Source organism: Engystomops pustulosus, chromosome 2 (assembly GCF_040894005.1).
Source record: "Engystomops pustulosus chromosome 2, aEngPut4.maternal, whole genome shotgun sequence".
Lineage (NCBI taxonomy): Eukaryota > Metazoa > Chordata > Amphibia > Anura > Leptodactylidae > Engystomops > Engystomops pustulosus.
In genome coordinates, this window is record NC_092412.1 from 182580679 (window position 1) to 182724857 (window position 144179).

At 40.9% G+C, this 144179-nt stretch overlaps 2 protein-coding genes across 2 annotated transcripts; both read left to right on the forward strand.

Annotated features, from left to right (window-relative positions):
- The first annotated feature begins 66321 nt into the window (after positions 1–66321).
- On the forward strand, positions 66322–119311 carry LOC140117073 (olfactory receptor class A-like protein 1). The gene is made up of 2 exons (XM_072133503.1): positions 66322–66616; positions 118347–119311. Exons 1-2 carry the CDS (start codon positions 66322–66324, stop codon positions 119309–119311), a joined length of 1260 nt encoding a protein of 419 aa, XP_071989604.1.
- A 12012-nt stretch (positions 119312–131323) lies between these two features.
- LOC140117074 (olfactory receptor class A-like protein 1) lies at positions 131324–132286 on the forward strand. The gene has a single exon (XM_072133504.1). It carries the CDS (start codon positions 131324–131326, stop codon positions 132284–132286), a length of 963 nt encoding a protein of 320 aa, XP_071989605.1.
- The last annotated feature ends 11893 nt before the right edge of the window (positions 132287–144179 follow it).

Sequence of the window (144179 nt, forward strand, 5' to 3'; positions counted from 1 at the left end):
ATGTAATTTTTTTGCGATACAATCCTTTGATCATTTTTAATTCAAATATTCATGGATGGAAAAATGGTGAAATAGTGGAGATTCAACATCTGGGCTCTATTTTCTGTTATGGTGTTCATAGCCGGGAATAATTTTTTTAAAATTTTGGTAGCAAACTACTGTATTGCAGTATATAGTAATTTTACAGCTAATCTTTAATAGCCTGCCATGTACAGACTATTAGAGATCTCTATCTATAGCAGGCCTACAAGTCTCTATGAGACTGTAGGCTGCCATGGAAGCCAATCGCTACCCTCTAATGATGACACAGGGAGGCAGTGATCGGCTGTATTATATAGCTGGCACCTTCTGAGTATGGAAAGGAGCTCAGCTTTGAGCTCTCTCCATATACCCCCATCGAAGCACCAGGACGTAAAAAAGTACATCCGGGTGCATGAAGGGGTTAAATTTCAGCTCTTAAACAGAAAAAATGTGAGTGTTATATCAGAAAGCAATCCGGTTTTCTACTATCTTTGTATTATTGTTTTAAATAAAAGCATGTTTGGATAAAAGCATGTTTGGATGCTTGTTTTGTAAAAACGTAGTCATAACCATTAACCATCATAACCATTTTTTATGAAAAGCTGGTTAATTCTGTAAATTGGTACATCTTACTGAATGAAACAGTCTCTTATGATTATTCCTGAAAACAGATTTTCTTCCTGTGAAGTAGCATTTTTTTCTGATTTCCTGGTTTTCTTTTAATGTAGGAAATGAAAAATCAGTCATTAGAACTACTTGCCCAGTAACATTGTTCTTAAAGCATTCTATCATTTCATTTGGTATTATCCAATTAAATCATGCATATAATAACAATAATACTAAAAGAGGGCCTGTCACCTAGTTTTACTGCAATAAACTACTATCCCTCTCAGGTAGAGTATGAAATGTCATTTCATTGTATTGTAATACATGGGGGAGAAGCAGGAGGCAGAGAGTACTGCAGCGTGCAGAGAAGAGAGGCTTTTCAACAGAAGAATCCGACCGTAGTCAGAAGATTTACGGTCGGATCCAGTGGCAACCAAAATTCTATACACCAGGACTGATAGACAGGTTGGAATTATATCTGTGAAATGCTGTATTTTTGTTAATAACAGTGAATTAGAGAATGTTTTATTTTGTTATCCTGAGTACATTTAAGAATCTTGTCTTTGTGGGAATACCCCTTTAACCCCTTATTGATAAAGAAAAGGTTTAAATGACCACACATTTTTAGCAAATTTGCGGATGTAGTGGTTTAAGAATCATAACTTTTCTGCTGACTTTTTTCTTCTTCACACATAGTGAAGTAAAAATTAGAAAATGTTAACAGATTTATTTTCTTTATTTTAAGTTTTTTTTTTACTCAAAATGAGTCATTTTTATATGTATAGCATTGGGTAAAAGGGGTGGCTACCTCCTCTATTAGGTCTCCTGCTGATATGTGCAGGAGCAGGAGAGACAGCAGAAGGCAGTCCACTGTTCGCTATCAACAGATAGTAATTGATAGTAATTGATTTAAAACAATTGCTCTGTATATAGAGTTAAAAAAATATATAACTACTGAAGGAGTTCACAGGAATGAAAAAACATCTTATTATGTGGAGAGAACACTGTTATTAGGAACCTTTCATGTTGAACATTGTCACAGGTACTCCCGCATCCCATATCGTGGGTCGCAGGTTCACCCGTGCCCCTCGTGCCATGCCTGCGCCACTAACCTGTCCCCATTCCTGTTCCAGCTGCCGCTGCTGTGCTGGCGTGTCACTAACTTCGCTGGCTCGCAAAGGTTTAAAGGGCCAGCACACCATTGATTGGTGATGGCCATTTCCAGGAAATTGTTAAAAGCCGGCCTCTCCCAGCATTCCCTGCCAGATCTTTGTGCTATATGCCTTTGAGAAAGCTAGTATTGTTGCCCTGTGCTCGTGTATTGATTTCCCATTGTGAACCTGGACCTGTTCCTGTTTATGCTCCTCTGCCTGACCTTCTGCTTAGCCTCTGACGTTGATCCCCTGACCTCTTGCCTGTCCCTGACCACAAACCTGCCGTATATTTGTTATAATTATTCCAACAAGCCTGAAGGGCTCAAGGAGGTGTTTCCAGAGCCCTTCTGTGCAGTAGCTTCATAGGCTGAGCAGAGCAGATCTCCCCTCCCCACGTACTGCTGGCTGCTGTTAGATTAAACAGGCAGAGGAGGGAGAGGGCAGGGATTTGGGTGATACATGTTCTGCTCCATGTAACAACCAGTGAATCTGCAACACTAAGCGGCTCCGGTAAAGCCCCCAGAGCCCTTCAGGCTCATAAGCATAATATTAAAAGTTGATTTTAGAAGGAAGGAGGTCATGGATAACAAATGTAAGAATATTATCACAGTCATGGTGCTTGGGTCTATGTGTAAGTTCCCCTGGTTTATCATGATGGATTTTGATGGTAAATTTGCTTTTCTTGTCAGCTTTGCTCTTGTACTCTACAAAATAGGATGTCTCTCCATGCCCCAGTTCAAAATAGAGTAGACACCTAGCAGACGTGTTTTAAAGTAGTCTGAGAGCTGAGATAATGAAGTGATATCTGCTGATGAGTATAGAGTTCAAATCCATCTTAGCACTTCTCCCTTACAGCACCATCTGCTTCCCTGCTTCTGTGTTGCTTTTGAAGGACGACAGAGCAGTTAGCAAGCTAAGGAGAGCAAGTCTCTTGTTTTCCAGCAGGGCTGTCCTCAGACAGAATTCACAGGAAAACCGAGTGTATGATGAGCTCTTAAAGAACAGAATAGTATACCATAAAATTGACTGCTTCAGCCCTCAAGCTGCAATGCACAAGCTTCATTAAAATGTTATTATGGAAAAGAGTGGCATCATCCTCATTCACTTTGAATGAATTGTGTACATGATTACATACCATTCATTACACCAGAATCCAAATCCTATTAACATACTTGTCTATAAAGGGAACAAAACCTACTCCTCCTGAAGAACAATACAGTGTGGTGTACAGCATATGACAAATGGTTTACATAAATGCATTCAATTGTTTTTCTTTAACCTGATATACAGAATATTTTCCTTGGTAATTATGTTTTACCACTTTTTAAAGATGGCTTTTCATCATCTTCACCAACTACAACTAACCTTTAATAGGTGTTGCTCCACTAATTCTTGCACAGTTGGGATTTATTTTTTCTAGCTTCCACCATTCCCACACAATCAGTACCTTAGAGCAGTTTTCCCCAACCACCGGACCTCTGTAAAAGCAAAAAAAATAAAATTACTCACCCTCCCTGTTCCCTTGCAGCAGTCTCTTCTTCCTTTACTTAACGCGTCATGATGTCATCACATCGGGTCAGCCGCCAATAGAACCATGCATTAATGCGGAAGAGAAGTAAAGGAAGAGAAGACTGCTGCATGCGATTGTGGAAGGGAGGTTTTTTTTTTCTTTGACAGAGTTCGGCTGGGAAAGGGGTCATTGGAAGCAGAGGGTGGGGACAGCTAAAGGAAATCGAACATGGGAGCAAGGCATGATGCAGGAAGAGAGACATGGGAGGGGGCATGCTGCAGGAAAGGGGACTATAAAAATGGGAGGGTGCTTCTTCAGGAATTGGGACAAATAAAACGAGGCAAGCAGGGAGTTATGGTGGGTAATGCAAAGATACATTTTTGGCTATGAAACTATGACACCAGACCCCATTCCCCCACCCACCGGTCCCTGGAGAAAATGTATGTTTACAGCCGGTCCTTGGGCAAAAAAAGGATCACTGCCTTAGGGGACATATACCACCAGGATCAAGGATTGTAAACCAAGACTTAAATGGGAGTAAAATTAAAAATAGAATAGGATAAAATAACCAACATAAATGTCCAGTTGGTCATTAGTAAACAAAAAGAAAACTCTCAGGTTCTAATCTCCTAGTGATGTTAACACTATAAAGACAATTTTTAACCCCTTCTCTATTTTATCCCTCTGTGCTATAAGATGCTTTGTGCTCAAAATGTGGTTAGATTATCAGGGTACAAGTTTATATACACTTTTATTTAGCTTCTGAACATTTTACTAGTATATGATAAATAGAAAAAGAGACATGAGATAGATTAGAGATGAAAGATGATTTGATTCATGCGATGGGTATAAAGCACAATGACACCCTTAGCTCTGCTAACTCACCTATAACACACAAAAAAGTTAGCTCTGCTATATGCCTCCCTCCCAGATAACGACCTTATCTTGCCTTTAGCTAGTAGGGTAAGTATCTGAAAGCAGGCAGGAAGTGCCTGTGTTTGTACAGGTCTTGGAATGCAAGAAGAAGGGGCAGGAGGCAGAGAGTACTGCAGTGTGCAGAAAATAGAAGCTATTCATCAGAAGATTCTGACCATAGTCAGAAGATTTATGGTCGGATCCAGGGGCTTGCAAAATTGTAAACACCATGACTGTTAGATACAGGTGAATTATATCTGCATAATGCTGTATTTTTAATGCATAAGAAAGGAGGACAAGGAGACACCATAAAGTGCTCATAGAGTAGTATTTTGCAGGTAAAATTTGTTAACGAAGAGGTGATTAGAATGAGGCTCACCAAAAGGAGTTCTGTTAATACCAGACACAACACTAGTAGGAAGCATGAGAGAGGTAACATACAGTGCTTCCCGTTGACAGGATTGTCAGAACACAGTAACCACACTGGTCTGGATCAGATGCAATGGGTAGTAGGGTAGTTGTCACTGTGGCGCACAATGGTAGAGAATGGGATTCGGGGTATTCTTCATAAGAAACTTTTTATTAATACCTTGGTTACACAATGTGCTACAGAATCTCAGAGGATTCCTTTTTCCAAGTGGAAAGAGGCTTAGAGCTGGGGTGTTTCTTGCTTGCCAGAGATGAATTTTTGTTAATAACAGTAAATTATAGAATGTGTTCTTTTGTTATCCTGAGTATACAGGCGGTCCCCTACTTAAGAACACTCAACTTACATACGACCCCTAGTTACAAACGGACCTCTGGATATTGATAATTTATTGGACTTTAGTCCTAGGCTACAATAATCAGCTAAACAGTTATCACAGGTGTCTGTAATGAAGATTTAGTGATAATCCTGATTCTTATGACAACCCAACATTTTTAAAATCCAATTGTCACAGAGACCAAAAAAGTTCTGGCTGGGATTACAATGATAAAATATACAGTTCCGACTTACATACAAATTCAACTTAAGAACAGACCCTATGTTGTATGTAACCCGGGGACTGCCTGTATTTACAAATCCTGTCTTCACAGAAATACCCCTTTAATCTGTGAATATATCTTTCTTTATATCCAATATATGATCAGATTATTCTCATGATGTGTTTATGAGTAGGCGTTCACACAGATCAGTCAGGTGTAGCTTGATTGTCTTTATCTATATACTGGTAAATTAATGTTTATATACTGATGCTGTGTAGAGTCATTCGGGGGAATTTATCATATGCCGGCATATGGCATACCACTGATCAGAACCTCTCTGATAGAGAATTCTTAAAGACTAAAGCTGGTAATGAGCAATGCTCAAAAAGCACAGATTCAAATGCAGACTAAAAAAACTCATAAAATCTTACTATAGGTATGCCCAACTATATTAAGGAAGGCTTATCAGTAGACATAGACACTTTGGGGCATATTTATCATACGCCGGTGCCGCTCTTGGGCCTGGGTCTTGTGCAGCGTTTATTTCTACGCCAGGCAGAAATAAACACAGCTGGCAAATTTTCACATGTGAAAAGGCACCGTCTGCAGGGAGTGCAGAGGCGTGGGGACAGTAATGCCCCATGCCGGCCCTCTCCCAGCCGCAGCCTCCGCTCGGCCAGCCACACCCCACCCATTCATGCCCCTTCACGCAATAAGCTAGCATTTGCAATGATTACAGGGCTGATACTGTTGTTGCGCAGAGGCCATGATAAATATACCCCTTAAGTTGTAGTGCAGCCTGGATCAAGCGTAGGGATACAACATCCACCTTATAAGCGTATCTACTGAAACAAGCATGGAAGAAGAAAAACGTCTGTGTCTCAGGGTGAAGTACTTTGGGCACTGCTAAGATGATAATGTAGGTATTCTTTATCCCAATAATTTTCATTAGCTTACAACTATATCAATATATAAAAAGATTAAAATACTGAATCAAGCTTAACATTGTTATTCTCATAACTGTAGATGTATATCTTATCATATTCATGTTGCACTGGTTTTTTATAAGAAATAAAAATCATAATTCAGGTCATAGTGTATGTTGGACAGGATAGATGATCACAGATCACAAGGACTACGGAAGCCTACGGGGGTCAAACCATAAGACAGCAAAACAGTGCTGTGATGCTTGTTTTTGGAACATTGGGCCAGATGTATCACTGTTCTGCACTTAAGTGTAGTTGTTGAGCCTATATTTTGGCGCACTGTTGAGCCAGAATTAACACAAGCTACAACCATCAGTGATGAGTTCAGTTCCTTCCTCTTATTAAACTCTTTACTTTAGGCTCAATTTAGGTGGACTATAGGCGCAATGTTAGATTCGGGCACTTACATGTGATACTGCTACTAGTTCCTCTCTGATTCTCTCCCACACCCCATCATGAGACTTATACTTATAGCAGAGCCCAGGTGTGTGACAAGCTGCACCCAGTGATCTCCTCAGCAGTGGCTTCTCCTGAAGGGGATCCTCCAGTGCTGATCTACTGCTGCCCCTCTGTCATTCTGGCCAGTATCCTCCTCACACACTTGTGTGGTCATCCTGCTACACACAGACACTTCTCTGTACCATCTGCAAAATCCTACAAACTTCTCTCCTGCTCTGAGCTGCTGCTTTTGCAGATTGTTTGTAAATAGAAGGTCATGAACTGTAAACAGAGGCTGAGCTCTGCTGGAGATAAGCTGCTGTGCACAACAGCTCAGTATTGCTTCTCGGTTTACGCCATCTTCAGGTTGGAGTGTTTTGGCGCCTAAATGAACAAGTTGCTAATGATGAATGATTATTAGGCACAGCAAAACATCGGATTGGTAGGATAAATGAGGAAACCATGGTTATTTTTGCTCCACAGCTAGTTTGGTGCTTAGTCACAAAACTGGCGCAAAAACAGTGCAACAGTATGAAAATGCGCAAAAACAACAGAAAAAAAGTGATACATCTGGCCTATTGTTTCAGGAAAAACGCCAAATGGTTTAGGATAAGAAAAACTTATGTGATTTAGAAGAGAAGAGAGTGATACACATTAGGGGTTATTTATGAATTTTGTTTTTGTTATTGTTGTGCAATAATTAGCACATTTTTCATGCATCCACATTTTGGCTTTGAGGATAATGGGCTCTGGCCTTTTGATGTATGCGTCGGAATCCTGTGACACATTTATCTCTATGCTAGGCACTGACTGGCGCAGAAATAACTGCAGCCGGCAAATTTTTTACATATGAAAATTCACTTGTTTCAGCAAGTGCACAGGGACAGGAACTGACTGACGTGGCACAGAAACTGTGATAAATATCCCCCATTGTTGTGATGCAGGTTTTTGAAACACTGGACCACATTTACAAAGCAGTCTGGCAATAATGAACACACATGTCAATATTGAAGTCTTTAGCCTGTTCAATTTTCGATTTGGGAATAATCGGCATACGATTTTTGGGAGAAAAAATGTATATCAATGTCGCAGTGAGCACAGTGGATTTTTGTGGCAAATAACCTTTTGCATTGATCCTAAGGGCGCCTTCACACATTGCGCTTTGGTTGCGTTTTCAATGCATTTTAAAACACATTACAACAACTGAGATGAGGTGATTTGCCTAATTACATTACTGTTAACAATGTGGTAACATATGTATTTTGTTAACGCAAGGGTAACCAGTAATGTAAACAGTAATGTAATTAGGCAAATCACCTCTCCTCAGCTGTTGTAATGCATTTCAAATGCAATGAAAACGCAGGACAAAAGGCAATGTGTGAACGCGCCCTCAGTGTGTGCAGTGTCCAAAGTGGGATTTAGGATTAAGGGAAGGAGTACTTTTCTGGATCCAGCAACAAATAGATAAGCCCATTTACTTTTTTTTTCTTCTGATATTCATTTGTGTGGGTTTTATTGCAGCCAAGTAGATCTGGGGGTATTTTACTTGCATAATCTGTATATTATGTGGGGGTATAGTGTTGGTTAAGTCTGAGGGCGCGTTCACACGTTCCTCTAGCGCCGCGTTCATAACGCGACGCTAGCGCACAGGAGGCGGAGTTTGGGGCGATTGCATATGCGTTTCCTGAGAAACGCATGCGATCGGGTTATTAATCGCATGCGTCTCGCAGGAAACGCATATGCGATCGGCCCGAGCCCCGACCACTGTGCGCTAGCGTCGCGTTTTGGTTGGGTTTTCATTGCGTTTGAAAAGCATATACAACAGCTGATGTGAGGTAATTTGCCTAATTACATTACCTTTTACTTTTGTAAACGCAATGTTAACGCATGCGCTAACAAAAGCATGTGTTAATGCTTTGTTAACGCATGCGTTAACATCGCGTTTACGATGCGTTTTGTAAACGGAAACGTTAACAGTGATGTAATTAGGCAAATCACCTCTCCTCAGCTGTTGTATATGCGTTTCAAACGCAATGAAAACGCAGGTCAAAACGCAACGTGTGAACGCGCCCTGAGGCATTCACCTTGCTTATCTAGACAGTATAGGCACAGGTGCTGCCTAACTAATAGAGGGGTGTGGCTATTTAATTAGCAGCCTTTATATACTTCTGTGGTCGGTTTGTTTGGTGGTTTGCAGGCAGATTTTGTTCCAGAGAACACAGCAGATTTTTGTGGCAAATAATCTTTTAAAGAGCATTCAGAAAAGCTTGTGTGCATTGATCCTTAGTGTGTGCAGTGTCCGAAGTGGGATTAAGGGACTTAAGTTTGCTTTCCTTGAACAGCCAGCTGCGGGCAATTGACAATATGGAGTGAAGTTTGCTGCTCCTGGAGCCAAAGGGTGAAGACACACATGGCGTTTTTGGGCCGTTTTTACTAAGTGCGTTTTCAGATCGTTAAAAACGCATGCGTTAAAAAACGCATCCGTTTTTAAAAACGCATGCGTTTTTTGAAAACGCATGCGTTTTTGTCCGTTTTTCATTGCGCAATTTCGGAAAAACGGACAAAAACGCATGCATTTTTTAAAAACGGATGCGTTTTTAAAGATCTGAAAACGCACTTAGTAAAAACGGCCCAAAAACGGCCCAAAAACGCCATGTGTGTCTTCACCCTAACTCTCTGGGGAGGATGGGTGTGGGGATGGAAGAATGGAGGTGCAGAGTGAGGGGGCAGCTAGTTGGGTAACATGAAGAAGGTGGGGTAGAGGAAAGAGTTGCAGGGAGTCTAGTACTGATCTGGTGCACCCCAAAAAATTTGCCAAATGAGGGGGGCATCAGTTCGGGGGTAGCATGCTACAGCAAAATGAGGCCTCTAGCAACCAGGGGACTGTCTGCCCCAGTAGGAAGGGTAATGGGAGCACAGGCAAGGTCAGACCATGCATACCAAACAGTGTGTTGTTTGCCGGGTGCTCGGGTTCGGCATGTTGCTGATCGGGTTGACAGATTACTTGGAGGGGCTGATGAGGAACCAGCGGTCATGGTCCACATTGGCACTAATGACAAAGTAAGAGGTAGGTGGAAGGTCCATAAAAATAAATTCAGGGATTTAGGCCATAAGCTCAGGGCAAGGACCTCAAAGGTAGCTTTTTCTGAAATACTACCAGTACCACGTGCCACACCAGAAAGGCTGCGGGAGATCAGGGAGGTAAAGAAGTGGCTCAAAAAGTTGGTGTAGGAAGGAGGGCTTTGGGTTCATGGAGAACTGGGCTGACTTTTCTGTCGGCTACAGGCTCTACAGTAGGGATGGGCTGCACCTCAATGGAAAAGGTGCAGCTATTTTGGGTGGAAAATGGCTAGAAGGTTGGAGGAGTGTTTAAACTAGAGACCTGGGGGGAGGGCAACTACACTTGTGCAGGGCAAATAGACAGTGTACATAGAGAGCTTGGAAGAGTCATAGTCCATGGGGGAGGAAGGGGGCTAGAATGAGATTGGGGAATAAGGACAAAAGGAATACGGACAGGGAAAACCATATAAAGTGTATGTACACAAATGCCAGAAGCTTCACAAACAAAATGGAGGAACAGGAACTCTTAATGTTGGAGCGCAAATATGATATAGTGGGTATCAGCGAGACATGGCTGGACAGTAGCTATGACTGGGCTGTTACTATATATGGTTATAGTCTGTGGAGTCCCTGTCGGTGGAGATAAAGGGAGGGAAAAAAATATTAAAATATTACTCGGGGTTTATTATAAGGCTCCAAATATAATGGAGGCAGCAGAGGGAATGCTGATAAGTGAAATGGATGCGGCTTCAAAGCATGGTGAAGTACTTATCATGGGGGACTTCAATTGCCCAGATATTAACTGGGGGCAGAAACCTGCAAGTCCTTCAAAGGTAGCAGGTTTTTGTCAACAACAAAAGACAATTACCTTTCGCAACTAATCCTGGAGCCAACAAGAGGGGGGGGCACTGCTGGACCTTATCCTAACCAACAGACCTGATAGAGTATCAAAATTACAGGTTGGGGGGAACCTAGGTAATAGTGATCATAATATCATTGATTTTGTATTACGCTTTACCAAGAGCGTTAGTGGAGGGGCAACCGACACTCTAAACTTCAGGAGGGCAAAATTTCCCTAATAGGCATAGACTGGGTCTCAAAGACAAAAGCCCCCCCCCCCCCCCAAAAAAAAGGGACCTTTTCTCATATATTCTAGAAAAGTCCTGTGAGAAACACATAAAATATGGGAAAAAGCATAAGAGGAACAAGAAAAATCCAATGTGGCTAACAAGTCTTGTAAGGAAAGCAATAAGTGAGAAAGATAAGGCATTTAAGGTACTTAAACGTGAAGGTAGCTATGAAGCATTACAGGATTATAGAGAGGAAAATCTCTTAGGCCCTCTTAGGAATAACATGGGGGTCATGGTGGAAGGAGATGAGGAAAGGGCCAATCTATTTAATGTTGCCTTTTCGACTGTCTTCACCCAGGAAATTCCCCTGGTGGAAGACACTATGAGAAATAATGTAAATTCTATTTGAAATGTTAACTGTTTAACCCAGGAAGAGGTACGGTGCCGCCTCACAACCACTAAGATAGATAACTCACCGAGGCCAGATGGCATACACCTCCGGGTTCTGCATGAACTATGTACTGTGATATACAGACCGTTATTTTTAATATTTGAAGATTCCCTGAAGACTGGTTGTGTTCCACAGGACTGATTACAAAATTTGGGATTATTCAGTTTAGAAAAAAAGATGAGGGGAGACCTCATTGCAATGTACAAATACATTGAACGGACAGTACAAGGATCTCTCCAAAGATCTTTTTATACCTAGGCCTGTGACCAGGACAAGGGGGCATTGTCTACCCCTAGAGAAGAGGCGGTTCCACCATGGAGAAAGGTTCTTTACTGTAAGAGCAGTGAGACTATGGAACTCTCTGTCGCAGGGGGTTGTTATGGCGGACTCTATGTACATGTTCAAGAGAGGCCTGGATGCCTTTATGGAGAAAAAAAATATCACGGGTTATGGGGAAAAAACATTTAGTTAATTCTTAAAGGTTGGACTTGATGGACTTGTGTCCTTTTCTAGCCTTATATACTATGATACTATGAATGTGGGGCACGTGATGCAATATAAAGGATGCTGGTGGCTTTGCCAGTGGTATTTAACTAGATAACGCACGCCATCAGTGTTCAGATGCACTCATTACTCATGATTTCATTTAAAAAATTTCTAAAACCCTTTTTCCACATACAACAAAAGGAGGCAGCTGCAAAGTATGAGTAGGCAGTCTTGCACTACAACAGACTTATCATCCAACTGGCCCACATCTATCAATAACAGTGAAAACTGCTTTTTGTCTTTGCCTGACTAGTGTGCAGGGTGCCACAAATCCATGAATTGTGGTGCACGTTCTTCATGACTCTGGCTCCCCCTTCACTGCTCTGACAGAGTGCAACAACTTTTTTTTGGTGTATGTATAACATAGAGTGTGCAACACAACTTCTTCAAACACTGCATGGTAAATGTGGCACACGTTCCAACTGTGCAATGGAATGCCTCTTTCAGTGCAGAATTTTGTGCCATGTAAGTCATAGTGCAGCCGAGACACAAATGGCCTGGACCAGGGGCGTCGCTAGGTCTTTTGCCCGGTGCCCCGGATCTCCCTGGGTCCAGAGGACATTAGCCCCGCTGCCCGGGCATCCTCCTCTCTCTCTTCACGATCAGTGTTCTCTGCTTTCTCTGTAGGACCTGTGATGATGTCACGATCACATGACCTGCAGGGGGAAGCAGTGCACGGAGCTGCAGGAGTGAGGTGAGAGGGAGAACATAGGGAGATCTATATGGGGCACATTACAGGGGGATCTGTGTGGGGCACATTACAGGGGGATCTGTGTGGGGCACATTACAGGGGGATCTGTGTGGAGCACATTACAGTGGGATCTGTGTGGGCACATTACAGGGGGATCTGTATGGGGCACGTTACAGGGAGATATGTGTGGGGAACATTACAGGGGGATCTGTGTGGGGCACATTACAGGGGGATCTGTGTGGAGCACATTACAGTGGGATCTGTGTGGGCACATTACAGGGGGATCTGTATGGGGCACGTTACAGGGAGATATGTGTGGGGCACATTACAGGGGGATCTGTGTGGGGCACATTACAGGGGGATCTGTGTGGGGCACATTACAGGGGGATCTGTGTGGGGCACGTTACAGGGAGATATGTGTGGAGCACATTACAGGGGGATCTGTGTGGGGCACATTACAGGGGGGCTGTGTGGGAGGCATATTACTGGGGATCATTACAGGGGGGCCTGTTTGGGGCACATTACTGAGGGAGATTACAAGGGTGACATTACTGGATAGATGTGTGTGTGACATTATTGGGGGATAAGTGGATGACTTTACTTGGGGGGGGGGACATTACTGGAAGAGATGTGTGGGAGACAATACTGGGGGCTGTGTGAGGACATTACTGGGGGGCTGTGGGGACATTCCTTGGGGTGTGTTTACACGTGGAAGCAGGAAGAGCCTAGGTTTGATCTCACATGAGTTTCCAGTGATGATTATGTGATGGATAACGAGTGCCTGGTGTCTTGTATTTGTTTAAATGCCACGTGTGAGCACAGCCTTAGGGTGATGTCACATGTGGCATTTTGAACACGTTTTTGGCCCGTTTTTAAGCAGTGTGTTTTTGAAAACGCATCAGTTTTTGACAGGTTTGACCAATTATCTAAATTCAAACTGGTCAAAAACGTACTATTTCTGACAGACTGCTTAAAAACGGCCAAAAACGTGTTCAAAATGCCACGTGTGACATCACCCTTACAGTATTTTGGGAGAGTGTTAGGGACAGCAGCAGGACAACACTGTCAGGGTGCAGTCACACGTTGCAGTTACAACTGCATCACAATCAGTTTTGAGGTGGTTTTAGGTGCAGTTATGTTAATTTAACAAATGAAAGACATGAACTGGTGAATTTGAGTTTGAAGGGGAAACCTGTTCCACAAATGTTCTTCACTGCACCTAAACTGCACCTAAAACCACCTCAAAACTGATTGCGATGCAGTTGTAACTGCAACATGTGAACGCAACTTCGGAGAACGAAGATTTGGGGATAATGAAGGACATAAGATGTCTGTGCGGTGAAGTCCACAGAAAGGAGATGTGGTGATGCCGAGTCCAAGGGTGGTTGCACATGTGGCATTTTGAACCCGTTTTCAGAAAATGCATCCATTTTTGTCCATTTTAAATTAAGATAATTGGTAAACCCGGACAAAAACAGATGCGGTTTCAAAACGCCTGACTAAAAATGGACTAACAACCGGTTCAAAACGTCACATGTGCCACCAGCCTAATAATGAAGTGGACATGTCACCTTCAGTCACTGGCTGTAAGTCAGGATTTCTCCGGTGTTTCTGTACCTGTGTAGCCCCCTCAGTAAAGTTGGTATTGGCACAATCACATGTGAGGGGGTTATTTACAGGAGGGGGCATTACTGAAAGTCTGATACAAATGCATTGGGGCCCGTGCCCCGGATATTTTTCCACCCTAGCAACGCCCCTGTCCTGGACACTTTGTAAATATATGTGCAAGTGGTTTGAACTAAAAGGAATGTGCAAAGTCAGACAAAAACTAGCACACAGGGCCATATTTATCAGGGCCTCTGCGCAGGGCACTGCTCTGCGTAAATGCAACTGCGGGGCTATCATAAGCCATCCCCCATAGACTTCAATAAATCTAGGCCAAAGTGATAAATCTGGTGCATGACAAGACTGTGAGGCACATTTATCATATGCTGGCACAAAGTGCTGGCCACACTCTGGCCTCCTAATAAATTCAAATAGCCATCTGTGATGCACTGCGCCTGCCAGGCACTTCTACGCCCGGTCTGACCTGGCATAGAATTGTGCCCTCGCCTTCACCTGAATGGCCCAATGAGCCACTGACCACATCAATCCTTCACACCCCTCCAAGCCCACTTGTTGTGGAGTTTTTTAAGGGGAAATAAACCACATTCTATAGCTGTGCACCAGTAACTGTGCCTATTTTAGGGCTTGTACGCCAGATGACATGCAGTACAAGTCCTGATAAATGTGGCCCTGTCTGTCTAAGAGCACGGTTCTACAACATAGATCTCCCCCATAGGGTTGTACAACAGAGGTAAATCAAAGCTGGAAAATGTTTAACGGACAGACATTTCTTCACTTTGATCTAATTCTTTTTGGATACGACGTAATGTGCAATAACAAATGGTGATGCCCCTCTCATGACGTCTCAAAGATTGTGGAAAGAGGTGTTGAGGTTTTCATGTTAGAATGTTCAATGAGTCTATGGTAAAAAATGGTTCTTAACAGTCATTGCAGTCAAGAAGCTTCAAATACATGGGTCTAGAATGAAGAGAGACATTACTAAATAAGGCCAATTAAACTGATAGACTCAATTGATACTTTTAAGTGTTCTTTAACTACCTTAGTTGCTTATCCTACTATTTAAAGAAGGGCAAGCTGATAAGTAGCCCTCTGAAATGCGTTCAGATGATTATATCACCATCAAGACACACAGCAATATTTTACACTCTCCAACAGACTTTCTATAAGGAACAACTTATGTCTACGTTTGGGAGCGATTATCTATTAGTGGTACCGCAGGCCAGCATTCCACCCTGTTTGAGAGACCTGTCTGAGAAGCTGACCACTCTACACACATGCAGTAACAACAGTGGGATGCTGGAGCAGTACATGACTGCATCGCACACTATCAGTGTGACTGCAGCTTATATCTCTCGAGGCAGATACACATGAAACATTCAAAGATCAGCACTTCAGTCCATGCGCCATAGATCAAAGTGCCAAAGGGCTAAAAAGACAATAGTCTTGGAGCCAAATCACCTTAATGATACTATATCTAAGGCAATAGGGTATAATATGTATGGTATGGCAAGCTTTGGTATAAAAGTTCCGAGTGTGCAATAAATATACAATTAGAATGTAATTTACTTATATAGTTTTATAAATACTGTTTAACAAGTCCAATAGTTATTGTATCATAAATGAGGGGTAGGTTCAAGCACTTTGTACCGCACCACTAATATTAGTTTGAACTACCAAAGTTTTATTTTTATTTTCCTTGATCATGTGATTTTATGTATAACATAATAAAAATTTAATTCTTATTATTAGTGGGATGGTCGTGTTTATCGGAGGTTTAAAACAGTGCCAATATTAAACTTTCTTTATACATTATTTCATCTAAATTTTAGAGAGAGGTTACTACTTAAAGCTAATCTATCTGATATAACCTGATATGTTTAATTACTCTTTACCTACTGTAATTGCTTATCCAACAGTTTACAGAAGGATGAGACCTATATATATATATATGGTTAACCTAGCTGGTGCTAAATTTTCAAAGGCTTGGAAAATTTTTAAAAGGATAAAAAAAAGAAAAAAGGAACAGTACACCTTAATTCAATATCCAAAAGGATACTGATTTGGTGGTTTATAGATGGTTCCCTGACCATTGTCTTTTAACTTAAACAACCTAATAGGAAATTTTGCCTAGTAGCATGCTCTAACATTTATATTTATGTTTATTTCAAGTCTAAACTAAGTAAAGCAAGTTTGTGCTGGAGTCACGCACAGGCCAGGAAGTATATAACTGTATGTTTAACTTCAGAGCCAAGAGTTGAAAACATAATAAATGGATCTTTAGACAGCCAAACTATGGAGGATCAGTATCTAAATACTAATCCTGAAAAATTTACCACTAAAGCACAAATACTGCTTCCAATTCAGTGCCTCTGAGGTGACATGACCATTTATCATAAGCGTTTTCTACAGCTGTAAATTCCAATTTTATTTAATTCAAGGCCACTAAAATTATTGTGTATGCATTTAGGGCAATGAATTCATCCAAGCTTTTATTTCATAATATTAGCCTCCCTGGCAACCAACAAGTTATGTTTCTTCCGAATCCCACCGCTAAGTTAATGAATAAATATTAAGATGTTAAAAGTTTAGATGCTATAAAAAAACTTTGAAATAAATGCTTACACTTTGAAGTAAATCCCACAGACTTTATAACTCTAGTGAAGTCAAGAGTTAGAGAAAACCAGGTCAAAACCAAAATGGTGACAAATGTACAGAATTGTATAGCAATAGAATGGTTGGTAAGAATAGCAGAGGTCAAATAACAAAAAGTAACAAAACAAAGCAATAGCACCAGAGAACACAGAAGACTGAATAACTAGCAAGGTCTGATAGGAGTAGGCAGGTATATAGGGGAGTTCCCGGACATTTCTCCATCAGCGGACTGGAGCAGCTGTCCATCAGACAAGTAACCCTTCTGGACAGTGCTGAACTGCTTAGAGCAGGGTGCGGCTTAATAAATCCAAACACAGGAGAAACCTAAACCACAGTTCACACACAAGAAACACAAACGCCTATTCTGCCAACTCTGTGTAGAGATGTGTTTTGGCATGAACATAATAGTTATTTGCAGTTAAACAGGTCAATTTCTAAAACTGAAAAAATGACAGTCTAACTTTCCAGTTTTCATTGACTTTGCAAAAATGGTGTGTCATTCCAAAGTATCTGAAATCCTCCAGCAGCAGGTTGTCCAGATAAAAACCAAAGTCTGTGATTTCTGGAATATTGCATGTTTACAACATCACAAACTTGTTCAAGTCCACCCAAGAATTCTGGTTGCTCACAAAAATCAAATGCAAGAGAGGACTGTATAATGTGGAGAATCTCCATGGGTAAGCATTTCAACATGGCAGCTGAGATTTCTTGTATTTATAAAGTTTCTGAAACATATTTCTGGTGCTCTTATACCAAATGCAACGCAAAATTCTGCACATAGGGAAGCATTCCTGTGCACAGTCTGAACACGCGCCACATTTATCATACAGAATTGTGTCACGCACCACATATTAAAGGAGTACAAAAAAAATGGGTGCACTCTGTCGGAGCAGTGCAGGGGACACCAGATTCATGAAGAACGTGAGACACATTTTATGAATCTGGCGCACTTTGTACACTTCACAGACAAACGGCACATAGTTTCGTTTGCACTAGTTTTGATGAATGTGGGAGTGAAAGTCCACTCTGCAGTGACCAAAGCTATAATATAATAATTCCTTTATGTATATCATTCACAATCTCATCAACCTAGTAGTATGTTTTTGCAGTGGAGAACATACAAACTCTTTGCAGATGTTGACCTAGATGGGACTTGAACCCAGGACTCCACCTCATTAGCAGAAAGAATAAAAAAACTAGACTCACCTTTACTGAAGACCATAATGTATGGACAGAGGAGAAGCAGTCCACAGTTCATTTTGGTGGGATACATTGGGGCACATGTATCAAACTTTTGACTTGCCTTTTTTAAAACTTCATGGTGCATGCGCACATTTGAGACTTTTCTTGTGACTAAAACACTCTCCCTTCAAAGTTTGCCTTGGGCCCCTTCCACACTTGCGCTTTTTCACGTGCGTGTTCTTTCTCTGGGTTACAATCATTGCTGTTATATAATTATGATAATCATGTTTTTTGCAAAATGAAAGTTTTATGTTGATATACTTTGGTTAATTTGTAAAACAGTACTCTAGTGGCATGGTGTACCATAGTGTACTTATAAAAAATTTCTTCAGATGTTGATCTATGTGAATTACGGTATTTCTAAAAAAAAAAAATCCTGTGTGCTCATTAATGCAGGAGGCTGGATAGAATTGAGCAAATAAAACAAGTGCCCTTGGCCCTGGTTTCTGATGCTGGCTGTAAGTGCCGACATCATGACCCAGATCAGTGCTGCAATTGGAGGTAGCGGAGACCTGAGCAGTAGGGACATGTGTACTCACCGTTTGTCTCTTCCCCTGCTCCAACCACTACACTGCCCTTACGCCGGCACTTGAAGCCAATGTCAGAAGCCATGACCGAGCATCAGGAAGATGAAGAGGTGCCTGGACAGGAGAGTATTTGGTTTTTTTTTGTTCTGTGGGTCTCCAGTATTAGTGCCTGCTCTGTGGGTCCCCTGTATCATATGTTTGCTCCGGGCATCTCCTGTATTATAGGTCTGCTCTGGGGGCCTCCTGCATTATACCTCTGCTTTTGTATGATATGTGTGTTCTTGGGGTCTCCAGTATTATAGGTCTGCGCTGGGGGTCTCCGGTATTATACCTCTGCTTTTGTGGATCTCCAGTATTACATGTGTGCTCTGCAGTCTCTAGTATTATAGGTCTGCTGTGGGGGTCTCCAGTATTAGAGGTCTGTTCCAGGGGTCCCTGATGTACTGATTTATAGGTCTGCTTTAGGAATGGTCTGAATTATTATTATCTGGTTTGTGCAATGTATTCTTCTATGGGGTCTGTATTAGTTACTGTACAAATGTATTATTATGTACATGTATTATCCGTGCAATGATGGTGAGCCTTTTAGAGACTGAGTGCCTAAACAGCAACCAAAATCCAATTAAGTTACTGCTTAAATTGCCATGTTGGCTTACCTCCAAGGTACCTTAAACAGGAAAAAAAGCAGGGCCTGAATCCGAAGATCCAGTGGTAATCCATCTCTTCTTCACCTTCTTGCTCCTCCAGTTTTATTTACTGAATGTCCAGTTTTGGTCAGAGATAACAACCCCCTCCTCCCATTCTCAAGTCCCCACTGGTAAGGCACCAGGGATAGTGAACCCACTGTACCATCTTGGATGATGACTTCAGCTGGGAGTGGAGTCTAAGTGGCACCCGCTGGAAAGCGGGTTGGACTTGCTGTGGCGTGGGAGTACTAGGTCGCTCCAATCGTTGGGCAGAGATGGAGTGGTATACAGACAGGAGGTCAGAACAGGCAGCACAGGAGCGAAGTCAGAAACGGAATTGAGGTTATAGCGGGAAGTCACTATAACGCAGAGGACATAGGGCACAAGCTTTTTCTAAGGCAGAAGGCACAAAGTTCCAGCAATGGTCATAGGAAGAGGCTTTAAATTCTTCAGAGCCAGTGCGCGAGTGCCCTAGGAGGCGGGGACGTGAGCCCTGAGCTACCAAAGATGCCGCTGGAACATGGAGGGGTAAGTGACACTGCAGCAGGCACAGAGGGGCACACGGTGGTGCCTGCAACCCGAGACATGGGTCACAGGGCCCCCCGTGACACCCACCTCACTGCTAAACTTTGCATTTCAAATCTATAACCATGCCTTGGCTACAAGAGAAGATGTTGTGATCCAGAATGGATAAAGTGGTGATTTGGTGATTAGGGCCTGTCATGGAGGACAGGAAATGGCTCCCCAAAAGATGCAACTCATTTCATCTTATCATTACCATAGCTAAGTATCAATAAATGTTTCTTAGTTTTTTTTAATTAATTGTGTTAGTTCTTCATTACACAACGTGATTCTCTTAATTTGATTAGCAAAAATTCTCATTTGCCTACAAACATGTACATCCTCCTAGTTTTAAACCATATTTGTATGACTATTGTGTTTGTTATGTCATGTTTTGTTTCAGTGTTTTTACTTTGGCACACGAAGGGAATGTCAACCAGTTGTCTCCTACCACTTAGGATATGATGGGCCATTAGCTAGAGGCAGCTGGCTTGGTCTAGATTTAAGGCTTACTCCCCGTGTCTGTCCTATTTTTCCATTCTCATCCATCCCCCATCAGCAGCATTACAGCAACATTACTAAACAGATTGAATTGTGAATCTTCCGTGTACAATTATTGCACTTGTTCCGTGACTTCACTGTGTACATTATTCTTACACTGTAACATTACTGTGTTCCTCCTATTGTTACATCACTGTTCATATAGCACACACAAAAGGAAATGAAAAATATGTGTTAAAGTAGATCGATACAGAAAATGTATAAAAAAAGATTTCCTGCTGTTAAAGCAACAGATTAAGCACCCCTCAAAGATGTAACAGAGGATGACACTCACAACCAATATATTAATAATGTAACGGGTAAATATGTATTTATTCAAGTGGTATTATATAATGATTTAATAAGGTAATATAGTATATACTATAAAAGGTTGACAGGTTCCAGCATGTTATATGACATGTGCCAGGGAACTGTATCGTCAGTTGTGTTGTGTGGAGTATATTTGATATATGCATAAATGGAGTTTGTTTTGTAAGAGTACATATTTTTACAAGGACAGTATGTGATGTAGTTGTTATCATGGGGATGCATTTCTATAAGTGACTGTGGTAATTTTGGGGCCCAGTGTGTGGAAGTGCTGCAAGGAGCTGAAGATATATTGGGGTAAATTCTGCTACGACAGGCAATAACATCTATGTGTGGATGAAGATCAGGATTGCACAGAAGCAGCCTTGGTATGCAGTATATTTATTGCCACCTTATATTCATGTGGCATATTTGCACATGGTATATATTAACCTCTTAACGCTCAGCGTCCGATATATCGGACGCTGAGCGCAGTGACTTAGCGCTCAGCGTCCAATATATCGGACGCTGAGCTGATGCCGGTTCAGCTCAAGATCTGAGCCGAACCGGCATCGGGAAAGACGGGGTGCCGGCTGTGACTGATAGCCGGCACCCCAGTGTAACACCCGCGATCGGAGTTGTCTCCGATCGCGGGTGCTTAACCCGTTAAATGCCGCGGTCAGCGCGACCGCGGCATCTAACATGTATCTGGGGGATCTTTCCCCCACGATCGGCCCCCCCGAACCGTTTTCGGGGTGCGCCGATCGTTGCTATAGTAACTCTGGGGTCCGATCTGGACCCCAGAGTTACTAGCAAGAATTGCCAGTAAGATGGCGTCTGTGACGTCATCTTACTGGCACAGTGCCAGCCTATGCAAGTGTATAGGCTGACACTGATAATACTCTGCAATACATGAGTATTGCAGAATATTATCATGAAGAAGCAATCAGATGATTGCTTCTTCATGTCCCATGGTATAAAAGTGAAAAAGTAAAAAAAAAAGTTATTCAATAAAAAAATAAAGTCATAAATCACTAAAAATGCCCCAAACCCCCAAAACATATAAAGAGACATATAACTCAAAAAAAAGTCTAAATCATAACACAAACCCCACATATATAGTATCACCGCGTCCGTAACAACCCGTAGAATAAAAGTAAATCATTATTGAACCCGCACGATAAACGCCGTAAAAAAAACTGTTATAAACCCTCCAAAAATTATGATTTTTACCTTTTCAATCCCACAAAAAATGCTATAAAATGTGATCAAAAAACCATATGTACTGCGACATGATACTGGTGCAATGTACAACATGTCCCGCAAAAAACAAGCCATCAACCAGCTCCGTAGCCAAAAACGTAACAAAGTTATGCCACTTGGAAGATGGCAATACAAAAATTATAGATTTTTCCCCACATTAGGGTTTTGTTTGACAAATTTAGTAAAACGTAAGAAAATATATTCATGTTTGGTATCCCCGTAATCGTATCGACCCATAGAATAAAGATAACATGATTATTAGTCTATACGGTGAACACCAAAAAAAAAAGAAGTAAAAAATCCAGTACAGAATTGATGCTTTTCTACTCCTGTCCTCAAAAAACGTTCCTAAATTTTCAACAATAGGTGATACAAACCCCAAAATGGTAACATTGGAAAAAGCATCTCATCCCGCAAAAAAAATGGCATCACATGGCCCCAATAACGAAAAAGCGAACATTTTATAGCCTTCAAAAGGGGCCAATGAGGAAACTAAAATCCTGGCAGCTGCAGCGCCCTCCTTCCCTTCTGCGCCTCGCTGTGCCCCCATAACACAAGTCACAGCCACATGTGGGGGGTCTTTGTACTCAGGAGAAATTGCAGAACAAATTGTATGGTGGGTTTTCTCTTTTTATCTTTTGGAAATGTGTAAATTTTAGGGATAAATGAACGTATAACCGTCACAATTTGACCATTCTAAATTTCACCTCCATTTTGATTCAATTACTATGAAGATCTCAAGGGGTTAACAATCTTCGTAAATGCTGTTTCTGATAGCTTGAGGGGTGCAGATTTGAAAATGGGTTGGTTATATAGGGGGTTTTGATGCTAAATATGTAAAATTTCATTCCAAACTGTATTTATCCCCAAAATAGTCAATTCTGAAAATCCGGAAAAGCGATATTCTATTTGCAAGCCGCGTGACATCAAAATAAATTATCCAGACATTTCAGAAATTATGAAAATGTAAAGTAGACAAATGGGAAATGTTATTCAGCAACTTATTTAGGTGGTAAATCGATCTGCCTGAAAACGCAATGATTTTGAATTTCGAAAATGGCAAATTTTTCCAAAAATTTATCATATTTTCTTTTTTTTTGTAAATAAATGCAAAACTTATCTGCCAAAATTTACCACTAAAATGAAGTACAACATGTGGGGAAAAAACAATCTCAGAATCGCTTTGATAAGTAACAGTGTTCAAAAGTTATAACCGTATAAAGAGACGCAAGTCAGAATCCAAAAAATCGGGCTGAGCCTTAAGCTACAAAATGGCTGCGTCCTTAAGGGGTTAAAGTGTGCAATTTATTTATCTCTGGTATGTATTTATTTGTGTGGCATATTCACTAATATGTATAAATGTATATTAACATATATAAATATTCACTGCAGGTACATATTTATATTGGCAGTATATTCACTGCAGGTATACATTTATATGTGTGTTATATTTATTATAGGTGTGTAGCTAGATGAAACCCTGGCCATATAAATAACCTAAGGATTTCAAAGCAATCATAGCAATAAGGATCATCTATGCACAGGACGCATAGGACACAAAGGACATATTTAAACTGTCTGAGAGTAAAACTGTTGCTCATGGAACTAATCAGTGCTCAGCTTTAATTTTATAAACTGCTATGGAAAAAGGAAATGTGAGCTCTGATTGGTTCAATAATAATCTCCCTCTAGGAATCTAAATGGAATCTAAATTATAAGGTACCTACCATTAGAGAATGTGGTTTTTATCACCAGTGGTGTGGAAGAAGACACTTAATGTACACTCACCGGCCACTTTATTAGGTACACCTGTCCAACTGCTTGTTAACACTTAATTTCTAATCAGCCAATCACATGGCGGCAACTCAGTGCATTTAGGCATGTAGACATGGTCAAGACAATCTCCTGCAGTTCAAACCGAGCATCAGTATGGGGAAGAAAGGTGATTTGAGTGCCTTTGAACGTGGCATGGTTGTTGGTGCCAGAAGGGCTGGTCTGAGTATTTCAGAAACTGCTGATCCACTGGGATTTTCACGCACAACCATCTCTAGGGTTTACAGAGAATGGTCCGAAAAAGAAAAAACATCCAGTGAGCGGCAGTTCTGTGGGTGGAAATGCCTTGTTGATGCCAGAGGTCAGAGGAGAATGGGCAGACTGGTTCAAGCTGATAGAAAGGCAACAGTGACTCAAATCTCCACCCGTTACAACCAAGGTAGGCAGAAGAGCGTCTCTGAATGCACAGTACGTCGAACTTTGAGGCAGATGGGCTACAGCAGCAGAAGACCCCACCTGGTGCCACTCCTTTCAGCTAAGAACAGGAAACTGAGGCTACAATTTGCACAAGCTCATCGAAATTGGACAGTAGAAGATTGGAAAAACGTTGCCTGGTTTGATGAGTCTCGATTTCTGCTGCGACATTCGGATGGTAGGGTCAGAATTTGGCGTCAACAACATGAAAGCATGGATCCATCCTGCCTTGTATCAACGGTTCAGGCTGGTGGTGGTGGTGTCATGGTGTGGGGAATATTTTCTTGGCACTCTTTGGGCCCCTTGGTACCAATTTAGCATCGTTGCAACGCCACAGCCTACCTGAGTATTGTTCCTGACCATGTCCATCCCTTTATGACCACAATGTACCCAACATCTGATAGCTACTTTCTGCAGGATAATGCGCCATGTCATAAAGCTGGAATCATATCAGACTGGTTTCTTGAATATGACTGTTCACTGTACTCAAAGGCCTCCACAGTCATCATATCTCAATCCAATAGAGCATCTTTGGGATGTGGTGGAATGGGAGATTCGCATCATGGATGTGCAGCCGACAAATCTGCGGCAACTGTGTGATGCCAATATGGACCAAAATCTCTGAGGAATGCGTCCAGCACCTTGTTGAATCTATGCCATGAATAATTGAGGCAGTTCTGAAGGCAAAAGGGGGTCCAACCCGTTACTAGCATGGTGTACCTAATAAAGTGGCCGGTGAGTGTAAATAGTAATACTCAGGGTGCATGCCTAAGGACCCAGTTGCCACCACCTGGAGGATACAATCTGTTATCATTGTAAACCTTTTGAAATGACTATACAGGTTGATCTGGTAATAGAAAAGTTAGTAATAGATTAGTGTCTTTCCAGTACATTGAGGGATGTTTTAACTTGTATGTTTATATTCAGTTCTGAAGACTTTACCTACAAATTTTTTTTAGAAGAATAGTCCTTCATAACGTTTATGTCAATGGTGCCAGGTAAAGTTTATATTTGTACAATTTATGTTCTGCCATTTAGAAATTGGGAGGAAATTTAAAAAAATATGTTAAAAGGGAAACAATAATAGCACTTCAAATGACCTGGTACTTGGCTTAGGTACTTTCCCATTCTTTTCTTTCAGTGGAATAGCAATGAAAGATGTCAAACCAACCCAAGCCGATTAACTGTTCTGTCAAAGCTACTTTGATTTGCCTGTCATTAAAGATGTTTGCAGTAGGGCACTGAACCATTAACTATGTATTTGCATGTCACACCATATGCACTATAACCGGTATAAATGCCAGTATAGGATTAATAAAATTGTACACTTAAACCCTTTGACAACAGAGCCACTTTTCAAACACCTATATTTTTTATTTGACATGTGTCACTATAAGGGGTTATAACTTTAGAACATGTTAACATATCCAGTTCAGAATGTTTTCCCATGAAACATTGTGCGTCTAAGGTTCTCCATGCCGGTGAAAGAAGCCATCTTTGAGCTGCAAAAAAAAAAAAACCCCTATTCCAGAAATTGCTACAATATTAGGAGTGGCAAAATCTATAGATTGGTACATCCTTTCGAGGGGAATATAAAGCACTGGTGAACTCACTGGTTCATACACATTAAATCGCAAGAAAGTTAAAAATATAAATTTTTAATAAAAGTAATCTAAAAACCTAAATGTCAGAAATCCCTTTTTTGCCATGAAATTTTGTACGGGAGTCTAAACTCTAGTCTACAGTTTATAACAAGTGTTGAGTGTCTCCAAAATCATGTTGATCAACAAAAATACATTTTTAAGAACACTCACTTACTAACTGGATCTTCTTTTTATAAATAGTCCTAAAATAATGGCATACCATTCAGAATTCACATGGTATAGATAGCTAGCAAGGCCATACGTTATGTAAAAGAGATTTTTCTGCTACATCAAAGTATGGTAACACAAAGAAGGATCAGATATGCCAACGGAAGGAATAATATGAGTTGTTTGAAGGATATTGCCAATTAAACCAAAATGCAAATGCCCTCAAAGAACTCCCTGGAGCTGTAAGAAGATGTTCCTGAAGCAGGTATGTTAAGAAAGCCGTGAATTATAAGTGACAAACAGCTGCATGGAATATTAATCATTCAAAGTGTCAGATAAATTGCTGCTCCTGCCCTTTTTCTCTGGAGCTTTTCCATGGGCATCAGATGTAAATTCTGGACGGCTTTGTAGATAGCATTCTTAACATGCTACAAGTGCAATAAAGTTTAGCTGGAAGAAAACATTAATTTATAGAACAGATGTAGCCAATGTTAACTTTGCAAAAAGCCATTATCATCTAAATGACTCCCTGCAGGTTAGCGGTTTGTAGACTTACAGTAACACAACAGCTCTTAATATTTATGCTGTGTTATATGGTGACAATATATTTTACAGAGATGTAAACAAAATTTCTTTCACGTTAGTGCCTGTTCCCAGTGGTTCTTACCATCTAATTTCCTTATCTCGAACCTCCTTACATACTAGTACAGGATGAATATTATGTAAAATGAATTAACCTAAACAATTAAAATTAAGCAATTAAAATTAAACTGAATTTTACACGACAATGCATTACTTGAGGGGTCAAGGAGGTGGTCCATAAGATGTCCATTTCAAATATGAGAAGACTAATCTTTTGTAAATTGTAGTAAGGGAGGCTGCGGCAAATTACAGCTTTAAAGGGGTTTTCCCACAAAGGAAAGTTAAGCCCTATCCACGGGATAGGGACTAACTTGCTGATCAGTGGGTGTCTCAGTGCTGAGACCCCCGCAGATCGTGAAAATGAGGGGTCATGCGCAGCCGCCTGCTCCATTACTCTGACAGAGCAATGAGAAACTGAGTACTAAGACCCCCACTCCTCAGCAAGTTAGGCCCTATCCTGTGGATAGGGCCTAACTATTTTTCATGGGAAAACCCCTTTAAGTTACAGCTTTGCACACAGGTAGTACAAAGCTGTAACCTGTCATTTGAGCATTAATCCAAAGGTAAGTCAGCAATTGAATACCTTTGTAAAAAAAAGACATACCAGATTGTCTGTTACAATAGCTTAATTCTTAATCTGACCAGACATAAACCTGACAATTTTGTAATCAAATATGGTATCCCCCCCCAACTTTTCCCTGACACAAAATTTTAAGAGAGATAAGATATTTCTCAAAATCCAACTGCCCAATCCTTTTCATCCCTCTCCCAACTCCGCTACTTTGTCTACAGGTGACACAGCTGTTGAGTGAACAGTATTTAGCCAACACCTTTTTACCGGTATTAGGATTCTGCCCATGAGAAACATGGGGAACTTGTACAGTGTTGCCATGTACCGGTATGTGATGAATTACAATATGTGAGTTTCAGACAACTTGTTTCTGAGGATATAATGTGTATTGAGGATAGGAGTTCAGCCACACTCTGTTTCTCCAGTGATGCCATGAAATAATTTGATATGACATAACATGCACTAGATAGTTGTTTTGATCACAGATTTAAGATTTCATTTCCATTATAATGACTTTTTCCATGATTATGTGGAAATTTATTGTATATTGATTTAATGATCTGATTGTTGTAAGATTTTGGTTAGTTTTATTCCGACTTAGAATACCCATAATCATATAACGTATGATTTAATCTTGTGACAACCACTTTAATGTTAGATTGTAGGGAAATTGATTTGATTGAGTAAACAGTGTTATATATAGTAGCTAATTGATCTTCTATCTATATGTCACCATGTACAGTAGGTAAATTATGTCACTTCTGAGTGAAAAAATTGCCCCTAAGAGGGTTTCCTCATTAGTATTCCTTGGATGCCTAATAGTTAAGTTTGTTCCATCCTGTTTGTAATTATGCCTGCTTTATTTTTTGTTTGTGGATTTATTTCCTGCTTTCTCTCCGTTTGGCCACTTGATGAGATGCAAGAAGCAATCCTGTCCCCACCAGGGAGCAAAAGCAATCTGCGTCGCATCCTTTAATATGCATGTGGCGTGTGACACAATGTGTGAAATGCCGGTGTCACTGCCAGCTGTCACCCGTCTCATAGCTTTTAAGGAACGTTCGTGTCGGAGACAGCAAGATTTGTGGTGCTTTTGAAGCTTTGTGGGAAACGTCCCAAATTTTAAATTTTTTTCTTACTCTTCTTCTCTCTTTAATGCAGTAGAAACGTGAGATATTTTCCTAAAAGAATTAATGGGTGATATTAATTTCCTGAACACTGCCAACATGCAGTGACAGCACTTATGGACCACAAAGCTCTCAATATGCCAGGCCATCAAATGACAGATGTCACCAGTTTGTTGCTAGGATTAAATCAGCTCTGCCCCTCTTTCAAAAACAAACTTAAACTTTTTTATAAATACATAATGTTCAGAAACAGCCCACAATTAATTTGTTTTTCTAACAGAGATAATATATACCAAATCACGGAGGTGCCTTTGGGAGAATTGATGTATTTTGTGCCATGCATGCTAAATGAATGACTATTGCTGTGGCATTATTTTGTTTTTGATTGTGACTCATCTCTTTATCATACCTCAAGCTGTGAAATGTTGTGTACTACTGTTTATTTCTCAGAGATAAATATGTTTCCTGCGCATTCAATCTGCACACAGTGCCATCAGGCTTGTATATTTTTTATCCAGCCTAAGATAATATTCAATTATCATACACCGTTATTCATAGTCATATCAAAAGAAAATACAAAAAAAATTGTGAATTACACTCACATTTTCTTTTAGTCTATCAACATTTAAAGTACATATTCTTTATGTAATTCGCTAAACTGCAGTCCCTACAACATATGCAAAATGAGTCTAATAATTGCCTTTAATTCTAGATATGTAGGGCCTTACAGCCCTGAGTGAATGTGGGGCGAGACATACTGAAACTACATTAGAACAGCTCACCCCTTTATCCTGTTTATACAAAGATAGGCAACAATCTCCCTCTTCTATGTAAAAATAGTATCTCCTGCAACATTCATGGTACCTAAAGCTAAACAGGGAATCCAGTACCTCCAGCTCCTCAAACTGGGAGTCGAGATTTCAGTTGAAACGACATATCGGTACATTTTTGAACGGTCAGCTCCAGCTATAACACTGCATAAGAAGTACTGGATTGCCGGTTTAATTTGTTGTACTACAGATGTTGCAGTAGAGACTTTTTTTTATATTGTCCGTCATTTAATGTGAATGTATTTGGTTGAATTTGAGCTCCTATAACATGGTACCATGGTTTGGAGCTAACTATAATAATGTTCCTCATCACCTTAATAATCTCCAATAGGCTTTTTACAGAAGAGTAAGTTTTTCTGCAACCAGAGCTGATATCTTATTCTTTTCCACTGCCATAAGACATCTGGAAACTGGGATAAAAAAATAGGGACTCTATCGTTGGTTATTAATGTGAAGATCTGCCTATCATATATATCACTACCTGCAAGAAAATCTTAATTGGGCTTCGCTCTATTCTGCATCTAACTTTTGCATTTTCTCAGAGTAAAGTATTATTAAACTTAGGGTTTTAGTACCTAATAGCTGACCCTTTTTTCATGCTTTGGTCAACCCTTTCAGTATATATATTTTTAAGTTTAAAAAAAGTTGAGCTTTTCTTTAGAGTTTTCAAAATTAGGCAGGATTATTGCCAACATGGCCGACACAGGATACTACAATTTCCATAAGCCCTTAGTATTCAGTTACAGCTCCTCTCTTCTCCCAGAGATCTGATATATAGGGGGGACCTGCTGTGTTTACCACTGTCACAGGAGCACGTGCGGATCTCGTGTACACCCATGCCCAGCGTTTTCTAGACGCCTCTGTGTTTACTGTGTGTTTCCAGCGTGTTTCCAGCGTTCCCAAATGCTCCTGGTGGCTCCCATGTTCCCAGCGTTCCCAGACATCTCCAAGCCACCAGCACTCCTCCAAGGACCTCTCCGTTCCTGTCTGCCTGCGTCGTGTGCCTACTTGCCTGCCATGAGTTCCAGCTCATCCTTCCAAGCCGTAGTCCTGCTATCATTCCAGGCTTGGACTGTGTCCTGCTACCCAGGTGCCACTTAGACTCCAGTCCCGGGTTGCGGCTAGCTCCATCACCTCCCACTGTGATCCCCTCTGGAGTGCACAGACTCTTCCCAAAGAGACTCTGAGACAGTTCATCCCCTCCGAACTATGACAACCACAGTTATTGCAACTAATAAACTTAACAAATTTAGCTATAGATTCTTCTCTTGCCTAATATTTCTGTGTCTTTCGCTGCTGTCACTGTTCATAAATCATCCCTACTTGGAGGATGTCTCACAACTTTGCTTTTGTACTTCTGTGGCTTTACTTTGATGCTTAAGGCCTTGGTGTATATGAATGCCCCATATAAGTGATAAATATATGAATGGCCATGTAGATAATAGCTAATCATTGGCGCGCTGGGCCTTTATACCTTAGTGCTGGCGTGCCTACGCTATAGGATGTGGGGACACGGGCACTGGAGCACAGGAACCGCCACTGGAGCAAGGGAAGGTGAGTGAGGCTGCGGTCACAGGAGCAACCGTGACAGCAGATTACTGCATGGGACCCCCTTCCCCTTAAAAAATATATGCATATTTGAACAGGCACGTTTATACAGTCACACACATTTATGCACTCATATATTGACACATTTAAATTAGATACAGACTCTTAAAGTTCCGAACTCATACATTCACTTTTCTATACACTTATATTCACACATTTATGCACATATATATATGTATATATATATATATATATATGTATATATATATATATATATATATATATATATATATATATATATATATATTTATACACTTATACATACGGTATATACAGAAACATATAGTATATACAGACATATAGTATATAAACATCAAATTTGCACACATACTGCGTAGTACATACACAATATATAAATACATACAGTATATATACATCATGATCTAATACATACAGTATACACTCACCATATATACACATACATGGAGTATAAACACAACATATACCCACATATATACAGTATACACAGCATGTACACACACTGGGTATACATAAAGCATATACACATATATACACAGAAAATCCACACATATTTACATAAACACACATGCACATCATATATACTCATACAGCATATGAATATATATACATATATGTATATGCATGTATATATGCATACATATATTTTTGTAAATGAATGTCTATAAAAATTGAAAATATGTCTTGTAGTCTAGGTTCTTCAAAGTAGCCACCTGTTGTTTTGATTACTGCTTTGCACACTCTTGGCATTTTCTTGATGAGCTTCAAGAGGTAGTCACCAGAAAAAGTTTTCACATCACAGGTGTCCTGTCAGGTTTAATAAGTGGAATGTTTTACCTTATAAATGGGGTTTGGACCATCAGTTATGTTGTGCAGAAGTCAGGTGGGTACACAGCTGTTAGAATTTGTATTATGGCTAGAAAAAAGTAAAAAAAAACTGAGTGGCCATTATCATTACTGTCAAGGAAATATTATTCTTGAATGTGTAAGATGTGTTGAACTATTGGGCAATTACTAACTTTGTTGAACTATATGGCAATTGGCATCTATTGAAGTGTCCAGGCCTCGTTTACAACATCCTGGAGATCTTTACAACCAGATAAACTCTGACCTGCAGAATTTTCTGTGGTAACTTTAAAAGCCATTTGGTCATCTCCCCTCTGCACCTACCCCCCCCCCCCCCATTTATACATCTTGCCTTGGAAACAAAGAAACTGTTTAAATATTCCTGGTCTCTCCCCCTCATTAACACTTTGCCCAATCCTGAATGACCCTTTGGACTAATTAATGAATGGGAGGTTCTGAAACCTGAACCAAACTGAGAAGATATAAAACAATATGAAATACAGAAAATCGTGTTCACATTTTGGGGGCTGCTTGACAAGCTGAGTGTGTTCCTTATTTCTCCAACCTCCAGGGAATCAGGATTTACTTTAAGTTGTAAGTTTCAATTATTTTTCTTCCTTTTTATTTTATAACTCTTTTGCCATGTTGTGTGTCATTTTATTTTGTAATTCTTTTGTTTTTAACATCTTTTTTTATGCACTGAACAACTTTTGTAATTAAAGCTTTTCACTTTAATTTTGGTCCCTGTATGCTCTGCGAACTCATAGCCTTGTGAAGTGTGGTTAGCTGTGTGACTGCTAGAGGGCTGAGTGTGCATGTCTAGGGGTGTGACAAGGAGACTGCTTGAGAAGCAAGAGTTGATGTAGAGTGGGATACTTATTAGTCCCAGTGGAAATGCAATAAGTCGTAGCAGCGGGTCTGGGGGTGCTGGAGCTGTTTGAGGAATGATTTATGTTCAATTTGTGTCCTGAGTGAGTGGGGATAATGGGGGGTGAACGTGGGACAATTTCGATATTCTATAACGATTGTGGAAGGATGGGTTTTTGGGTGGGTGGTGGTTCTGTGCCACCATGCAGGATCGAGGGTGGATGTGCCAGGCAGGAGATTGGACTGCTGTGCGGTGGGTGGGAGAGTGAGTGGGCGGCTGTGCGGTGGGAGGGCAGCTCTATGGGCAGCTTTACGTTAAGCACACCAGAGGTGTGTCACACTTAGGACTTATTCACACGCACATAATGGGGACTGATATGCGGCCACACCATTTACATTCGCATATCGATCTGCACAAGTTGTCTCAAATTATAGGACATGTTATGGCGCCGGTCACTTTCTTCAATATGGTGAGGGGAGTACAGAATTCTCAGATTTTCGAGACAATGTTTAAATCAATTATTTTAAGAACCATTTCATATTTATACAGGTTTTGGAAGTTCTTTTAATAGAAACCCCCACATATCACCCAGTTCTATTAACGTCACCAATAAACCTATTCAAAAAAGCATATAGAAAGCTTGTTAACCGCATTTGCACCATTTTCTTGTTGGGTCTGTTTTCATGTCTTTCACTTTGTCCTCCAAATGTCATCTCTAATATATTTTTTGGTTTGCTTTGATCACAGGTATACCAAATTTATATAGGTTTTTTAAATAAACCTATTGTATGAAGGTGTCAATTTTTCCAGGACAAGTTGACATTTTTATTGCTACCATTTTGGGGACTGTGCAACCCTTTACTCAATTTTTATGTGATTGGGACATTTGAGCATACTTTTCCGTTACGCATAAATAATCCTTTTTAGATTTTTATAGTTTGGGGATTATGGGCTGTGGTGATAAAGTAAGACAGCCAGGTAACTGCTTTCTACCTGCATGGGAGACCCATGCAGAACTTGGGCTAGAGCAACAGAAAAACCTGCATGGTGACTGATGTAGAAACCTGTATGGGTGATTACTAAGGGGTAAAACCAACCAACATCCAATGTAAACAAAAACATCTTCCCTGCCACCATTCCCCTACTCCAACATACAGGGGCACATTTACTAAGGGTCCGTCGGACGCATTTTCATCGGGTTTTGCAATTTTTTCCGATTTGCCCTGAATTGCCCTGGGTTTTTGACGCACACAATCGGATTGTGGCGCATTGGCGCCCGCTTGCATGCGACACAAATCGGGGGGGGCGTGGACGTCGGACAACCCGACTGATTCAGACAAACCGCGGAATTTATAAACCAAATTGTGTCACAAGATCAGCACTTACATGCACCAGGAAGAAGATACTGAACTCCGGCGGACCTCAGTGGGGGAAGCGACACATGCAGGAAATTGGACGCACGATTTTAGTGAATTGCGGCAGCTCCGAATCCTTGTTGGACATTCCGGATCGGCGGCGTCAACGGGATGGGTAAGTAAATGTGCCCTACAGTCTCAATGAAAATTCTTGAACATATACTCTTCCACCACACAGTCCCATGTATAATTGCTTCCTTCCTTTAATTTACACTAAACATGCAGCCCCATGTAAAACACACCACTTCTGTTATTTCAGCCCCATATTTATAGTCCCATGTAAGGTAGCCTTTGTCCCATGTAAAGTAAATCATTCAGACATCTTCTGCAAGCTTAAACACACAGTTCCGTGTAAAATAAATTTTTCCTGTCTCTTCAAAACTGAACATACTGTAATGTTTAAAACGTATTACTCTTTACCACTCCAACATACAGTCCCATGTAAATGATAATTCTAGTCATTTTGGCTACCTCTAAAGTCTTTGTTTACTGACTTCTCAAGATTGAACTCGTTAATAATGAACCAGTGTACTGCTTAATACAATTACTGAAAATTGTCTTTATTATTCCAGTGACGAGCATTACTTTAACTGAGTTACATTATTGCCAGTTGCTCATCATACACTTTTCTATTCAATAATTCACTGACATATCAAGGTTATTTGTCCAGCCAAGTAAAAATTTCAGACATTAAAGACAGCAACATAATGATTTCTGAAATATCACATACTGCTGACATTAATAAGAACTTCACTGCCAGATAGAATTGAGCAGTGATTCGGATAAATACACATGTATAAAAACATCCACGTCTAAATAACATAAGGCACATGTGAAATACACAGTTTGGAAAAATGATTTGAACATAAAAGTACATTTTCACTTTTAACCCAGTGCAAACCTTACAAACCTGATTATCACTGGTGTAGCAGCTTGCTTTGAAAATGCTTAAAACCAGAATAATTGTCACAAATTGTGACAATATGACCTCACGGCCTGATGGCTCCTGTGGTTAGCAATAATTTCAACATTAACATCTTTCTCTTTCCTTATAACATGTAGCCATAGTAAATCACTGTAAAGGAAATAACTGTGAAAAATGTATCCAAAAAGTTGTATTTTACTGTTTTTTGTGGCTTACAGTAGAAAAAAAAAATCACATAATGGCGCCTCACAGTATCACATAATTAAAATTTCATGATATTTATCTTCAATGGCTGATAACAAAATTCTAATACTAGCACTGCTGTTTTCTTCATATGTAAAATCAAATCTTCACACAACCCTTGATAAAAAAAATAAGAAAAGTAAAGGGTTTCCGAATATGGTGACATTAATCTAAATCTAAAAAAGATTTTCCATGTCTTAAAAATTGTACACGTCAGGCTGCTAGAGAAATTATGCAAGAGAGATTCTATATAGTCAAATACTGAGCTTGCAGTATTATTAGGTATCCTGACCATTAACAGGCTAGCCATAGATTAAAATGCAAATCAAAAATGCATACAATTGGAAACTATTTCTACAATGTTTTACACTATGGTTTTCTGGGTCATCCCAAATGTCACTGGTGCTCCCGCAACCCATGTCTCAGGTCGTGGGTTCACCCATGATCCTCCATGTGCTCAAGCACCCCGCTGAATCCACCTACTCGTCCTCATTCCTACCACGCCACAGCAAGCCCAACCTGCTTTGCAGCGGGCTTTGGTGAAAACCGTGTGCCACTTATATTCCAGTCCCAGGCGTCGGCTTACTTCATCGTCAGCGGTGGTCCAGTGGGTCCATATTGGACACCAAACCATTCTTAAGGTAACATCTGTGCTAAACATTGGTCTTTAAACCTTTGCATCTTTATCAATAAAGCCCATATTGATTAAGATCATTATTTTTGTGTCAGGGTTCGGGGTCAGTGAACCCCCTGGGCTACCAAGGGAGATGGTACTAGCCGACACCTGGAACCGGAGTCTAAGTGGCACCTGGTCTTCACCAGAGACCAACGCAAAGTGGGATGGACTTGCTGTGGCAGGGTTGCCACCAAGTAGTTCCACAGTTAGCCCCGGTGGCAGCCAAGGTTGCTGTACAGAATCGGCATTCAGGCTCACAGTCGGGTACAGGCAGGTAGTCAGTGCTGGTGGCAGATATGCAGAGGTCAGAGTGCAGTGGATGCATCCACCTCAAGATGAAAGGGTTTCTCTGTGTCAGGCCTAGTGAGAACAGGAGCCGAGTTAAAAGCGGACTTCAGCCTGGAGAAAGCCTCTTCAGCCGCAGGGGGCTTGGTTTAGTGCCACGATGGGAGACACCAGAGTGGAAAAATGCGGAATAAACTGCCAATAATAGTTCACAAAACCCAGGAACCTCTGTATAGCTCGTAGACCTTCTGGGTGTGGCCACTATAGAACTGCAGACAGCTTATCAGGATCCATCTGGAGACCTCTGTCGGAGATTATGTAGCCGAGAAATGGAAGGCTGCCTTTGTGAAACTGATATTTCTCCAGCCTGGCATAGAGACGGTTAGCCCGGCCAAGAAGTTGCCGTACGTGGGACTGATGGGTCTCGAGGTCTGGGGAGAAGACCAGGATGTCATCAAGGTAGACCACGACACACGTGTACAGCAGATCCCTGAAGATGTCATTCACAAATTCCTGGAAGACAGCAGGAGCATTACATAATCCAATGGGAATCACTAGGTACTCGAAGTGCCCGTCACGGGTGTTTAACGCTGTCTTTTATTCATCACCCTTGCAGATCCGGATAAAATTGTAGGCACCCCAAAGATCCAACTTGGAGAACACCTTGGAACCATGCAGCTGATCAAAGAGTTCAGTAATCAACGACAGGGGGTAGCATTTTTTAACAGCAACCTTGTTCAGTCCACAATAGTCTATGCAGGGACGTAGAGAGCCGTCCTTCTTGGTGATAAAAAAGAACCCTGCACCAGTTAAAGAGGAGGACTCGCGTATGAAACCTCTTTAAAGGTTCTCTTTGAGGTACTCAGACATGGCGGCCATCTCAGGAACAGAGAGAGGGTAGACACGGCCTCTAGGCGGCAAGGTTCCAGGCAACAGTTTCACTGGGAAATCATAGGGATGATGCGGTGGCAAAGTCTCTGCCTGTTTTTTGGAAAAAACTTCAGCAAAGTCCCGGTAGCATGCTGGTAGACCCTTCAGAGACTTGGAAGACACAGAAGAAATCAGGACAGGATAGAGGTGTCACCATGCAGCGAGAGTGGCATTCTGATTCCCAACGCAGGACCTCCCCAGACTTCCAGTCGAGGACCGGGGTGTAAAGAGGTTTTTCTATAGGAACCATCGGAATGTGAAGCTGGGAGACCAGAGCGGCATCCACAAAGTTCCCAGCAGAACCAGAGTCAAAGAAGGCTGAGACTTGCAAAGGAGTGCGGGTACTGACACCATGGAGCACAGAAACTATCAGGGGTAGAGAAGCTGTATTGACACCTAGGGATGCTCCTCCCAGGAACCCTAGGTGCTGGCATCTCCCAGATGTTGTGGGATGGACAGGACAAGCCACAGCATCTGAAACGTTCCTTGACGGTGAGTCGGGCTCTGTCGACTAGCATAGGCTCCACTGCAGACTGTGCAGCTGGAGGCTGGAGCGGCCTTTGGGAAACCAGAGCCAAGCAAGGTAAAGGTTTGAAAATGTGATAGGTCTGCCTAAAGAGATGGGTTTTAAGTGCAGGTTTGAACATTTGGAGGTTGGGTATTAGTCAGGGATAGGGTATTCCAGAGAATTGGTGAAGCTTGGTAGAAGTCCTAGAAATGGAAATGAAGGTTCAAATTAAGGAAATGAATAATCTAAGATCACTGGCAGATCAAAGAGTACAGGTTAAGCGATAAACTGAAATGAGATAGGAAAGATACTCTCTATCTTTCCTCTTTCATTTCAGTCTATCGCCCAACCTGTACTCTTTGATCTGCATTGTGCAGAGCTTTGTGGATGTGGGTGTTTATTTTAACTGTATTCGGAAGGAGATGGGCAACCAGTGCAGTAAGTGGCACTGACTGAAGGCATCCATGTGATGTTAGTTTGAAAGACAAGCCTAGCAGCTGCATTAAAGATACATTGTAGAGGAGACAGTTTAGGTGGAAGTTTGGGGATCTAGATTAAGATACAAGCAGTCTTGAGGTCCCTTACTTACCATCATCCCTAAATGCTAAACTATCTATGACCAATATCTGTGCAGGGACAGCTTAAGCTGTAAAAAATTGGCAGCAAAATATCCCAGTTCATTTGTATGCCCAAGAGCTACCCAAGTCAAGTATCAGAGACCGCACCAGTTGAATGGATGAGTTTCTTCCAAAAACAGAAGCATGTTATCCACATGTAAGGAAATCTTTAACTCTAAAGAACCACATCTAAATACAACCACATTTCAGGAGTTCCTAAGTTTGCAGGCCAGGAGCTAAGTAACCACCGTGAAGAGGAGGGGAGATTGGGAAACCCTGTTGTTTACCCATTGCTAGAGCAAAAGCCGAAAAAGAAACCCATTAACTATGGAAATATGCTATGGAAAAGTGATATACCATCTATATACACTTTCTGCACTGGTCCACAACGCATTCTTTATTAAACTGCTCAACTGTAAATTAAAGGGAACCTGTCATCAGGTTTTCCCCCATTAAGAAACTAGTCCCCTCAGGTTGGGTATGAAATTCCTTCTCATATGTGAAATTTCATCCATTTACCTAGAAGAAATTTTCCACTAAGAGGGGAGATTTTAATATAATATAATAATATAAAGCTGATTGGGTGTATGTGTTTGGGTGGATGTCCACTAAAGGAATCTGCACCGTCACGTTTACAATCACCATTAGGGAATGTCATAGACTAGGATTTGAGTTGAAATTTTTACCCTGCGCTTTCCAAAATACACTTATTAACCACCATATACAGGAGCCATTGTCTGCAGCCACTGACAGTTACAGATAGCTACACCTTCCTGGGCCTGGAAATCCACCAATTGGAAAGCTTTAATCAAGCCACCCAGTTACTCAGAGACCAGGCCTGCAGAACCTACCATGCAATCAGGAGATTATTGTACTGACTCAAACCTTCAGTGGCAGGCTGGACAAATATCTTCCACAACATCATACTCCCCGTCCTTCTGTATGGCAGTGAGCTCTGGGGTCCACCCACATACCCAGATTGATCAAGGTGGGACTCCAGTCCTACAGAAATATTCCACTTAGAGTTCTGCAAACATCTTCTCCAAGTCCATTGGAGCACCTCAAACAGCATCTGTAGAGGAGAACTGGGCAGATCCCCCTTACATATTACAGTCCAGAAGAGGGCACTTTCATTCCTGGCTCACTTACAGAACCGCTACCCTACATCTCCAGGTCCACTTCCTGCTATATTGCTCCAAATACTCAGCAGTTAGGGACATTTACTTTAGGAGACTCTCAGATCTGCTCTGGGGCTTCAGCTCCATGGACGAGGAAGAAAAGATTTGAGGGAAAAGGAGACTACAATGGCCATACCATCACAATGGGGCACATTTACTTACCCAGCCGCTGGAGTTCATCAAAAGTGCATTGTCTGACAATCATGCGCCTGAGTTCACCTTCTTCTTCCTGGTTCATGTAAGTGCTTGATCTTGTGACACAATTTGAATTTTAAATCCTGCGCTCTGTCCGAATACGTCGGATTGTCCATGCCCCCCCCATTTCTGTTGCATGAAAGCCAGCGCAGCTGCACCACAATCCGATCGCGTGCAACACAATCCCCTGTTAAACTTCTGTAAAACCTTTGCAAATCCCAAAAACCATGAACAGTCCGACGAAAGCGACCCCTAGTAAATAAGCCCCAATATGTCTCTGCTTGCCATTGGCTTAAAGACATGTAATATACCATGGACTGATATAACCCCCCACAACCCCGCACCCTATGCCCTCCCATCACTCTGTACCCCATACCCCCCATACCTCCCCCCGTCTCCCTCAATTCCCTATTTTCCAAATGCTTTGGCAATGCTAATTTTTATTTGGTCCTGCCAATAAAGCTTATTTGATTTGATAGATAGATATAGAGCAGTTATTTACCATCCCAGTCAACCCTGGGGGCTATGGCTAGTTTACCTATAAAACAATCTCCCCCACAGGTTAGCCTTATTCAACAGATACTCATTGAAATGTTTCTGTGCTTCATCCCAATTATTTCTATCAATATCTGTCTGTGATGCCACATAGCTTGCCTCACTCTCAAAAACTTGTAATTCTTGTATCAATTCCCTTCATGGCATCCCTGATGATATGTAGTGATGTAGAATCTGTCATGGAATATAAAGTATTTCATCAGTTTTTTTGTCATAGACCCCTACCCCCAATTAACTGGATACCAAATATTATAAGAAAAACCATCTAAGATCAAAAATAATTTAGAAAACATTTTTTCTCATTAGATTTCGCATTCCACACTCAGGCTCATGACTGCTCCAATGTGAATGTCAAAGAAAGTGTTATTGTAGGGAAATCCAAACGAACCATATATTTTGTAGGTAGATATTCCATAATTAAAGGCAATCTACATAAAGGTGCATGTTGTCTGAAAAAAGAACTTCAAGACTGGATCATAACTTGCTTAGATTTACTGATGTACCGTATATACTCGTGTATAAGCCGAGTTTTTCAGCACAAAAAATGTGCTGAAAAACGTCATAAAAAATATTTAAAAAATAATAAACTTCTCCCCCAGGAGGCACCTAGTATGACGTCAGCAGCGGCGCGTCATACTAAGCGCCGTACGGGGAGAGCAATGGCGGCGCCCAGCACGAAGTTAGAGAAGAAAGAAGACGGGCGCGGAAGCCAGAAGAGGACCCGCGTGGACATCGAGGGAGCAGCGCTGCAGGTCGGGGCCACCGGAGGGTGAGTATATAAGTTTATTATTTTTTTTTAATGCTGGGCAGGCTGTTTACTACTGGGGGCAGTGCTGTATACTACTGGGGGCAGGCTGTTTACTACTGGGGGCAGTGCTGTATACTACTGGGGGTGGTGCTGTATACTACTGGGTACTGGCTGTATACTACTGGGGGCAGTGCTGTATACTACTGGGGACGGGCTGTATACTACTGGGGGCAGTGCTGTATACTACTGGGGGCAGTGCTGTATACTACTGGGGGCAGTGCTGTATACTACTGGGGGTGGTGCTGTATACTACTGGGTACTGGCTGTATACTACTGGGGGCAGTGCTGTATACTACTGGGGGCAGTGCTGTATACTACTGGGGACGGGCTGTATACTACTGGGGGCAGGCTGTATACTACTGGGGACTGGCTGTATACTACTGGGGGCAAGCTGTATACTACTGGGGGCAAGCTGTATACTACTGGGGGCAGGCTGTATACTACTGGAGGCTTGCTGGCTACATACTGGGGGGGTCTGTGACCCATGCATTTCCCACCCTCGGCTTATACTCGAGTCAATAGGTTTTCCCAGTTTTTGATGGTAAAATTAGGGGTCTCGGCTTATACTCGGGTCGGCTTATACTCGGGTATATACGGTAATACTATAATTTACAAAATATTTCCATTAATTGATTAAGTTACAATTAAACATATATTGTGGGATCTCATGTATCTCCTCTACTTTACTTTATTTCCTTTAATAAGATTTTGCTTTCATTTTCTGAAGGCTTTTTTTCTTTGGAAACAACTTGAAAGAAAAGTGAAATAAAGAGGCAAAATGTTCTAAAGGATTTATTTTAGTTCTTTCTTAAAATATCTCCAAATTTCCATAACAATTCGAGTAATTTTGACAAGATTTAAACTCTAATTAGATCTGAGTCAGAAAAGGTTGTGTGTTTCCTTTCTTATATAAATAATCACAGAGAAATAAATTGCTTGTTCTGAGAAGCCACATATTATGGAGGGACAGTATTGAATTAAGCTTTGTGTTTTAAATGGATATATGGAGAACGGAGGTGCTAAAATTTAGTTTGAATATGAGAACCATATAGTATCTTTGAGACCGTGTTCACAAGTGGTATTTGAATTGTGTTTTGAAATGCAATTCAAGCGCAATGGCTTGGTATGGGAGGCCACTGAAACGCATGTGATCCACCACAACAACCACAAGTTTTGCATGTAAACAATGTAAAATATTTAAACATCAAAAGTAGGTGAAAGTTATGCTTCATCCGGCCTCTATATGAACTAGTAATTCTGTGTCTGTCGGACATGATATCATTAGTTCACGTGCCTAGAGGCTGGATGAAGCATGAGTAGCCGCAAAACATGTGAGACTGTGGCAAACCTGTCCTCTATCTTGCTCCATCCACACCTCTCCTACTGCCCCTTCCTACAAGATCCACCCCCCTCCACTCCTCTCGGGTGTCCAGATGCAGATTTCCAAGGCAACTAATCAAAAGAAAGTAAATAAGAGCAGCCGGGGGACAAGAAAAACCCCTGCTAGCAGAAAATGCTGGAGATATTGGGGGTAATTTACTAAGGGCCCGATTCGCATTTTCCCGACGTGTTACCCCAATATTTCCGATTTGCGCCGATTTCCCCTGAATTGCCCCGGGATTTTGGCGCACGGCATCGTATTGTGGCGAATCGGCGCTGGCATGCACGCAATGGAAATCGGGGGCGTGGCAGAACGAAAACCTGACGGATTCGGAAAAACTGCCGCATTTTTAAAAAAAATGTGTCGCGGAGCTTGCACTTACCTTCACTAGGAATAGGCCGGTGAACTTGAGTGTGTACCGATGCTCTTCAGCGCAGCAGCGCCACCTGGTGGACGTCAGAGGAACTACCTTAATGAATCCCGGCAGAACCCGAATCCACCGCAGAGAACGCACCGCTGGATCGCGAATGGACCGGGTAAGTAAATCTGCCCCATTGTTTACGAGCTTAGTGCAGAGTTAGGCAAAAGTTTTGATACTTCTCAGTTGTTCTTATTTAACTAGCAGCCTAACTTTCCAGCTTACACTGACACTGGTCTGCTGTTCCAAAGTGACATGGTGTTTCTCTTAAAAAAAAATCCATCAAATATTAATGTAGATTACATTATGTCTGAAAAGATTGAGTGATCATATTTTGTTCTTTAATTTTGATCCCCAGTGTATATAAAATGTCTGAAACAATAGGAAACCAGTCTATGATTTTTTGTTAATTTGAAGATGATGTATTATACCTTGAAAAAAAAGGCTTTTTTCACTTTTTGAAAAAAAAAAACAAATAAGGCAAAATATGCCCATAACTCTTATAAAAAGGAGTTTATAAATAGGAGCACCAAAACAACTATTCCATTACATTCACAAATACAGTCAATATAGCTTTTTTCTAGGCCTTGCCAGTGTAATATGTCCTCTAAGAACGCGCTATCGTTCTGTACAAATAAACATATTTTAACACCAGCAAACTGAACTGTAGTTTGTATATAGCGTTTCATTGTTGCATACAATAAAGCTTCATGCAATTTTATTAATACTTATTGGTGGGGAGCAGGAGCAATTGCACTCTGGCCCAAGAGGTTTAGGGGGCCCTTATGGTGTCACTTTCCCATATGAGAAGACTATTACTATAAACCATACATTAGAGTCAGGGGCCTGGCACAGACTTTCCACTGGGGCCCATCAGCTTCTAGTTACGCCAATGGTGGGGAGAAGGGGTCAGGAGCTTGGGGAACCCTAGCTATTCCTCCAATTATATTATATCTGATTGAGGAAGTTACTTCAGCTTCTGAACATAATTGTACTGAACTTGAAAAAGCATAATCATTACGACAAAACAAGAAAACCCTGAGAAAAAGTTTCAAGTTTCAGTATTTATCTTGCAATGTCCAAAAGGCAAAGAACATCTTACTTCTATAACAGGATCTTAAACATATTGCTCCATAGAGATGAGGTCCACTTCTCATAATATAATATTTCATTATCAGCCTAAAATTTTCACGTGTATCTTTTCAGAACATCCTAGATATTCAGACAGTGAGAATAGGAGGGAGAAGAAGAAAACAGCAGGCAATGCCAGGCTAACTATTATGTTACATTCTGATTTTGAAAAGACATTGGTAGAGATGACAGGTTTACTGAAGGCATGAACAATACGTCGTTAAATAAATCGTTACCGTTCTGGCCTTCTTTTTATTCCACCTTGCTTTTGTTCAGTTTATTTTCATGCTCTACTACTGCCCTCCAGTGGCAAAAGAGAGGGAATGTTAGCTATTTTTTTTTAGACGGATTTTATGAGAACAGGAACTTTACTGTACTGAATCACATATGTTTGATTACTTACAAAAGTGTGCACCTGATATCCAGTATTAGAGGGAAATTGTGGGTATATGCATTCTGCTAAAATTAAAAAAAGTTATCAGGCCTAGAATTCGATGGTAAAAACTGTTTTTTGGACAATTGGTATGAAATGATTTAATCAAACAAAATAATGTAAGAAAAATTATTATATCCACTAAATACAAAAACTCGTAGGATTGCTTCTTCCCTGCAGTGCCCTGACAATGAAGCAGACGCCAGCATCTTTTAGCTTGCGTCTTCCCTGAGCCAGTGTGCAGTGTACCTGTATCTTTTAGCCTGTGTCTTCCCTGAGCCACTGTGCAGTGTACCTGCATCTTTTAGCCTGCGTCTTCCCTGAGCCAGTGTGCAGTGAACCTGTATCTTTTAGCTTGCGTCTTCCCTGAGCCAGTGTGCAGTGTACCTGTATCTTTTAGCTTGCGTCTTCCCAGAGCCAGTGTGCAGTGTACCTGTATCTTTTAGCCTGCGTCTTCCCTGAGCCAGTGTGCAGAGTACCTGTATCATTTAGCCTGCGTCTTCCCTGAGCCAGTGTGCAGTGTAGCTGTATCTTTTAGCCTGCGTCTTCCCTGAGCCAGTGTGCAGTGTACCTGTATCTTTTAGCCCGCGTCTTCCCTGAGCCAGTGTGCAGAGTACCTGTATCTTTTAGCTTGCGTTTTCCCTGAGCCAGTGTGCAGTATACCTGTATCTTTTAGCCTGCGTCTTCCCTGAGCCAGTGTGCAGTGTACCTGTATCTTTTAGCCTGCGTCTTCACTGAGCCAGTGTGCAGTGTACCTGTATCTTTTAGCTTGCGTCTTCCCAGAGCCAGTGTGCAGTGTACCTGTATCTTTTATCTCGCGTCTTCCCTGAGCCAGTGTGCATTGTACCTGTATCTTTTAGCCTGCGTCTTCCCTGAGCCAGTGTGCAGAGTACCTGTATCTTTTAGCCTGCGTCTTCCTGAGCCAGTGTGCAGTATACCTGTATCTTTTAGCCTGCGTCTTCCCTGAGCCAGTGTGCAGTGTACCTGTATCTTTTGGCTTGCGTCTTCCCTGAGCCAGTGTGCAGTGTACCTGTATCTTTTAGCCTTCGTCTTCCCTGAGCCAGTGTGCAGTGAACCTGTATCTTTTAGCTTGCGTTTTCCCTGAGCCAGTGTGCAGTGTACCTGTATCTTTTAGCTTGCGTCTTCCCTGTGCCAGTGTGCAGTCTACCTGTATCTTTTAGCTTGTGTCTTCCCTGTGCCAGTGTGCAGTCTACCTGTATCTTTTAACTTGCGTCTTCCCTGTGCCAGTGTGCAGTCTACCTGTATCTTTTAGCTTGTGTCTTCCCTGAGCCAGTGTGAAGTGTACCTGTATCTTTTAGCTTCCGTCTTCCCGGTGTGCACTGTCTGCAATGTGTCTCTTGGTCAGGAGAGGCTGAAGTAGAAGAAGAGAACATAAGAGAACAGGAGGTAAGTACTATATATCTTAGCCTTATATATTCTAACTCATTTGCGTAACATATTACTTATCTCATGTGGGAACTAATGCATATAAATCCTAACTTACTTTGGGGGCCAATGTACATGTACTTTTTCATATGGGGACAGTGATGTAACTTGAAGCTGATAGGCCCCAGTGCAAAGTCTGTGCCAAGCCCCGACTATAATCTATCGCTTATAGCTGTCTAGTTTTGTAGCCAAAAATGTATGTTTGCAAGTCCCAGCATAACTACCTGTGTGCCCAGCTTATGTAGTCCCATTTCCAGAAGAAGCACTCCCCTGTTTCCAATGTCCCTTTAAACTGTAGTATGCCCCCCTTCTAATGTTCACTTTCCTGTAATATTCCCCCCTCCAATGTGCCCTTTTCTGTAGCATGCCCCCCTCCTCCAATGTCCCCTTTCCTATAATAGTCCCCCTTCCAATATCCACTTTTATATAGCAGGTCGTAACTGCTTCCAGTGTCCCCTTTCCTGTAGCTGCTCCCCCCTCCCATATCCCTTTTCTTTTAGCTACCCCCAGCCTCTTTCTCCAATGTCCACACTCCCAGCCAAACTCCAATACTCTAATTCTCTGTTCCACTACAGCCCTCTTCTCTTCCTTCACTTCTCTTCTGCATTACTGCACGGCTCTATTGTAGGCAGATTCGATTTGATGACAACATCACTCGAGCTGGCATTGGAGAAGTGGATTAACATAGAAATTAAGTAGGAAGAGAGGACAGCTGTTGGGGAACAGGGAAGGAGAGTATTGGATTTTTTTTTTTTTTACAGAGATAGGCCTGGGACCAGGTGCTCCAAGGCCTGATCTTTGACAGTGGCCCGTTGGTAAGGGAACACTGGCTTATAGTACTAGTTTTCTCAAATGGGAAAGTGACATTACATCGACCCTAGGCCTTTTGGGCCTAGTTGCAACTCACTGTCCCACCCTTCAAGTTATGCCCCTGTACTGGGCCTACTTACCACATGTGGTCAAAATTGTTGGTTCCCCACTTTTAATGAAAGAAAAACCCACAATGGTCACAGAAATAACTTAAATATGAGAAAACATAATTAATTTACAATCTTGTCAGTTAATCAGTCAGAGGCCAGTATATAGGGCTACACCTACTCACTGTGCTTGGTGTGTACAAGACTTAACATGGACCAAAGGAAGCAAAGGAAAGAGTTGTCTCAGGAGCTTAGAAAAACAAATATAGACAAGCATGTAAAAGGTAAAGGTAATAAAACAATCTCCAAGCAGCTTGATGTTCCTGTGACTACAATTGCACATATTGGGGCACATTTACTTACCCGTCCAGGTGCATTCCCCGATCCGGGGTGCTGGACTGGAATGCACATATGCCGTGATTCAAGAAGATTGTGAGCCCGATTTCCTGCATGTGTCGCTTCCCCGATCAGGTCCGCCGGAGTTCACCTTCTTTTCCTGGTGCATGTAAGTGCTTGATCTTGTGACACAAATTGAAAGTTAAATCCCGTGGTTTGTCCGAATCCGTCAGATCGTCCAATGGCCAACCCCTCCATTTGTATGAAACCCGGTGCCCATGCGCCAAAATCCGATCGTATGCGACACAATCCTCTTCTAAATTTCTGTTCCGGGAGCACGATCCCTGAAAAGACGGAAAACCCGATGAAAAACCCTTAGTAAATGAGCCCCATTATTCAGTAATTTGTAGCCAACCTCCCTAGACATGGCCAAAGGAGGAAAATTGATGACACATCAAATAGATGAATAATATCAATGATAACAAAAGAGCACAGAAAAATTCTAAAGAGATTAAAGGTGAAAATGATTTTGCAAAACTACATGTTGATAAACAACAAAGCTTCTGGGAGAACGTCCCATGGACTGATGAGACTGAAATCTAACTTTGTGGCAAGGCATCAGTCCTATACAATTTTTTATTTCCCAAAATGTTCCATCATGAAGGCAAGTACTCATTTACCTGATTTTCTTACATAAATACATGTGCAAGCAGTTTGCACATGTATTTATGTACAAAGTGCCACAGAAAACTGGCACCGCTAGTACAAGTTCTGAATGAGGTTTCTCTTGTATACATACACACTTACTGTCACTGGGCTATGAGAATGTATGGGTATACACATCCAGTTACTGTGCTAAAAGATAGTATGGTTATACACACACAGTTACTATCACTGCGCTATAAGATGGTTATTCACACAGATATTCTAACTGAACTGTAAGGCCTCATTCTCATGGCTGTGTGCTCACCCTGACAGGAACCCAGGTATAGCTCACAGCTCCTTGGGGGGAAAGCACTAGCTACCTACTGGGGGAAGGCACTGGCTATATATACGGGGGAGTGCAGGCACTGGCTATATTCGGGGGAGTGCAGGCACTGGCTAAATACAGCGGGAGTTAAGGCACTGGCTATACACTGGGAGGCATGCACTGGCTATATACTGAGGGGCAGGCACTGGCTGTATACTGAGGGTCAGGCACTGGGTATATACTGGAGGGGAAGGCAATGGCTATATACTGGGGGCATGCACTGGCTATATACTGGGGGCATGCACTGGCTACATACTGGGGGCATGCACTGGCTATACACTGGGGGGCATGCACTGCCTATATACTGGGGGGCATACACTGCCTATTTACTGGAGGGAAGGCACTGGCTATAAACTGGAGGGCATACACTGGCTATATACTGAGGGGCAGGCACTGGCTATATACTGGGGGGCACTGGCTGGGTATATACAAGGGGACTGCTGGCTACATACTGGGGGCAGGAGGCTGTTGGCTATATATGGGCAGGCACTGGCTGTATACAAGGGGGCTGCTGGCTATTTACAAGGGGCAGGCACTGACTATATACTGAAGAGCTGCTGGCTATATGCAGGGGAGACTGTGACCAATGCATTTCCCACCCTCAACTTATACTCAAGTCAATAGGTTTTCCTATTTTTTTTGGGTTAAAATTAGGTACCTTGGCTTATACTACATACTACATTCAGGAGGAAGAGGGTTTGTTTTGGTTAGAGGAGAAGTGTACATGCAGAGAGGTGGGACAAAGGTGTTATAGGAGTAAGCCAAAATAACTGATTTACCACTTGTTGGAGCCAGAGGAACAGGATAGATTTGGAGCAGGGAGCAAGGCAGACAAAGGTCCCTGCGTCATAATAAAAAAAATAATAAAAATAAACTCAGAACACACCACCAATGCTCCAGCAATCCTACCATCTCCTCTTCATCACGAACTTTCAGTGTAAATGCGCAGGCAGCAACACATCGATACACCTACCTGCACATACTGGATGACGCAGCAGTGCTGTTCGATGACACCATGTGTAGGGACAGAGTGTAGAGCATGCATGTCTAGCATGAGTCCAAATGATTCTATTCCTCCCTGAAATTGTTTTCAGTTGCCCTCTTCAGACCATTACAGGTAACCTGCTCAGGCACTTTATGTGCCCCTTTTAAAAGGAATCTGTCAGCAGAAATTGACCAAATAAACCACTATGTTTCCAAGCAGCTGAACACCTTCTAGATCATGTTTCTTCCATGACCCAGTGTGATGCTATCATCCAGAAAATCTACTTTGAAGTGAGAGGTAACTTGGAGGCAGAGATTTTAAAGATGAAATCAAGCTCTCTCTTCCTCAGAAAGCTCTTTAATTGTAATTGATGATCCAGATATATCACTAACTTGATCTCCTGAAGTCTGATGCATGACGTCAATCACAGAGAAGGAGATGTTCAGAGCTCCCCACCTTGACTTCAGTCTTAAACTCTTCTTCTTCTTGACTTTTTACAACCAATTTACAGCTCACTTCAAAGTTGATTTTCAGGATGATGCCCCCACATAGGACCATGAAAGATCTACTCAGATCTGATTAAAGGGGTATTCTCATTTTGGCAAATTATTGTTATTATCTGTATGAAAAAAAATTATATAATTTTCTAATATATGTTCTGTATCGTTAACTTATGGGTTTTTAGATCTCTGTTTTTTTGCTGTCCTTCTATGGAAAGTTTCTATGTTTACTTCCAGTGGATAGAAATCTGACCATGGTCACACAGGTGCCTGGCTTGTTATAGCGCAGACAGTAATCAGAGCTGTGTGATATAACGAGCAGTGCATCTGTGTAACAATGGACAGATTTCTATCCACTGGAAGTAAACATAGAAGCTTTCTGTAGAAGGACCACAAGCAGAGATCTTAAAAAGTTGAAAAATCGATACAATAAGTATATTAGAAAACTGTATATCTTTTCATTATGCAAACCACATCACTTATTACCTTAAATGGGAAAACCCCTTCAACTTATTTAAAGAACATGTAAAGTTCTTTGGTACTTGGTCGCTGACAGAATTTTACCTGCAGTGACTGGCAAACAACCAACCCCCCCCCCCTCCCAACTGCTTTAGAGCTTGCACTGCGGCGAGGGAATGCTTCACATATGATAGTCTTAACATAGTGCTAGGCACCTATTGATTGTGGTCTATAACCTTATTTATCATGTTACATGGAACAACCTCCATAGGTGCCCTAGGGAAGCACAGTCTATAGGTGAAAGAACAGCCTATAGGTCCATAGAGCACTCTGACTCTGAAAGGTTAGGCAGAGATTGAATGGTTTATCACACAGTGCAGCCTCAACCTCCTGGAACTTCTACTTGGCTTACCTGTATTGGAGATTCTCCCATGAAAATGATTTATGCAGCAACAAATAATAACAATGATCTTTATTTATATAGCTCCATCATATTCCATAGCGCTTTAAAAATCAAAGGCGACATATACAAACAAAATAAGGCAAAAGGAGTGAGGGCCCAGCTCGCAACAAACACAACATTTCCTAAAGCTGCTATTAAAGGGGTTCTCCAGCCCCATCGAGTTTCCCCCTTTGATTTTCACCAAATAAAATGTATATATTGGTAATGGAGACTGGTGACTTTTTTTGTTCTGGCTCCTCTTATGCAAAGGTAGACTCATGACATTATTACGTACAGAATAGTCATTTCTAAAAATCTTGTTTCATTTTATGTCTCATGCCAGATTAACAAAACATCTGTTTGAAAGGCTCATAAAGTTTCTAGGATTAGGCATTGTGATAATTTTGACAACAAAGACAACAAGCTAAATAAGTGAGGCTGCAATACAGACTAAATATTGTAATTTTTTATGTTCATTTGCATTATTACTATTTGTCACAATGTCACAAACAGGTCCAACACTTAATCCTGAAGTAGTCCAATAGTTCTTGTCAAGTTGTTATACTCTCTAGCAAGCACTTGGAGAGGCACCTAAAAAAATACATATTTATATACTCACACATGCAGGTTAGAATCACACATTTATGCACTCATACATGCACATATACAGTGCCATATACAAAGGTAGAGCTTAAAGGGGTTTTCTCGCCTGGGCATTCACATTCAGTTTCATTAATCTGACATATACAAACATTTCTTCAATTGGATGTTATTAAAAAAAATGTTTCTGTGTGAAGATAATTTTTCATAAATGTAGTCATGTTGTCCCTTAGAAACGAGATAGCTTCCTCAGATACGGTTACCTCTGCTGGATTGAGTGCACAAAGAAACAAAAGGTTATTGTATATAAAATGTATGGGAGTTACTACATGTCGCACAGCCACCCTGTGGTAATGATTGCTGAATCCTGGTGGTCCGGCAGGACTCTATAGCGCAAGTCTGGCCACCGCTGCCAGAGTGTGACATGGTCGTATCCGAGGAAGCTATCTGGTTTCTACGGGACAACATGGCTACATTTATGAGAAATTATCTTCACACAGGAACATTTTTTTAATTAACATCCAATTGAAGAAATGTTTACAAAAAGCAAATTAATTTAATTACATGTAAATGCCCAGATGGGAATACCCCTTTAAATACAGCACATATATGTTATATGCATATTATTCTGTACAATGTGCGGCATAATATGTATATAAAGGTGCAATCCTCCACATTTTAGTGAGTCCCATTACAGCAGCTAAGGCTGTTACCCCTGTAGTTACGCCCCTACTAGCAGGGACATGACACAGTTATTACAGTCTATAACAAACTTTAAGAGGAACTCTAGGGGGGTACTTATCTTTTTATTTCTTGTCTTTTTTTGGTGTAAAAAGGTCTCAAAAAAGCCACATAGCATTTTTTTGCTGTTCCTTGATGTCAAAAAGTCAGAGAGGCTATTCTCGGCACTTGAACATAGAAGCACAGACTGACAGATTATCAATGAGCTAGTACAAGGCTAGATTTAAGAATTGCAACTATGCATATACAGTTAAACTTGCAACTATTTTTGCAACTTTTTTTTTTTAAGTAGCCAAAGTCACTTTAAGTCTGACAGACAGCAGAGCTCCAAAGAGCTTGGCTGTCAAATGGAGCCTGCCTAATGATAAATGTCCACAATCTCTATTCATGTATAGCAGTTTCCTTTTTTCTGCCCATAGTGGTCTCACACTGCTTTTCCTGATGTAGCATCCCAAACATTTTTTGGAATACATACATAGTTACATAGTTTAACCAAGTGTAACCAAGTAAGCAAAGGGATTGGATGAGGAAGGGATTTAGGGGAAAAAAATCCATATAACATAACCATCAATGTTATTTAGATGTAAAAAGGCATCTAGACCCTTCTTGAAGCTCTCTGCTTTCCCTATTGTGACCACCGCCTGAGGCAGGCTATTCCACAGATTGACAGTTCTCACAGTAAAGAAGCCCTGCCGCCTCTAGTGATTTAGCCTTTTTTTTTCTCCAGATGGAGACAGTTCCCCCTTGTCTTTTAATTTGATTTAACCTGGAACAACTTTCCACCATATTTTTTGTTTGGCCCATTCATATATTTATATAAATTAATCATGTCTATCTTAGTTGTCTCTTTTCCAGGCTAAATAAATCTAGTTGTTTTAATCTATCCTCATAACTGAGACCCTCCATATCCCTTATCCATACCCAAGGGTGTAAAGTTTTTATTTCTTACACAAGGCCACCACACTGAGAATACTTCTCCTGAACCATTTGTATTTGCAGCTGGTTATTCACAAAAGCCAGTCCAATATTAATCACTTACCGGTAGTTTTATTCTCTCTACTATGCCTACTAAATGTCTAAGCCGTAGGGCAACCAATCCCAATTTGATGCAGACATTGATGGACAATGGCAAATAGCTTAGTTGCACAAGTTTCTCAGACTTGTTAGCCTTCCCAACTATCTCTCTGTTTCTGTGCAACCACTCTGAGGCCTTTCAACTAAGCACCCATCACACTGTGTCTTTCGCACCCTGCTCATAAGTGATTTATTGGATTTATTCTTTCTCAAGCATTCAGTAATTTTGCGCCCACTTGCTTTCACTCACAGCCCAGTGGCATTCATGATGGGCCCATGCTTGCAGTGGTTCACTATCCCCAAGGTATTGACTGTACACACAACCCTAAATGTGTCAAACACTTGCAGTTTATGAACATCTACAGATGCTAAAGTGCAATGCTCCTAACACCATAGCACCAACTATCAAGTCAGCACTTGTCACCAAACAATAGCCCTTTCTGACATTCCCTTTTCTCACAGCTAATCTATACACTGCCTGCTCACCATGCCCATCAACTGCCTATAATAAACCTCAATGAACTGAAGCAAAACCATAGTAAAATATAGTTAACTAAAACATATGAGAGTTTAGAAATGACTACTGTACATTACTGCTATAACGTTGGATATTGAGCCTATTGATTTATGTAGTGAATCGTCAGTCTTGGAATCATTTCCATGAAATAAACAATTACTTGGTTGAATTTGGATGTTTTAATATGTCCTTTTTTAGAGAAAACCACTTCACCAAAGATCGTGAACTTGTAACCACACTACCGGTATAACCTAAGGCTTAATTTATCAAGTTTAAAGCCACTGGAAACCCATTTAAAGAAAATTATGATATTGAATCAATTTCCCTTCCAGGTCAGTGAGATGTGTATGTACAGTATCCCTTAAAGCAAGTTACTTTTGTAGTAGGAGGTATGACTATTTATACTAATAGAATAGTAATATAGAATATCATGCTGAACAATGGACAGACAGCTAGACAGCTAGTCAAAAAGATAGAAAACCAATGCACTTAAAATTCAGCATAAGCAACTAGTAAAATCAGTAAGGTTAAGAACTTGTCAGCAGCAGGCAAAAATGCCCAAAGGTTTTAATAAAACCAAGCTCCAAATGGCTCTCTTAGCAGCAGTATATTGGAAAGAGGTCCATTTTCCTAGCTTGATACATAGCTCCCTCTGTCCTAATTTATTAAAGCTAATAGCATGAGTGAATTCTGAACATTACTCTGAACAGTGGCTGCCGCAGTAGAAGGCTCAGCGTGGGAGAGTATTTTGCACAACACATTTATATGATAGATGGCATCTGAGGAGCTGTTCTGTAGTAAATGAGAACGATACATTCCCTGCCACAGCAAATATACTAAGACATCTGCCTCATATATGTGCATCCACTAGGAACAGTTACTTAAGGAACAGTATTTTTATATAAGTTTTTCTTATGGATTTCGTTTTAAAAAGATTACCCATGCAAAAAGATTAAAAAGTTAAAGGCAGTTGTGCAAGCTTATTCAGAAATTTCTTATCCTGAGTCTTTGTTTTTTGTCCATGTTGTATAAGTGAACTCCATGGAGCTAGCACGTTCAAATGTACTATTAACAGTAACATGTGCTTCAGTGATCTGAATCGATAAAATTGGAGTATGTGCTACCTTTTTTCAATTTTAGAAAAACTAATTTGAACCACATGTAATGTAGAAGGACCAAAAGACCACGGCGCACGTGACTTTGCACGTTCTTTTCAGTGCAAACTGCTTCCACAAGTATTTATAAAGTGTCCGGGACACTATACTAGACGCAACACAAAATTCTGCACATTAAGGGGCGTTCTGGTGCAGAGTCGGACTGTGTGCCACATTTATCATGCAGTTAGAAACTTCTTTTATTGATCAATATCATCTAAAAACATCAATGTAACAGTATGACTACAATATATTGTCCCTCGGGATTCCACTATTGCATCCACGCAACACAAATCAGCAGTTTAAGCAATGTAAACCTGGGCGGTTCACATGACGCGGCATGGGCCACTCCCGCGATGAAGCGGTTGTGGGCGTGGCTTCTTGCTGTGTCTGTTCCCGGCCATGGTGTGGGCGTGTCCCTCTGCTCCCCACGTGACACGCTGTTGTGCTTAAATACCAAGAGACTACACACAGACACACACAGGCCCCCTGAGGAAACGGTACTGGCGTCCCCGCCACACACAGCATGGGTAAGCTGATCCTGCCATTATCCTGTTAGGAAAGGCACATAGCACTTTACCATAATGTTACAACTCCATGTTAGGTTGGACTATTAACTTTTTTTTGCACAGGCACTTTATAGGATTTTTTCATTAACCTATACATGTTAAGATACCTGGGTTTACATTGCTTAAACTGCTGATTTGTGTTGCGTGGATGCAATAGTGGAATCCCGAGGACAATATATTGTATTATTTTAAATGGTGTAATGTAGTATATATGGACCAGATATCACTCATGTGCTCTTTAAGGTTTTGTTTAGTCAGGAATGGAGTGGGTTCATGCAAAAGAACGTATGGACAAATGTCTTTTCATTATTTGGTGCTAATCTTTTGGTTTAATTTATGACAGAATCAGTGCATGACAGAATTGTGTTGCATGTTCTATGTTAAAATAAAATTGGTTCACATTCTCTTTTGGAGAGTTACAGGGGGCGCCAGACTCATGAAGAGCGTGTGCCACATGAATCTTGATAATTGTGGCCATATATATATATATATATATATATATATATATATATATATATATATATATATATATAATTTCAAACACTGACTGAAGGTTCTCTTATCCATCCCTAAAACACAGGAACGCTGCCCGCTAATCTTTTGGTTCTGGTGACAGAAAAATTAGAAGGACCACAATAGTTACAGGGAGTCAGTCCTACACAAACTTACTTTTGACTGATACCTAACACTGTCTTCAGTCCTACTATGTCAAAACTGATGACAGATTCCCTTTAAGTTGTGTTTCCATCTCAGTCTTTATTCATGAAGTGGCTAAGCTCACTCCACAGAACAAGGGCTAACATAACACTGCATAGCAATATGAGCAATACTGCATGACCCCTTCCCACCTTTTTAGTTTTATTATTTATTATTATTTAAAAATGCATAACGATTTTATTTTCCTGCTTTATAAGGGTTTGTTTTCTGTGAAAAAAATTTCACTTATACTAGTACAGGCGGTCCCCTACTTAAGGACACCCGACTTACAGACAACCCATAGTTACAGACGGACCCCTCTGCCCACTGTGACCTCTGGTGAAGCTCTCTGGATGCTTTACTATAGTCCCAGACTGCAATGATCAGCTGTAAGATGTCTGTAATGAAGCTTTATTGATAATTCTTGGTCCAATTACACCAAAAATTTTGAAACTCCAATTGTCACTGGGGCAAAAGAAAAAAAATTGTCTAGAACTTCCATTATAAAATATACAGTTTCGACTTACATACAAATTCAACTTAAGAACAAACCTCCAGACCCTATCTTGTATGTAACCCGGGGACTGCCTGTATACGCATTATACTGGCTGTATTTAATTGTCCATGCCGTGTACTGGGAAGCTGAAAAAAATTCCATAATTTGGTTCAGAAAGTATTCAGACCCCTTAATGTTTCACTCTTTGTTTCATTGCATCCAATTGGTAAGATCAAAAAAGTTCTTTTTTTGCCCATTAATGTACACTATGCACTCCACTTTGACAGAAAAAAACTGAAATGTAGATATTTTTGCTATTTTATAAAAAAACCTGAAATACTGGAATTTGAAGAAAAAAGGCTTTAGCATCATTTTTTTGTAAGCCGTTTTTACAGCTTTCACTGCGAGCTCCAAATTGTACCTCTCCTATATTCTTTGGGACATGATGACATTTACATGGATACCATTGGTGGGACTGTACAACCTTTTGATCTCTTTTTATTTACATTTTTATGAGTTGTAAAATGACAAAAAAAATGGGCCTCTGATCATTTGGGTGCTCTTTTCTGTTACGGGTGTCACTGGCGGGATTAACCATTTTTGTACATTGATAGATTAATACCGGCAATACCTGAAATTTTTATGAAATTTATTGTCTGTTTATTTTTATATGCATTCTAAGGAAAGGGTGGTGATTTTAACTGCAGGTATTTTTTTTAGATCACCTAAATATTTTAGGTCACTTGGGGTACTGTAATCCTACCACATACTGCTATACTGTAATATAACCATAGTTGGTGTTTTTGCACATGATCTGTTACAATGTGCCACCTGGAGTCTTGTAGAGATGTGATGTTATCAGATAAAGGCAATCAAAGCCGTGCATTGCCGGCTATTACATGCAGCAGGCAGCTTTGCCGGAATGCATATAAAGAGTTGAAACTTTACACTGTAAAAAACAGAATATTGCAGCAAAAAGTCTGCCTGTAAAACCCTCCTTGCCTCATGCCAACATACTATTACGTCGAAAGGGTTAAGTAATGGAGTGGAGTACTTTCACTGTTTTTTATAGAGATGTATTGAGCACATACTACCAAATGCCAGTTATATTTTAGAAATTTGTAAATGAGAGATTTATTTTTAATATTTGTAAGCAGCTATACAATGAGGGGGCCACACAAATGTATTTTACTGGAGGATCTTTAGCAACTTACTCTGACACTGCCTCAGATGTTTTGCACTTTACATTGGAGAGGTGGTTCTACCATCGCATAGACAAGGATTCTTAAAGGAAACCTACCATTTGATTTGATGCATTATGAACTAAACATACCTTGAGAATGCTGTAGCTACACTGGTGGAGGATCATATGTTGGTTAATCCCTGAGTTGAGTGGCTTTGCTGAAAAAAAACAATTAGACCATTCAGGAACTTTGGAAAGCTGGGTCAGGCTGGCTGCCTACATAAACACATTAAACACAGAGCGTTTCATTACACATGGAGCTTAGTCAAGACATGACTAATCAACCTGAGCTGGATCACTCAAACACAGCAGCTGGGGGATGCTGCAGCAATTGATTATTCTGCCTTGAGGCACAACCCAGGTATTGCATCATCCTCTGGTGCAGTGCATAACTAATGTGCTAGGAGAAGCACTGAACCAGCCGTAGAAATGAGTCAGCTTCATTATCATAATTTCATATTTTTTTATCAGCAAAACCACTTAGCACAGGGATTAAACAAGATATGCTTTTGGATTACTGTAGCTATAGCATTCTCAAGGTATGTTTGTTTCATAATGCAGCAAATAAATGGTAGCATTTGCCGCAGTTTAATTATCTGCCGCAGAATGTTGGATGATAGTTTGTACATGTTCAAGAGTGGCCTAAGTGCCTTTCTTGAGTGAAAAAATATCATATGTTATCACAATAAAACATTTTGTTCATTTGATGTTGATTGAAGGAGTTGTGCTGTCATATTTAAGGTGGGGAGGAAATGTTCCCTAATTTGGGCCAATTAGAATTAGGCATTGCCTTGTAGGTATTGTTTTGTCAACCTCTGGATCAACACGTTACTATTTATAGATGGGACTTAATAGTCCAACATTTGTTTTTCACTCTGATCTTCTATAAACAATGCATATGATATAAACCGGATGTCCGTAGGTATATGGTAAAGATTTACTGATCAAGATGTGTTTTGGACACTTTTATGACATCTTTGGTCTAAGTTGTAACATTGAGTATAATTAAAATGTACCATTGCACCACATTAGCAGCAAATTTTTCTGGCATGATCCAAAAGAAATGTGTAATGTAATTCAAAGAGACTTAAACAAGTTCAATGAGTGTTAAATTAAGATTTACCATTCTGCAATATACAGTGATAGTTCTGGGGCACTTGGAGACTGTCTAACGCAGTGGTGGCAAAAACTATGGAATGGGTGCCGGAGATGGCACTCAGAGCCTTCTTTGTGGGCACTCAGGCTGCCACTCTAGCACAGAGTTTGGCAGACCTAAGGTCCCCTCTTGCAGGCCGATGAAGTCCAGGAAGTGCAGTGCTTAGTGTTTTTTTAAAGTGACATATCCTGGGCTTCCTGGAACTACTGGAGGAGCAAGAAGGTGTGGACAGAGCTGGATTACCATAGGTTCTGCTGGTGGACATCGCGATATGTACTATATGGATTAATATGGACTATTAAAACTGATGTAATAGGGACACTCAGGTTAAATGACAGAAATGTGTTCTTTATATAAGAAAAAAATTTTAGGCTAAAAGAAATATTATGAAGAAATGTTATGCAAACAATTGGCTAAATGTTTTTAGTACATCTTTATGATGGTATTGACCCAAATGTATATTTGTTTATGTGTGATGGAGATGGGCAGATTTATAAAAATTAGATTCAACCCGTTTAACCGAATTTTCACAGAAAATCGAACTAAATCGAATTGAATAACGGCATGCTACTTAACGGTACGTCGCATGCTGGGTGCAGGTGCATGGAGAGAACTCACGGGCTGAGCCCTTTTCATAGCCGGTAAGTCTTTGCGGCATATTGAAAAGGCTTACCGGTTACACCCGCGGTCAGTGCTAGCACCAAACATGCATGAAGCTATTGCCGCGTCCAAAAATGTCTGATCTATCAAAATATAATAACCTTTTTTTACTGCTTTTAACTCCGTAACGGAAAATGGTACTTTTTTTTCATTTTGAAAAAATATACAAATTTTAATAAACAGTGATCAAAAGGTCGTACAGTCGATGATAGCATCGAAAAAGTCATCAAAAGTCACAAAAAATGACACCACCCACAGCTCCGTAAACCAAAGTATAAAAAAGTTATTAGCACCAGAGGATGGCAAAATAAATTGAGGTGAGGAACACTACCCCCATTCAGTGAGGAACAGTACCGCCATGTTCCTTTCTTCTTCCCAGAGTTCTCTGCCCCATGTAACACGTTGTGCTTCCTGCCATTTTGCTAATAAAGGAAAAAAATAAAGAAATAAAGAAATAAAAATCAAAATTCGAACCCACGAATCACTGTTAACTTCAGATTAACAAATCAAATTTTTCTTGAAATTCTAAACGAATTTAGAATCATTAGAATCGATTAGCACATCTCCACTTGGTGACGATTATGCCATATGCTAAATAGACCGCGCCGCCCCTTAACAGGTTGAAGAAGCATAGTGTGTGAGAAAAGGACCATCTCTGTAGTGTGCTGGTGTCCGATCCTATGTTTGCTTTGCTGTAATAAAGAAGTTATGCTCCTTGGAAACCAGTGGGTCTTTTATCCCAATATTGGTAGAGCTCGATTGCCATTGGACCTTTTACTCTGGGCCTGCAATTCTTACTGTTCAGTCGACCCAATGATAAACTGAGTTTCTACACTTTATTTCCACTTTCCTTAGGATGCTGATGCAATTGAAAGCTGTGATGGAGCAGGGAGCAATAAGTTGTTGCTTAAATTGACTTTGAAACAAGTGAGTTTTGGTTGTAATTTGTGCACTCGGTCAATAAAATGTTCGCCATTACTGGTCAAGTGTATTAATAATTCTTCCCTATAACTAATAATAATAAATCTTTATTTAGTTTACATATGCAAATAAAACATAACATTACAAAGAAATAACATCAGATGAAACAATAGGAATGAGGGCCCTGCTCACAAAAGTTGGAAAGTTACATCAGTTTTCAAACTCAACCAAAGTATAAGAGTTTATGCAATGAGTATATGATGATATAATGTATACTAGGAATATTCCCATAAAATCAGGTGAAATCGTAAGATATGTTGCTGTTATACTGCCCCAGTACAAATACACTGCGGGTGTTGAATCTCTCTAAGGCATAAGTCACTGGCTTCCAAAGGTATCCATTATGATAATGCCGAGAAACTCATTCATGAGAATAAACACAAAAAACACATTAGGAGTCAGGCAGATGATCACAAACCTGGCACCAGATGTTATTATGGATATTAATCTTCATAAAAAGCTGCAGAATGCAAAACAGTTAACTCTTTCTCAGCCTCTTTCAGTTCAATGTCCCACATCGCACTATAAAGGGATTTCTAATATTTAAGTTAGATTCTCTGATGATATATATTAAACTATTTACTCTGTGACGGTTCCAGCAAATAAAAAATAATAAAACAACAGGAAAGACTTATGATTTGTAGCCTCTTGATAGACATAATTTGGAATGATTTACAGTTGTGGTAATGTTAAGGAATTTTATGGGGATATTCTTTAAATCCATATTCCAATAACTCTAGGTGTAATGCACAGTGCATTACTGCTATGATTTATAGAATTATTATGTATGTTGCAATACGCCAATAAATGGCTGTGTAAAATTTATCTCACTTGTGAAAGAAGTTTGCTTAAATGGGATTAGCTGATAAATAGTATTTGTAAAGAAAAATTGGCCTTTTTGAGCAATAAACATAAGAAGAATATTCTTATCAAGAAAAACCACTGGCGCGTATAATGTACATATTTTTAAATTCTCTATAGCTTTGTTAAAATCTGTTAAATATAGGGGTAGATTTGTGTTTTCTCTTTCTAGTATTCCTGTCAGTCTATTCCCTCTTATGTCTTGTTTGTTAGTCTAAAAGGCGAGCACACCTCAGCTTACTGGAGAAAATGAGGGGTGAGAGCTGCTCACCCTTCCTCTCTCCATAGAACATAGCCCCACACAGTTGTTCGTACGCCCAAAGATAGAGCCTGCTCTATCTTTTTTTGTGGTAAGATAAATACAAAATTAGGTATATACATAGATAGATAGGTAGATAGATAGAGGATAAATAGATAGCTATGATATAGATAAGATATTGATAGATAGACAGACAGATAGCAGGAAAATCTTTTAAAGTATGAAAAAGGTGTGTCACTACACGGAAACATACCACTGATGGAATAAAGATTCATCCCCTTCCACGTACCTTGGAGTGCTCCCTTTTTACCGGATCTAGATAGGAGATAGATAGATAGATAGATAGCTCTGGTGTCACTGGTGCTTGTGATGAGGTGACAGGAGGCAGGTCCCGTCCCTCCATCTTGCTGATTGTTGTTCTTTTGAGAGCTGGAAACCATGGATACTATGGGCCAAAAGAGGTACTAAATGAGGACCGAGAGGCAAAATACTTTGAGGAAAGATTCCCAGGGACACCTGGAGCAAAATTATGTTTTTTATTTTTTTTTGCCCAGAATGACAGTTACACTTTAAGGATATGTTAAATACCTACTCATTTAGAGCCTTAACAAAAATAAGATTTAAGCAATATGCCCACAGAGATAAAGGCAATCATATGATGTCAGCGTTGGTGCACAAACAAAAGGAAAAAGCGCATTTCAACCAGACACAAGATGAAAAGTCAGGATCAGTGACCATTACTGAAAGCATTGCTGAGGCCTGTCATAGGTGCTATGAATCTCTGTACAGAAATGTGGCAGCATAATTTAGATGAATTCTTAAAATCCTGTCACCCACCACCCTCCTGTCACCCATCCAGAGGACATACCCATCACACATTATAAAACATTCAAACAGGTTCTTCTACCCAACTTCACTAACCTTTAAAAGTATGTCTTGGGAGCGGGAAAGCAGGCACAAGAGACTCATATAAAATCATGCCAAAAGAATGGAAATATCCCTCCTAAAGAATGACCTTAAATGGTGGGCAAAGGCAATGGCTTTTCAACTAAAGTTGATCCTCCTAGAAATGGAGGGGAACAGACAGGGTTTGTGCAGGCCAGGTAAGGAAAGAATAACAGCTGTAGGATGATTAGACTAATTGAGATAGCAAAATGTAAACAAATACCATTGGTCCTCCTCGTCACAAATGCCGGTGAGCTGCCCAACTTTAAGATAAACTTTAGTAAATTGGAAATATCACTCTCACTCCATCAGTTGCAAATAAACTTGAACCCAATTCCCCTTTTAAGTGGCCCGAAACTAGTATCAAGTATCTTGGTATTCAACTACCCTCTGATCCAAGCTTATTATTATCTTAATTACACAATGTTCTTGAAAAATATCAAAAGTCAATTAGCAGAAATAATTGTCTTGGTGGGGTAGGAAACATTAACTCAAGTCTTTCATTGTCCCTAAACTACTGGATGTCTTCCAAACAGTACCCATAAGGATCCATAACCATAAATTTTTATCCATATTAATAAAATATTCCAGGGGGGGCGTGTCCTGCTGCGCATGGAGACAGACGTGTGAGGCTCTGGCTCTGTTGCACGGTGGTTAACAGCGGCACTCAGCATTCAGCTCGAGGACAGATTTCTCACCCGAACACTCCCTATACCTTGGGGACAGCAGAGGTTATGGCTAAAGGGCGGAAAAAGAAAAGTCCGCTGAAGCTCACCAAGTTCTTCTCAGCGGCCGAGTCGATCCAAGATGGTGCCGACAGCGTGCTCTCGGCAGGTACATCAAAGCTAGACAGTGAGCCGCCTCCTTCACCTCCTCCGGAACTCGAAGCGGATCTTCTGCTATCGGAGCCGCTGCTAACGATGGACTCCTCAGCCACTATGCGCCACCCCGCAGCTGGACTTAGCAGAAAAGCCTCATCACCAGGCAGGTATGTGGGAAACCCCAGCTACACACAGACCTGCTAACCAGCCTGTTCTAGAAGGGGTCTCAGATCAAGCAGCTTTAACTATGCAATCTATGAAACTTTTATTAGTAGCTCTGCAAGCCAACATCACCAAGGAGCTCCATCTTTCTATACAGACTCTCAGGTCAGAAGTTAATTCACTGGGAGACCGCACATCTCATATAGAAACGAAAATGGCGGAATTGACATCAGCCCACAATGAATTTGTGGATGTGACTACTTCAATGGAGGAGGAGTTGGATGCCCTGAAAGCAAAGCTTGCTCATATCGAAGATCGCTCACGCAGGAATAACCTGCGGTTTAGGGGTATTCCTGAGAGTGTTAAGCCGGAGAAACTTACAGAATATCTCATTGAGGACTGCTTAATTCCCAATGCCAACCAATTGGACCTCACTATACACAGAGTACATAGGCTCCCGAAGCCAAAACAGCTTCCATCTACAACTCCAAGAGATGTAATAGCTCGGATCCACTACTTACACATCAAAGAAAAGATTGCAATAGCAGCAAGGTCCCCTCCGAGTCTTCCGTTTCGCTTTGCCGACATATCCGTATACACAGACCTATCGGCGGCAACACTGGCGAGAAGAAGAGCTTTCTCAAGCTGCATGAATACCCTTCCCATACCGCTGGGGATTCCCAGTGAAGTTGATTTTATCCAGGAATGGCTCCAAATCCATAGCGGGTACCCCAGAGGAAGGGATTCACCTTTGCAAGCAGTGTAACTTGACTGTTGCAGAGAACGCCATGTCAGCTAGGAAGCGTCATCCACCTGCCACAATCACGGAAGAATGGTCCACAGTGCACAACAACAAGAAGCGCACTATTTAAGTTAGCAGACATTACTACATTACTTTGCCCATTGGGCTGAGCCACTATTCAACATAGCCCAGTAGGCTGTGCTCGTCCTGCCACTACCACCGGGAGGACACCTACATGGTCGTTTACAGGCCAGTTCCCAGTATGGCAAGTCACTTCTTGTGTTATTTCTGTTTTTATGTTATAGTTGCCTTATCACAGGCATTGATGTTATTCAATGTTTACCCCCGTTACCGATCAGACAAATCCTATAATGTACATTTCATTGGTGGCTTGAGACCGTTGTATTTCATATGGTGTGGTGCTCTAGTCCGGGGGGGACCCCACTTCTTGTCATAGAGTGAGTATGCCTCTTATCTTAACCATCTAAATGGTGTTTAAAATCTTATCTATTAATGTTAAGGGGCTTAATTCACCCTGCAAAAGAACATCTGTTTGGAGAGAAGCCCGTAAGGTCCAGGCTGATATTGTTTGCCTACAAGAAACTAGGCTGAACCAAGTTGATAGCCATAGACTAAAGAATCAAATTCCCTTTTATCTTCCATGCGCATGCGACAGACAAGAGGTGTGGAGTCACCATTGCCTTTAAGGATACTTTATCCTTTGTTCAACATGACATGACATGAGAGCGGACGCAAAGGGTTGTTACCTTATTCTATCATGTTCCATTAACAATGCTCCTTATACAATTGTCTCAGTATATGGACCTAACTCTAAACATAGCTTACTGAACAAAGCGCTAGCAAACATTTTCAAAGTCTCCAATGGTCCTTTAATTTTAACAGGGGACTTCAACCAGGTGTTGTGGCCGTCTATGGACTCAACTTCAGGGACCACCCACCACGAGCCCACCCCGTACGCTAGTACCCTATTCAAGTAGGCCTATTTGATATTTGACGTATACGCCACACAACAGAAAGGGATTTCACTTTCTTCTCTAACTCTCATAAGATCTATACTAGAGAAGATTACTTTCTAATCAATAAACAATTATTAGACTTAGTAGAGGAAGTTTCCATAGGGACAATCTCGTGGTCAGACCACGCTCCCATCACCCTGGTTCTTAGAGAAGAGTACAATTGTGTTCCTAAGTCGGTATGGCGGATTAACAATTATGTATTACACCACGCTGAGTACCACCCCGATACTTCTCAAGCATTAGAAGAGTACTAATGATAACAATAAAGTCTCAGTGCCAATTTTGTGGTGTGCCCACAAAGCTACACTCCGAGGTCACTTTATTAAAAAAGCGTCACATGCCAAAAAAGATCACACAGCTAAAGAAAACTCTCTGTTAGAATCCCTGGCTACCCTGCATAGGCTAAATAAACAGAACTTTTCCTCAGACAGGGCAAAAGAAATTGCAGCTATCACATCCCAGCTTCATTTACTGAACGCACACAAGCATGATTTCGCTCTCCAATAACTGAAACTGTCTCATTATTGGTTAGGGAACAAACCAGGAGCTGTATTAACCAGGTGCCTTCAAAATAGAGAATCTAAATCCCGCATTCCTTATATAATCAACCAGAATAATGTTAAAGTTATGGACCCACAAGGTATTGCAGATACATTCGCAGATTACTATAGCTCCCTTTATAATCTTCATGAGGATGAAACTACTACTCAACTCAAGATGGTGAATATTCAAGCATTTTTAGACACTATTCATTTACCAAAAATCGATTCAACCACTTTGGAATCCATCTCGGTCCCCTTCTCATCCCAAGAAGTGGAGAAGGCTATCGCATCTCTTAAGAGGAATAAAGCCCCCGGACCAGATGGTTATTCTAACAACTACCTTAAACTACACAAAAATATTCTGGTCCCATACCTGACTAGATTGTTCAATGACTTCATGTCCACGGGCTTTATCCCAGCAGAAATGCTTCAGGCCTTAGTTATTACCTTACTTAAACCGGGAAATGCAAGTGGTACCACTGCCAACTTCAGACCCATTTCTCTTTTGAATGACGATTTGAAATTGTATGCAAAAATTTTGCTGCTCGACTAGCTGAGGTCTTACCCAAAATAATTGCTCCGGACCAGGTAGGATTCATCAAAGGTCGCCAGACAGTGGATGGCACTCGTAGATTCAGAAATATTATCTCAGTCTTGGAGTCGCGCCAAACACCTTCTCTGATCCTAACTTTGGATGCGGAGAAGGTTTTTGACCGGGTTCACTGGGGGTATTTACGGCTGGTCCTTCGGAGATTTGGTATTGTAGGCCCAATATTGGAGACGATTCTGGCTCTATATATTCTCCCCTCAGCCCAAGTTTATAATTCAGGGGTTATTTCTTGCTCTTTCAACATTACAAACGGCACCAGGCAGGGGTGTCCTCTCTCTCCGGTGATATTTGCCTTAGTTATGGAACCCCTAGCCCAGGCGGTTCGTAAGGACCCAGTGATAAAAGGAGTGCCTATTGGCAATAAGGAACACCACATTGGCCTATTCGCCGATGATGTTGTCTTATGCCTTACAGAACCAGAGTCATCTTTAGCAAATGTATATTCATTACTACAGAAATTTGGCACCCTAAGCTATTATAAACTTAATGCTTCCAAATCTTCAATTTTAGGGATTCACATTCCAAGGAACACAAAGGAGAGGCTAATGGAGTCATACCCATTCAAATGGGTCAAAGAAGCAATTTCATATCTAGGTATCACTCTTACATCACCCATTAGTAAACTCGCCAACACAAATTTTAATAGCCTCAACCAAAACATTACCAAGGACCTACATGCATATGATAAACTACCTATTTCATGGGTAGGAAGAATATCAGCCCTTAAAATTATGGTAATGCATAAAATCCTTTATTTCTTCCGTAACCTCCCGATAATATGGCCAAAGTCGTATCTAATACAGGCAGTCCCCGGGTTACATACAAGATAGGGTCTGTAGGTTTGTTCTTAAGTTGAATTTGTATGTAAGTCGGAACTGTATATTTTATCATTGTAATCCCAGACAGAACTTTTTTGGTCTCTGTGACAATTGGATTTTAAAAATGTTGGGTTGTCATAAGAATCAATATTAACACTAAAGCTTCATTACAGAAACCTGTGATAACTGTTACAGCTGATCATTGTAGCCTAGGACTAAAGTACAATAAATTACCAATATCCAAAGGTCCGTTTGTAACTAGGGGTCGTTTGTAAGTCGAGTGTTCTGAAGTAGAGGACCGCCTGTACTCCTACAGAAAGCTTTAACTTCATTTGTATGGAAGGGTCAGAAGGCAAGAACCCCATTATCTACCTTAATTCTGCCAGTTAATGAAGGGGGGCTGGGCTGCCCATCAGTGGAAGCATACTATCATGCTGCCATAATGGATCAATTGAAAGATTGGTGGTTAGATGACCGGGATAAATTATGGGTAGATATTGAAAGGCATATTGCAAAAACCTCTTCACTTCAAGAATCCTTATGGGCTTCTCGCTTCTCAGTATTTACTCCCGCGGAGCTATCCCCAACAATGAAGGCAGCATTTAAAACCTTTAAAACAACACTTAACCGCCCTGACATACTGCCCCTCGATGTAAAAAACGTACCTATTGCGAGCAATGGGAACGCAAGGGAATAGTAAGGGTGAAAGACCTATTTAAAGATTCTATCCTTCTCCCCTTTGACGAGATAGCACGTAAATATTCACTGCCCAATTCAGACTTCTTCAAATGTTTGCAACTCCGCCATTTCATTAATAGCGCCAGGCCGGTTAGTAACCAAACTCCATCTAAATATGCACTCTTCTTCTTATCCAAGGATAAAAGAACCACTGGCTTACTCTGCCATCATAAAACCACCTTCAGGCAGCTCCTTTCTACCCAGAGAAAAATAGGAAAAGGAACTGCACTAGAGATGAGCGAACATACTCGTCCGAGCTTGATGCTCGATCGAGCATTAGTGTACTCGTAACTGCTCGTTGCTCGGACGAGTATTTCGCCCGCTCGAGAAAATGGCAGCTCCCGCCGTTTTGCTTTTTGGCGGCCAGAAACAGAGCCAATCACAAGCCAGGAGACTCTGCACTCCACCCAGCATGACGTGGTACCCTTACACGTAGATAGCAGTGGTTGGCTGGCCAGATCAGGTGACCCTGGGATAGACTAGCCGCTGCCCGCGCTGCTCGGATCATTCTCTGTCTGGATGCCGCTAGGGAGAGAGCTGCTGCTGGTCAGGGAAAGCGTTAGGGTGTTCTATTAGCTTACTGTTAGGCAGGAGTGATTCTAAAAGAACCCAACAGCCCTTCTTAGGGCTACAATAACGTTATAATTTTTTTTTTTTTTATTTGCAGCTAGTACCATATTGTGAGGAATTAGCAGGGGGACTTGCTACCGTTGTGTTTAGCTCTTAGTGACACACATATCCACCTCAAACACCAAAGTGGGAAAATTTATTAGGGGTTTGAGTAGAATTAGGCACAGTCTGCCAGTTTCTTTTTATTTTACGTTTATTGTTTTAATAACTCAGTGTCATCTCATCTTGCATAGCAGTGTGCTGTAATACTTGGCTAGAAAATAGCCATAGGAGAATACAAAAGGCTTAATTACGCCTACAGTAGCGTTATATATATTTGATTTCTGGTTGATCTGCTGGTGGCTCTAGTTGTTGCAGTGCATCTACTAGCAAATTGTGAGCAATTTGGAGTCAGACTTGCGACCACTGTGTTTTGCGCTTAGTGACGCACATATCCATCACAAAGACCGAAGTGGGAAAATTTATTAGGGGCCGGGGTTGTATTTCAATTAGGCACAGTCTGCCATTTCCTTTTTTATTTTACGTTTATTTTTTTCATAACTCAGTGTCATCTCATCTGGCATAGTAGTGTGCTGTAATACTTGGCTAGAAAATAGCCATAGGAGAATACAAACGGCTTAATTACGCCTACAGTAGCGTTATATATATTTGATTTCTGGTTGATCTGCTGGTGGCTGTAGTTGTTGCAGTGCATCTACTAGCAAATTGTCAGCAATTTGGAGTCAGACTTGCGACCACTGTGTTTTGCGCTTAGTGACGCACATATCCATCGCAAAGACCGAAGTGGGAAAATTTATTAGGGGCCGGGGTTGTATTTCAATTAGGCACAGTCTGCCATTTCCTTTTTTATTTTTCATTTATTTTTTTCATAACTCAGCGTCATCTCATCTGGCATAGCAGTGTGCTGTAATACTTGGCTAGAAAATAGCCATAGGAGAATACAAACGGCTTAATTACGCCTACAGTACCGTTATATATATTTGATTTCTGGTTGATCTGCTGGTGGCTGTAGTTGTTGCAGTGCATCTACTAGCAAATTGTCAGCAATTTGGAGTCAGACTTGCGACCACTGTGTTTTGCGCTTAGTGACGCACATATCCATCGCAAAGACCGAAGTGGGAAAATTTATTAGGGGCCGGGGTTGTATTTCAATTAGGCACAGTCTGCCATTTCCTTTTTTATTTTACGTTTATTTTTTTCATAACTCAGCGTCATCTCATCTGGCATAGCAGTGTGCTGTAATACTTGGCTAGAAAATAGCCATAGGATAATACAAACGGCTTAATTACGCCTACAGTACCGTTATATATATTTGATTTCTGGTTGATCTGCTGGTGGCTGTAGTTGTTGCAGTGCATCTACTAGCAAATTGTCAGCAATTTGGAGTCAGACTTGCGACCACTGTGTTTTGCGCTTAGTGACGCACATATCCATCGCAAAGACCGAAGTGGGAAAATTTATTAGGGGCCGGGGTTGTATTTCAATTAGGCACAGTCTGCCATTTCCTTTTTTATTTTACGTTTATTTTTTTCATAACTCAGCGTCATCTCATCTGGCATAGCAGTGTGCTGTAATACTTGGCTAGAAAATAGCCATAGGATAATACAAACGGCTTAATTACGCCTACAGTACCGTTATATATATTTGATTTCTGGTTGATCTGCTGGTGGCTCTAGTTGTTGCAGTGCATCTACTAGCAAATTGTCAGCAATTTGGAGTCAGACTTGCGACCACTGTGTTTTGCGCTTAGTGACGCACATATCCATCGCAAAGAACGAAGTGGGAAAATTTATTAGGGGCCGGGGTTGTATTTCAATTAGGCACAGTCTGCCATTTCCTTTTTTATTTTACGTTTATTTTTTTCATAACTCAGCGTCATCTCATCTGGCATAGCAGTGTGCTGTAATACTTGGCTAGAAAATAGCCATAGGATAATACAAACGGCTTAATTACGCCTACAGTACCGTTATATATATTTGATTTCTGGTTGATCTGCTGGTGGCTGTAGTTGTTGCAGTGCATCTACTAGCAAATTGTCAGCAATTTGGAGTCAGACTTGCGACCACTGTGTTTTGCGCTTAGTGACGCACATATCCATCGCAAAGACCGAAGTGGGAAAATTTATTAGGGGCCGGGGTTGTATTTCAATTAGGCACAGTCTGCCATTTCCTTTTTTATTTTTCATTTATTTTTTTCATAACTCAGCGTCATCTCATCTGGCATAGCAGTGTGCTGTAATACTTGGCTAGAAAATAGCCATAGGAGAATACAAACGGCTTAATTACGCCTACAGTACCGTTATATATATTTGATTTCTGGTTGATCTGCTGGTGGCTGTAGTTGTTGCAGTGCATCTACTAGCAAATTGTCAGCAATTTGGAGTCAGACTTGCGACCACTGTGTTTTGCGCTTAGTGACGCACATATCCATCGCAAAGACCGAAGTGGGAAAATTTATTAGGGGCCGGGGTTGTATTTCAATTAGGCACAGTCTGCCATTTCCTTTTTTATTTTACGTTTATTTTTTTCATAACTCAGCGTCATCTCATCTGGCATAGCAGTGTGCTGTAATACTTGGCTAGAAAATAGCCATAGGATAATACAAACGGCTTAATTACGCCTACAGTACCGTTATATATATTTGATATCTGGTTGATCTGCTGGTGGCTGTAGTTGTTGCAGTGCATCTACTAGCAAATTGTCAGCAATTTGGAGTCAGACTTGCGACCACTGTGTTTTGCGCTTAGTGACGCACATATCCATCGCAAAGACCGAAGTGGGAAAATTTATTAGGGGCCGGGGTTGTATTTCAATTAGGCACAGTCTGCCATTTCCTTTTTTATTTTACGTTTATTTTTTTCATAACTCAGCGTCATCTCATCTGGCATAGCAGTGTGCTGTAATACTTGGCTAGAAAATAGCCATAGGATAATACAAACGGCTTAATTACGCCTACAGTACCGTTATATATATTTGATTTCTGGTTGATCTGCTGGTGGCTCTAGTTGTTGCAGTGCATCTACTAGCAAATTGTCAGCAATTTGGAGTCAGACTTGCGACCACTGTGTTTTGCGCTTAGTGACGCACATATCCATCGCAAAGAACGAAGTGGGAAAATTTATTAGGGGCCGGGGTTGTATTTCAATTAGGCACAGTCTGCCATTTCCTTTTTTATTTTACGTTTATTTTTTTCATAACTCAGCGTCATCTCATCTGGCATAGCAGTGTGCTGTAATACTTGGCTAGAAAATAGCCATAGGATAATACAAACGGCTTAATTACGCCTACAGTACCGTTATATATATTTGATTTCTGGTTGATCTGCTGGTGGCTGTAGTTGTTGCAGTGCATCTACTAGCAAATTGTCAGCAATTTGGAGTCAGACTTGCGACCACTGTGTTTTGCGCTTAGTGACGCACATATCCATCGCAAAGACCGAAGTGGGAAAATTTATTAGGGGCCGGGGTTGTATTTCAATTAGGCACAGTCTGCCATTTCCTTTTTTATTTTACGTTTATTTTTTTCATAACTCAGCGTCATCTCATCTAGCATAGCAGTGTGCTGTAATACTTGGCTAGAAAATAGCCATAGGAGAATACAAACGGCTTAATTACGCCTACAGTACCGTTATATATATTTGATTTCTGGTTGATCTGCTGGTGGCTGTAGTTGTTGCAGTGCATCTACTAGCAAATTGTGAGCAATTTGGAGTCAGACTTGCGACCACTGTGTTTTGCGCTTAGTGACGCACATATCCATCGCAAAGACCGAAGTGGGAAAATTTATTAGGGGCCGGGGTTGTATTTCAATTAGGCACAGTCTGCCATTTCCTTTTTTATTTTACGTTTATTTTTTTCATAACTCAGCGTCATCTCATCTGGCATAGCAGTGTGCTTTCATACTTGGCTATAAAATAGCCATAGCAATAGGATAGCATCGTTTGGTTTTATAAACTAAAAAACACAAAAAAAAACAAAAAAAAAAAAAAAGTTAAAAAAAAATTCAAGTTATAACTCTCATTTTCAAAATGTTTAACCCGAGGGCTAGGGGTAGAGGACGAGGGCGGGGACGTGGGCGTCCAACTACTGCAGGGGTCAGAGGCCGTGGTCCTGGGCGGGGTGAGACACCACCTGCTTATGAGGGAGCAGGGGAACGCCGCAGAGCTACACTCCCTAGGTTCATGTCTGAAGTTACTGGGACTCGTGGTAGAGCACTGTTGAGGCCAGAACAGTGCGAACAGGTGATGTCGTGGATTGCCGACAATGCTTCGAGCAATTTGTCCACCAGTCAGTCTTCCACGCAGTCCACCCATGTCACCGAAATCGGCACTCCTCCAGCTCCTGCACCTCAGCCTCCTCCCCCTCAGTCTGCCCCCTCCCAGCAAAATTTGCCATTTGAACCAGCATACTCTGAGGAACTGTTTTCTGGACCATTCCCACAGTCACAAACCACTTGTCCGGTTGCTGATGAGCAATTTTCCGATGCCCAGGTTTTCCACCAGTCGCAGTCTGTGGGTGATGATGACCTTGTTGACGTACTGGAAGAAGTGTGTAAAGAGGTGTCCGACGATGAGGAGACACGGTTGTCAGACAGTGGGGAAGTTGTTGTCAGGGCAGGAAGTCCGAGGGGGGAGCAGACTGAGGGATCGGAGGATGATGAGGTGACAGACCCAAGCTGGGTTGAGAGGCCGGGTGAACACAGTGCTTCTGAGACGGAGGAGAGTCCTCGACCAGAACAGGTTGGAAGAGGCAGTGGTGGGGCTAGACGGAGAGGCAGGGCCAGAGCTGGTGCATCAGCGCCAAATGTGTCAACTAGTGAAGCTCCCGTGGCGAGGGCTCCTGCGGCGAGGGCTAGATTTTCAGAAGTCTGGAGGTTCTTTAAGGAAACACCGGATGACCGACGGACTGTGGTGTGCCACATTTGCCAAACCAGGATCAGCAGGGGTTCCACCACTACTAGCTTAACTACCACCAGTATGCGCAGGCATATGAATGCTAAACACCCCACTCAGTGGCAACAAGCGCGTTCACCTCCGGCCGTGCACACCACTGCTCCTTCCCCTGTGTCAGCTGATAGTCAGCCCCCTGCCCAGGACCCTGCCACAAAAACCCCATCGTCGCCTCCACGATCCTCCACAGCATCCACCAGCGTTCAGCTCTCCATACCCCAGACGCTGGAGCGGAAACGCAAATATAGTGCAACCCACCCGCACGCCCAAGCCCTTAATGTGCACATCTCCAGATTGCTAAGCCTGGAGATGCTGCCCTATAGGCTACTAGAGACCGAGGCCTTTCGCAGCCTCATGGCGGCGGCCGCCCCTCGGTATTCGGTCCCCAGCCGCCACTACTTTTCCCGATGTGCCGTCCCAGCCCTGCACCAGCACGTGTCAGACAACATAATCCGTGCCCTGACCAACGCCGTTTCTGACAAGGTCCACCTGACCACGGACACGTGGACGAGTGCTGCCGGGCAGGGCCACTATATATCGCTGACGGCACCTCGGTCCAGGTGTTTCAGGCCTACTATGCCTCCTCCTCCTCCCACCCCTCCTCCACCTCCTCCTCCGAACGACCATCCGTGGGCATGGCGCCATCAGTCGGTAGCTCTAGGCACAGCAGCAGTGCCGTCGCTAAGCGACAGCAGGCGGTGCTGAAACTGCTGAGCCTAGGCGATAAAAGGCACACCGCCCAAGAACTATTACAGGGCATCACGGCGCAGACTGATCTGTGGCTGGCACCGCTGAACCTGAAGCCAGGCATGGTTGTGTGTGACAACGGCCGTAACCTGGTGGCGGCTCTGCAACTCGGCAGACTGACACATGTGCCATGCCTGGCCCATGTGTTAAATCTGATAGTTCAGCGTTTCCTCAAGACATACCCCAATCTGTCTGATTTGCTCACGAAGGTGCGACGCATCTGTGCGCATTTCAGGAAGTCCAGCACAGATACTGCCACTCTCAGGGCAGCGCAGCGCCGCCTCCAACTGCCCGCTCACCGACTGTTGTGCGACGTGCCCACGAGGTGGAATTCAACACTGACCATGTTATCCAGAGTTTACAAGCAGCGCCGAGCGATTGTAGACTGCCAGATGTCAACTTCCACCAGAACTGGTAGTCAGGTCAGTCAGCTTCCTCAAGTCTACAATGAGGAGTGGACGTGGATGTCTGATATCTGTCAGGTGCTGAGTAACTTTGAGGAGTCAACACAGATGGTCAGTGGCGATGCCGCCATCATCAGCCTCACCATCCCGCTGCTTGGCCTGTTGAAAAACTCTCTGGTCAGCATGAAGTCGGAAGCTTTGCGCTCCTCACAAGAGACGGGGGAAGAAGATTCCCTTGTTGATAGCCAAAGCACCCTTAGGTCTGTTTCTCAGCGCATATCGGAGGAGGTGGAGGTGGAGGAGGATGAGGAGGAAGAGGAGGAGAATGTTGGCGAGACACAAGAGGGGACCATTGTTGAGTCCTTCACTGTTGAGCGTGTATGGGCAGAAGAAGAGGAATTGGAGGAGTTGGAGGAGGAGGAAATGGACAGTCAGGCCAGTGAGGGGAGCGAATTCTTACGCGTTGGTACTCTGGCGCATATGGCAGATTTCATGCTAGGCTGCCTATCCCGTGACCCTCGCGTTCAAAGAATTTATTCCAGCACCGATTACTGGGTGTTCACTCTCCTGGACCCACGGTACAAGCAAAATCTTTCCACTCTCATCCCTGGAGAGGAAAGGAGTGTGAGAATGCATGAATACCAGCAGGCCCTGGTGCACAAGCTGAAACAGTATTTCCCTTCTGACAGCGCTAGCGGCAGAGTGCGTAGTTCTGCGGGACAAGTAGCGAGGGAGAGTAGGCGAGCAGGCAGCTTGTCCAGCACTGGCAAGGGTACACTTTACAAGGCTTTTGCCAGCTTTATGTCACCCCAGCAAGACACTGTCACCTGTCCCCAGTCTCGGCAGAGTAGGGCTGATCTTTACAGAAAGATGGTGAGGGAGTACGTAGCTGACCATACCATCGTCCTAAATGATCACACAGCTCCCTACAACTACTGGGTTTCAAAGCTGGACATGTGGCACGAACTGGCGCTGTACGCCTTGGAGGTTTTTGCCTGCCCTGCCGCTAGCGTCTTGTCCGAGCGGGTTTTCAGTGCAGCTGGTGGCATCATCACCGATAAGCGTACACGCCTGTCGACTGACAGCGCTGACAGGCTGACGCTTATCAAGATGAATAAAGCATGGATTTCTCCTAATTTCCAATCTCCAGCAGGTGAAGGAAGCTCAACCTGAATAATTTATCCACTCCTCCTCCTCCTCCTCATTTTCCTCCTTCTCCTGCTCTTTGTACAGTAAAGCAGAGGAAACTGGCTATTTTTTGACAGGGCCCACTGGGTCTACCTATAGTACTTTATGCATTTAATTTTTCTGGAGGGCCACCGACCCGGTCCTCTGTTTTAAACAATTTTTGGGAGTGCCACATACAGGCACTCAATCTATTCAATTTTTCTGGAGCTCCACCTACCTGCTCCTCTGGTTTGAAAAATTTTTTGGACTGCCACATACAAGCACTCAATCTATTCCATTTTTCTGGAGGGCCACCTACCTGCTCCTCTGGTTTGAAAACTTTTTTGGACTGCCACATACAGGCTCTCAATCTATTCAATTTTCTGGAGGGCCACCTACCTGCTCCTCTGGTTTAAAAACTTTTTTGGACTGCCACATACAGGCACTCAATCTATTCCATTTTTCTGGAGGGCCACCTACCTGCTCCTCTGGTTTAAAAACTTTTTTGGACTGCCACATACAGGCACTCAATCTATTCCATTTTTCTGGAGGGCCACCTACCTGCTCCTCTTGTTTAAAAACTTTTTTGGACTGCCACATACAGGCACTCAATCTATTCCATTTTTCTGGAGGGCCACCTACCTGCTCCTCTGGTTTAAAAACTTTTTTGGACTGCCACATACAGGCACTCAATCTATTCCATTTTTCTGGAGGGCCACCTACCTGCTCCTCTGGTTTAAAACTTTTTTGGACTGCCACATACAGGCACTCAATCTATTCCATTTTTCTGGAGGGCCACCTACCTGCTCCTCTGGTTTGAAAAATTTTTTGGACTGCCACATACAGGCACTATCCAAATTGAATTGTCTCCATAGCAGCCTCCACACGTTGTCTCCATTGCTACCTCCAAAAGTCGTCCATATAGCTGCCTCCATACATCGTCCCTTTATCAAACGAGGTTTGTCAGGCCGAAATTTGGGTTGTTTTCATGGATTCCACATCAAAGTTGTTAACTTTGTCGCCACCCTGCTGTGTTATCCACAAAATACACTGGCAAACTTTTACCATTTACGGATATTATTTCAGCGCTTCTTGCGCATCTGTTTACATTCCCCTCACCCGCCATATCCTAAACTTATAAGAACGCTACTACACTTGATCTTATACAAAAGGTTCTTAGAAGTGCTGTTTGGGGAGTAGCCTAGAGACAGGGGCTTGGATTGGCGAAAGCTCGCCTGGCAGCGGAGCGGCAGCTCCATGCCAAGAACCAACTAATATAGTTTTAACTGCAGCACCTTTAATCTACTACTAGTTCACTGCCTCCATACATGGCCACCTTATCAAACGTGCTGTGTCAGGCAGAATTTTGGGTTGTTTTCATGGCTTCCACAACAAACTTGTTAACTTTGTCGCCACCCTGCTGTGTAATCCACAAAATATACTGGCAAACTTTTACCATTTACGGATATTATTTCAGCGCTTCTTGCGCATCTGTTTACATTCCCCTCACCTGCCATATCCTAAACTTATAAGAACGCTACTACACTTGATCTTATACAAAAGGTTCTTAGAAGTGCTGTTTGGGGAGTAGCCTAGAGACAGGGGCTTGGATTGGCGAAAGCTCGCCTGGCAGCGGAGCGGCAGCTCCATGCCAAGAACCAACTAACATAGTTTTAACTGCAGCACCTTTAATCTACTACTAGTTCACTGCCTCCATACATGGCCGCCTTATCAAACGTGCTGTGTCAGGCAGAATTTTGGGTTGTTTTCATGGCTTCCACAACAAACTTGTTAACTTTGTCGCCACCCTGCTGTGTAATCCACAAAATATACTGGCAAACTTTTACCATTTACGGATATTATTTCAGCGCTTCTTGCGCATCTGTTTACATTCCCCTCACCCGCCATATCCTAAACTTATAAGAACGCTACTACACTTGATCTTATACAAAAGGTTCTTAGAAGTGCTGTTTGGGGAGTAGCCTAGAGACAGGGGCTTGGATTGGCGAAAGCTCGCCTGGCAGCGGAGCGGCAGCTCCATGCCAAGAACCAACTAACATAGTTTTAACTGCAGCACCTTTAATCTACTACTAGTTCACTGCCTCCATACATGGCCACCTTATCAAACGTGCTGTGTCAGGCAGAATTTTGGGTTGTTTTCATGGCTTCCACAACAAACTTGTTAACTTTGTCGCCACCCTGCTGTGTAATCCACAAAATATACTGGCAAACTTTTACCATTTACGGATATTATTTCAGCGCTTCTTGCGCATCTGTTTACATTCCCCTCACCTGCCATATCCTAAACTTATAAGAACGCTACTACACTTGATCTTATACAAAAGGTTCTTAGAAGTGCTGTTTGGGGAGTAGCCTAGAGACAGGGGCTTGGATTGGCGAAAGCTCGCCTGGCAGCGGAGCGGCAGCTCCATGCCAAGAACCAACTAACATAGTTTTAACTGCAGCACCTTTAATCTACTACTAGTTCACTGCCTCCATACATGGCCGCCTTATCAAACGTGCTGTGTCAGGCAGAATTTTGGGTTGTTTTCATTGCTTCCACAACAAACTTGTTAACTTTGTCGCCACCCTGCTGTGTAATCCACAAAATATACTGGCAAACTTTTACCATTTACGGATATTATTTCAGCGCTTCTTGCGCATCTGTTTACATTCCCCTCACCCGCCATATCCTAAACTTATAAGAACGCTACTACACTTGATCTTATACAAAAGGTTCTTAGAAGTGCTGTTTGGGGAGTAGCCTAGAGACAGGGGCTTGGATTGGCGAAAGCTCGCCTGGCAGCGGAGCGGCAGCTCCATGCCAAGAACCAACTAACATAGTTTTAACTGCAGCACCTTTAATCTACTACTAGTTCACTGCCTCCATACATGGCCACCTTATCAAACGTGCTGTGTCAGGCAGAATTTTGGGTTGTTTTCATGGCTTCCACAACAAACTTGTTAACTTTGTCGCCACCCTGCTGTGTAATCCACAAAATATACTGGCAAACTTTTACCATTTACGGATATTATTTCAGCGCTTCTTGCGCATCTGTTTACATTCCCCTCACCTGCCATATCCTAAACTTATAAGAACGCTACTACACTTGATCTTATACAAAAGGTTCTTAGAAGTGCTGTTTGGGGAGTAGCCTAGAGACAGGGGCTTGGATTGGCGAAAGCTCGCCTGGCAGCGGAGCGGCAGCTCCATGCCAAGAACCAACTAACATAGTTTTAACTGCAGCACCTTTAATCTACTACTAGTTCACTGCCTCCATACATGGCCGCCTTATCAAACGTGCTGTGTCAGGCAGAATTTTGGGTTGTTTTCATGGCTTCCACAACAAACTTGTTAACTTTGTCGCCACCCTGCTGTGTAATCCACAAAATATACTGGCAAACTTTTACCATTTACGGATATTATTTCAGCGCTTCTTGCGCATCTGTTTACATTCCCCTCACCCGCCATATCCTAAACTTATAAGAACGCTACTACACTTGATCTTATACAAAAGGTTCTTAGAAGTGCTGTTTGGGGAGTAGCCTAGAGACAGGGGCTTGGATTGGCGAAAGCTCGCCTGGCAGCGGAGCGGCAGCTCCATGCCAAGAACCAACTAACATAGTTTTAACTGCAGCACCTTTAATCTACTACTAGTTCACTGCCTCCATACATGGCCGCCTTATCAAACGTGCTGTGTCAGGCAGAATTTTGGGTTGTTTTCATGGCTTCCACAACAAACTTGTTAACTTTGTCGCCACCCTGCTGTGTAATCCACAAAATATACTGGCAAACTTTTACCATTTACGGATATTATTTCAGCGCTTCTTGCGCATCTGTTTACATTCCCCTCACCCGCCATATCCCATACTTATAAGAACGCTACTACACTTAACTTGGTGCAGGCTGGGACCGAGTCTGACCCTGGGGCTGGTCATATACTGCCGACGCAGAGGATTGCGGGGCCTACCTCGGTCCAGGTCTCAAAGGCCTACTATACCTCCAAATCCTCCCACCCCTCCTCCACCTCCTCCTCCTCCGAATTACCATCCGTGGGCATGGCGCCATCAGTCGGTAGCTCTAGGCACAGCAGCAGTGCCGTCGCTAAGCGACAGCAGGCGGTGCTCAAACTGCTGAGCCTAGGTGATAAAAGGCACATCGCCCAAGAGCTATTGCAGGGCATTCCACATCAAACTTGTTAACTTTGTCGCCACCCTGCTGTGTAAGCCACAAAATATACTGGAAAACTTTCTTCATTTACGGATATTATTTCAGCGCTTCTTGCGCAGATGTTTACATTCCCCTCACCCGCCATATCCCAAACTTATAAGAACGCTACTACACTTGATCTTATCCGAAAGGTTCTTAGAAGTGCTGTTTGGGGAGTAGCCTAGAGACAGGGGCTTGGATTGGCGAAAGCTCGCCTGGCAGCGGAGCGCCAGCTCCATGCCAAGAAACAACTAACATAGTTTTAACTGCAGCACCTTTAATCTACTACCCTGTTTCCCCTAAAATAAGACATCCCCCGAAAATAAGACCTAGTACAATTTTGTTCGGGCTTAGAAATATAAGGCCTCCCCTGAAAATAAGACCTAGCGGCAGTCATTGCAGCAGCTCCCCCCATGCCATACATTAGTATTAGTAGGTCATTTATATGCTGCAGAAGGTTGTGACATGGGGAAAAATTCATGGAAGTAAATCCCCGGCTGTTGTGCTGCAAATGTGATACCAACAGCTTCCAGGATAAGAAGGCGTCATTTATGGGAAGTGCTTTTACTAAACATGAGAGATTGGGGCCAATGATTCTAATAGAAATGGAGTCCAAGAAATACAGCATGAAATTCAGAGTTTGGAGAGTCATAAGGATGGTAGAGAAGTAGATTTTTTGTTAATGTAAATTCTTGTTCATGGAAAAATAAGACCTCCCCTGAAAATAAGACCTAGTGCCTCTTTAGGAGCAAAAATTAATATAAGACACTGTCTTATTTTCGGGGAAACAGGGTACTAGTTTACTGCCTCCATACATCGTCCCCTTATCAAACGAGCTGTGTCAGGCAGAATTTTGGATTGTTTTCATGGCTTCCATGTTAACTTTGTCGCCACCCTGCTGTGTAATCCACAAAATATACTGGCAAACTTTTATCATGTACCGATATTATTTGAGCGCTTCTTGCTCACCTCCTTTGGTTCCTCTCTGCTACCCATTGGTTTGAAGCCTGAGTCCATTTAGGGTATGTCGCCATGCCACTCTCTAGCCTTCCGCTGCTGCCGCTGCCTCTGCATGCCGTCCCCTATAGTGTCAGGGTCAATTATTGGATGTTTTAGATGCTATCTAGCTTCATTCTGTCACTCTGTCATGGCCATGCTGTTGCCCATAATTTTGGCATAATGGTGCATTTAAGCAGCCTCAGAGGCATCCATGCATGCTGCCCCTGCTGTTTCCTGTCCATTTCCGTGGTGTTTCCATCCTTTTCTGAGGTTCCCAGGTGTTTGGCCAAGCTTCCCTGTGCAGAGCCTTGGTCCCCTTGAAAAATGCTTGAGTCTCCCATTGACTTCAATGGGGCTCGTTACTCGAAACGAGCACTCGAGCATCGGGAAAAGTTCGTCTCGAATAACGAGTACCCGAGCATTTTAGTGCTCGCTCATCTCTAAACTGCACCAATACTTCACAGATGATCAGTGGCACGAGGCCCTTGAATTATGCTCTAAAGCATCTAAATGCACAAATCACTTGGAATCCTCCCGTAAATTACTATACAGGTGGTACCTAACCCCATACAGGCTTTCTAAAATGTACCCCAACTCCTCTCCGAGGTGCTGGAGGTGTAACTCAGAAATTGGATCGCTTCTTCACGTTTGGTGGTCTTGTAAGGCACTAGCACCTCTATGGGTATCGGTGTTCTCCTTGATAAAAAAAGCCCTGAGATTCCCTCCTCCGTGGGGGCCTCATGTAGCCTTACTTAACCTTGAATTAGAAACTCTCAAGAAAGAAGATAGGTTCATGGTCTTTCACATACTCACAGCAACTAGACTTAATATAGCTAGAAAGTGGAAATCGGTTGAGATACCAAACATAAATGTTATTATCCAAGAAATCAATATGAGCAAGGAACTAGAAGGGTTGGTTAGCGCCAGACAAGGTACTTCTTCCCGTCACACCAGAATATGGGCCAAATGGCTTTAACTGAAGAATTAAATAATAATCATAACAGATATAAGGGTGTAGGAACCTAGTATTTCTAATATGTCAGAAGATTGAGTAAAGGACTGTCTGATCAATGTTTATGTTGACCTACTCTATCAACCATTTGTTATCTCCAGGTTTATTTCCCTGCACTGTTTGCACAATTTTACATGTATTTGTATCATTGTATCGCAGGGACAGCATCCCATGCTTGGGCTTGCTGATCCCACTCATGTGTACTTTACTTGTTTTTTAAAACTTAATAAAAATTTGTGATTTAAAAAAAAAAAATATTCCCCATGTTTTTGTGGAGACCCCACATTAGAGCTAGACTAATAAATGAAAGAATAGTACTCCCCTCCCAGATGAAATGACATACTATGCAGCATGCAACATAACAAGGAGGATATCACTGATGCAAACACCAGAAGATAATCTATGAAGCAAATATAGAATACAGCGGCACTCACCAATTCGGTGCGAAAAAATCTTTATTGAGGTGCGTACAGAGGCAGAGCGGGGCCTGGCGACGGGCTGTTTCGCGCTAGTCTAGCGCATTATCAAGCTCATTTACGCACCTCAATAAAGATTTCTTCGCACCGAAATGGTGAGTGCCGCTGTATTCTATATTTGCTTCATGGACTGCTTTTGCTCTTGCTGAGCACCACCGTTTATAGATTTGTGCAAGAAAGCCAATCTACCCTGCCTCCCCTACCTAATCTACCCTCTCTGGTGTTCAGATTCCTTTTAAAATAGTTTATAAAGCACCACAGTGGGGCAGTCTTTCATGGAGCAGGACCAAGTAGATGATGCTGATCTGTGATTGTGCAGAACCTGTGTATGTTACACTGCATCCTGTATACAATAGCGTGTGATTCTTAGAGTCCAAGTTCTATTCTAAGTCATTTAATAATACATGAAGGCAGAGATGTAACAAGTAATAAGTAGTTTTTCTGCATCTGTTCTTGTGGCCAAACATTGACATAGATGGGTTAGGTTAAGATTTCCTCCCACTAATGAATCCTCAGAGGCTATGAAACACTTGTTTACTCGGCACACCTGAAATGTAGTTTTTCCTTTTTCTTAATGGGCTCATCTCTAATTAGTCTTAATTAATTCCACTGTGAATCAATTACAAAAACTGGCAGACATGTGAGGAAGCAAAAAAAGCAATGGCATTGAGAATAGCCATCAGACATGAGCATGAAAATTGGTGCAATTAGAAAGACACATCATTATCATTTAGGCAACCAATTAGAGAGTCGAAAATCATAAAAATAAAAATGTACAGAATATAACATTTGATACATAGTTTTAAGCTGTCCGCATGAATTTCATAAAGGGTTACACAAAGCAATGAAATGGTTAAATACAAAGATCCCAGCTGGATTCGTCTGCTCTTTTGAATTTTGGTCTGGAATTATTCAAGAGCTCTCAAAGCAAATGATGTACAATGGATACACAGGTGCACAGAGGACTCCGAAAAATGTTTCCTCTCTACCCTTGTGCTGAGCATCTGTGGAATCAACTTGATCTATAATCACAAGGGTCATTTTGTATCATGCATATGTCTGTATGTCTATTCAGAAGGATACAGGTGGCTGCTTGTCATGATGAGAACAAGAGGCTTCCATAACCACATATTGAGGAAGTTGCCTAATTGTATTTGCTTGGGTGGGGGTGGTTTTCATTAGTGCAGTCTCTGCAATCTGTTCCCAATGTTACCCTAAAGCGTCATTCCAAGGTCCATATCTAAATATAATATGCAATTCATATACAGTATGCATTCAGTATGCATTCATATCACTATTGAATCATTCCTATATTTGCCGGGTGCACAACCTTTCTTTAGGTCTGAGAGACACATTCTCATAGTCAAAGGGTCAAAATTAAACCAAATCCTTGAAAATAGTATGTTCGTAATGAGGTAGTTGACTACATGTCTATTGTGAGAATGTAAATCTATGTTGGATTCCATAGGGGTAATTTTGGGACCGATTTTGAGGCTGTTTTCAGCCTGTGGAAACAGGCTCTTATGTTGGTCCGATCCCACAGCCTGCTATATTGTGCAGGACATGAGTCCTTGCATGAAAGTTTTGGAGAGGTTTAACAGTTCTCACTGTGTTGACAGGGAGTCTTTGCATCATATTTAATATTATTCCGCCCTATGCAATTTGTTTAATCCATGGAATCCTAGTAACATATTTGTTTACAATTACAATACAATTGTAATACAATTTGTTTAATCCATGGAATCCTAGTAACATACAGTTATATGCTGAACACTGTGACACTTAGGGGTCTCAATATACAACTTCAGTATGTCTGTTTCATCTAAATGCACATGAAGGTAAAGAACCTTTTCCTCTGCACCTCTCTATCTTGTCCCTGAATATGGATTTACATACAGAGATGTCCGTCTATGTGGATCGACCTTCTCTGGTGGTGGTGACTCCCGTCTCGTACCTATGCATATTAATGGATTATAAGAGATATATCACTGAACCCTCCTTGTAAATATTGTAAATATTGATTATTACATGGAGCATTTAATAGGATATGCATCATTTTTTCTCTTTCTATCTACCTATGCACTTCATGGCCCTGAAATAAGCGCAAATGCTAGCCAATTGCTAGCACTTGTGACTATTTAGCCCTCACCGCCACCATCACCTTAGTGGGGCATAAAGGGGCGGTGGCGGCCAAGGGCTGGCTGGGTTTATTTCTACGCCTGGCATACAAATAAAGTGCAAATCTTGCCATTTTAGCTTTAAGGAAATCTACCATCATGCTTAGTGCTGAGGGAGAAGGAGGGAGGGTGAGACAGTGTAACAGTCAGATCACAGAGGGGCTAGGGTAGCCCTTCAAGCTAGTTAGCATAAATGTAAGAGTTTATTTTAGAAGGAAGGCCATGAGTAATAAATAAAAGATTACCACAGTCATGGTGCCTGAATCTATAAGAACCTGGTGTATCCATGCTTGATTTAATGGTAGATTTCCTTTAACCCAATGGGTAGGATTTATGAGGACATCTGCTACACACCCTGAAGTAATCGTAAATGTTAGCTTATTGCTAGCACTTCTGATTATTTTTCAATTTCCGTCACCTCCATGCTAGGGGGGCATGAAAGGGGGGCATAGCCGGCAGTGAGTGGAAATTAGTGAAAATTTACCAGCTGTGTTTATAAATGCTGCGCAGCCCTCCAACTGCATACATCAAGAAGCTAGAGCCTCTTGATGTATCTGAAGCAGTGGGGCTATCATACATGCTGGCATATGATAAATGTATTTACCTCTCCTAGTTTTGACAATAAACAACTTATCAAATGTCCATTAATTTTAAGTCCCCTTACTTTACAATTTTATTTCATTGATGTTTTAGCTCCTACAACTCCAAGTGATGGTCAGTGTAAGCAGACACTGGGCAGGGACTCTCTAAGCAGACACTTCATCATCCCTCTGTGCTATGAGATGATGTGTGCTGACAATGTGCTCAGATCATCAGAGTACAGGTTTATCTATACTTTCATTTAGCTTTTGAACATTTACTAGTATCTGACACATAGAAAAATAGAGATGAGACACATAGCTCCCAACCGTCCCGATTTTGCCGGGAAAGTCCAGTTTTTCTTACCTCTGCCCCGCATCACGGGCAGCTATGAGATTGTCACAGATTTTCTCCCCAGGTCCCGCTGTGTCCCGGCGCTGTGTCCGTAAATACTTTGAAAGCCTGAACTCACAGTACAGAATGGCTTCTACAGACATCGGGCAGGGAATCCTTTTCAGAGAAGTTTCGGGCTTAGCGGAGAGCAGGGACCACGTCATCAGGTTCAGATCAGCATCTGTCCATATATGGTCACCAGTGGCGTAACTAGGAGAGGCTGGGCCCCATAGCAGATTTCTGCATGGGGCCCCCCTTTCCCCCCCAAAAAAATAGACATATGTAGGCTGCATTCACATAAACGTGTACACGCCAGGCTAGAGCCTGGCAGGCACACATCAGACGCGCTGGGGAGGTGATCGCGGCTCACCCCTCCCCTCTCCATAGAGTATAGAGCCGCATGGTTATTCTTATGGCCACAGATCTCTGTTGCGGCCACGGCTCGAAACAGTGAGTACTCGTTGTGCTCACTGTACTGAGCCGAGGCGCTATAGTCGCCTATGAGGGATGTATATCCGTCAGCAAATTGCAGCCAGATATACGTCCCCCATACGTTCTTGTGAATTGCCCCTACACAGACATATTTCTACAATTACACAAATTTATACACTGATATATACACACCTTTATATACTTATATACACACACATAAAGTTCTACACGTGTATAGTTGCACCCATATACATACAAGTATACACACGCATCTATGCACTAATACAGAGTGTATACAAACTCACAGTATATACACTGACCATATATACACATGCAGTATAAAAAGACCAAATACACACATACTGCATATACATACAGAATATACACACATACAATAAATACACACATTCAGTATATACAGCATATACATACATACTATATGCACAGCATATACAAAAACACACATACATATACATATATTTATATATATACACACAATAAATACAGCATTTGCATCTATGCATATATACACGCTATATTCATATATACACATATACACAGTATATTAATAAACACAGTATATACATATATATATATATACAATATACACAGTATATACATATATATATATATACAATATACACAGTATATACATATATATATATATATACAATATACACAGTATATACATATATATATATATACAATATACACAGTATATACATATATATATATATATATACAATATACACAGTATATACATATATATATATATATATATATATATATATACAATATACACAGTATATACATATATATATATACAATATACACAGTATATACATATATATATATATATATACAATATACACAGTATATACATATATATATATATATATACAATATACACAGTATATACATATATATATATATATATATATATATACAATATACACAGTATATACATATATATATATATATATATACAATATACACAGTATATACATATATATATATATATATATACAATATACACAGTATATACATATATATATATATATATATATATATACAATATACACAGTATATATATATATATATATACAATATACACAGTATATACATATATATATATATATATATATACAATATACACAGTATATACATATATATATATATATATATATATATACAATATACACAGTATATACATATATATATATACAATATACACAGTATATACATATATACACACAATATACACAGTATATACACACAATATACACAGTATATACAATATACACAGTATATACACACAATATACAATATACACAGTATATACATATACAGACCAATAAATACATATGTATTTACTTACCTTTTAGGATGTGTAGGTGACCACCCGGCCGTGGCGTCAGGCGGTTGTTCCGGCGGGTGTTCGGGCAGGAGGGGGGGGGTTATGGTTGTGCACTCGGGCAGGGGAGGGGGTGCATTCGCCGGGCGGGAAGGAGAGGGGGATGCGTTCGCTGAGGCGGGAGGGAGAGGGCGATGTGGTCGCTGGGGCGGGAGGGAAAGGGCGATGCATTCGCTGGGGCGGGAGGGAGAGGGCGATGCGTTCGCTGGGGCGGGAGGGAGAGGGCGATGCGTTCGCTGGAGCGGGAGGGAGAGGGCGATGCGTTCGCTGGGGCGGGGGGCGTGGTCATCAACTGTGCCTCGCTATGCAGGGGGTAGGCGGGCCGTGGTTACCTGTGCCGGCGGACGGGGAAGGGACTGGGCGATCCAGGAGTGGAGGGTGGGCCAGGAGAGAGGTGGCGGTAGCCGGAACACAGAGGGAGGGGCCCGGGGACACGATGTGCCAGGCACCTGGCAGTGCACTGCCGGACCACTTGGCAAAGCACTGACCACAGGGTCCGTGCATCCCCGGGCCCCTGAACCTCATGGGCCCCGTAGCAGCTGCTACGGCGGTAGTTACGCCACTGATGGTCACTGCATCTCCTAGGGTTCCCCAGAGCAGACATCAGGCAGGGAATCCTTTTCAGAGAAGTTTCGGCTTAGCAGAGAGAGCAGGGACCACGTCATCAGGTCAGATCAGTATCTGCCCATATATGGTCTCCTGGGCTTCCCCAGACACAAGCTCTTTATTTAATTAAATAAAGTTTTGCCCAGGCTGAGATTCGAACCTGGGACCCTCTGCACTGTAGACAGGAGCCTTACTTAACTGAGCTATAAGCCCAGTGATACAGCTGAGGATTTCTGGTAACTAAGAAGTGTTATCTGCCAGTGTTACACTGTGACACAGACTTACTGCCCTGATCTATAGAGAGGGATCTTCTCAGAGATTATTTATGTTAATTATTGAAACTATTATTATTATTATTATTATAAATTTTATTATTTTTATTATTATGGAGATGATGATTATTAATAATAGTAAAAATAATAATAATCATCTCAATAATAATAATAATCTCCATAATAATAATAATAATAGTCTCAATAATTATAATAACCTCTGAGAAGATCCCTCCCTATATACCAAAGCATTAAATCTGTGTCACAGTGTAACAGTAGTCATAGTTCTTAGTTACCAAAATTCTATACCTAGATAATCACAGAGGTTATAGTTCAGTTGGTTGAGGCGCTGTGTCATTATTGTACATGGACACTGCAGGTTCTGGGTTCAAATCCCAATGAGGATAATTTTTTTTTTTTTTTAATTGAGATGATTTTTATTATTATAATATGGCTAAAATTTGGGGCGTGGCCAGGGAGTGATTGGGGGTGTGGCTTAGGGGGATTGCATTTTGTCCCTCTTTCCCTTTCACAAATGTTGGGAGGTATGGAGACAGATTAGAGATGAGAGATATGAGGTATAAAACACAATGACACACTCAAGCTACATCTCAGCTATAACACACACAGTCAGCTCTGCTATATGCCTCCTTTCCCTGCTATAAAGACCTTATCTTAGCATAGCTTGCAGAGAAAGTCTCCTCATACTGCTGCTTGCTGACAGAAAGTGACCGTGAGTGTCTGTTTGTCTGAGCTTGTGTTGTAATGCAAGGGAGAGGGGCTGGAGGCAGAGAGCAAACTGCATCCTGCAGACAGAAGAAGCTATTCATGAGAAGAATCTGCTCTGCCCGACCAAAGTCAGAAGATTTATGGATCTCAGAACAACCAAAATTCTTTAATTATTGTGAAATGCTGTATTTTTGTTAATAACAGTGAATTAGAGAATGTGTTATTTTGTTATCCTGAGTATATTTAAGCATCTTGTCTTCTTGGGGATACCCCTTTAAGACCACCCGTTAAGTCCTATTCCAAATGGGGTATGAATTTGAATAACAAAAAAAAGACAAGTTCTAAAACATATTTTATCATAAAACAACAAAGTATACATTAATTCAGCTTCGTTCCTCCTGCATATTCAGTTTTAGGGATTCTCTTTAAATTTATTCTGAATGCAACTATGTAGAGATTTTTTCAATAAACTTTAATCCCCTCTAAATGTGACTACTGATTATAATCTTTTCTAATGTATAGTTTTTTCATTTAATCTGTGACTTCCAGCTACATCTGTGGGTGTATTTTTACTTGCATGTCTCACTGCTGTACAGCATGTGGTTATAAAGCTGTTTTTAATGGACTGATAAAAATATATACATTATAATAAATGCATTTTCTTCTGCCAAAACACAATGACATTTCATTCACGATTTCACAATGCACCTGGCTAGAAGCTAAGCGGTAATGTCTGTTATCTTCGTACCCTCGAGATATCAGCTACTATTAGGACAAGGGAGGAAGAAACAATAAAAAATGCATCCAAAGCCAATGTATTGATATGAAATATATTAATTTTTTGTATAATTTTATGGTTATAAAATATAAAATGCTAAAGATAATTGTGAATAGTATAACAATTGAATGGCATCTCACAAAGTTATATTTTTCTGTATCATAAATAGTCTGCCCAATAGACAGTTATGGATATGTTGCAATACATGAACAAAGTTGGACTGGCCCACTGGCCCAACTAATGACTCCGCTCCCTGCAGTTGCTGGCTCCATGCATACTGCCTGTGCAGAGACTTCAACTCTATCTGCCTCTGAGTTCCTCAGGCACAGATAGAGTTGAATATCATAATGATGGAAAGAGTAATCAGCTCTCTCCATCCCATCATCATTGTTCCCCAATAGCTGTGATACTGGCAGCTATGGTGTGATGATGTCATGACATCTGCCAGCATCAGAGAAAGATGAAAAGAGGAGAGCTGCTGGGCAACAGGGACAGGAAAGTATGTAGTGTTTATTTATTTTCTAATTTGTTTAAAACAAAGAAATGATAAAAAGTGGTGGCCAATGAGAGGAAGAAAAGAGGGGCCAGAATAAAAGGGGATATGAGGGCCACAATATAAGGGGCATATGAGGGCACACAATATAAGGGAGCATGGGGATCCATAATAAAAGAGGTATGAAAGTCCACAAAATAAGGAGGTATGAAGGCTCACAATAAAAGTGGGTTTAAGGGTCCACAGTATGAGGGGCCACAATATGAGGGAGGCTGAGAGGCCAAAATATGATGATGAGGTGAGAGGGGCCACAATTTGAGGGGTAGATGAGAGGTCACAATATATGGAGAAGATGAGAGAGGTCACAACATGAGGGGCCACAATATGAGGAGAAGATGAGAGGTCACAATATGAGGGGGAGATGAGTGAGGCCACAATATGAGTGGGATATGAGGGGGGGGTCACAATATGAGGAACTGCGAGGGGTCATTATATGAGTAGAAGATATGAGAGGACACAATTTGAGGGGAAGATGAGAGGGTCCACAAGAGGGTTGTTGAAAAGTCACAATGTGGGATGGGGATTAGGGGTCACAATATGAGGAGTAGATTAGAGAGGCTAAAATATGAAGATAAAGATGGAGGTAGAATACAAGGAGGAGATAATAGGGGCCGCAATATGAGGGGGAGATGATTGGGCAACAATATGAGGACACATAATGGGGTACCCATGGGGCTGATGAAAGGTCACAATATGTTTTTTTTACCATCATTAAGGTAATATATATATATATATATATATATATATATATATATATATATTTATTTACAGGCGGTCCCCTACTTAAGAACGCTCGACTTACATACAAACCCTAGTTACAAACGGACCACTGGATATTGGTAATTTATTGTACTTTAGTCCTAGACTACAATAAACAGCTATAACAGTTATCAGAGGTGTCTGTAATGAAGCTTTATTGTTAATCTTGATTCTTATGACAACCCAACATTTTGACAGAGACCAAAAAAGTTCTGTCTGGGATTACAATGATAAAATATACAGTTCCGACTTACATACAAATTCAGCTTAAGAACAAACCTACAGACCCTATCTTGTATGTAACTCGGGGGCTGCCTGTATATATATATATATATATATATATATATATATATATATGCAGAGCTGGATTAAGGTTGGTGGGAGCCTCAAGGAACAGCAATCACTATATACTGCCCCCCAGCAATAACTTTATACTGCCCCCAGTAATAACTATATACAGCCTCCTAGCAATAACTATATACAGCCCCCAGAATACCCAGCCCCAAGTAATAACTCTATACAGCTCCCCAGCAATAAATATATAGAGCCCCCCGGTAATCACTGTATACATTCCCCTATATACAGCCACCCAGCAATACGCTAGGAGGTGCAAACAAAGGTGTGAAAAACAGTAATACAAATGTTAACAAATTTAAAATAAACATTTGATTTAAAAAAAAAAAAAATCATTAACATGTCAGGTATTGTGGCATTCCAAAAGTCCCAGTCTTTCAAGATATAAAAACAGCTATTCACGGTGGTGATGCTCGTAACAGTAAATAACGCCTCAATGTCAGAAATACTACTTTTTTTTAATCATTTTACAACTCATTTTTAAAAATTGAAGTCAAAAAGTGCTGAAAAGTCCAAAAAGTCCCACAAATGATATAAGTGTATACGTCATCATGTCCTGCTAAATATGAACACCAAATTGTGAAAAAATTATTAGCACCAGAATATGGCAAAATTAAGATTTTTTTGTACAAACGGTTTTTATTTTTTAAAAACTATTCAAACCTACATAAATTTGGTATCATCAAAGAATAAAGGGGAGGTGTTGTTGGGAGCGAATAGTGCAAGTCGTGAAAACAAGAGAAAATGTTGCAAAAGCATTTTTTCATCAAATTAACATTTGTTAAATTGTACATTTCCAAATTTGTACATTTGGAATTGTTTCCCAGTACATAGCATGGAACATGAAATACCATCACTAGGAAGTGCAATTTGTTACATTGAAAACAAAACCTCATAAAGCTCAGTACATAGAAAATTTTTAAAAGTTCTATTTTGATATAAGGGGAGCAAAAAATGAAAAAGGACTTCAGTAGAGGGGGTAAGACTAATTTGTATGTAAGAGAGAACAGGCATATTTTGTCATTGTAACTCCAGAAAAAAAAATTGTTGTCCATGTCACAATTTTATTTTCAAAATTTTGAGTTGTGATGGGAATATGGATGAACAATAAAGCTTCATTGGTGTACCACAGTCTTACCCATTGTTGATCACTGAGCTGAGCGGAGAAGCCAACCGTGCATGGCCGGGCTGCCCCGTTGTTTCTATGGAGCTGACGGAGATAGCCAAGCGCCGTTCTTGACAATCTCCGTCAGCTCCATAGAGATGAATGGGGCAGCCCGGACATGCATGTGCTGATGCTTCACTCTTCTCATGGAGCGACGAGGAGTCTGACTGGGGTACACCGGAACCCATCGGACCCCTCGTTCTAGTGATCTGTGGGGGTCCCATCACCAATAGTGATAAATTAATTTTGGAGAGAAAAATTAAAAAAACAACTATTTCTTTTTACATATATTGTCCTAACAAAATGCATTGGTTCTTATAGCATTACTAGGTGGTGAATGCCGATAGAGTGCATAGATGGTAATGATCAATATATAACACCACATTTTATTAACATATATATAAGCAGGACTTGAAGCCATCGACTAGTCTGTGTCATCAGCTTCAATTTAAACATTGTTTTAGCAGCCAAAAATCTATGTTCCTTGAAAGGAAATTCCATGCTGAGATGAAATGCTTTGATATATTCTATGATTTTGAAGATAAAAGCTTTTTTCCTAAGTACTTTGATAAAAATCAAACTTCTTTTGCATTTTGAAGATTTAACCTCCAGTAAATAAGAGGTCAAGTTTTCTTCCTGTAGAACAAGAATCTACTTTTCAGAATCAAAAATGAAATGATGCTTCTATTAGTAATCTTAATTAATTTGATGTAATGAATTCAGAAGTGAGATCTTCAGGGAGATAAAGACTACTGGGACACCAGCGGCAGCCACAGTACTAACGTCACCGGTAACAATTAATTAACCCTCTGAGTAAGAAATACAATTATAATCTTCTAGTTGGTGTAGCCCGCTCCTTGGCTGTTAATTGCTGATTGGTTGTGAAGAGGGTCTCATGCCTACAAGCTTCATTCATCTGAACAAAACTGAAATTCCCTCGACAGACTGATGAGCTAACAAGTGCTACTGTATTTTGTTCAAGGAAGTAATTATTTCTGATTATTTCTAATTGAAAAAGCTGTGATGTTTTTATAATAGGTAATCATACATGTAGTATACACGATTTTTCAAGAATTAATCATTTGCAATTTAGATCATGAAAACTATTCTTACTCTGGTAAGGGCACTATTTAGAAACTCTTTTTTTGTGACTTGACTTGTCCTTGTATACCCAGAATGCAAAATATTAGCATCTCATCTGTAAGCAAAATTAGGAGTGGATTCCAAAAAGAAGGACTTTTTTGCTGCATACCTTAGATATAATATAGATTTAATGTATAAATCATTTAGATATAATGAAGAATAGTTTCAGATTGCAGAAAGTTCCAAATTTTGAATTGGTGACAACTTGTGCAAGGATTTCTGCAATCCTTATTTAGATGAATAGTACAGATGCAGACATTTCTGTAAGAAATATTTGTTGTGTATTTTAAGTTTATGATATAATGGGTAAATGACATATCACAAATTTTGAACACTGCATAATATTGCATAGCAGTAACTATAAGCATGTATTTACAGTTCAAGTTTTTCCAAGGAATTTTTCACACCTTAGAGGGGTTGGATGGCCGCAATTGGAGGATCCTGTGATTTCTAATTGTCCATGAACAATTGCCAGATAAAGATCACACGACCCGCCATCTGCAGCACTTTAATGGTCAGGAATGTCTGGCTGATGAGGTAAAAGATAGTAGGTTTCACTTTACATATCAAGAACGCGGAGCAGAACTTTTAATAGATAGATATATATATATATTGATAAATTGCCTAATATCCTGCCCCCCACACACATTACAAAATACATAAGGTAAAGTGGCCGACCCCTTTAATTATGAAAACAAAAATACAGAAGCATGCCATTTAACCAAGACAATAAATATTTTATTCAATTTAATTACACCACAACACAACAAAAAAAAAAAAAAACATTACAAAATGTGAAAAAGTCACAAAAAAGTGTCCAATTCAGGAAAGACACCCAGCATGTGATAGTGCTGGCTAACCTGAAAAAAACAGCTCCCTTTTCTAGCAATAGCCCAATATGATATACATTTAAACAAGTATCAAAGATGGCAAACTAAGGACATGGTTGAATCAAAGTAGCACAAACAAGCGGACTATTGCTTTTACATTGTTTCGGTTGCTTCTTCAGTGAGACAGTCACAGTCACGCAATAGTTTGGTTGACCCTGTTCTTGTGGTTTCTCTACCTGTTTCCATTTCCTCAGAGTTCATATTTTTGCCATGTTTGATTCCGAATATACGGTAATATTAATAGTATTGATTATGCTTATATTTCTTAAATTATTTCCTACATTAATTATTCTATCTTCCACATTTTTGCACATGCACTCATACTTACTGGTAACCCCAATGGCACTTTAGTTGATGGATCGGTGATGTCTTACATGTAGTTTATACATTCTTTATGGTATATAATTAGAGATGGACGAATTTTTCGACAAAATTTGATTCGGCCTGAATCGAATCATGGCAAATCACATTAAAAAACAGGTATTTCCTGTCTGCAGAGAGCCTGTAGGGTGTTGTAGAATGTTGCGCCATGCTTAAATATGCATAGGGATCATGTTTTGGTCTTCAAACAATGCTGTGTTTTAATATGACACGCACATGACAGCCGCCACTCTTCACTCTTCAATTCCATGGGCACTGAGAGTGGCACAATGACAAATTACGGAGCTGGGAGCAACATGGTAGGCCTCAGTGTGGTACAATGACACAGTGTGGAGGTGGCAGTAGCATCATGAGGTCAGAGAGTGGCATAATGACAAATTCTGGAGGTGGCAGCAACCTGGTGGGACACAGTGTGGCACAATGACAAAGTGTGGAGATTGCGGCAGAAGCAGTAGGTCAGAGAGGGGCACAATGACAAATTCTGAAGGTGGCAGCAACATGGTAGGCCACAATGTTGCACAATGACAAAGTGTGGAGGTGGCGGCAGCAGCAGCAGGAGGTCAGAGAGTGGCACAATCACAGTGTCTATAGGTGGGTGGCAGCAGTAGCAGCATCATGAGGCCAGAGAGTGGCACTATGACAATTTGGGGAATACAGATTTGGGGAATACAGAACCCCAAAGACTGACAACCTGGACTTTGAGAAAAAATCACTCTAACAACTAAGTGTATTTGACACGGATTTATTGATATCTACTTTAGCAACAGAAAAAGAATTGGAATTTGGGGAATACAGAGACAAGTCTGACAAGTCCGACAGAAATGTGTTGAAAACCCTATGTTAAAGGTGCACCAAAGAAAAAGTAGTGCACTCTGTTGGGAGAAGTACAGGGGGCACCAGATTCATTTGAGAAATCCTGAATCTGGCACACTCTGCACTATACACTGCACTCTTCTTAGTAAATGTCCCATTGTGCTCCATTGTGTCTATAATAAAAACACAGAACACTGTGGGGCACATTTACTTACCAGGTGTCTCGAGTTCACTGTGCATTGTTTGTCTATAATGCTGCATGCGGCGATTCACTAAGATCATGCGCCAGAAATCATGAATGTGTTGCTTCCCCGCTCAGGTCCGACAGAGTGCGCCATCTTTTTTTCAGTATCACCAACACTATGAGATCCCCAGCTGCATGACATACAGCCCTCAACCAGGCAGAAATGAAGGGGCGGCACACTCTGGCTTTTCATTTTAGCAGAACCAGTATACTTTAAGGGCAACAGTGACCCTAGTAAAGATTCTTGTTCTGGTGCTTCATTGTCATTTAACATCTTACCTGCAACTTTCCCCCAATTCCTCGACTGCAAAATCAAAGCTGGGACAGATAGAAAAAGCTTCTATACTTTATTATATAAAATTGACTCCCATTTTATTTTTTTATAAATATATTTTAATTTATATATTTGTTTTTAAATAAAAGCCATGAACATATACATTATATATAATGTACTGGTAAAAGCTATAAAATCTTACTAACCTGTGATAAACAGTCTTCCTGCAGTGCTCAAGAGGGGAGGAAACTTCTAGGGCACTATGGGCTCATTGGCCTTGATGTTCAGCTTCAGTTGCATCCGTTGCGTTTTGTCTCCCTTCTGTCTCCATTTTCTTCTGTTTTGTCTTCATGATGCATCCATTTTTTCTCTGTGTTTGAAATAAAAACTGAAGGTTTAAAGGGAACCTAGCAAAACGATTATACCTATAAAGGTAGATAGGGTGGTAGGTGGATGAATGGGACTTGAGGATAGCCCTTTTTTGGGCTAATCCTCACTTCTCGGCTATCTTTAAGAAAACTTAAATAGGCGGATATGTTAATTTTTTAAGTGGCTACTGGGGCGTGGAGTAGCTGGACATGAGGCTACACGTTGCGGCTACTCCATGCCCCAGTAGCCTCTTTTCTCCTCCTACCATTGCATCTTCAACGCACAGCTCCACGTAGCTCACCCCCTCGTCCGAATACCCAGCATCTGCGCATGCGCAGTAGCTCCAGCCTCGGAGCTGTGGCCGTGCACCCGCAGGCCCGAGGACCAGGGCGCGCAATGGTATTCGGATAAGGGGTGCAATGGTAGGAGGAGAAAAGAGGCTACTGGGGCGTGGAGTAGCCGCGACTCATGTAGCCTCATGTCCGGCTACTCCACGCCCCAGTAGCCACTTAAAAAAATTTACATATCTGCTGATTAGAGTTTTCTTAAAGATAGCCGGGATGTGAGGATTAGCCAAAAAAGGGCTATCCTCACATCCCATTCATTTACCTTCCACCCGATCTACCTTTATAGGTAGAATCGTGGTGGTAGGTTCCCTTTAACATTGCTTTGAAAATATCACAGCTGGATTTTCAGCCTCATTAGTGTAAAAATGGATATTTTTTTTTTGTGGACCCATAGACTTCTATTGCCTTCCGTGATCCACATCCATGAAAAAAATAGTGTTTCATGTTTCATATTCTTTTCCATGGACAATGGATCAGTGTGAAAATACAAGCCAATGTGAAAACATCCATAGAGATCAATGGCTTTGTGAGGCAACTACGGAAAGCACTAAACCACGGATGTGAAAACCAACACCAATGGGAAAGAGCCCTAAAGATAAAGTATTGCCCTATCCTTGGACTTTGAAAAACAAATTCAACTCATCATAAATCAGTCAAATAACAATATTACATTGTATGAGATAACAACAATAACATTTAATATTATCATATACTGTATGTGGTAGTTAAATAATCAATCATAGAGTAGTATTGGAATAGGGCAGGTGTATATTTTTCTGGTGTACAAAAAGCGTAAGAATAGAAGATTAGTTAGAGTAGACAGTTTAGTAATGCAACATATTTACTTTACAGCATCTGGAGCCTTTTCTGTCTGTCTAACATTGAACTGCCCTTATGTGTATGAGAAAGAATACACTTATATGTGACAATATGTGACAGCACATCCTCCATGCTATCTTCAATAAACCATCTGTTAATTGCTAAATCATCTTTAAAAAATGAATTTACAGTCACTTAATCACTCTAAATGGTAAAACAAAAAATGATTACTTTAATGGTCTGTCCTTACTTGTAATGTAATCATATGATCTAAAGGTTAATTGCCATTCTTGATTAAATTATTGCAGGAAAAAGTTAAGGCTGCCATTTCCAAGCAGAAATGAAATAGTTCTTAATCTTTGGATATCAATAATTAAAATGTACTGAAGTTTAAAATGAAATACATCTAAACTACTTATATGTTGTATTACAATGCTAGGCATTCATTAAGGTAATGAATGTAACTCTCATAAGCTTCATTGCTCTTACGATTGTCGGCTACTGTACATAATTAGTAAACAGCAGATTTATCAAATATTCATGTAGCCAAAAAGATAGCACAACCTGTGCATCCAAAATATAACACAACAAACAAATATTCAACAAAAAAGTCAGTAACCAGGTTATTATTGCTATGGCTCTGGTCTTTATTTACTATATAATTTATGAATAAAATTTGTACATGGGGGTAAGTAAGGGGGCATATATAGATAGAGAGAGAGAGAGAGACAGAGCTTAATATTAAAGATAATTTAATTACCTAATTAATTAATGAAACTAACTATGGTAATATATGGTAATATAGGGTTGTGTCTGTGATTATTTTGTGGTTGTTGCTTTCTTCTTGAACAAAAAAAACATCAAAATAAAAGTATGATTTTGGGGGAATTACTTTACACACACACATATAAAGAATTATGATCTTATAAACCTAAACACTGGTATAGTGAAAATAGTGAAAAGAGTTGATTCTAACTGCTTAGAGCTGCAAGTTAATGCTTACATGCCCTGTGGTTTAGGGCAGTAATGGAAAAATGGTATCATCCCTAATGGTCTAATATCTGTCTAAATTGATTAGAGAGAGTTTCTGTCCATATTCTTTGTTTACTTTGTACTAAGGTAAGTAATAGCAACCCTGGTGCTTTAGTGTGCTTAAGGCCTTGCATGATTTGCTAATTGCATTTAATTTTCTAATACTTTACTATTTGGTTATAGATATTTGTTGTCAGGAACAAGTAGTGGAACCACTGGACCATCGTGGACGATGACGTAAGCCTACACCTGAGACGGGAGTCTAAGTGGCACCCGGTTTTCACCAGAGCCCACCGCAAAGCGAGTTGGATATGTTGCAGCGTGGTACCACCAGGTTATTCCACAGGCGCAACTTTGTTCGTGGTGACAGCCACGGCATAGTACAGAACTTGAGGTCAGGGACAGGCAGAAGGTCGAGACAGGCAGCACAGGATCAGAGTTGAGGACATTGTGGTAGGTCAGGACAGGCAGCACAGGATCAGAGTCAGGAACAGAATCAAAGTCACAATGGGAAATCAGGATAATCGCAAAGGGAATGGAACAAAGCTTTCTATTAGGCATAGAAGCACAAAGATCCGAATTGGCAGCCGACCAGTGCCAATTACTGGTGCCCTGGCCCTTTAATTCTCAAGAAGCCGGCGCATGCGCCCTAGGAGACGGGGACTTGGGCACCTTACTGCCAGAATCAGTGCTGGATCGTGGCGAGGTAAGTGAGCAGGGGTGGACCGGGGCAGCCTATACCTTTTCCGCATAGCTCTTCAGTTTCCAAAAGAGATTAATATTCATCGGCAATTATTACTGGTCTTTTATTATTAATCATAAAGCCGGTTTCTATGGTTCTAGTAAAATGAGCATGAAATTGACTAGATACATGTGGTATGAATCAAAGGCAGTGGAGGGTCCCTAGTACTTATGGCTTGCTTTGTAAGGGCAGGATCCTGGGGAAAGCAACCCACAAGGGTAAGAAGAGAATGAGTAGATCCAGCAAATGACAAACTACGAAGAAGAAATCAAAGAATGAGTAGAATGAGTAAGATCCTCATTTGGAACTTGTGGACTACAGTGTTGAATTACAGAAAACCAGGAAAATGAATATTGAATGCACTATAGCTGTTATATTTGGCTCAAAAAGAGAGATGTGATAGCAAAGAAATATTGAAGTAGAGATGAGCAGGATTGCTTTTTAAGTTCGGGCCTGGGTTCGGGTAAAGCACAACATGGACATATTGCTGGATTGGCGGCCATGCAGCTTATCTGGAAAATTGACGCCCGTACCTATTAGCTACAGCTAAAATGGCCAAAAGCAATATGTCCAGGTCACACCGGAAGCACTCGAACTTAAAGGCCAGGGCCGCTCATCAATAGTTGAGAGTAAACCAAACAGTGTGGAACAACTCAAAAATTATTTACAGTTTAGGTGATAAAAACAGAAAGTGGAGAAGATATCAAAAGGTTTTTTTTTTTAAATGCTTTATTAAATATAATTCGTTACAAAAAAACATAGAATTAAAAAGACAGAAACATCATTATAGCATACATCATCTTGGCAACATTGCGTATAGTGATCAGAATACGTATATATGTATGCTACCAATAGAACATCAACATCTCCCCCCCCCCTCCCACTCCATCCATCCCTCCCCCCCCCCCCCCTTGCTGGAGATGTACCAGAAAGAAGAAAATTAAATTAGATAAAGAAGAAAAAAAAATTGGGAAACCCAAAAGAAGGCTAACAGGACCCTCAAGGATCCCATTGACCTCACAAGTCATTCAATTTACTACCCCTTCTATATCGTTTTTCATACAGGCACTCATATGATCTAATTCGTTCTACCAGATTTTGCCATTCCCTTACAGATGGAGCTTTAACCTCTTTCCATTGTTTGATCAAAACCAGACTTGCCAGAAACAAAACTTTAAGAATCAAATCTCTTTGGACTCTGGTACCTATATTACGCAGGATAAGACCCAGAAGACCAAGGGTAGCTGTTTGTGGTACAGGGCATCCCGCCCGGGTCTCAATAGTTTCATAAACCTCCTGCCAATATTTCCCTATCTCTGGGCAGTCCCAAAGAACAAGAAGGACGTCGGCAGCAGCTCTATTACAACGCATACAATTGGAATCTTCCTTTAACCCAATCTTATACATTAAATATGGTGAGAAATAAGTCCTATATAAAATATTTATTTGTATACATCAGTGTTCTGTAGTGATTTCTCCTATCTCATTTATCCACTTAATTTGACTGGTATGACAAAATTCTTGATCAATCTTATTACGAAAAACCCGATATACCTTAGCTAATTTTTTAGGGTTCTCCCCTAACTCTAACATATTTGTGAAATTCTCACTTCCCTCCACATTAAAGACATCCTGATTTTTTCCCTTTTTATAAGCGTGTAAAAATTGCCAGTACCTAAATAGATCCCTTTCCTTAAGGATGCCAGCATCCACCCACGATTGAAATGAAGGTAATTCTCCATTTTTACCCATTTGCTCCAGTGAAATGATTCCATTATTTTCCCTGAATCCGACGTCCTCCATTTTACCGAGCTCTGGCATATTAAGATTGCCCCACAGTGGTGTACATTTAAATCCCCCGACTATCCCTAGCGCCTTCTGCATCTATTTAGATGAATTAGACAGTAGACTACTTAATGGCAGTTTCCTAACGGCAGGTGAGAGGTTAAACTTCCACTCCATAATATTTCTTATATTTTTCCATAGCAATAAAAAGTACATTATGACAGAAGGTTATAGAAATAAAATAGTGTAAACTATAGTGCAGATCAGTCAGCTGATATTTTGCTGTAAAAGTGATGAAACAGGGGCATATTTAAGTGTCTGCCATCAAAAATAAGCATGATAAACAATGGTAATCTCAGCACTTCCCCCCTCCTTCTGCCTGCTGTAATCTCACTGCATAAGAGGAAGTTTGAGCACACAGTAGGAAGGGTAAGTGTTACAGTCTGTGAAGGTACAATACAGACACCCTCCCCAGAGCCCTTCTGGCTAATTTGCATAATTTAGAATTTTAGAAGGATTTTAGAAGGAAGGAAGCCATGGATAACAAATATAAGAAGATTACCACAGTTACAGTGTCTGAATCAATGAGTAACTGCCCCTAGTATATTATACTTGATTTTAATGGTAGATTTCCTTTAACCCCTTCCCGACATTTGACGTAATAGTACTGCATGGCGGGAGGTGCGTTCCCGCAAAATGCAATATTATTACGTCAAGCTGACTCCCTCCTCTAACACCCGCGATTGGAGATTTTTCCGATCGCGGGTGTTAACCCCTAACACGCCGCGGTCGTGCTGACCGCGGAGTGTTAGAGGCATATAAAGTGCATTTAAAGGCAATCCGATCGCAGCCCCGAGTCTGCCAGCATGCTCAGTGTCTTACATTACACAGTGCAATATATCTGTATTGCACTGTGTAACCTGTAAAAGAGCTTGAACAAGTGATCAGAAGACCGACGCGCGTTGTTATAGAACGGTGCGTCGGGTAGTGACTTGTCTACACGGTTCAGACACAGTGATCGGGGCAAGATGGCGGCTGTTCCTGACGACCATCCATCCTGCCCCATGGACCAGAAGGGTTACGCCCCCCCCCCCAACCCAGTTCATGATTGCTGCTATAGGCTCATCAATTCAGACCAGCCAATAGAAGCAAATTTACTTATGACGTCATTAATACTGATCACCATGTCTGTATCATTTCTCCGTTTTCAAGAGGAAGGTATTAGGAAACTAATATTGGGACAAGAAGGACGGGGCCCCAGTACCTCTGGTTTAGATGTTCCCGTGTTTTGCCAGGACAGCATTTTCCCGGTGAATTCTGCTGCTTCTAAAGGTAGGACTCAATAAAGAGTCTGTTCCAAGAGAGGAGTTAGGATGGACACTACATATACTACTAAGAGACCTACTAAGTGACAAAAGTTTAGTTGGTCCCTTGGTATATTCTACCTCCTTATACGCAACACATTCACAATTCACGCCCAACCTGTTGTGAATTCATTTTGGTACAATGAATAATTGTAACAACTGGTTACATTGCTCCCTATACCCCTCGATTATTTCATAAGGGGCGCCACATAACGGGCACTGAACTTACCAGAAATAATTGCAATTTCTATCTTGGACTCCATTGCACATCATATTTGGAAACCACCTATATGTTCAAAATGCTCATTCCACCACGTGTATTACACTACACCACATATTACACCTTGTTACATTCAACAATTCGGGACACTTTTCGGGTTTTCCTCTGTTTTGGTACCACTATGGCTCTCCAAATGTATCCTGACACATGTGAAGGATTTCCTGTCAAATTTGGCCTGACAAACATCCCTCTTTTCCTCTACTGTGCTCCCAAAAAGCATTTAATTTGCACATGTGGGGTACTTCTACACTCGGGAGAAATAGTTTTACACCTTTTTTGGGGTTATTTAATATATTATCCCTTGTAGCTTACAAAAATTAGGGGTAAAAGTGACATTTAGAGGGAAATTTTTCACCTTTTTAATGTTTAGGGCCTAATTGGATCATTCACCTGTAGGGGCAAATACATATATTACACATTGCAGAATTCTGTAAGGGGTGTGCGTTCAAAAATTAGGGTCACTTTTTGGATTCTTATCTGTTTTATACCACTAGGGTTCTCCAAACGCATGTCAAACATTTCTGTCAAATTTGGCTTATAAAAGGCAAACATCCCCCTTTCCTTTTACTGTGCGCCCATACAACATTTTATATACACATGTGGGGTACTTCTACACTCGAAAGAAATAGGTTTACACATTTTACGGGGTTATTAAATTTTTTTATCCCTTGTGGCTATAAAAAATTAGGGGTACAATGACCTTTATAAGAAAATTTTCACCTTTTTCCTATTTAAGTCCTTATTAATTCAAACAACTTTACGGACAAATACACATATGACACCTTGCTAAATTCTATAAGGGGTGTGCTTTCCAAAATGGTGATACTTGTTGGGGTTCCCCTCTGTTTTGGTACCGCTACGGCTCTCTAAATGCATCCTGACACATGTAAAGGATATCTGTCAAATTTGGCTTCTAAAAGGCCAACGCCCCTCTTTCCCTTCTCAGCTTAACTGCATACCCATGCAACATTTTATTTGTATGTTTGGGGCAACTTTATACTCGTGAGAAATGCTAGTATACATTTTTTGGGGTTGTTTCATCTTTAATGCCTTATGGGATACAAAAATTAGCCGTAAAAGTGACTTTTTGGGGAAAATGTTCATCTTTTTCCTTTTAGGGACCTAATTGAAGCAAACACCTGTAGGGGAAAATACACATATTACACCTTGCTAAATTCTACAAAAGGGTGAACTTTCCAAAATGGTGACACTTGTTGGGGTTCCCATCTGTTTTGGTACCACTAGGGCTCTCCAAATGCATCCTGACACATGTAAAGGATGATTGTCAAATCTGGCTTCTAAAATGCAAAAGCCCCTCTTTCCCTTCTGAACCCTACTGTGTACCCATACAACACTTTATATGCACAAGTGGTGCAATTCTGTGTTTAGGAGAAATAGTTTTACACATTTATGGGTGTTGTTTCATCTTTTATCCCTTGTGGCTTACAAAAATTTGGGGTAAAAGTGACTTTCTGAGAAAATTTTCACATTTTTTCCCTTTTGGGGCGTAATTGAATCAAACACCTGTTGGGGCAAATACGCAAATTACACCTTGCTAAACTCTCCAAGTGATGTACTTTCCAAAATGGTGTCTCTTGTTGGGGCTTTCCTCTTTTTTGGTACCATTATGGCTCTCCAAATGCATCCTGAAACTTTTTCAGCCATATTTGCCCTTCAAAAACGAAACAACACTCTTTCCATTCCAAGTGTCCCCCTGTGCCCGTACAGCAGGGTACAGTGACAAAATGGGTATTGGCACACTCAGGATGAATTGCCCTAAACATTGTAAAATGCATTTTCCTTTTTAACCCATTGTGAAGGTGCAAATTTTAGTGTTCAATGAATCTATAGTAAGATAAAATTACATTTCTGTAATTTCACTTTCATTTATCTTTCACCCTCATAAAACGCTCATAGGGTTAACAAAAGTCCCAAAGGTTGTTTTGAATATTTTGAGGGGTGTAGTTTCTAAAATTGTGTCATTTGTGGGGGTTTTCTGTCATGTGGGCCTTATAAAGTCACTTCTAACTAAATTGACCCTCCAAAAGTAGGTTTTGATGAATTTCGTGAAAATCTGAAAAATTGGACCTAAAGTTATAAGCCTCCTAGCATCCTAAAAAAAAGGAAAAGATGTTTGAAAAATGATGCCAAGTTAAAGCAGACATATGGAAAATGTTAGTTATCAAGTTATTTTAGTGATATGACCAACTTTCCAAAAAGTAGAAAAATTTTAATTTGGAAAACATTTTTTTGCCAATTTTTGCCAAATTTCCATTTATTTCATAAATAAATACTAAACATATTGATTAAATTTCTCAACCAACATGAAGTACAATGTGTCACGAAAAAACAATCTCAAAATCAACGTTCCAAAGTTATAACCACTTAAATAGACACGTCAGATTTTAAAAAATGGGCCATGTCCGGAAGGTGAAAAGTGGCTTCAGCGTTACGGGGTTAAACTAGGATATTGCAGAATAAGGTCTGACGTTCTTAAACTGCAACAAATTTATGAAAGTGTCAAATGCAGAATTATACATTTTGCCTCCTATTTGTTGGCTTAGTTTATGGCAAAAATTCACCAAATTTTGACACACATTTGTGGTGCAACTAAAGTCACACACAGGGGCACATTTACTTACCCGGTCCTGTCACGATCCAACAGCGCGTTCTCCGACAAGGATTCGGGTCTTCTGGCGATTCACTAAGGTCGTGCGCCCGATGTCCATCAGGTGTCGCTGCTGCACCGAGGTCCACTGGTTCTTCTTGGTGCACGTTTTGCTTGATTTTGTGACACATTTCGTTTTTTAAATTCTGCGGTTTTTCCAAATCCGTCGGGTTTTCTGTCGGCCACGTCCCCCGATTTCTGTCGCGTGCACCAAAATCCCAGCGGAATTCGCCGCAAAACGGAAAAAGTCAGGAAACCCAACAAAAGTCCAGCCACGGAGCCCTTAGTAATTGAGCCCCACATTTTTTCTATGTGTCTAAAAGCTGTGATAAATAATGTGGGACACATTAAAGTTAATCTGAAAAAAAAAAATGCTTGACAGGTTTTTCCAAATCAGGCTGATGGCTTTTTGCTGAAGAATATTAACCTCTCTTGGATGTTAGACAAGTATGCTGTACCCTAGTGGAGCATCTATGGCTTTAAGTCTCCACACACCTTTAAGGTAGCCTTAATTGGCAATTTTTCCTTAAGGAGAACACCTACTGTCTGACCCTAGTCAATAGCCTCTCACATAACCAAATCAGTTCCCTACGCTGTACTGAGGAGACTCAACCAGGTCGAAACAGTGCTGTCTACAGTTGGGAGTCTGTTTACAGCTGGGAGTCTGTTCCTTATGGAATAGATATACTGGTTTGGCTTAATCCCACATCATGTTTTTAGACTTCTTGTAGGTGATACTTGATGTTAAGGGGGCTGCCTTTCAAGGTAGCAAAAGGAGGTATTGTTTTCCATTTAACACCTTGGAAAACTTATTTGCATTCGTACCTGATTAAAGGTGCCTTTGCACATCTTGAAGGAGAAGGAGACTGTCTGTTATACACATCCTGCCCCTGAACAGAGAGCGCTCTGTTTAGGGCAATGATGATCACAGCAGCTAAGGTAGCAGCAGCACTATTGTGGAGTGCCATAGGATTTCCTTGACAGCTAGAGGCTTGATCATGGTGTGAAAGAATGATTGCAACATTCTAAATGGAATATTATTAAAATATACATATATAATACATGTATATGTATTAGAGATGAGCGAGCACTAAAATGCTCGGGTGCTCGTTATTCGAGACAAACTTTTCCAGATGCTCGAGTGCTCGTCTCGAATAACGAGCCCCATTGAAGTCAATGGGAGACCCGAGCATTTTTCAAAGGCACCATGGTTCGGGAATAAAATGTGTTAATTAACTGAAAGAATGTCTTCTGATAAGTTAGCAGATGTATGCAAACATCTGCAATCTATTCTTCACTGTTCCCTGCGTATATTATCTCCCGACAAGTTAACAGATGTGAAGAACAGTGAAGAATAGAATAAAAACAGTGAACACAGGATGATTTAAGTGAAAAACGCAGTGAAGAATAGATTACAGATGTTCTGCACATCTGCTTACTTGTCAGGAGATACGCTGTCCCGGGATCCGCTGCTCTTCTTCCACTGAAGTCTCCCCCGTGCTGCCCGATGTCTGTGTCCCCCGGGCTGCCCGATGTCTGTGTCCCCCGGGCTGCCCGATGTCTGTGTCCCCCGTGGTGCTGCCCGCTGTCTGTGTCCCCCGGGCAAATGTTTGTGTCCCCCGTGGTGCTGCCCGATGTCTGTGTCCCCCGGGCAAATGTCTGTGTCCCCCGTGGTGCTGCCCGATGTCTGTCTCCCTGTTGCCGTTCCGCGCATATCTTCCGACAGGTAAGCAGATGTGCCGAACATCTGTAATCTAGTCTTCACTGTGTTCTTCACTGTGTTTTTAACTTAAATGATCCTGTGTTCACTGTTTTTATTCTATTCTTCATTGTTCTTCACTGTGTTTTTTTAATTAAATGCTCGATCTCGAGCAGGGGAAATACTCGTCCGAGCAACGAGCCGTTTCGAGTACCTTAATACTCAAACGAGCATCAAGCTCGGACGAGTATACTCGCTCATCTCTAATATGTATGTAATCCACACTTATATTGAAATCTCAGATACAAGGGTATTGTATGATCTTCTGTCCACTCTGAGCAAAATCCTCAAAAGTAGCAGCACCCAGGGAAATATAAAGTGACAAGATGTATAAAAATTTTATGAAAGATGTTATGTCAAACGAAAGAAAAAGAAGTTGATTGGCACTCACTAAGTCCGTTAAAATTCGTTGGCAGCTTTATTCATCCATAGTAGGCACAATACAAGTGAAGGCAGATGCAAGGATAAGGTGCTGTTCACATCTACAACTGACACGTTTCAGACCATTAGGTTCAGGGCCGGATTAAGGTTGGTGGGGGCCCCTGGGCGCAAAATATGGTAGAGGCCCCCATTGAATGTAGTCCAGACAGGGAACAGCTCCCCCAGTAATCACTGTATACAGCTCCCCCAGCAATCACTATATACAGCTCCCCCAGCAATCACTAAATACAGCTCCCCCAGCAATCACTAAATACAGCTCCCCCAGCAATCACTAAATACAGCTCCCCCAGCAATCACTAAATACAGCTCCCCCAGCAATCGCTATATACAGCTCCCCCAGCAATCGCTATATACAGCTCCCCCAGCAATCGCTATATACAGCTCCCCCAGCAATAATTATATACAGCTCCCCCAGCAATAATTATATACAGCTCCCCCAGCAATCGCTATATACAGCTCCCGCAGCAATCGCTATATACAGCTCCCCCAGCAATCGCTATATACAGCTCCCCCAGCAATCGCTATATACAGCTCCCCCAGCAATCGCTATATACAGCTCCCCCAGCAATCGCTATATACAGCTCCCCCAGCAATCGCTATATACAGCTCCCCCAGCAATCGCTATATACAGCTCCCCCAGCAATCGCTATATACAGCTCCCCCAGCAATCGCTATATACAGCTCCCCCAGCAATCGCTATATACAGCTCCCCCAGCAATCACTGTATACAGCTCCCCCAGCAATCGCTATATACAGCTCCCCCAGCAATCGCTATATACAGCTCCCCCAGCAATCGCTATATACAGCTCCCCTAGCAATCGCTATATACAGCTCCCCTAGCAATCGCTATATACAGCTCCCCTATAACTATATACACACACCCTATAATGACTATATACACACCCCCTATTACTATATACAGTCCCCCTATAACTATATACACACCCCCTATAATTGCTATATACACCCCCCCCCATAATAACTATATACACATTCCTATTATTGCTATATACACCCCCATACTAACTATATACACATTCCTATTATTGCTATATACAGCCCCCATAATAACTATATACACATTCCTATTATTGCTATATACAGCCCCCATAATAACTATATACACATTCCTATTATTGCTATATACCCCCCCATAATAACTATATACACATTCCTATTATTGCTATATACCCCCCCCATAATAACTATATACACATTCCTATTATTGCTATATACCCCCATACTAACTATATACACATTCCTATTATTGCTATATACACCCCCCCATAATAACTATATACACATTCCTATTATTGCTATATACACCCCCCCCCATAATAACTATATACACATTCCTATTATTGCTATATACCCCCCCCCCATAATAATTATATACAATCCCCCAATAACAACTATATACAGTCCTACATAAAATACTAAAATTGTACTCACCCTCCATAGTTCCCACGATGCGCGCCGTCCTCATCCTCCCTCGCGGTGTCGGGTGGATGTAAACAAAGATGGCGGCGCCCTGCTACAGACGCGCCGTGAGTCGCGGCGTGGTGACGTCACACGCGGTGACGTCACACTCGGTGACGTCACACTCGGTGACGTCACACTCGGTGACGTCACACTCTGCGTCGTCACCGAGCGGCAGGGCGCCGCCATCTTTATTTACTTCGATCGTCTATGCCAGAGCAGGGAACTTATTGTTCCCTCGCTCTGCCATAGATTTAAGACAGACATATCAGCGGCATATAGCCCGCAGCCCGGGAAGCCCGGCAACAATATACTGTTGGCGATTCGGGCGGCCATGCGACCGCCCGAATCGCCCCAATTTGGTGGGGGCCCCTTTAAAGGTGAAGTGGTGGGGGCCCCGGGGCACTCGCCCCGCGAGCCCCCCCCCTATGATCCGGCTCTGATTAGGTCCTTAGTCATAGATATAGAGATGATTCGGACACAGGCTGATATACCCAGCAAACCGGAAGCTAAACTAGCCACACATGTGCTGTGCAATCTGTCGGTCCAAATCTAATAAGTACAAAGACAAATATAAAAACAACAAAGTAAACAATTAATAATTTAAAATCAAATCATTTCTAACATTAAGACCTTTCGAAACAATGCTATCTTTAATCAAGATCCAAAAACCTTCTTGGTTCAGCAGTTTCCTTCTAAGATTACCTCCTCTCCTATTTCGTTAGACCCTTTCAATGCCGCTAAAAGAAAAGCCACTGAGATCACCCTGATGTCTGTAAATAAAGTGTTTTGCTGCATTAGAGGGAGTCCTAACGTCAGGGTTGACCGCATTGAGATGTTCCCGTATTCTTTCCTTTAAAGTGCGGCTAGTGCATCCTACATAGGTTAGATCACAAACAGTACAAGTAATACAGTACACCACATTTTTGTTACAGTTTATACATTCTCTGATGGGATATACAGTGTTATCTATGTTACTGGTAACACTTTTGATGGGCTGTGCATATGTGCAACATTTACAGATGTTAGCTCCACACCGATAAAAGCCTTTTACTGATAGTCAAGTAGATGATTGTATATTGTCCTTAATATTAATCATGCTAGGAGATAGCATATTGGCCAAAATGTGAGCTTTTTTGGTGGAAAAAGTACAACCTTGTGATAATATGGTTCGTAAGTCGTCATCCTGTGCTAACATGGGTAAATATTTTTTGATCATATTCTGTATTTTGTGGGATTCCATACTGTAAGTGGTGACAAAAGTAGATTTGATATGAAAATTGCTACCTTTAACCACAATTTGATCCTTACGAACTGATGACTTTAGCTCTATGTAGGTTCCAGGAGAGTGGAGAGTCTGTCTACTATTTGGGACATTTCCTTTTTAAATGAGACTTCCGTAGAGCAATTACGCTTAGCTCTGAGCGTTTCCACAACGGGGACCCCTTTTATGGTGTGAATAGGGTGACAAGACGAACCATGTAAAATTGTGTTCCTAGCAGTGTCCTTACGATATGTGGAAGTATGGATGCTGCATGACATGTCAGAGGTTAGATCCAAGTCTAGAAAAGTAACATGACTAGGGTGCTACTGATGTAAAGAATAAGTTGAAGGGGTTGTTATTAAGATATGATACAAAGCTTGATATGGATGTCTCATCTGAATTCCAGATAATGATAACGTCACCTATGAAACAGCCGCATCGAACTACTTGCATCATAAATGAATTAGAATCTGTAAATAAATAAATCTCCTCGCACCAAGCAACAATAAGATTGGCGATCGATGGGGAAATTGCTTGAGATCAGATGAATATTCAGAATATTGTGCACCTGGTGGTGAGCGAGCCTGATTTTCTTCTTGTCTATGATGTCAAACCACCAAAAGAAGACAAAAAAGCCATTTATTCCTCAAAATAAAGGAGCACACAGGGTCAAACTCAATTCCTTCCATGCAAGGCACTGCCTTACAACCAGTAAAAAAGAGGAAACCTTACACATAGATGGTGAAACCCTGGATTTGCAGAGACATCCCAATGTGCGTTTCGCTTAAAATGCCAGGGATGGTGCTACTTTTGTGGATTTTGCCCAGAATGGATGAGGATTTCTCCTGGGAGAAGTGCAATACACTGGTATCTCAGATTATTATAAGAGTGTGGGTCCATATCTGGGTCTGCCAACTATGATCATCCATTAGTCCCAGCCAAAGGAAAATAGTGAAGCAATGAAACATCCCATTGCATGACAGCAAGAAGACTGCAAGCAAGCTAGACAACCCTGAAGAATTGATATAGAAAGTAAATTGGAAAATTGATTAACTTTTTGTCACACAAACAATATTAATTATACTGTAATGTGCTGAAAGGGAACCTGTCACCAGGGACCTCATATTCACTAAATACAGGTTGCAAAAGCCCATTACAGCTGCAGTGCACATATGCATTTTCTAAGCATTTGCATTACAATATAACTGTGTGTTATAACTTACCTTGCACCCTGACAGAATCCTCTGTCTAGTCCCAGGGGTTGGGTTTTGGTTTGGATACATTTAAAAAAGCAACATGTCCCTTGTCTGTGTTAATCGCTTCTCAGTTGCAAGCCCCCCACCTGTACAGCTCCTCCTCCTCACAGACTGGTAAGCTGACATTGAAATGAATCCAAACCAAAGCCAACCCCTGTGATTTAATAAAGGATTTTGTCAGGGTGCAAGGTAAGTTATAACACACAATTATATTGTAATGCAAATGCTTAGAAAAGGCATAGAGACATCTTTGCACTGCAGGTGTGAAGGGCTTCTGCAATCTGTCTTTAGTGAAAATGAGGTCCCTGCTGACAGGTTCCCTTTAAAGTGGACACACCCTTTAATGGGTGATGCCATCTTATTACAGTATCAGTTTTAAAAAATAAAAAACAACAAATCCTATCTTTTTCGCCATTTTGCCATTTTGCATTCTTTTGTCAATCATACTTCATTTGAAATATTTTTCCATTCTCTTAGTACATTGCATGGAATGTTAATTACTGATACTATGAAGAACAAGTTGTCCAGCATTTGTCCAGCCCTCATAAAAAAAGGTAAGGCTTTAGGAAAGTGGGATTATATCACAAAAAAGGAAAAAGGATTGGTTTGTTAAGGGGTTAACTAAAAATGTGAAGATAATTTTTCTTATTTTAGAAGTATAGATGACACCCTTTACACTCTCCTTAGGCTTTAAAATGAATCCCTACAATACAGATCTAAAAATATATCCATGATATTCACTTACCAGAATTACAGTTTAATGCAAACATAGAAAATTATTAATGATATTCTATTATGAGTTAACAGTGGCAATATGTTAATATGTCATCCTCAGATAACTATATTTGAAATGCCCAAAGGAAGACAATTAATTTGATTGTGCTTAATGAGAAAATGAAGACTCTGCTGTGGCCAGATTGTCTAAAAATTCCCAGAGGATATCCTGGCTATTCCGCTGAGAAGTCCCTTTAAAATGGAAAGACATATAAATGCAAGCTCAAGATTTTCATTGTCATTCACTCTGACCATTGCATGTCAGCCCCGCTATTCTACACTTTATCTGGTAAGCATGCTCCAATACCAATTAGACATATTAGAAATTATAGGGCTTTGTAATATCATTCAGTATTACTTCCATCCATCCTTACCAGAAAATATTGTTCTCTGGCCATTCTGTCCTGTTTATATGTAATATGCATCTATTGTCCAGATGTTATAAAACATTTAGAATTTTATTCAGAATATTTTGTTGCTACACAAACTATTAATCAATCGTATATTCTGTGGGGCACATGTATCATAAGTCTGGCTGTCTGGCTGTTTTTTGGGACTTTTCTTAGCTTTTCTGCTGGACAGATGTATCTTAGCAGTTTTTCCCTAACCGTTTCAGCTGACATCATAGTGTAACACCTGCGTGGGCTCAGATCGCAGGTGTCTTACCCGTTAAATGCTGCGGTCAGTGTGACCATGGCATTTAACATGCCGATCAGGACTTCAGGGCATTCTGCAGGCAGTGCCTGTAAGATGCCATCTCTGAAGGCATCTTAAAGGCACAGTGTCAGCCTATGCGCATGTGCATCAGTATGGGTAGGGTATTATCATGAACATGTAATCATATTCCGATTGTGGAACTAATAATAAAGTGAAAAAAGTGTTCTTAAACAAAAATAAATTAATAAAATGCCCTTAAGCCCCATAAACATAAAAATACACATATAATGTCTCCATAAACATAAAAAAATGTCTAAATCATAACACAAACCCCTCATATATAATATCACCTCATCTGTAACGACCTGTAGATTAAAAAAAAAAAAATCATTATTGAACCCATTTGATGAACACTGTTGAAAAAAATGTTAAAACCCCACCAAAAATTATGATTTCTACCTATTTCATCCCTGTGTCTGTCTCAATGAACATATATATTGTGGGGAATTGCTCTGGTAGTTGACTGGTAGCAGTGCAGGAAGCAGTGACACACGCAGGTTTAAAAGTCCAACGTAAGTGTTTATTCACACTTGCAAAACAGAACACAAATTCAGCCTTGGCTTCGGCACATGCAAAAACATTATAAAAGTAATTCCTGCCCGGCTAGGCGCTGTCTAATACATTTGGAGGACCCTAGCTATCCAGGTACCAGGCTGCCTGGCACACGCTCTTGGCCAGCAGCAAGACAGGAGGCTCTCAGTTACCTTTGCTGTCAGAATGCAATCTCGCTTTCAGTTCTCCAGGTAGTGCCTCTCCTACTGCTTCTGGCCTGCAGATTAAATCAGGCCCTAACGAGGCCTGTGACCCGCACCTGTGGGCAATTCACAAACCCAGGACCGAAGCCCGGGTGGAGTAGGAGTCCCACTACCAGCCTACCCCTACTCCATAATAAGCAGGCCCAGTACGGACATTACCAATGTGTCTGTGTTAGCTAGGCCAACACAGACAAAACAGACTATTCCTGTTTATCATGTCTGCATTAACCCTTGGGTAACTGCAGACAAACCCAGGGCTTTTACCACCAGCATTTCATCTGCCTGTAAGACAGATAGCGGTTTTCCCACACAATACCTCTCACTTTCTCACAATATATATATATATATATATATATATATTATAACAACAAAATTTGACCATTCTAAATTTCATCTCCATTTTGATGTGATTACTATGAAGATTTCAAGGGGTCAACAATATTCATTCTGATAGTTTGAGGGGTGCATATTTGAAAATTGGTTGATATATAGGAGGTTTTTAATGTTAAATGTTTAACATTCTGAAAATACAGAAAACCAATATTCGATTTGTAAGCCACGTGACATCAAAATAAATTATCCAGACATTTCAAAAGTTCTGAAAATGTAAAGCAGATGTATTGGAAATGTTGTTTAGCAACTTTTTAGGTGGTAAATCTATTTGTCCGAAAACGAGATGATTTCAAATTTTGAAAATGGCAAATTTTTCAAAAAATTCATCACTTTTTATTTTTTTTTTAAATAAACGCAAAACTTATCAGCCAAAATTTACCACTAAAATGAAGTACAACTTTTGATGAAAAAACAACCTCAAAATCACTTTGATAAGTAACAGTGTTCAAAAGTTATAACCATATAAAGTGACGCAAGTCAGAATACAAAAAATAGGGCTGAGCCTTAAGCTATTAACTCGCTATGTCCTTAAGGCGTTAATGTGGCATTAGGTCTTTAGGGTATTTTTGACTTTTTAAAACAAAATTTGCAAAAATTCTCCAAAAGTCGCAAACAGTTCTAAGCTAATTTCTGCACCTGGGGGAAGTCATAGATCGGCAACAAAATTTGGGACTTTAAAAAAAACTCCTAACTTTCGCATCTGGATTAGGGTGATAATTCAGGGAACACTGCAGAAATTTAAACAATGGTAAACTTTGGAGGGAGACTGTCTTGAAGGGTTAAAAAAAGTCACAAATGAGCACCAACCGCATGAAGAGTCTTAAAAATTAAAGAAAAAGGCAAGCCAAAAGTTTGATATTCTGACAAGTATGTCGTTATTAGAGATGAGCGAGCACTAAAATGCTACAGTGCTTGTTACTCGAGTCGAACTTTTTCCGATGCCCGAGTGCTCGTTTTGAATAACGAACCCCATTGAAGTCAATGGGAGACTCGAGTATTTTTTTAAGGGGACCAAGAGGACCAATAAAATGTATCATTTTATTGAGAAATAAGTAAGTCAGTCCTGTTTCTTCATTTTTTTTATTCAATGGAATATTCGTGGAACTTCAATTAGGAGCATGACCCGTGTTAAAGATCTGCAACGTGTTCTTCACACACATTGTTCTTCACATACTATTGTGAAGAACACCTTTCTGTACTCATGTCTTCTGATAAGTTAGCAGATGTATGGAAACATTTGCAATGTTTTCTTCACTTTGTTCAATGTGTTCTTCACTTAAATGATCCTTAATGATCCTTAAATGATCCTATGTTCACTGTGTTCTTCACTGTTTCCTTAAGTGAAAGCAAAAGTTTATTAAAAAACTGCCCAAACTTTCAAAGCCCAGCAGGTCTATGTGCAAAATTTTAAACATTTAAAGCATGTGAAATAAATTCCAATTTACATGTTAAAACAGTCCAGGAAAAAAATACTTCCTCTGCATCTACCACGGACCAGTTGCATATTTGTGCCTAAAAAGTCGCAAAAACAAGCAAAAAAAGTGAAAGGTTGCATGGAAAATCTGAAAAATAAAGATATATAAGACACAATACACAAGCTGCAGACCAAAACGACAGCAAAACTTGCAGGGAAAGGTAAAAAAAACAACAAAAGTCGCAAAAATTAAAGAAAAATACTAGCAGTGATAAAGATACATGTTCCGCAATGCCTCACTTCTTCACTCACCTTTGTACACCACTCACACGCTCTATACTTTATGTAACCATACTAACCTATATCAGTGTTCTGTTGTGAAGCAAGCAATAAGTTCTTGTAAATATTTGAAGCATCTTTTATCACAGATCTCTTTATTTAAATTTACTCAAATGTCCATTAAAACATTACATTGTTTATAGGCAAATTAACATTCCAATGTTATCCCAAAATCTTAACATGCATTTAATCATAAAATATACAACAAATGAATTAAGACACCCCTTTACCATCTCTGTCTATCGTGTGTGCATTGACCATTTTTTTTCTCCCTCTCCCTCCCACATCCCTCCACTGGGAAAAAAAAAATTAATTTTAAAGACCCTTATATTACTTAATCAGCACCCTACCCAGTCTTAGTCTGCCTGTTGCCATAAGCTCCATATTTTAACCCACTTCTGAGAGCTCTTGCTTTCTGTCATCTTAATTCTTTCGAATCTTCTCACACTTCTCACTAAGTTTTGCAATTCCTTCATCAAAGGTGGGTCCCTATCTCCCCATTTTCTGGCAATGCATACACAGGCTAAGTGCATAATCTTAACAAGCAAAGCAACAGAACCAGATCCTCCGCCAGACCAAAAATTAAAAGAAAGACAGAGGTTCTCAGTCTTTGCCTCAGAACCCTTGAAGACTCTTCATACACCTTTTCCAAAAAAAAAGCTATCTTAGGGCATTCCCAAATCATGCGTTGCCTACCGTCAATGCTCCACATTTTTTGCACCCAATATTACCTCGAAACCCCATTCTAGATAAATCTACTGGAATGTAGTAATGTCTAAAAATAATGTTATGCTGAATAATTCTGTGGTTTCAGTTAAAGGAACAATTTTTAATATTTCTATGTATCCGTGACCACTTATATTCTGAAATTACTCCATTTCCTACTTCATAAATGACCCATGTTTCCAGTTAACCTCATGATCATCTTTTATCACTTATGGGGGCTTATACTTTTCTTACTGCTCCAGACATAAGAATAGCAGGGGGGAGGGGTAGGCATACTACTCTCTCCACGTTGCACCCTCCAGGTCATTTATCCTGTACTCTCTTTCAGTTTCCCATGTTTTGAGGTCCACACAGAATTTTCCTTTTATTCTCTCTTCGTGTAAACAAACAGGGGCACGGCAGCAACAGACATTGGTGTGGGACACTGGGAGTTTAGGACACTGGGAGGTTTCTTTTTTTTTTAGTCTACCAGTAAAGTTTTTATTATTGTCAGATAAAATCGTTAATCTTGTTGTAAATAAGTGTAGTGGCTCAGTTTATTATTGAAAAGGGATGTCAGTTGGGTTAAAAACATGGCTGCTCTCTTAAAAATACAGCTCCTACTACCTTAGGTAGTGTGAGGTATTGCAACTAACCCCCATTTATCTTTAGGCAGATTAGCCAAAACCAGTACAAACCATGGTGGCACTGTTTTTACAAGAAAGCTGCCTCGCTTTGCAACCTCTGGACAACATGGCGCCATATGCAGTGTTCAAATTAATATGTTCACTCAAAACATTGTCAAATGTGTGTAAATAACTTTGTAATATTTATTACCTGGATAAAGGTAGACTTATACAACAGGGTACTGTAAAATAAGAAGATTCAAACAGTAAATTACAGTTCTATTCCATTAAAATCATTATGCATTATGGGGTTATCATACACTGGTGCATCTTGGAAGAGGGAAATTATCACAATTCCTGGCCATACACCAGGAATTGCAAGTAATTCAAAACTTATATGCCAGAAAACTGGCATACTAGCCTTTATACATCTCCCCATATATTTGTTTATACACATTCTTTTACGGCTCCTCTCCTTGTATCTGCATCTGTTCTGTGAAGTCTAAACTTGTATGAACTGAAAATTGTCATTGAATTTCTTCCCGTTTCCAATCCCAGGTTGATTAAAAACACAAGGGCAAGATTATTCACAGAAGTCTGTAATGTCATTGTAATAGATAATTTCTGTTGGGATTGAGATTGAACATGAAAATGTCTAATTGCATTCTTGAGTCAAATGAAATGTACAATAATCCAGATGCCAGAAATTGTCAAGAAACTATGGAACGTACTTTCTAAACCAGTCTACAATTTATTTATTTATTTATTTATTTATTTATTTAACAGACCAGTCTAAAGATACACTGCATTTTTCAAAATATTTCAAACTTTCCAACTAAACAAATATTAGAAATACTGGATGAATAACCACTGTTTATTTTATTTTTTTCAGGAATGGAATTAGAACTGCGGCTTATTTTTAAAGCAGTTGGATTTTTCTCGTTGATAGCTATTGGAATTCCCTGCAATGTCATTATTTTGGTCGTTTTTCTTCATGTTAGGAGGATAGAAAAGAAACTTTTACCTTCCAATACTGTTCTCACTGTGCTGGCTCTAATGAACCTGCTTGTTATATTTTCTAAAGGCTTTCCTCAGGCTATCCATTCCATAGGTATAAGAAACATTTTAAATGACATTGAGTGCAAATTCATTTCTTTCACATATCGCATTTGTCGGGGGATGACAATTTGTGTTACTTGTCTGTTAAGCTGCAATCAGTGTATAATATTGGCCCCTTCTACAAAATTTTGGCTCTTTTTAAAACAAAAGGTTCCAAAGAATATATCATGGATTATGGTATTGTTGTGGTGCATCAATGGTGTGATTTACCCATCTTGTTTTCTCCATGTTCGTGCTATAGCCAACTACACCACATCTAAATACACCCTTCATCTGGAATTCTGCAATCATGACTTTATGACCTTTGTTGTATATGTTGCAAATGGTGTAGCAATAGCACTTCGTGATTTCTTTTTTGTTGGTACTATGACTTTAGCCAGCTGTTACATTGTGTTTATGCTTCATCGACATGGGAAGCAAGTACAAGGGATAAGAAGTTCAGATAAGAACAATGAGAAGACTATGGAATACAAGGCCTCTCTAGCAGTAGTGCTACTGGTCACTATTTATGTAGCTCTTTTTGGAATAGACAGTTGCATTTGGATATATACCTTAACAGTGTCAAGAGTCTCTCCAGTGATTTCTGATGCTCGGGTCTTTTTTGGCTCTTTATATACTGCTCTAAGTCCAATTGTTATCATAAAAACTAACAAAAAGTTAAAAACTATCCTGATGTGTAAAACAAAAAAGGGGCTTTTACAGTCTACAAATTCCAGTATGAATGCCACTTCAGAGTAAGAAATTGATATAATAAGCATCTTTTTGCATATCTTAATAAAGATACAAAATAACAGGTCAAAAAGAGTCCAGTTTGCTATGCAAAGTAGCATATTGGTCAAAAGGAATGCAAACACAAAAATCCCTAATCAAAGACACATAATAAAAAAAAAAAAGTATGTTGTTCCACGTTGAATTAGGCTTTGAATCGGCATCATGTAAATATCATATATTGCTGTATGAATTATGTGTAGTCTTTTTTTTAAGTGACATTATAGTACCTGACGTTTGTTGGTAGAGCGTACCATGACTTTCACTATTTGCAACCTTTTTTTGTAATTGATATCTAAATCACCTTTCCTCCACAGACAATAAATGTGCCCAGTTCCTACAATGAATAATTTCTTTATACTGATCACTCCTATATTTTTACACATTATACACCATCATTATCCATTGTAAACAGGTACAATTTCCTCTTTTTTGAGGGGCATCTAATCAATGCTCTCTTTTAGCTATATACAGTACACTGAAAAATTAAAATAGATAAAACCGTTAGAGATATAGGGGGAATGTGATTTTTTTTGTTTTAACTTTTCTATTTGCAGGTTGGAAGACTTAAAGGGAACACTGTTTTCTACCCATACAGGATTCTAGTCCCTGCATTTCAACCCTAATTAGCCTAAGGGTTGACAACATATATTTTTTTATTTTAAAAGTATTTTATTCAATTAAAATAATACAAATATGTTTGGTTTCAATTTTTGTTTTTTTTACAACTTTGAACACCAAGATGTAATATTAGATTTTATTCTAATCCTGGAAAACCTTAAGAAACCTTAACTCTTTAAGAAAAGAACAGTAAAATCTGGATTACACACAGAAACCAGAATTTGTAATAAAATGATCAAAAGTTTAACAAAAATTAATGTTCTTTAAAATCAGAAGTCATTGATCTTTCTTCCCCATTTATAATTAAACTACTCCTATGTATACACAATATTAAAATAAAATTGGAATCTCAATGAAAAGCTTTACTGTATTTGTATTTTCTCTATGTACTTTCTCTAATATATTAGATCTATTAAGTTTTAAAACAATATATAAAAAGTATATTTTAATATTAAAAGTTGGGGGCACTAATAAGAGTGGTTTGTAATAATATCAGTTTAATTCAGTAATCAATTTTATGATAAACATTCAAATGTTATACATTTATATATTTTGAATTCATATACGGTAATCAAATAAAATATATCTATGTAAAAAATCCAATTCGGTTATGAATTGCATGCAATGTCTCGCAATCAATATATACAGTAAATTACAGATATTTAAATCCAGGTAATCCGGGTATTCACTACTTCCAATAGTGTGAATATAGTTACTATTTTGATATAGATGCTATTTCCAATTTGCAAATCCTTCAATAGTTGTTTTATGAAGCAACAGTCTTATGGTCTAAAGTTATATACCATAGATTAGGGCAATCTAGAAAGGTTCTGGACTCATATCAATAGAATGTTAAAGGAAACCTACCACTTGTAGTGGCAGGTTTCCGATGGCAATATCGGGCACCAGCTCAGGGTGAGCTGGTGCCGGAGCTTATTTTAGTTAGTGTTTTAAACCGCGGTATCGCGGTTTAAAGCACTTTTTAAACGTTGTAGCCGGCGCAGGCAGGTACGCGCTCGGCGCTTACCGTGCACGCGGCTCTCATTCACTTCCTATGTAGCCGCGTGCACGGTAAGCGCCGAGCGCGTACCTGCCTGCGCCGGCTACAACGTTTAAAAAGTGTTTTAAACCGCGATACCGCGGTTTAAAACACTAACTAAAATAAGCTCCGGCACCAGCTCACCCTGAGCTGGTGCCCGATATTGCCATCGGAAACCTGCCACTACAAGTGGTAGGTTTCCTTTAAATACATATAGTAATCAAGAAGACTTGCAATAACCAAAATTCAATCAAGCTACTCATGGCTGTCTGTCCACTTGTATTCACACTTATAGAAATGTTGTCTTTCGACAGGTTGTGAGACTCAGGTTGCGAAGTAAGTTAGTGCGGCTTCCAGACAGGAGGCCGCACGTCTCACTCGTTTGGAATCTTCTCCGTTGTGGTTTGCTGGGTGCATGCGCATAGTAGTGATGTTTTTTTCCTTGATGATGTTTGTATATATTTAATAATATATTTAATATCTTTAATCACTAAGCATAGAACCCAACTCAGGCCAGCAAAAGCTGCCGAAGTGCCACTGGCATGCAGGGGCGCACCTGCCATGAGGCGAGTTGAGAATCTCGCCTCAGGCGGCGCGCCACCTGCTGGACGAGGGGCGGCATTGTGGGTGGCTACCACCCGCCAGTCTGCCTATGCTGCCGCTGGAACCCCCACTCGTGCTGCCGCCAACCGGACCTTGCTGCCGCCCGCCGGCCTGTCCTGCCGTCCACCTGACCACCATCCCAGGCTGACACCCCCTCTGCTCTGTTCCGCTCTGCTCCCCCCCCTCTCCTCCACTCTGCTCCGTTCCGCTCCCTCTGTCCCGTTCATATCCGTTCTCCCCCTCCTCTGCTCCGCCCCCCCTCTCCTCCACTCTGCTCCGCTCCTTCTGTCCCTTTCATCTCCGCTTCCTCCGCTATGCTCCGCTCTGTCCTCCCCCCCTCCTCCGCTCCGTCCTCCCCCTCTCCTCCACTCTGCTCCGCTCCCCCCCTCCTCCGCTCGGCTCCCCCCCTCCTCCGCTCGGCTCCCCCTTCTCCTCCACTCTGCTCCACTCCTTCTGTCCCTTTCATTTCCGCTTCCTCCGCTATGCTCCGCTCTGTCCTCCTCCGCTCAGTCCTCCCCCTCTCCTCCACTCTGCTCCGCTCCCGGCCTCCTCCTCTCCGCTCCGCTCCCCCCCTCCTCCGCTCGGATCCCCCCCCCCTTGTACGCCCAAGCCCCCCCCCCCTCCCCCGCTCCTGGAGAACCTTCCTGGAAAATAAAAGAAAATAAAGTAAGTTTATCTGTTTATATGTATGTGATGTGTGTATGTAATGTATATATATATATATATGTGTGTATATGTATGTGATGTGTCTATGTATGTGTGTATATGTATGTGTATATGTTTGTGTACATGTATGTGATTTGTGTATGTAATTTATATATGTATGTGTATGTTTGTATACATGCATGTGATTTGTGTATGTAATGTGTATATGTATGTGATCTGTGTATGTAATGTGTATATGTATGTGATTTGTATGTGTATATGTATGTGATGTGTATGTGTATATGTACGTGTTTATATGTGTATATATGTATTCCGTATGCATTTTATACTACATGGTGGCACGTTGTATGCGGTTTATTCTACATGGCGATACGCTACATGCATTTTATACTATGTGGCGATATGCTGTATGTATTTTATACTACATGGCGATATGCTGTATGCATTATATACTACATGGCGATATGCTGTATGCATTATATACTACATGGCGATATGCTGTATGCATTTTATACCACATGGCGGTACGCTGTATGCATTTTACACTACATGGCGATATGCTGTATGCATTATATAGTACATGGCGATATGCTGTATGCATTATATACTACATGGCGATATGCTGTATACATTTTATACTACATGGTGGTACGCTGTATGTATTTTACACTACATGGCAATATTCTGTATGTATTTTTTACTACATGCCGTATACGCTGTATGCATTTTACACTACATAGCAATATGATGTATGTATTTTATACTACATGGGGGGGGGTGCTGTATGCATTTTATACTACATGGGGGGGACGATGTATGTATTTTATACCACATGGCAATATTCTGTATGCATTTTATACTATATGGCGGCATGCTGTATGCATTAAATACTACAGGGCGGTACTGCTTTATTTTCACACCAAACCAATATGATGGATCTGGTCCTGACACTCCCTGAAATATTACATATATGGGCGGGGGGGAGGGGCGTCTCTCTATGGCTCGCCTCAGGCAGCAGACAGGCTTGGTACACCCCTGCTGGCATGTCACTCTGACAGGCAACAGTCTCCGTCCCGTGACATCTGGACAGCTGATTAGGTCACATGCACGAAGGGGTGATAACTGATGCCGGAGAGGAGAATAGTCATGGGGCACCATAGTGACCAGATAAGGCTAGCGCTGCTCACATTGGTGGGGCATCGTACAGGGTGTTACGCATATACATATTTTAGTCGACTAACAACACTAACTAAAGTTGTGTTTCAGGTACCCAATAAATCTCTCCCACTGTAAATATAAAGTTTATACTTTGGTTTAAAAAAAATAGCAGGAATTGCTAAATGTGTTATAGTATAGTAAAAAAAAAATTTTTGCAAAAAAACTTGAATTCCAACATTAAAAAATATTTTACTTTTATAAAATCATGGCTACATATTTTATAATATAAAAACTAAAAACAGTGTCCTAATTATATACATGTATATATGTTTATATGTTTTCAATGAGGTGGAAAAAAGCAAAAATATAAAATTCAGATACCAGATAGTAATTATTTTCCTTATTATCAAACTAATTTCTTTCAATAATATTGAAGAGTATCCATGGTTTAAAGTCTGTCAAAACAATTATTTTGCAAACTGATATAGCGTAATTAATTCCTTGTGGATCATTTCCAGGGCAACAACAATGTATAAATGTCAATGGTTCATTAATGTAGAGTATTCCCATAATTGGTACACATTGAATTAAGGTAAGATAAAGCCAATGCAGTACTTGAAAATCTCCCTCAGTTTTCTGTTTATTGAATTATACGTTTTTATCTTTTTCTTCAGATGGTACTAATAAAATGTAGTTAACTCTTACTGAAACATATTCTATGACTTCTCTTACTATGGATTTAACGTAATTGAGGAATCTATACCTTTCTGTGGCCATACATCCGGTATACTGTAAATCCTTATGTAAGCTTGAGTGGAAATTTATGTAACCATTCGAATTGGTCTCATGCCCTTGGTCAAAAACCAATAAAACATTATTAAAACTAATATTATTGAAATTCAAAACATTATTTTAGGTTTCCTTCTAGTAATCTGTAGTAGTAGTTATTATTGTGAAGTTTTCCTTTTGCTTTATGTTCAGCTGTATGGGTAAGTTAAATACATAACTTAGTTTTCCCTCCATAGACATCTGCAAAGCTTCTTGAAAGTAGAATACCCCAGGGACATCTGCAATAGATTTCTGTAAACATTGTTATTGTACAGGACAAGGTAAAAAGATACAACATAACATAGGATAGATTTAGAATATTTATTTAGTACATTAATATTATTACCATTTCCCACAACCCCATATTCCGTTTTAAGCAACTAAACATTATGTCATTACAAAAAAACCTTTTCTAACATGATTATTACATATGCCACATCATTCTATTCAGTAGATATATTCAGGAAACATTTTCATAAAGAGCAGAATGTTTTGTAGGTATGGCCAAGCTTATTCCAGACATTCTTTTAACGCCAAAGATTAGAACAACTGAGTACTGAGTTGCTTATCTAATGGCTTTTTGCTTTCACTGAAAGGAGAAGCCATGTACTGTATTGTAATAATGGGCATGCGCATCTAACAGAACCTCACTAGAATCACATGCACAGTACTACACCAGGCAGTGCTAGTTCATTTGCATAATTTCAATATTTCTTCAAGTATTTCTTTTTTTTTTTAAACCTGAGAAGAGCTATTTTTTTTTAATTTTCTGTCAACAACTAGCAAGTAGATCTTCTATGCCATGTATATTATGTGTCCAATAGTAATTATTAGCTGTAATACAGTATCGATTTCTAAACAGTGCCAGATACTACATGGAACTACTGGGCTTGAAATAGTCAACTTTGGGGACTGAAAAAAATCCAGTGAGGTGCATAAATAACAATGGATTTAGATTGTGATATTATAAATGTTGTCAAAGTTCCTATAGTCTAAAATGCAATAACACATTGAAACTATATCAATATTATTTGCTGGGGATGCAATATAAAATCTGCCTATGGTTCATTTTACTGGAGCTCACTGCCATGAGATTTCTTGTAACTACAAATCACTTACCTGTAAACCACCCCCACTATTTCTGATACTTGCCAAGTGTTGGGAAAAAGTTTGAGAACTAGTAAATATGGCTTATACCATGAACGTAATGCAGCATAACTTCAATGTGTCTTTTTATAACAGTGTTTTAGGTTTTTTTTCTTTCAACTGATGATATCTTAAATGACAGTACATGCTAATTGGGTATTGAACTTTATATACTGATAATTAAATCAGCAATTTCTGCTATAATTACAAATGTTATAAAGTTAATCCATCTTGAAAAGTCTTCTTACACTTTTAAATATTTTTAATTGCTGAATTTAACAATAACTTCATATTGAGAATGTATCTTACATGCTTCAAAAAGAAAAAAAATATCAAAATAAAAATGGAATAGTCTTTCTTAATTACATTCTGTACTTTTTACTTTAATCTGAGTCATTTTGCTTTACTGAATCCAATGCCAAAATCTTCAAGATAAACTGTATACATTATTTATTGATTTTCTTTTTGATTATTCTAAATTAAATCAAGGCCAATAAGCACTTTTTAAATTAAAACCAAGACTGGAGCCAAGGAGATTTTGTTTATCAGATTTTTCTAGTTAGCTCTTTTCCCAGAATAAAGGGAATCTGTCAGTTAAAATAGCCTACACTAACTAAACTTTGCTACTATTATACAGTAGTACAACTATCCCTATAGTGTTCCTCCCCATGCCTGTAAAGTTCCACAATCCCCTTGTAAAGTTGTGCTCATATTAGGCTGATCACCATCTTTCCTTTCAGCTGAATTTGGCACACCACCAGGCCATTCTCCCCATTTAGGAATGTGAGAGACCCTGGCTGTGTGTGACTCACTGAAGAGAATTTCTGAAGGAAGTGGGGTGAGGGGGTTTAGAGAAATGTTGGCTGTGTGTGACTTAATAAAAAGAATACATGAGGGAGGGGTAAATAAGAGAGTTGATTTCTCTTCAGCAAGTCATACACAGCCAGTGTCTCTCACATTCCTAAGGAACGGGTGAATGAAGAAGCAGAGCTGAGTTCACTCAGCTGAATATAAAGCACATCCCTTGCTGATAAAGAAGCTGGAGAGACACCTAATTGAATATGAATATGCTTAGATAGTGAGTCCACTTTATGAATGTACTGTAGAACTTTATAGACTTAGGGAGGAACAATATTTTAAGTTAGTGGGGGTTGGTTTGAATGACAGGTTTCCTTTAAGAGTAAGGCATTATATAACTATGGCCTCAACACAAAGCAAACAAAGACTAGCACTGCGCATCTCACAGCGTATCAAAGCAAAGTGGCGACTTGCAAAATGATTGCATTCACTTTAGTTGCTTGTAAGGAAATGTGACACAACAACTATTATCTCTGCCTTTACTTTTCTCTGTGTATGGATCTATATGTTTTTTTCATCTGTGGTACTAATTGTGCTTCATAGTGGCATTTTTCAATATTCTATGCAATGCACTAAACAGCTAGAAAATTGATCTAAATGCAGTGAAATTAACAAAAAAAATATGCAGCCGTGCCATATTTTTGGGGCGTTGTTTCTACAACTTTCACTGTTTGCCTCACCTTTATATTCAGTGGGTCAGTATGATTATGGAGATATCAAAGTAATACAGTTTTGTTATGTCTTGCAGGGGGTGTATGAAGAGGGCTCAGGGCACATTGCAGAAAACCCCCACCACTAATAACCGTGGTCAGTGCTTGCCTCCGATGCTGCAGACAAAGCTGCTGGCGACATTGAATAGACCATTTTGGATCGGATTGTCGCTTCCCCGAACATAGTAGGGGGCGGCGATCGGTTTCCATGACAGCCTTGGGTCTTGGTCAGACCCGAGGCAGTCTGTTTTCTGCAGTTTTGTTATGAAGAGCCAGTGGCTCATTGTAATGTGTACTGTGCAGAAATGCCTTATACTGCAATACAGTAGTATCGCAGTATATGGTAGGAATGATCAGACCATCTAAGGTTAATGTACCCTAGAGGGTATAAGAAATAGTAAAAAAAAAAAGGTTCAAAATTTTTTTTAAAATAATTTTAAAAAAGTTAAAACCTAAACGTTTAAATGACCTGCCTTTCCCTAAAACTGATATAAAACGTAATAAACAGTAAAAGTCACAGACACAATAGGTATTGCCACATCCCAAAATGCCCAATCTATCAAAATATAAAATCGGTTATTACCGGGGGTGAACCACATAACGCAAAATAGTGCCCAAACACAATTGTTTAACTTTTGAATATGTGTTAAAAAGCAATTAAACCTGTAAAAATTTGGTAGCACGGTGATCATACCGAACCTAAGAATAAAGTAGAGGTGTTATTTGGACTGCACGGTGAAAGTCATAAAAACTGAATGTGATTTCTTTCCAATTTTTCCACATTTGGAATTTTTTCAAGCTTCCCAGAAATCTGTTTGACATTCATGCATCTGCAGTAGTGAGCTGTCAGTTGTGGGTTATCTGTATAACGCACATTGCAATACCTTTTGGGGGCTCTAGTTTACAGCCAGATTCACGTGTCAAATCCACATAGTTTATACAGTGATTTTCGCTGAAATTACACTGTCAGTTGTGGGGTATCTGTATAACGCACATTGCAATACCTTATTGTGGCTCTAGTTTACAGTCAGATTTACGTGTGAAATCCACATAGTTTATACAGTGATTTTCGCTGAAATTACACTGTCAGTTGTTGGGTATTTGTATAACGCACATTGCCTTACCTTATTGTGGCTCTAGTTTACAGTCAGATTTACGTGTGAAATCCACATAGTTTATACAGTGATTTTCACTGAAATTACACTGTCAGTTGTGGGGTATCTGTATAACACACATTGCAATACCTTTTGGTGGCTCTAGTTTACAGTCAGATTTACGTGTGAAATCCACATAGTATATACAGTGATTTTCACTGAAAATTACACTGTCAGTTGTGGGGTATCTGTATAACACACATTGCAATACCTTTTGGGGGCTCTAGTTTACAGCCAGATTTATGTGTCAAATCCACGTAGTTTATACAGTGATTTTCACTGAAATTACACTGTCCGTTGTGGGGTATCTGTATAACACACATTGCAATACCTTTTGGGGGCTCTAGTTTACAGCCAGATTTATGTGTCAAATCCACGTAGTTTATACAGTGATTTTCACTGAAATTACACTGTCAGTTGTGGGGTATCTGTATAACGCATATTGCAATACCTTTTGGGGACTCTAGTTTACAGCCAGATTTACGTGTCAAATCCATGTAGTTTATAGACGGATTGAAAGAGGACACTGACACGTGAAAAGAAGGGCAAAATGATCAGTGACGTCAATGCAAAATTACTGCCGACCTCCTCTGCACTCTTTTGGGGGGCTTTCCACATGTATCCGTGTTTAACAGAACAGGTTCTGTCGTAATCTATGGAATCATCTGATATCAGTGTAAAAAGAGTGCACTCTTTGATGTTATAGTGGGATCTTGGCCCTCAGCTCGGTCCTTTTTGAAGGCGGAGAGCAAGAAATGAGCGAAAAAACGTGCATCCTTAAGGGATTAATACTTTAAAATATGTTTAGCTGAAAAAATCACCGCTATATTGCCAGACCTGACTTTGTAACTTTTATATACTTCAGTGTACAAAGGAAGGCTAGGGATAATTTTTGACGGGATTGGCTGATGTTTTTATTGACAGCATTTAGGAAACTATTTAAACTCTACATCTTTGTTTTCAAAACTATGAGGGTGGAGAAATAATGAAAAAGTGGACTAAGAAATGTGAGAAAATGTTTCAGAGAATAAAATCAGTAATGTAGCTCTAAAAATGTTTGAAAATGAATGACATGATCAATTTTCAACTATAACATATAAAAGTGTATGGAGCAGTTTATGGAGTGAAAGCTACTGAATTGGCTTGTATACATTTTCGCCTCTCTTGTTTAACCCCTTAACAACCAGGCCCTTTTTCAATTTTTGTGTTTACACCTTTTTACTCCCACCTTAAAAAAATCAATACATTTTTTTATTTTTCCATTTATAGAACTGTGTGAGGGCTTGTTTTGTGGGTAACAAATTGCAATTCATAGTATGGTAGGAAAAATACCATGACAATAAAACAGACATGTTTCAGATCTAAGTGATCCTTAATCGTAGTTTAAGGAGTAAGGATTTGCTCAGATCTGAAACGCGTCAGTTTTTTTTTATTTTTTTGTCATGAAATTTTTCCTATGCTTTTAATATGATACAGTCATGGCCAAAAGTTTTGAGAATTATACAAATGTTAATTTTTACAAAGTCTACTGCATCAGGATTTATAATGGCAATTTGCATATACAGGCGGTCCCCTCCTTAAGAACACTCGACTTACATACGACCCCTAGTTACAAACGGACCCCTGGATATTGGTATTTTATTGTACTTTAGTCCTAGGCTACAATGATCAGCTGTAACAGTTATCAAATGTATCTGTAATGAAGCTTTAGTGTTAATATTGATTCTTATGGCAAGAATATTGATTCTTATGACAGTTCCGACTTACATACAAACTCAGCTTAATAACAAACCTACAGACCCTATCTTGTATGTAACCCGGGGACTGCCTGTACTCCAGAATGTTATGAAGAGTGATCAGCTTAACTGCAATTAATTGCAAAGTCAATATTTGCTTAGAAAATGAACTTTTTCCCCCAAAACACATTTCAACTTCATTGCAGGCCTGCCTTAAAAGGAACAGCTAACATTGTTTCAGTGATTCCTCCATTAACACAGGTGTGGGTGTTGATGAGCACCCCATTAAGCCCTTGCCCCAAAAAATTGGGGGGTATAAACAGACTTAAAAGTAAAAATTCTGGATGAATAAATAAAATGTGTCTATTTAAACTGAATCTGTCATCAGGGAACCCATCCACAAACTACACACAGTACTGATTGAATGTCTTTATACATTTCCACTGATGCTTCTATCTATGGGATTAGACTTTTATTGATTTCTCTGTTCCACTCATGAAGGCAGGGTGCTGCAGTATACAGTCAAGCTATCCCCCCTCACTGACACTGCTAACTAGGTAGAAGAGAACTCTTGAGGGTGGGGGATTAATTTTTAGTGCAAATTTCAAACTTTGGTATCCAAAAGTTGAGGTACAAAGATTCCTGCTGCAACATTTTGTCCTTTTTGGTTTACAAACATACTCTATTGAGACCACAGCCTTACAAAAAAAATATTGCCATAGCACCCAATCTTTCACTAATTAAACTAATATAATAAATGGAAACTATGTTGGTTGCAATGTGAACTATGGCCAGTAATAAAAGTTAGATATAATGTATATTCTTTGCCTACCTCAGACCTTGGTATTGTACGGCACTGGGCCACATCCGGCCCTCTAACTATCCCTGCCCTTGCACCCCAACACTTGAGGTATCATGGGTATGTGACGGGTCTCATAGGGAGATTGATGCCTACGACTGTCGCTGTGGCAGAGCAGGGAGTAATACACTCGTTCTTTTGCCACTATGCACAGAAATCCACCTCTCCCTGGCACTTCAATGACATCACTGCATCACTAGCGCTGGGCACCTTACTGCAGGACCAGAATAGAAGACAGCTGCCACCTGAGAGATCAGAGGAAGGATGAGCACAGTTTTTTTTTTAAAACCTAAACTGCCAAAAAAAAGGGGGGGTATAGGGGACAAAAAACTGTGGGGATAAGGGGCATTATAAATGGGGTCCTAGTGTGAGGTGGCACTATAAGTTAGGACATTATGAGAGAGGGCATTATGTATTGCCCTTAAAATTATTTAAGTATATTAGTCTGGCCCTCTAAACCATTCCATTTTCTCATGTGGCTCCATCGGAAAAAATTAATTGTTCTCAAATGGCCTAGATAGTTAATAGCCGCCTAGCTCATTTCAATTAATTAATAATTATTATTGTTTTCTCCCCACAGGCAATAGGTAAAAACATGTAGATGATGGATCCTCGTGTCCTCTTTAAAGCGGCTGGCTTTCTCTTCTTCATGGTTGTTGGCATCCCTGGAAATGTCTTCATCTTGGTTCAATTTATCTGTCTGAAAGTCATAGAAAAGAAGCTTCTCCCCGCTCATTTCATGTTGGTGGTTTTGGCTCTTGCAAATCTTATTGTCATTTTTTCACGAGTTTTACCTCAGTCTTTGGAGGCAGTAGGGCTGAGTAATTTACTTAACAACACAGAATGCATGTTGATCATATACAGTTACAGAGTGAGTAGAGCCATGTGTATCGCTGTCACCAGTTTGCTAAGCTGTCACCAATGCATTATTATTGCACCAAACTCTGGAGTGTGGTCTTTTCTGAAACAAAAAGTTTCGCAAAACATGTCTATCATAGTTTTTACCACTTGGCTTATCATTCTTATCATGTACCCTTACAGCATGTCTATAGCACGTGCCAAAGGAAATTTTACAACCTCTCCATTCGTTCTGCATGTGGTTTTTTGCAACATAGATTTCTTAAATTATTTTTCATATATTCTCAACGGAGCTTTTATGGCCTCAAGAGATTTCATTTTTGTGGCACTGATGACACTGGCGAGTAGTTACATAGTATACTTATTGTTAAATCATGAGAGGACTATAAGAGGGATTAGAAGCTCAGACAGAAAGAAAAGAAATTCTATGGAATACAAAGCCTCAAGAGCAGTAATTCTACTAGTTGCATTGTATGTGGTCCTTTTTGGCCTGGATAACTCTATGTGGATTTATACACTTACTATGTCTAATGTAAGTCCTGACTTGAATGATGCAAGGATAATGCTTGCTTGTTCTTATTCTGCTCTCAGTCCCTTGATCATTATTGCTACCAACAAAAAACTGCAGCAAAGAGCAAAATTTAGAAACAAAAATAGAGCAATCTTATGGACAATGCAAAATAGCTCAATGAGTGATGTTCCACCTTAACCTGCATCCCAGTCTTTAGAAAATTTGTTATGATTTTGTTTTAATCATTAAAGTCCATTTGGCTGAATATAGTGACTTTTCAATACAGGCAATAGAAACTGGTAGATCTTTCCTGTAGCCTATACAGTAGTGACATTGTTAATATGTGGCTGACAATCCTACCTGTTTTATCAGCTGTAATGTATTGAAGTGTAAATGTAACTGCAATCTGTCCCAGTTGTACATTGAATATATATATTCATATATACGGAATTCAATAAATTAGAATATTAGCAAAAGATTATTTTTTTCAGTAATTCAATTCAAAAAGTAAAACACATATTTTACATAGAGTCATCTTGTGTTTCTTTATGTTGATGTTGATGATTATGGCTCACAGCCAAGAAAAACCCAAAAGTCATTATCTCAGAAAATTTGAATATTACAGTGAAAAAGCAAAAGAAAAAATGTGGAGCAGCACAGCGAGTACAGTGGATCAAAGCCCAGTATGGGTGCAGGCCGGCCACAATCCCAATCCGCAGGAATGTAACAGACGACCCCCTAGTTACAAACAGATCTCTGGATGTTGGTAATTTACTGTAGTTTAGCCTTAGGCTACAATGATCAGCTATAACATTTATGAACAGTGTCTGCAATTAAGTTTGTTGTTAACCTTGGTTCAGTTATTCCGGACACTGTGGGGCAGATATATCAAGTGTCTGAAAGTCAGAATATTTCTAGTTGCCCATGGCAACCAATCACAGCTCAGCTTTCATTTTACCAGTGCTCATGAATATTTTAAAGGTGAGCTGTGATTGGTTGCCATGGGCAACTAGAAATATTCGGACTTTCAGACACTTAATAAATCTGCCCCTATATGTCTAGATGGGAATCTAGGGTCTTTTGTCATTTCCCACCTAAGGGGGGCTGAATGGGTGACCAAATTGGATATACAAGATATGAAGGGCAAACATCTGTTGTCCACCATTTTGGGGGGAAGGGACAAGGGACATACTTATAGGGGCATGAGTGTGGAGGAAAAAAAAGGAATCTTCCCTGGATATCAGCTAAGAAGGAAGAAGGAATCTGCCCTCATCACCAGCTAGGAGGATCATCCCACAGAAAAGACCATATCACATTCCCGGATTGGGCTGAGTACCTGTATCTCTGTACCCCTGCTCCCCTGTTAACTTAACTCTGTATCCCTGCTCCCCTGTTAACCTACCTCTGTACCCCTGTCCACCTATTTTTGTACCCCGGCTCCCCTGTTAACCTATGTCTATACCCCTGCTCTCCTGTTAACCTCCTAAGTTAATCTCCCTGTCCCCCTTCCTTCTCTGTAATAATAGGGATAGTCAGGTGTAAGGATTATTATATGTGTGTGAATGTGTATTTATATTATTAGTATTAACCCTGAGTGTGGTAAATTATAGAGACTAGAAACAGAAGATATAGAATACAGTAAACATTACAACAAGGAAGGGGTGGTATAAATCGTTATATTGCAAAATTATTGATAAAACCAAACCAAAATTTAAGCTGAGGTTACAGTTATAAAATATACAGTTCCGATTTACATACAAATTCAACTTAAGAACAAACCTACAGAATCTTGTACGTAACCCGGGGACTGCCTGTACTTATGACCATGTGTTATTTCAGTTTTTCTTGCCTAATAAATAAGCAAACATATGTACAGTTCTCTTGTGCAAAGAGAGGGATGTTATGAGGGGCACTACACAGTAATATTCACATGGATCCATGCATCAAAGTTTTGACAAGAAAAAAACAATGCTATCTTGTAATGCTAGCCAGCCAATAGTGTGAGTACATGTGGTGCTCTAGCTCAAGTAGTAAGTCCAAGGAGATGCAAGTAATCGTAAAAAATAGAAAGAAAAAATAGAGCTGGCACTCTGGCAATTAAAATACAATTCTTTATTCCGTTGCGGGAGGGAGCAAGACTGCGGGGAACTGACCACGGGCGACGGTCCGTTTCGCGCTGTATCAGCGCGCTGATACAGCGCGAAACGGACTAGTGCATCTTGCCAATTGACTCCAATGCAAGAGTGAAAAATGTAAAGGGGTCTCAATACTTTCCGTACCCACTGAACATTATTGTAAAATATGCTTCTTTTAGCCCTTGTGACACATTAACATCATGTGGTAAATATTTAATATATGGAGGGAAAATGTCATTATGTCTTTTTTTACAGAATAATTACAGGTTACTATAATTAATATGCTAGTATGAAGCTTTTTACACCTGAGAAGAATAGTAGGTATTTCAATTTTACAGTATATTGCACATTTAATGTATATTTTTGGTATGTGTCATTCTTTTCCATTCTTTGTTAAGAGACATTAAGGAATGGTGATTTAATGCCTTTACATGCAGTCTTAAAGAAGAAACCATCATTAAGAACAGGCATGCAAGTCCGTGTATCCATCTTGCTTCTTCACATTTTTTCTTTGCCATCATAATATACTCTCCTTTTCATGTATTTTTCAAGTTTATGGGTCTAGCGGAAGATTGGAACAATCAGAAGTCTTATTCTTTGGTGTAATTTCACCAGGCACTAAATTAATGTTTAAGGAGTATGCATTTATATAAGGTCTTTGGATGTTAGCATGTAACAAGATGTTGGTGGAGGACAATTTCCAAAATATGTTGGTTTGTATTTTCCCTCTTTCATCAACCATGATCCTTTGTGTTTTGTAGGGTAAACCACAAGCTTATATTGTAGTTGTTTAATATACTGATAAAATTTGAAAGATCCATCTTCCTTTGAGAATGGGTAGCACTTGGACATATCTAAGGGAGTTTATATAAAGACTATGTTTCATGCTGCTACTATGATCAAACCCCAGATGACACAATGAAGACAAAACATGTTGAGGAGGTTTAGTTACATATGGGGATTAGCGTCAGGATCAAATAGGTAACCAAGGCTTTTACAGACAATAACACCAATGTGAAGTCCAAGTCCAGGATCTGTCTGAGTTTATTGATAAAACAAAAATACAGCCCGGTGCCGGGTCCCGGGCCGAGCCCTCTCCATGGCCGGTAAGTCTTTGCTGCATATTGCTAGCACCGATCGCGGGTGTTTTCACCTCGATCGCCGCCAGCAATGCTTGTCGCGGATCGTCGCTCCCCGATGACGTCATGGGGAACGGTGATCCGTCGCCATGGTAGCCTTGGGTGTTCCGAATACCCGAGGCTACATCGTTTTAACCCATGCATTACAATGTGCTAATTGCACATTGTAATGAATGGGGAGTAAAATCCACATATACTGCCATACAGTAGTATGACAGTATATGATAGGATGAATCAGACTACCTAGGGTTAGAGTACATTAGATGTCTGAAAAATAGTAAAAGTAAAAATAAAAAAAAGTAAAAAAAAAAGAAATTATAATAAAAAATCCTAAAAATTCAAATCATCCCCCTTTCCCTAGAACTGACATAAATATAAATAAACAGTAAAAATCATAAACACATTAGGTATCGCCGCGTCCGAAAATGCCGGATCTATCAAAACATAATAATGGTTTTTCACTGCGTTTAACCCCGTAACGGAAAATACCATCCAAAGTTGAAAATGGCATTTTTTTGCCATTTTGAAAAATATAAAAAAATTAATAAAATGTGACTAAAAGGTCGCACAGTCCCAAAAATTATAGCAATGAAAACAACATCAAAAATCGCAAAAATGACACTACCCACAGCTCCGTACAACAAAGTATGAAAAAGTTATTGGCGCCAGAAGATGGCAAAATAAAAATAGATATAAAATAGAAATAAAAAAAGATATATTTTGTACAGGAGGTTTGAATTTTTTTAAATGTATGAAAACATTATAAAACCTATACAAATTTGGTATCCACGTGATCGTACCGACCCAAAGAATAAAGTAGACATGTCATTTGGGATGCAGAGTGAAAGCTGTAAAATCCAAGCCCACAAGAAAACGTCGAAATGTAGTTTTTCACCATTTTCACTGCATTTGGAATTTTTTTCCCACTTCCCAGTACACGCCATGGAATATTAAATACTGTCACTATGAAGTGCAATTTGTTACACAGAAAATAAGCCATAACACAGCTCTTTATATTGAAAAATAAAAAAGTTATAGATTTTTGAATTTGGTGAGTGAAAAATGGAAGTGAAAAAACTAAAAAAGGCCAAGTCGTTAAGGGGTTAAATTTAAGTTAAACAGAAAACAAAAACCTGCTCATCAGAGCACTAACTAAATACCATCCTATCTCGACTTATTAAATTATAGCTGAAAACTCAATCTGTGGCTTCACCTCTTTGCAACAGAGATCCATCGGACAGGAATGGCTGAATGCAGGCCTTACAGGTGCTCTCTTAAGCATCCAGGCTGTAGTTTAACCTTTTACTGTTAACTGGAGCAGAGTCTTCCATAGATACCTTTGGCCAACAAGCAATGTGTTATTGAGAGCCATTTGTATTACCTGGTAGTTTTCCCACTCTGTGTTCAACAGAAAAGCTGAAATTCTGTAATTAGGAACCTTCTTTTGACCCTTGCATTCTGCTCTATGGCTTGATACATCTAGAACTTCCACTCAAGAGGACTATAGTAACTAATTCTGCATGAAACTCTGATTTATAACTCACATTGCCTATAACAGCTCTCTCCTGCCTTTTAGTTGTGGGTGGTGGCCAGTCCTGGATTACCTAAACTTTGTTGATTTGAGGTTCAATAATACTGCTAAGTGACCTTTCTCTGGTAGGAGGGGGTACCATCAGTTCAACAGTCTTCTCACAGATTTTGTCAATCTTGATCCAACAGTTCTTGGTTGACTGCCATGTGTGCAAACACTCTGTCAGTCCCTGTATATTGAGACTCCCCATTCACCAGCATTTTCCCTAGCTTTGGTTAAGGTGGGATCTCTGAGCTGAATTTCCCAGAAATTATCTTGGGAGACCTCTAGACGATGCAACCTTCTCTTCTACCTTGTCAGCCTCATCTGGGATCACTGCCAGGAGAAATTTATCATAATTGTATGTCACCGCTGCTGTCTGATCCAAAGCATCTTGGTCAAATTTGAACTTGAAATTCAGGGAATCTGGAATTGAATATTTTGAAGTTTATGTTCTAGGAATGCGACATTAGACACTGAAAAAATTGAATACCTTTACAATAAAATGTTTTACTGGATGCTATTTACTGACGACAGAACCTTTATGATCTATGTATTAGTGTGTGCTATTCCCTGACAACAGCACCTTTATCATGTATGTAATTCTGGACACTATTCACTGATAACAACACCTTTATGATCAATGTATTACTGGACTCTCTTTCTATTAACAAAAGCACCCTTACAATCAAGGTATTATTGGACACTATTCACTGACAACAGCACCTTTCTGATCTGTGTATTACTGTGTATTATTCGCTGATAACATCACCTTTACAATCAATGTTTTACTGGATGCTTTTCACTGGCAATGGCATATTTATGATCTAAATATCACTGGAAGCTATTCACTAACAACAGCATCTTTATGATCTACATATTAGTGCATAGTGCATGCTAATCACTGATAACATCACCTACTATTACTGGACATTATTCCCTGACAACAGCACCTTTATAATCTACATATTACTACATTGCCGTTAAGAATCGTCAAGATGATGATTACCTTATGCCAGCAGAGCATTAGTTTCAGATTGGGCTTTCATGTCCTCCTCCTTTTTGCTGGGTTAGAGTCATCTGTTGGAGGCTACTTATGGCAGCTTATGTATTTTAGAGATTCAGTTAGTTGCACCACTACGGCTTTCACCCAAGACATAGAGTTACAGCACTCTCCAAATGTGGGTAGCTGCCCCTAGCAAGGGCTTCTCAATTGATGCAGCAAAGGTCCTTTAACCCCTTAACGCTGAAGCCACTTTTCACCTTCCTGACACGGCCCATTTTTTCAAATCTGCCCTGTGTCACTATAAATGGTTATAACTTCGGAACGCTTTAACATATCAAAGTGATTTTAAAAAATTTTTCTCATGACACATCGCACTTCAGGTTATTTGAAAAATTTTGGTGGTATGTTTTGCATTTATTTATGAGAAAATCAGATATTTGGTAAAAATTTGGAAAATTTTTTGATTTTTGAACTTCAAAATGTTCTACTTTTTCCATACATAGTCATAACCGCAAAAAAACGTAATAACTAGAGATGAGCGAACATGCTCGTCCGAGCTTGATGCTCGGTCGAGCATTAGGGTACTCGAAACTGCTCGTTGCTCGGACGAATACTTCGCCCGCTCGAGAAAATGGCAGCTCCCGCCGTTTTGCTTTTTGGCGGCCAGAAACAGAGCCAATCACAAGCCAGGAGACTCTGCACTCCACCCAGCACGACGTGGTACCCTTACACGTCGATAGCAGTGGTTGGCTGGCCAGATCAGGTGACCCTGGGATAGACTAGCCGCTGCCCGCGCTGCTCGGATCATTCTGTGTCTGGATGCCGCTAGGGAGAGAGCTGCTGCTGGTCAGGGAAAGCGTTAGGGTGTTCTATTAGCTTACTGTTAGGCAGGAGTGATTCTCAAAGAACCCAACAGCCCTTCTTAGGGCTACAATAACGTTCTACTTTTTTTATTTTAATTTGCATCTAGTACCATTTTGTGAGGAATTAGCAGGGGGACTTGCTACCGTTGTGTTTAGCTCTTAGTGGCACACATATCCATAGCAAAGACCGAAGTGGGAAAATTTAGTAGGGGTTGGATTTCAATTAGGCACTAACTCAGTGTCATCTCATCTGGCATAGTAGTGTGCTTTGATACTTGGCTAGAAAATAGCCATAGGAGAATACAAAGAGCTTACTTACGCATACAGTAGCGTTCTATATATTTGATTTCTGGTTGATCTGCTGGTGGCTGTACTTTCTGCAGTGCATGTACTAGCCAATTCTGAGCAATTTGTAGTGAGACTTGCGACCGCTGTGTTCTGCGCTTAGTGACGCACATATCCATAGCAAAGACCGAAGTGGGAAAATTTAGTAGGGGTTGGATTTCAATTAGGCACTAACTCAGTGTCATCTCATCTGGCATAGTAGTGTGCTTTGATACTTGGCTAGAAAATAGCCATAGGAGAATACAAAGAGCTTACTTACGCATACAGTAGCGTTCTATATATTTGATTTCTGGTTGATCTGCTGGTGGCTGTACTTTCTGCAGTGCATGTACTAGCCAATTCTGAGCAATTTGTAGTGAGACTTGCGACCGCTGTGTTCTGCGCTTAGTGACGCACATATCCATAGCAAAGACCGAAGTGGGAAAATTTAGTAGGGGTTGGATTTCAATTAGGCACTAACTCAGTGTCATCTCATCTGGCATAGTAGTGTGCTTTGATACTTGGCTAGAAAATAGCCATAGGAGAATACAAAGAGCTTACTTACGCATACAGTAGCGTTCTATATATTTGATTTCTGGTTGATCTGCTGGTGGCTGTACTTTCTGCAGTGCATGTACTAGCCAATTCTGAGCAATTTGTAGTGAGACTTGCGACCGCTGTGTTCTGCGCTTAGTGACGCACATATCCATAGCAAAGACCGAAGTGGGAAAATTTAGTAGGGGTTGGATTTCAATTAGGCACTAACTCAGTGTCATCTCATCTGGCATAGTAGTGTGCTTTGATACTTGGCTAGAAAATAGCCATAGGAGAATACAAAGAGCTTACTTACGCATACAGTAGCGTTCTATATATTTGATTTCTGGTTGATCTGCTGGTGGCTGTACTTTCTGCAGTGCATGTACTAGCCAATTCTGAGCAATTTGTAGTGAGACTTGCGACCGCTGTGTTCTGCGCTTTGTGACGCACATATCAATAGCAAAGACCGAAGTGGGAAAATTTAGTAGGGGTTGGATTTCAATTAGGCACTAACTCAGTGTCATCTCATCTGGCATAGTAGTGTGCTTTGATACTTGGCTAGAAAATAGCCATAGGAGAATACAAAGAGCTTACTTACGCATACAGTAGCGTTCTATATATTTGATTTCTGGTTGATCTGCTGGTGGCTGTACTTTCTGCAGTGCATGTACTAGCCAATTCTGAGCAATTTGTAGTGAGACTTGCGACCGCTGTGTTCTGCGCTTAGTGACGCACATATCCATAGCAAAGACCGAAGTGGGAAAATTTAGTAGGGGTTGGATTTCAATTAGGCACTAACTCAGTGTCATCTCATCTGGCATAGTAGTGTGCTTTGATACTCGGCTAGAAAATAGCCATAGCAATAGGATAGCATTGTTTGGTTTTAAAAACTCAAAAAAAAACAAAAAACACAAAAAAAAAAAAAAAACACAAAAAAAAACAAAAAAAAGTAAAAAAAAAAATAAAGTTATAACTCTCATTTTAAAAATGTTTAACCCGAGGGCTAGGGGTAGAGGACGAGGGCGGGGACGTGGGCGTCCAACTACTGCAGGGGTCAGAGGCCGTGGTCCTGGGCGGGGTGAGACACCACCTGCTGATGAGGGAGCAGGGGAACGCCGCAGAGCTACACTCCCTAGGTTCATGTCTGAAGTTACTGGGACTCGTGGTAGAGCACTGTTGAGGCCAGAACAGTGCGAACAGGTGATGTCGTGGATTGCTGACAATGCTTCGAGCAATTTGTCCACCACCAGTCAGTCTTCCACGCAGTCCACCCATGTCACCGAAATCGCCACTCCTCCAGCTCCTGCACCTCAGCCTCCTCCCCCCCAGTCTGCCCCCTCCCAGGAAAATTTGGCATTTGAACCGGCATACTCTGAGGAACTGTTTTCTGGACCCTTCCCACAGTCACAAACCACTTGTCCGGTTGCTGCTGAGCAATTTTCCGATGCCCAGGTTTTCCAACAGTCACAGTCTGTGGGTGATGATGACCTTCTTGACGTAGTGGAAGTGTGTAAAGAGGTGTCCGACGATGAGGAGACACGGTTGTCAGACAGTGGGGAAGTTGTTGTCAGGGCAGGAAGTCCGAGGGGGGAGCAGACTGAGGGATCGGAGGATGATGAGGTGACAGACCTAAGCTGGGTTGAGAGGCCGGGTGAACACAGTGCTTCTGAGACGGAGGAGAGTCCTCGACCAGAACAGGTTGGAAGAGGCAGTGGTGGGGCCAGACGGAGAGGCAGGGCCAGAGCTGGTGCATCAGCGCCAAATGTGTCAACTAGTGAAGCTCCCGTGGCGAGGGCTCCTGCGGCGAGGGCTAGATCTTCAGAAGTCTGGAGGTTCTTTAAGGAAACACCGGATGACCGACGGACTGTGGTGTGCAACATTTGCCAAACCAGGCTCAGCAGGGGTTCCACCACTACTAGCTTAACTACCACCAGTATGCGCAGGCATATGAATGCTAAACACCCCACTCAGTGGCAACAAGCCCGTTCACCTCCGGCCGTGCACACCACTGCTCCTTCCCCTGTGTCAGCTGCTAGTCAGCCCCCTGCCCAGGACCCTGCCACAAAAACCCCATCGTCGCCTCCACGATCCTCCACAGCATCCACCAGCGTTCAGCTCTCCATACCCCAGACGCTGGAGCGGAAACGCAAATATAGTGCAACCCACCCACACGCCCAAGCCCTTAATGTGCACATCTCCAGATTGCTTAGCCTGGAGATGCTGCCCTATAGGCTAGTAGAGACCGAGGCCTTTCGCAACCTCATGGCGGCGGCCGCCCCTCGGTATTCGGTCCCCAGCCGCCACTACTTTTCCCGATGTGCCGTCCCAGCCCTGCACCAGCACGTGTCAGACAACATCATCCGTGCCCTGACCAACGCCGTTTCTGACAAGGTCCACCTGACCACGGACACGTGGACGAGTGCTGCCGGGCAGGGCCACTATATATCGCTGACGGCACATTGGGTTAACTTGGTGGAGGCTGGGACCGAGTCTGACACTGGGGCTGCTCATATACTGCCGACGCCGAGGATTGCGGGGCCTACCTCGGTCCAGGTGTTTCAGGCCTACTATGCCTCCTCCTCCTCCCACCCCTCCTCCACCTCCTCCTCCGAACTACCATCCGTGGGCACGGCGCCATCAGTCGGTAGCTCTAGGCACAGCAGCAGTGCCGTCGCTAAGCGACAGCAGGCGGTGCTCAAACTGCTGAGCCTAGGCGACAAAAGGCACACCGCCCAAGAGCTATTACAGGGCATCACGGCGCAGACTGATCTGTGGCTGGCACCGCTGAACCTCAAGCCGGGAATGGTTGTGTGTGACAACGGCCGTAACCTGGTGGCGGCTCTGCAACTCGGCAGACTGACACATGTGCCATGCCAGACTGACACATGTGTTAAATCTGATAGTTCAGCGTTTCCTCAAGACATACCCCAATCTGTCTGATTTGCTCACGAAGGTGCGCCGCATCTGTGCGCATTTCAGGAAGTCCAGCCCAGATGCTGCCACTCTCAGGGCAGCGCAGCGCCGCCTCCAACTGCCCGCTCACCGACTGTTGTGCGACGTGCCCACGAGGTGGAATTCAACACTGACCATGTTATCCAGAGTTTACCAGCAGCGCAGAGCGATTGTAGACTGCCAGATGTCAACTTCCACCAGAACTGGTAGTCAGGTCAGTCAGCTTCCTCAAGTCTACAATGAGGAGTGGACGTGGATGTCTGATATCTGTCAGGTGCTGAGTAACTTTGAGGAGTCAACACAGATGGTCAGTGGCGATGCCGCCATCATCAGCCTCACCATCCCGCTGCTTGGCCTGTTGAAAAACTCTCTGGTCAGCATGAAGTCGGAAGCTTTGCGCTCGTCACAAGAGACAGGGGAAGAATATTCCCTTGTTGATAGCCAAAGCACCCTCAGGTCTGTTTCTCAGCGCATATCGGAGGAGGTGGAGGTGGAGGAGGATGAGGAGGAAGAGGAGGAGAATGTTGGTGAGACACAAGAGGGGACCATTGTTGAGTCCTTTACTGTTCAGCGTGTATGGGCAGAAGAAGAGGAGTTGGAGGAGTTGGAGGAGGAGGAAATGGACAGTCAGGCCAGTGAGGGGAGTGAATTCTTACGCGTTGGTACTCTGGCGCATATGGCAGATTTCATGCTAGGCTGCCTATCCCGTGACCCTCGCGTTCAAAGAATTTATTCCAGCACCGATTACTGGGTGTTCACTCTCCTGGACCCACGGTACAAGCAAAATCTTTCCACTCTCATCCCTGCAGAGGAAAGGAGTGTGAGAATGCATGAATACCAGCAGGCCCTGGTGCACAAGCTGAAACAGTATTTCCCTTCTGACAGCGCTAGCGGCAGAGTGCGTAGTTCTGCGGGACAAGTAGCGAGGGAGAGTAGGCGAGCAGGCAGCTTGTCCAGCACTGGCAAGGGTACGCTTTACAAGGCTTTTGCCAGCTTTATGTCACCCCAGCAAGACACTGTCACCTGTCCCCAGTCTCGGCAGAGTAGGGCTGATCTTTACAGAAAGATGGTGAGGGAGTACGTAGCTGACCATACCATCGTCCTAAATGATCACACAGCTCCCTACAACTACTGGGTTTCAAAGCTGGACATGTGGCACGAACTGGCGCTGTACGCCTTGGAGGTTCTTGCCTGCCCTGCCGCTAGCGTCTTGTCCGAGCGGGTTTTCAGTGCAGCTGGTGGCATCATCACCGATAAGCGTACACGCCTGTCGACTGACAGCGCTGACAGGCTGACGCTTATTAAAATGAATAAAGGCTGGATTTCTCAGAATTTCCAATCTCCACCAGGTGAAGGAAGCTCAACCTGAATAATTGATCCACTCCTCCTCCTCCTCATTTTCCTCCTTCTCCTCCTCTTTGTACAGTAAAGCAGAGGAAAATGGCTATTTTTTGACAGGGCCCACTGGCTCTTGCTATAGTACTTCATGCATTTAATTTTTCTGGAGGGCCACCTACCCGGTCCTCTGTTTGAAACAATTTTTGTGAGTGCCACATACAGGCACT

What these genes read in the sequence shown, in the direction of transcription:
- LOC140117073 (XM_072133503.1), top strand. Translation starts at nt 66,322, where the DNA reads ATGGAACCCCTAGCCCAGGCGGTTCGTAAGGACCCAGTGATAAAAGGA. An exon ending in AGAAGCAATTTCATATCTAG is followed by an intron (nt 66,617 to 118,346) that starts GTATCACTCTTA and finishes TATTTTTTTCAG; the next exon opens with GAATGGAATTAGAACTGCGG.
- LOC140117074 (XM_072133504.1), top strand. Translation starts at nt 131,324, where the DNA reads ATGGATCCTCGTGTCCTCTTTAAAGCGGCTGGCTTTCTCTTCTTCATG.